The sequence below is a fragment of the Mytilus galloprovincialis genome, chromosome 8 (assembly GCF_965363235.1).
Source record: "Mytilus galloprovincialis chromosome 8, xbMytGall1.hap1.1, whole genome shotgun sequence".
Taxonomy (NCBI): Eukaryota; Metazoa; Mollusca; class Bivalvia; order Mytilida; family Mytilidae; genus Mytilus; species Mytilus galloprovincialis.
Window position 1 is genome coordinate 60923470 of NC_134845.1, and position 144179 is coordinate 61067648.

General features: G+C 31.7%; 1 protein-coding gene and 3 long non-coding RNA genes across 5 annotated transcripts; 3 read left to right on the plus strand and 1 right to left on the minus strand.

Annotated features, from left to right (window-relative positions):
- The first annotated feature begins 22390 nt into the window (after window positions 1–22390).
- Window positions 22391–42527, plus strand: LOC143042324 (uncharacterized). Its single transcript, XR_012967942.1, has 4 exons — window positions 22391–22838; window positions 37960–38212; window positions 39806–39912; window positions 41491–42527. It is a non-coding gene; the product is annotated as an uncharacterized LOC143042324 (long non-coding RNA).
- Window positions 30806–35472, minus strand: LOC143042323 (uncharacterized). Its single transcript, XM_076214600.1, has 3 exons — window positions 34937–35472; window positions 33748–33916; window positions 30806–32275 (listed from the first exon to the last, which is right to left on the minus strand). The coding sequence occupies exons 1-3, from the start codon at window positions 35369–35371 to the stop codon at window positions 31602–31604; spliced, it is 1278 nt and encodes a 425-aa protein (XP_076070715.1). The 5' UTR covers window positions 35372–35472; the 3' UTR covers window positions 30806–31601.
- A 332-nt stretch (window positions 42528–42859) lies between the features above and the next one.
- LOC143042325 (uncharacterized) lies at window positions 42860–52375 on the plus strand. 2 transcript variants are annotated; one of them, XR_012967943.1, is made up of 4 exons: window positions 42860–43252; window positions 44431–44496; window positions 45656–45824; window positions 47823–52375. It is a non-coding gene; the product is annotated as an uncharacterized LOC143042325 (long non-coding RNA). The 2 variants fall into 2 exon arrangements; XR_012967944.1 differs by having other exon boundaries at window positions 42861–43234.
- Window positions 52376–54796: 2421 nt separating this feature from the next.
- Window positions 54797–64701, plus strand: LOC143042326 (uncharacterized). The gene is made up of 2 exons (XR_012967945.1): window positions 54797–54898; window positions 62171–64701. It is a non-coding gene; the product is annotated as an uncharacterized LOC143042326 (long non-coding RNA).
- Window positions 64702–144179: the final 79478 nt, after the last annotated feature.

The following is a 144179-nucleotide window of genomic DNA, read 5'->3' on the forward strand; positions in this document are numbered from 1 at the left end:
CTGACGAAAGATTTTTGACACTTTTTAAACACTTAAGTGTCTATATCAGATGATTCAATTATTCTATGTGAAAGATTTTAACTGGTTTAGTCATTAAAAACGCCCCCATTCAAGCTTAAATATAAAAAATCTATCAAATATGACAAAACATGTCACTTTTCACATGGTTTTTGTCGAAAATAAAAGTGGCCGCATCCGTGTTTATTCTCAACCTTTATATATGTTATATATTATCATCAAATACAACTTTCATTTCAATATTAAGAATGAACGCAAATGCGGCAACTTTCATTTAAGACGAAAATCGTCTAAAATTTAACTAAAATGCTAAAATTGTGAGGATTTCAGTAATTTAGCATGACTTAGTGATGTTAGTATCCGATATATGTGCATTGTATTGTCAAAAACGGCCCATATTTATGTAGCAGAAGCATTCTACTCTCCAATAAATAACAAAAAATTCACATTTTAACAATTTTGTTAAACTGCTATATTTTTGGGCCAAAAAGAGGTCTTACTGAACCTACTCCTTTACTGTTTGTAAAAGTAAGGATGTTCTTATCCCAGTCATGGATTACCTTGGCTGTATTTGGCACAACGTTTTGGAATGTTTGGTCCCCAATGCTGTATTTTCTTTAGCGTTCAAACTGTTTTGATCTGGGCGTCACTGTTGAGTCTTGTGTGGACGAGGCGCGCGTCTGGCGTAATGGACAATGTGCCTTGCAGCTTTTATAACTATACACTAATTCCATATTATTCAGGTCAGTAACTTATATTTCCAATTCCTTAATATTTCCAAAGTTTTCCTTTAGTTTGAATCCGAGAAAAAAGATTGCACATGAATGATAGAAAATTAATTTCAAAGAGGTATTTTCATGAACTCAGAGTTGTTATATATACCATAGATATATTTATGATACAGGTATTGATATAGATATATTTTTTATAAGTTCTAAAGCAATGTCTAGTGAACATTACATTACACTCATTGTTTATAAATGCTATGTAGATATAATTAAGTTCGTCATACATGTGTAGGTTATATTTGTGTAGGTTATATTTGTGTTTTTAACAGGACCAGAATATATTCATGTTATTATGATCTGGAGATGTTTCCAAATAGGAGATAGACCTTTATACCATATGCATGGTAAGATCAGTGTTAAATGTATTATTAGTTTACTGTCATGTCCGTGTTTAAGAAATAATTTATACTTTATTGTTGTTTTAACATGGGTAGGCATTGTATTCGTGATTATTTTTGCCCGAGCGATAGTGAGGGCTAACATAACACGAATATAATGACTACCCATGTTAAAACTACAATAAAGTATAGCTTGCATCAATTATTTCGTTTCTGATTAGGGCAATTAAGGTAATTTTTATGTCCTATGTGTATAAGGGTAAAGCGATTGTGTAGGCTCTTCCATGTACCTCCCTTTTTTGTTTGTAAAGAAGCAAACAGCTGGCACTGTGATTTTTTAGAGGGAGGAGTTTTTGAACAGCCATCATGAACGGTTGTCGTATCTAGGTCAAATATGTCAATTTCGGAATGCAACACATTATAGTCATAATGAATGAATTAGTAACAACATGTGCATCATTTAAGAGTTTGGGAGTGTTTTAAGTTGATGAAATATATGAAATGCATGCCAATTTGATAAAATTCATTATTCTGCAGCAGTCAAAATATGCATGTGCAAAAAAAATTATTGGATTTCGAGCATGGGTTTATTCATAAAGCGAAAGAAGCACGTCATTTTTGAATTGTCAATTTAATTTTAGTTCAGTATATATGTATTGTTTGTGTCTTGTGAAAAGTAGTCATCTGTATGTAAATTAATACATGTAAACATTATTAGAACAATAATTCATTTATAAATCAATAAATGAGTAGCGTAATATTATTGGCCAGAATGAAGCACTTCATCCTGACTTGGTTTATTTTTGAGTTCGATTGAATTTATACCTTTATAAGATATAAACTTTAATAGCATTGGCTGTATTCTTATAGAAAAGAGCTGTTTTATCGTATTTAATATAGGTACTTTCCGTTTTATGAATTAGAGTTATATATCCCTTCGTGTACCGCATTGTCTATGTATTTATATTTCGTTATTTGTGTACTTTCATGGTTATGTATTTATGTCGTATAAATAAACGTTTTTAACTTTGAATCCGTCTAAGAACCGTGTTGCATTTACTATCTAGTTACTAGTAGGAATTATAAACTTGATTCTTCAGAAAGTTTCATTCGTTTGAATTAATTCGACAATGATATTTAATAAGGAGCAAGGGTAATTTCTGGTACTAAGATTTTTTTGTTTTCCCTTTTTAGAAGCCCATATATATATGGACTGAATAAGCTAATTCTTAAAATTAAAAACTATTGTTTTCTTAAAAAGATGAAAAATTCCTAAAAGTAGATGTTTCCCAAAATGATTGTGTACCCTTGTAATGTTAAAAACAGTCAGACCCAGCACAACACAAATACACATTGTTTATTGTCCTTCATTTGTGTCTGTTGTGTTACTTTTTATTTTTTGCGAAATTCAATTAAGGATGAAGTGACATAGAATCAACAAAAGGAGAACATGATGAACTTATCAAAAGAAGATGTGGTATGATTTCAAATTAGACAACTATCCACAAGGGACCAACTGCGACAGAAATAAACAACTATAGGTAACCGTACGGCTGAATGTATACAATATAGAATTATGACGTACTGAATATGAAGCAAGAAAGGAGAGAACTCTTTTTCTGTCTTTTTTTTTAAAGTAAATAACTCTATTACATATATGCTGTTTAATCTGACTACAGTGTAAATCCGAGTATCCTTTAATAAAAAGTAAAATCACAAAAATACTGAACTTAGAGGAAGATCAATTGGGAAAGTCCATAACCATAAGTTATTGAATTTTCAGGGGAAAGCTCAGTGAAGTGTTATTTATTATGGGTAATAACATCTACATTCTTTCAAATACAGCGAATACATATAAAGAATAGAGTCACAGGGTATAAGTCACGTGTTTAAGGAACATTTATGTGGATACTATATGTTATTTGTTGTTGTAAATAAACAAATCAATTTGAAAAATTAAATTCGGTTTCATAAAACTGGTTTTGGCTTTAATATATGCACCAGTTTGCCGGAAAAGTGTTTTCAAACTTATTTATAATGCTTGGATAAAATAATAAATCGACTGAATTTCAAGTGTTCCCTGCATTGTTTTCAATTAGTTTCATAGAAAACAATGTATTTCATTGACCATGATATTAATGTATGAATATAACAGAAATTTGATATATGAGAATACTTCTTTAATTTTTTTTTCTATCAAAATTAGATGCCCGACCTTCTACAAACCACAAAGGATGTACTTAGGTGAGGTTAGGTGAAAATTAATAAATCAAGAATTTAAAATTGATACTATAAGCTTGTAGAGCATTCTTTAAGGATAAAAATAAGCTAAAAATATTGTAACTTCTTTTCGAGATATTTGAGATTTAAAATATGGCGGGAGAAGACTGACTCGGACTTTTACCATATGTTTGCATTGGTATCTTTGGATACCAAAACAAAAAAAAGAAAATTAAGAAACTTCTAAAATTTTGGTAAATGACCTTTATGAGCTATTTAGTCTTGTATAAAAAAAATGGGTGTTATGGGGCAAAATATTTTACCTTGTTTTATATGGAAAAACACCAAGGAGTCCGAAAATTTGACACAAATTTCAAAACCTCACCTAAGTACATCTTTAAATTTCATTAAAGTTTGAAATTCAAAATTTCTTCAAACCCTTTTTTTTTATTGTGAACAGGTGGAATTCGGCTTAACTGAATGGAATGCAGAACTTTTATATACTTTATTGATTAAAACAAAGAAGGCACCTACATCTAAAACATACAGATAATGACAAACTAATATAACTTTAACCAAAAAAGCATATAAATATATCATTTTGTAGCAAATAATGTAATATTTTAGCAATGAATTATCTTTTTGTTTATTTACAATTAAAATAAAAATAATTATAAATTTGAGTTGCAAATCAATTTTATTTTACAGACAATGTGATAATCCAGGCTTTTGAATCAAATACCGTTTCATTACGTACGGGAAATGTTCAAATACAATGTGAAAATCTCAATTAAAATTTTTTCTCAAACTGTTATATAATAATACTTCATTTCCTAGGCCTAAACTATGTATTACTTTGTTATCAAAGGATCAACTATGAATTATTTTTATTTGTTTTTAGAAAAGTTTTATTTCCTTGATATGATTAATTGGATACAGGTAAATTTCCGAGTTAAGTGTAATACATGGATGAGTGTATAACATACGTAATGTTTAGTATACATGAGTGGTCATGCCACATGTTGAACTGGAATGTTCTCTAAAACTGTTCCAGTTTATTTCTAATATCTTGCCTGATGATATGAGAAATTTCTCCCTAGAGATTACAATATTGCGCTGATATTTGTACCCTATCTGAATTTGATTGATGCTTTCGAGACAAATTGATGATTTTTTAGAGATCCCTATAGCAGACTCAACAACAAGATGTATTGAGAGGCATACAGTTTTCAGGTTGAAGCCTTTTCTTTAATATTCTGACCAATGCTACCATTGTCATAAGTTTAAATGTCCTATAAATGTCTCAATTGCCACCTTCTTGAATTCTGTTATAATTTTTGTAACATTTATCACACATTCCTGGATCCTTGCTGTTTTTTTGCGAAATTTTAGATATGTATAGGAAGATGTGGTATGAGTCCCAATGAGACAACTCTCCATCCAAATAATAATTTATAAAAGTAAACCTTTATAGGTCAAGGTACGGCCTTCAAAACGGAGCGATGGCTCGAACCGAACAGAAAGCTATAAAGGGCCATAAAAATCAGTAATGTAAAACCATTCAAACGGAAAAACCAAAGGTCTAATCTATATAAAAACGAGAAACACGTTTGAACTATATAAACAAACGACAACTACTGTACATCAGATTCCTGATCTAGGACAGGTGCAAACATCTTTAGCGGTATTAAACGTTTTACCAAACCTTCACCCTTTTCTGAAACAATAGTATAACATCACAACATAGAAAACACTATGAAATATCAATTGGAAGCTTAACTCATTAAAAAACGAAAATTATCACACAATGAACGAATAAATTTGATCTTCGATACCTGAATGCAAATTCATAGTTAATAAAAGTTATAAGGGATGAATAATTAAGGTCAAAAGTAAATAAACAGGTTTAAACAAAGTTAAAGTAAGATACCACTGTGAAATATTAAAAAAATTATAGAAAATCATCACTTTTGAAAAGAGCTGCGTTATAACCTACAAAGGTAATTGAAAATAATTTTGTCATTACGTATACCTGATCGTCTGTGTGTATAAGATCTTTCGTTTAGGAATACAAGATTTTTTTTAATATCAATAAAACAAATCTAACACTTGGTACATATGATATTCATTACAAATGTTTAAAATTCTTCTCAAAATGTGTGTATAATTTTGTTAATATGACTATTTTTTTCGTGTAAACTATATGATGTGAGTTATAAACTTGATTACAATCCATTCGTCTGATATTCTCCTTCTTCCTCTCATGTTTCGATATGGAAAGAAGTAGTATGCAGTGATTGCAACATTGCGAAAAAATAAACCAAATTTTGTAAAATTCCAGGATTGTAGTTTCAGATGTAAATATAAGAAGAATACCCTGTTTATGTAAATAATTACCTGACAAATGATTTATTTTCAACAAAACAAAATTAACTGAATAATAAAACGATTAAATAAAGTTTTTCACACCTAAACTAATATTGTGCATAAAAACAATCGACGGGGAAAGTACATGAGCATATAAATGAAAAGTTCTGTCCATTTGGGTACACATATAGAGTTTGCTTCTGTTTAAAAAGTAATAAACTTGAAAGTGATTAAGAAGGTAAGTTGAATCAGTGTCTGCTTTTACATTCTGCTTGTATATCTTGGATGACGTTTACTTCAAAAAACATAACTACTCCTCTCCCTTTCCTTTTTAATAATATGTCTACAGGTTTTTGCTGTTAAAAAGAGTAAATTAATTTATTTGTAATCATTTAATTTGATAATTTTTCTATCACTGGCATAAAACGTATACATATATATTGTGCACATAATATTGATTTACATTTGAGCTCGCAATACATGATTATTGCCCCTTGTTTTTTTTCAAGATCTTTTCAGGAAGTTTGTAAACAATGACGACTTTGTCTGACAACCATTCACTTCTACTGTATTCCTGTCATGTAATAGTGTCATTTGAGTGTTATTTGAGTGTCATAAAAGTGCGAGGTTTGGCTAGCCACAAAACCAGGTTCAACCCATCGTTTTTTTTAAATGTCCTGTACCAAATCAGGGAAATGGCCATTGATGTTATAGTTCGTTTCTGTGTATGTTGCATTTTAGTGTTGTGTTCCTGTTGTGTCGTTGTTCTTCTCTTATATGTGATGTGTTTCCCTCAGTTTTAGTTTGTAAGCCGGATTTGTTTTTTCTCAATTGATTTATGAATTTCTAACAGCGGTATGCTACTGTTGACTTGATGTACAACCTTTTTGGAAACTTCTAGTCTTTTATCAAGGAACTATTGGAATATTGCATTTGATATTAAATTATTCGCCGTTCGATTAATATCACATACTGTTTTAAGAGTCTTTTATATACTGACACGCAATATTTGGTGAAGTCCGATGATTAGTATTTTGCATTCATTTAAAAGATATCAGTATGGTAATCGCTAGCAATTTTCTGAAAACATATAAAATCTATTCAAATCAAATCATGTCATTGATGTAAAATCCAAATATTGTCACCAAAACAAAATGAAAATATTTATAGGTATATTTTTAGACATGTTAGATAAGCGAAATAGCTATACACTCAACATTTATGGTATGAAAGTAGTTTTAAAAGATTTTTCAACATCGATTTATGGTAGAGGTTATTAATATCACAGGCACTTTATTGTTTCTACCTATGATCAGTAAGGACAATTCCCGTGGAAGCGAAAGTAGTAAAAATGAAACGTACATTATTTTGAATGGTTTTCACCGTTTTGAAATTCCGTTAATGGTAATTATTACGAATGTTAAAATTATTTTGTTGATGCGATCGATTAATTGAAATTTTGGTTGATTAACAAATTGAATGTGAACCTGCATCAACATGCATAAGTTAAACCACTTCTGACAACAAAAACATTATAAATATAATTGAATGCTGATTTTAGAAGGTATTAACAAGTATCGGCCAGTTGTGGAAGACATTATAGCAGCAAATCCAAACCAAAAGAAAATATTAAATCTGTGAACACAATGTATTAAGGTAAGACAATTTACAGTATGAATCGCATTGTAGAAAAAAAAACTCATTGAAAATATAGGGCTGGTGTTTTAGCGGGAATTATGCGTAGCCTTTACTGCAATAACATTGCTTATTAAATCTTAGAAGTGACATCAACTCATACCGTCCGCCCTAAAATTGAAACCACTGTTTTGTTAAGTTCAAGTTGGCATTACTAATGAATATTTTCTTTATCCTTTTTATGTCTGTCTTTGGCGTCATAGTTTCCTTTATTACGACGTTAATTACAGTTAGTATGAAAATGGTAAAAAGCATGTTTTAAAGCAGGATATACTAATTCTTATCAGGAAATGATTTCTTTTGAGTTCTTGAGTTTGTACTGCCCATGTTGCACACTTTTGAACTGTCACCGTGTTACCTGTTATTGCTGTTGTTATGATTATTTTTTAAACCACTTGACAAAAAATGTAGCTTACTTATAGCATACAGTTACATTTACGGGACTAATACGATTTATTTAGTACAAACTTTTTCAGGATTCCTAAGGTTAGTTTGAATTTTCTCTGTACGCTCCTTTTAGCTTTGCAAATCCTTGTTGTTAGAAACATGCCAACAAAATCCCCATAAAACAACCAAAAAGAAACACAAATGACTACAAACACACACAGAGCCGAAAACTAAAGACAGAGATACACAAACAACACCAAATCAAGGGGTGACCCAAGGTGGTCCGGAAGTGTGAGAAGATCACGTTGCACATGTGATACCTATCGTATTGCTCATATAAATACAAATATCGTCGATAAGTTCAATTTGATTTCTGTCATTTTTGAAGAAACGAGAACGAGGTTGTTGTTACGACAATTGAAAGAAATATGTCGTCGTTTGAGAAAGAGACACTCCATAACGGTCAACCTAGTAGTGATTTCAATCGGATTTTTTCGACTTTAACCTATATGTTACGTTTACAGAGTCTGTTTGTAAGCAACACATTTCTATCAAGTGCAATATATAGTCTTTAGACAGTTTTTAAATCACAGCTTAGGTTGCGGTATTCTGCATAACTTTTTCCACAAACAGCAGTATACTTGATGCTCATCTGTCAAAATACATCAGAATGAAATTGAAAAAAAATCTTAATATTTGCATATTTATTGTTTTTACTAGTTCACAGATTTAAAGAGGATAGTACACATGTCTGAGGAAAATACTTTATCGTTGCATTATTACAATTATCTGTGCAAGAAAATAGGGTCTAAAGAAGGGGTCCGAGTAAGGCGATTCATTTACATTATAGAAGATCTTGGGGTTCCAATCACCATAATAAATCAAATTACAAGTGGTAGTAAAGGTGAAGGACTACAATTAAAAGGAAGCGATCAGGATTTATTGTACATAGATCCATTATTCAAAGTTTATGAATCAGATAATGATGTTGTTATTCGATCCGGTCTGTGTATTCCTTTGATGATGGACACGGTGGATACACATCCATGTTTCACACAACTACGTCTTCTCAATAGTCATGATTTATTTTTTGAACATGATGATATATAGAATATATTTAAATGTAGAAAGTGAATTATATAGACTTTATCATATGGAAAACGTAATAAGAGATGTTGGTGATGCATATGCTAGTCTTTTCAAAATTCCCGGACCATTCATTTCAGACCTCACAGAAACCCATAATATTGCATGGTGTCTTAAATATGACAAATGGATATCCCAAGCATAACCATTGGTCAGTCGACCCCGAACAACATGGCCTTCGCCTTATCTTATTTTCAAAAAAAATTCCTGTGGTTTGCAGTATGTTCCCATTGGTTACCTAGGGTCTCGCAATGAAAATATTCAATGGCGAATATCATTTTCTGTAGCAGAAAAATTCTCATATTTTCCTTCAATCATATTCAGTTATTATTATGCTATGCGTTGCTAAAAATCTTAATCAAAGAAATTGTGGAAAAGGAAGAAGATATTAAAACATTATTTAAGAAATAATTAATGCCAGCTATACTTTATTGTAGTTTTAACATGGGTAGCCATTATATTCGTGATTATTTTTGCCAGAGCGATAGCGAGGGCTAAAATATCACGAATATAATGCCTACCCATGTTAAAACTAAAACAAAGTATAGCTGGCATCAATTATTTCGATTCTGATTAGGACAAATACGGTAATTTCTATGTTCGCTGTGTATAAGGTGTACAGTATTTGTGTAGGCTCTTCCATCAACCTCCCTGTCGATTTTTATTCAACTAGTTTAAACCAGTTTTTAAAATTGAAACAGAAATTAACAAATTTATTAACTTAAACATGTTAAACAATATTTGTGTCACAATATAACAGAAAAGTTATAATTCAACGTATTTTTTTTTTGAGGTCAATTTTTGATACGCACATTTTCAAGTCATTTGTCAATGGCGGTGGACGCACAAGGAGAATCGGGTAGGTTCTTTATTTACTAAATTAATTGTAACTGTTCCGCCGGTTAGTGTAGCTTTGGTAAATATGTTCATATCTGATAGAGGGGTCCTTGATAAAGTTGTACACCCTGTAAAGTGGATGAAAGGGTACGCCTTTGTGCATCCAGAGACATATGTATATGTCTCTGGTGCATCTGACGATTTCAAATGCTGTATTACATGATGATTGAAATTAATACTGAGTGACAATCTTGTTGCATTTGTAAAATGGATTGGAAACCTTGGTGGTATATTGGTAATTACGCCTATTTGTTTTTATAGGAGAATGGGGTTCGATTCCCTGCTAGGGTCAATCCATTTTATTATAAATATGGAACAATTTTGTCATTTCAGTACAACAGTTATAATTAACCTATACTTTATTTTCTATTTTATCGTCAGATCATATGTTTCAATGAAATTATTATATACATGCCTTTTAACAGGATAGATGAAACGTGTTTTTCAGAGGGAGGGGTTTTGAAGTTAGAACAGCCAACATGAACGTTGCGGTATCTAGGTCAAACATGTCAATTTCGAATTGTAGCACATTGTTGTCATTGTAAAAGTATTAGTAACAAAATGTGTATCATATTTTAGTGTTTGTAAGTGTCCCAAGTTAAAGAAATACATTAAATGCGTATACCAATTTGATAAAATTCATTTTTCTGCCGTAGTCAATATACGCATGTGTAAACTAATTTTATTGGATAATAAAGTATGGTTTCTTTACAAAGCTAAAGAAGCACGTCATATTAGAATGTGTTCTTATTTTCTGAAAACCTTAATGTTTTGGATTTTAGAAGAATCGAATCTATCAATATGGAGACCAGAGACTATTATACCATGTTTTATGGCTTGTTTAAAGAGATTAATATACTGTGTAGAATATTCAACATTATTACATTATTTTATTACTGATTATAAGTTACTTTATTTACGATTCGATTTCGAGAAAAAAGACCAAATGATCCGCATCCTGAAGAATTTATTTGAAAAAGGAATATATTGTTTTGCTTCGACAGAGACTTCGTTTGATATAATTACACTACCTTTTAATGTCAGGGATTCGTCATTAAATGAATTGTTAAATCACAGCATAAAATAATGAGCTCTGAATGTGTGTTTGCACACCGACCACTCAATCTGCTTCATCATTTTTTTTTCATTATTCAAGTTCTAAAATATCAAAAATAATCTTTTTTTGAAATGCTGTCTTTTGTACATCAAGCCGTACCACAAATACCACAGAACAAACATAAACAAACATAAATACTACAAGCTCAAACGTGACCCCAGTCACCTGTAGATTAGTAAAACTTCAGATGCAGTAGCTGGGTGGCTGGTGTTAGCTTCTTTCTTTTATGTCAATGACAATTACTTGTTATCATTGGATATCACCAAGCATGCCTTATGGAAATGTACAGATGAAAAAATATATCCTTGGCAAATCGGTTTAAATCAAAATGAGAAATATATACTACACTTTTTGAAACGAATAGAACTTTGCACAGTTTTAAAAACAATAAGAATCAAGTATCTTAACTTTCATCAACACTCACCAATATGTCCCCCAGAACTACAGTTAAACGTATGTGAACAAGGTATTCCTTTTCATCCTATGGTATTCGCGCATTTCCTGAGTTCCTGTGTTACTTCCATCTACATGAAATTAGATTTTTTAAACAGTCTTTGATTCAGCTACGACAAGCATTATATGCAGCACATTAATACTAATCAATTTTGTGCCGTTGATAGTACAATTTTCTTTACGTGTCTTGGCATATGTCATCAAATAATTGGAGAAACATACCTAGCAAGACAATTTTTCGACCGAGCTTTTCAGCTTGATGAACTTAATTTAACGAGTGCAGCAATGAGATGGTCTAATCGTAATGTGGACTAATTTGCTCTTATTAAACATGGTCTGTAGTTTATTCTATCTATCTATAGTCCAATGTAAGAACTGTTATTCTAATTTGAGTGAAGGTTTTATGCATAGAAAGCCAATGTCATTTCCGATCGCTTGGATTTTTAGTATAGAATAATTTACTGTTAATTTAAATAGTTTTGCGTGCATTCATTATTGCGCTTTTTCAAGAATGGACAAACAAGTGATCATTAATCATTGCAATGTTTGAAGACTGGAAAATATGTGAAATGAATTATTGTATTTTCAGATAAATGCATAAGATATTATAATGCGAGTTTTTATCATTGCGTTTCTCACCCAATTGTATTATTCAATACCTAACAATAAGTTTGTTTCCGTAGTTTTATACAATCAATATGTAAAAAGGTTAGTGAAAAACAATTATATTTAACTTCTGAGTTTTTTTTTGTTTTGGGTTCACTTGATCTCAATTCACATTATTATTTAACTTGTTTGACTGAAATGTTCTTTCAACTTGTTTCAATGGTTCTCTCTTATTCTTAACGCTGTTATTCATAGTATCCCCATGAGATTATAATCTTGCGCCGAAATTTGTCAACTATCTGTTATTTAGATTAAGAATTTGCTTGATGTTCTATACCCCTATTTTGACATTTTTACCTATTATGCCTGTTGGTTTTTTTCATGCATCGTTTTCAATATAGTGGAATTTGATGCGTCTGTCATACAAGTGAGAGGTTTAGCTAGCTATAAATTCAGAATCGATTAAATGCACCTTTTTCAACACAAGTAAATACCTGTACCAAGTCAGGAATATGACAGGTGTTATCCATTCGTTTGATATGTTTGTGTTTTTGATTTTGCCAATTTGATTAGAGGCTTTCCGTTTTGCATTTCCTCTGTAGTTCAGTTTTTTGTGATTTTACTTTTTGGAGACGGATTTATGATTTTTATATATGTGTGTTACGAGGCATACATTATTCATTTTTGCGCTTTTGTTCCTTCAGATTCTGACCAATGTAACCGTTGTCTTTTTAATTTCAAATGTCCTATTAATGTTTCCATTACATCTTCTTGATTTTTGTTTTAATATTTGTTGAATTTGTCACAATACTGAATGCATGCTGCTTTTTTTTGACAAAATGATTTAAATTTGTTTAATCATGTTTATTGCATTGGTGAATATTTATGCATGTGAAAATGATAGTGATCATATCTTTGTTTGGATGGTGATGAAGAATAATAAAGATGAGTCCAATAAGTTTGCTCTGATTTACAAGATGGGTTTTAATACTGGTTGATATATGCAAATCTTTTGTTAATCTTGAAATATAGTTAGCTTTATTGTAAATATTCATTGCAAATGTTTGAAATACTTCTGAAAGTGTGTGTATAATGCTGTTAATTATATGAACCTTTCTTCATGTAAAATTATGTGATGTGTAATAAACTTGGTGAAAATTAACTCGTCTTGTATTCTCATATTTCTCCTCGTGTTTCAATATGGCAGGAAGTTGTATGCAGTAAATGCAGGATTTAGAAAAAAATAAACAAAATTTTGTGATGTTCCAAGATTGTAATGTAAGATAAAAATATAAACTATTACACTGTTCATATAAATAATTACATGACATTGTATTTTTTTTTAACAAAACAAATATTATATGAATAATAAAACGATTAAAAAAAATCAGTAATATACAACTGAACGTGTTTTGTACCTTCACAAGCTATTGGGAAATTACATGGCCATATGATTTAAATGTTTTGTCCACTTAGGGTACACATATGGAGTTTGCTTCTGTTTAAAAGTAACAAATGTGATTGGTATTGAGAAGGTAAGTTGATATAGTGTCTGCTGTTACAGTCAGCTTCTAAATCTTGGATGACGTTTACTCCAACAGCAGAACTGCTCCCTCTCCCTTTTCTCTTTTTTTCCATTCATCTGTGCATTTTGCTGTAAAAAATAATAAATTAATTCATTTGTAATGCTTTAGTTTGAGATTTTTTTTTTAAACTGGCATAATATTTATACATGTATATTGTGTACATAACATTTATTTATTTTTGAGCCGCCAATACATGATTATTGGCCCTTGCTTATTTTCAAGATCTTTTGGGGTTTTGTAACCAATGACAACTTTGTCTGATAACCATATACTTGTACAACCTTTATCGGAAGCTTCTAGTCTTTTATCAAGAAACATCATCAGGCATTCTCTCTGGAACTATTTTAATATTCAAAACTGCTTAGCCGGAGATTGGTTAATTTCACATATTGTATTAAGATGCTCTTATATGCTGAATCGGGATATTTTGGTGAAGTCCAAATAATAAGAATTGTGCATCCATTTTAAAAAATAGCAGTATGGTTATCGCTAGCAATTTTCTGAAAACATATAAAATCAAACCAAATCAAATCATGTCATGAAAATCCAAATATTGAATTGTTACGAAGACAAGATGATAATATTAACAACTGCTATCTTATTATATATAGGTATATCGTATGTTTATGCATGTAAGATAAGCGAAAGATTTATACACTAAATATCTAGGGTATGAAAGTAGTTTTTTAAAAGATTGTTCAACATCGATTTATCGTCGAGGATGTTTATCAAAGGCACTTTATTGTTTCTATCTATGTGAAGGTAGATTATTGGTCATACAATCAGAAAGGGCAATTCCCGTGGAAGTGAAAGTAGTAAAAAAGAAACTAAAAAAAACTTCTGATGTTTATAACCGTGCGCAGTTACATTAAAGGCAACGATCACGACTCTTAACACTGTTTTGAAAACGTGGCCGATTTATCAAATTTTAAGTGGATTTGCAATCTTAACCTTCAACCAATCAACTTGCTCATGTTAAACCACCTGCGACAACAAATTTTTTTAATATAATTGAATGCTGCTTTTAGGAGGTCCAACCAAATATCATCCAGTTGTGGGAGACATATAACAGCAAAAAGGAACCAAGAGAATATATCAAATCCGTTAACAGTATCTAATAAGGTAAGACAATTTACTGTACAAATCGCTTTGTAGAAAAAAAAATCACCTATAACAAATTTAGGGCTGACTTTTTACTGAAAATAACACGTAGCCTTTATATTACATTAGCAATTACATTATTGTATGGCCAATTCATTTCAGAAAACAACTAAAATTGAAGCTGAAATGAAACATATGTTTTTATAGTATTAACATTGCATATTAAATCTTATATATGTAGGACTCTAAAGTGCGAACGGGACTCTAAAGTACGATGGTCACGCTTAAGTGTTATGGTCTTCGCTAAAGTGAGATGCCTCCATACGCCATGGTCCGATGGTCCGCGAAAGTATAGACGTAGATCTAAGAAAGTAGTTGGATTATGACGTTTATTAACATTCGTTTATACAAACTAAAAATGAACGCTCCGGAAGATGAACTACAAATATTGATTTACAACTTAAACCAGTATTCAATGACGTAATTTATCAAAACCTAGCCGTAATTTGTCGTCTGAAGCAAATGTGTTTGTTTTACTCTGGAAAACAGACTTGTGTATCCTGTAGTCGACCATTTTACTTTTAAGATACGTTCAAAGTAACGCTTACTTAAATATCCTGTATCTTGCATTTATTGAAAGCGAACGAATACATTAAAATCATTGTTTGTGTTGCAGTTTACTTTGCGGTCCCCGTTTGAATATTATTGCTTTTATTGAAAAGTTACGTCGGTTAAATACAGATACAATTTTCCAAACGTAAGTTATAAATTGTGGACGAAAACATCAGTTTGTTCATTGTAGGAAATTATAACATGTATTTGTACTCGCTTCGAAAAAAGGTAAATCTTGGCGAACCCCGCCGTTTCTCGCACTTAAATTAAAGAATAAAATATTACATTATTTACCTTTATTACGTGATCAAACCTCTAAATTTAGATATAATTAAGCCTACCGGTAAATCATAAAGCCTATCACATCATATGTTATACCTGAGAATACTAGCTTTTGCAAACAGACTTGTTTTTTAACATCTATGTACTTTAATGTTTTAGCCCTTAAACATTAGCCTATTGTTCCATGGCACTTTAGCGTTCTATACCATCGTACTTTAGCAAACAAACAACCATCGCATTTTAGCGTGAGACACCATCGTACTTTAGCGTAGACCATCGCACTTTAGCGTGACCATCGCACTTTGGAGTACCATCGCACTTTAGAGTCCTACATTTATAACTTCAAAGCATAACCTCCATAAAAATTAAAAACACTGTCTTATGTATTATATAATGATAGTAAATTCAAATTAGGTTGGTATTTATATTGAACACTTTTCCAATCCTTTCAAGTCTGTCTTTGACTTCTGTTTTTATGATACCCTACTTTGCGTCGTTGTATTTTGTTGTACAACAGAATTGGAATTAATTTTAGATAGTGTAAAAATGGGAACTTGTAAACGCATGTTTTGAAGCAGGATATACTAGTCCTTATCAGGATATGATTACTCTTTTATTTTTTGATTACGTACTACCCATGTCGCCCACTTTTTGAATTTCCCCGTTTTACCTGGGTTTTTTTTTCTTTAAACCACTTAAAAATAATTGTAAATTTTTGGAACTAATACGATTTATTTAGTAAACAATTATTTTGGATTCCTAATGTTAGTTTGAATTTTCTCTATACGTTTCTTTAACTTTGCAAATCCTTGTTGTTTGAAACAGTCTGCCTTTTATAAAGTAAAGATAAATACTCTTTCACTTCAAAAGGGATAAAACAGACACATAACCCAAACACACAAACAATCAAAAAGAGTGTTTCATTACTGTTCGTTCATTGTTTACAGCGCGCATCAAATATAAGTGATATTTTGGATGAGATAACTATCACTGACTATCAATTACATGTACAAATAAAATAGAGGCGGAGAATACAAATGGCGATTGAAACTCATAAGTCGAAGAAAACTGTCAATGCCATGCAAAAAAAAAACCACCCTGAAAACCATCTAAAAGACAAACAATAGTCTACAAAACACACGTCGGAAAACTACAGACTGAGCTTCGCTAACCCAACTAAAAACAAGAGGTGATCTAATGTGCCCCGGAAGTGTAAAATGATCCTGCTTTTTATGTGATATCCGTCGTATTGTTCACGTAAATACAAATATCGTTGATAAGTTTCATTCTGTCATACTACGGTTACGTCCGAAAGTTTCTAAAGTTTGATAAAATCTAGACATTGGTACCTATGGTTTAATAGTCATGCATGTAAGCAACATCTTTCTATCAATTGAACTATATAGACTGCGAGCAGTTTTGAATGGCTGCTTTCGTTGCTTTATTTAGAATAACTGTTGTGTTTTTTTTTTTTTATCACAAACAGCAATAGTCAGTTTCACTGATGCTCATCTATAAAAATATATCACAATGTCATTAACGAAATCCTATTTGTTGCAGATTTATTGTAATACTAGTTCACAGATTGACAGAGGGCAGTAAACATGTCTGCGGAAAATAGTGTATCGTTGTATTTTTACAAATATTTGTGCAAGGAAATTGGATCTGAAGATGAGGTCCGAATTAGGCGATTCACATACGTTATAGAAGATCTTGGGACTCCCATCACCATTGTAAATCAAATTACAAGTGGTAGTAAAGTTGAAGGACTACAATTGAAAGGAAGTGATTTTGATGTAATTTATATCGATCCATTATTCAAAGTTTATGAATCAGAAAGAGATGTTGTTCCTCGATTCGATCATTGTATTCCTTTGATTATGGAAACCGATGATACACATCCCTGTTTCACACAACTACATCTTGGCAATAATCATGATTTAACTTTCGAACATGATAGAGCTAAGAATTTATTTAAATGTAGAAAGTTTTCAAGTGAACTCTATAGACTTTATCGTATGGAAGACTTGACAAAAGATCTTGATGATATAAATACTAGTATTTTTAAAATTCACGGACCATGCCTTACAAACCTCACAGATACCCATGATTTTGCATGGTGTCTTAGATGTGACGAATGGATATCGCAAGCACAACCATGGGTAAGTCGACCTCGAACCACATGGCCTTCTCCTGAACTTATTTCTAAAATAATTTCCTGTGGTGTGCTATATGTTCCCATTGGTTACAAAGAGTCTTGCAATGAACAAATTCAATGGAGAATATCATTTTCTGTAGCAGAAAAAGTTCTTATATTTTCCTTCAATCATATTCAGTTATTATGCTATGCATTGTTAAAAATCTTGATAAAAGAAATTGTGGAAAAGGAAGAAGATTTAAAAAGTTTATTGTGTTCTTATTTTTTGAAAATCGTGATGTTTTGGATGTTAGAAGAATCGGATCCATCAATGTGGAGACCAGACAGTATTATACCATGTTTTATGGCTTGTTTAAAGAGATTGATTTACTGTGTAGAATATTCAACATTATTACATTATTTTATTCCTGATTATAACTTGATTTATATGCGATTTGATGTTGACAAAAAAGACAAAATCACACGCATTCTGAAGAATTCATTTGAAAACGGAATATACTGTTTTGCTCTGTCGGAAACTCTGTTTGATTTAATGAAATTACCTTTTAGCGCCATGGATTCGTCATTAGGTAGACGTGTTGAAACACTACATAAACTAATAAGCATTTCATTTACACTTCATCATACAACGTTAGATCTGTTACATCATTTTTTACATCATTCAAGCACTCAAATATCAAGAAGCATATTTTTTGTACTGCTTTCATTTGCACACCAAAATGTACCGGAAAAATTAGAAAATCAATCAAGATCAAACAACAAAAATAAATACTACAAGTACAAACATGATCTGAGTCATTTGTTGATTGGAACAAATTCAGATGCAGTAGGTGGATGGCTGGTGTTAGCTTCTTTCTTTTATGTTCATGAAAACTACTTATTATCTTTATACATTATCAATCATGCCTTAAGGAAATGTACAGATGAAAAATATATCATTGGCAACCCGGTTTAAATCAAAACCTGAAATATCTACTACATTTGTTGAAACATGCAAAACTTTGCACAATAACAAAAGCATTGACAGTCAAATATCCTAGATTTTGTAACAACTCACAATTTAGTCCACAAGAACTTCAATTAACCGTTCACGAACAAGCTATTCCTTTCCATCCTATAATATTTGCACATTTCTTGAGATTTCTATGTTACTACCATTTAAATGAAATGCTATCTTGTAAACAGTCTTTGCTTCAGTTACGACAAGAAATCATCAAACATTTTTCTACTAATCCATTTAATCCATATTCTGAACCACTGTTTTTTATTTGTCTTGGTATAGCTCATGAGTTGATTGGGGAAACAGATGCAGCAAGACAATGTTTCTTTCATACTTCTCAGAAAGATCCAAATCATTTGACAAGTGCATCAAAAAGACTGTCCAATCTGGAACTATAAATTATGGTCTTATTATGGTAGAGTGTTTTACATTTATATTTATTTTCTTTAAGAATAATTTATATTAATGAGTAATATTATTATATGTATATTAAGAGTTAATCATTTCTTCTTTTCATTTATTCAATCTTGTATTTTTATATGTTATATCTTCTTAGTACTGTAGTTATACTCATTTTGTTCTGGTTCATTGGTCAGTCAGTCTATTGTTCGTAGTCACTATGTTCAAAGTTTTACCACTCTATTTGAATACCTTGTGAAAAAGATATAAATCATATCAGCCATATTCAAAATAGTTACATTACTATATCGCATTTGGCGTATCGGACTATGGGCCTGGTACCTTTGATAACTTTTTACACCACTGGGCCGATGCCACTGCTGGTGGACGTGTCAGCATTTCGGTTTTGACATGAATATCAATTATATGTTAATATTTATAAATTTACTGTTTGTAAATGTATGAACATTCTAAATACTAAGGATGTTCTTATCCCTGGCATAGATTACCTTGGCTGTATTTAGCACAACGTTATGGAATTGTTGGTCCCCAATGTGGTATTTGCTTTAGCGTTCAAACAGTTTTTATCTGGGCATCACTGGTGAGTCTTATGTGGACGAGGAGCGTCTTGCGTTATGGACTATGGGCCTTGTACCTTTGATAACTAGACACTAATTCCATATAAAACAGGTCAGTAACTAATATTTCTTAGTCCTTAATACTTCCAAAGTTTTCCTTAAATTTGAATCCGTGAGAAAATGTATTTGGAATAAGTCACTCAGAAGATTGTGTATGAATGATAGATATTTTATTTTAAAGAAGTATTTTTAGTTTACTCTAATGTCCGTGTTTGTCAATTTAAAGTATAGAATCACATGGTATAAATCACGTGTTTAATGAACATTAATGTTCATACTATATGTTATTTCTTGTTGTAAATAAACAAATCAATTTAAAAAATCAAATTCGGTTTAGTATTTAAACACAACTGGTTTGGATTTATATGCACCAGTTTGCAGGAAAAGTGTAAGGAGACTTATTTATAATGCTCGGATAAAATAATAAATCGACTGACTTTCAAGTGTTCCCTGCATTGTTTTCATTTGGTTTCAAAGAAAAAAATGTAGTTCATTGACCATGATATTTATGTATGAATATAACAGAAATTGGATAAATGAGATAGACAAGGGGAATACCTCTTTCATTTTTTTTTTTATTTTCTATCAAAATTAGATGCTCGACCTTCTAGAAATTCAAAATTTTATCAAATGTTTTTTTTAATTTTGACCCAGGTGGAATTAGGTTTAACTGAAATGAATGCAGAACGTTTATATACTTTATTTAAAAAATCAAAGAAGGAAACGACAGATCTAAAACATACAGATAATGACAAATGCATATAACTTTACACAAAAAAAGAATATGAATACATATCATTTTGTAGCAAAAAATGTAATTTTTTAGCAATGAAATATATAATTGTTTTTTTTTGTTTATTTACAGTTAAAATCAATAAATTACAAATTTGAGTTGAATTTGATTTTACAGACAATGTTATAATCCAGGCCTTTAAATCAAATACTGTTCCATTACGTAAGGGAAACGTGAAAATCTCAATTTAAATTTTTTCTCAAACTATTATAATACTTCATATCTTTAACTATTTATAACTTTGCTATCAAAGGAGCAACAATGAATTATTTTTATTTGATGAAATATGTTTTTAGAAAAGTTTTGTTTTCTTGATATGGATAATTGGATATGACATACCTACGGTTTGGTATACATACCACATGTTGAACTGGAATGTTCTTTCAAATTCTTTCAATTTATCTCTAATATGTTGCCTGCTGATATGAGAAATTTCTCCCTAGAGATTACAATATTGCGCTGATATTTGTCAACTATCTGCTTTTTAGTTTAAGAATTTGATTGATGCTTTTGAGACATATAAGTTTTTTTTTAGATATCCCTTCACCAGACTCAACCAGATGTATTGCGAGGCATACAGTTTTCAGGTTACAGCTTTTTCTTTAAGATTCTGACCATTCTACCATTGTCATAAGTTTAAATGTCATATAAATGTCTCCATTGTCACCTTCTTGAATTCTGTTATAATATTTGTTGCACTTATCATACATTTCTGGATCATTGCTGTTTATGCTAAATTGTAGGTATTCATTACAAATGTTTAAAATACCTCTCAAAATGTGTGTATAATTCTGTTAATATGACTATTTCTTCGTATTAATTATATGATGTCTGTTATACACTTGATTAAAATTCCTTTCGTCTTGTATTCCCATTATTCTCCTCGTATTTCGATATGGAAGGAGTAGTATGTAGTAAATGCAGAATTGAGAAAAAATAAACAAATTTTTGTGATATTCCAAGATTGTAATTTAAAAAAATATATAAAATGATTACACTGTTCATATAAATTATTACATGGCATTTTATTTTTTTTAACAAAACAAATATCAAATGAATGATAAAACGATTAAATAATTAGTAATATACAACTAAACGTATGTTGTACCTTCACAATCTATTGGGAAACGACATGGGCATATGACTTAAATGTTTGGTCCATATACACATACAGAGTTTGCTTCTGTTTAAAAAGTAACAAATTTGATAGTTATTAAGAAGGTTAGTTGTAACAGTGTCGGTCTTTACAGCAGCTTGTATATCTTGGATGACGTAAACTCTAAAAACAAAACTGCTCCCCCTCCCTTTCCTTTTTAATAATATATCTTTGGGTTTTTGCTGTTAAAATAGTAAATTAATTTATTTGTAATGATTTAATTTGATAATTTTTCTATCACTGGCATAAAACGTATACATGTATATTGTGCACATAATATTGATTTACATTTGAGCCTGCAATACATGATTATTGCCCCTTGTTTTCTTTTCTAGACCTTTTGGGAAGTTTGTAAACAATGACGACTTTGTCTGAAAACTCTTCACTTGTATAACCTTCATCAAAAACATCTAGTCTAGTATAGTCTAGGATTTTGCATTCATTTAAAAGTTATAAGGGTGGTAATATGCTAGCAATTTTTTGAAAACATATAAAATTAAAACCAAATCAAGTCATGTCATTGATGTAAAATCCAAATATTGAATTGTGACAAGACAAAATGACAATATTTATAACTGCTATTGACTTTTATAGGTATATCGTATGTTTAGGCATGTTAGATAAGCGAAATAGTTATACACTCACCATTTATGGTATTAAAGTAGTTTTTAAAGATTGTTCAACATCGATGTGTGGTCGATGATGTTTACCAAAGGCACTTAATTGTTTTATCTACGGGAAGGTAGATTATTGGTCATGCGATCATCAAGGGAAATTCCCGTGGAAGTGAAAGTAGTAGAAATAAAATACAACATTCTTTTTAATTGGTTTTAACATTGCACAGTTACATGTTAAATACACGGTTATAGCACTATTTTGGTTTATGTGGATTTGCAATTTGAACCTGCCTCAACATGCTTAAGTTTAACCACCTGTGACCAATGGTGACAACAAAAAAATTATGAGTTATTGAATGCTGCTTTAAGGAGGTCCAAACAAATATCTGCAAGTTGTGGGAAACATTGTAGCATCAAAACGAAACCAAGAGAAAAAAATTAATCTGTTAACACGATCTACTAAGGTAAGACAATTTACAGTATATTTACTTTTCCTATCCTTTCAAGTCTAACTTTGACTTGTGTTTTTATGATACCCTATAATTTGTACAACAGAATTGGAATTAATTTCAGATAGTATCAAAATTGTAACTGGCAAACGCATATTTTAAAGCAGGACATACTAGTTCTTATCAGGACATGATTTGTCTTTTATTTCTTGATTATGTACTACCCATGTTGCCCTCTTTTGGAGTGTCACCGTGTTACCTGCTGGTTTTTCGTTTTTGTGTTTTTTTCTTTTAACCACTTATAAAAATGGTAGCTTACTTATAAGAGAGAAGACGTTATTAAAGTCAAAATATATTTTATTGGCGAAGTAAGATCATGGCTTCTGTCGGTTACCAACCCACAAACAAAGGGTCTTGGGGCAACCGTAAATAAAATGCAAATAAAATAGATAAATAAAATTCAAAATTCGAATAAAAACTAAAATGAAATGAAAATTTTGAAATAATGGGGTGCTGAATTGAACCCTGGCAACAGATGTCCAAAATCAACATGAGAAATTTCGTTTGAGGTGAAAATAAAGATAACATGGATTAATGTTCTAAATGAAATTATAATACAGTGATAAATCAAGTTCATCGGTACTGGTGCAGCCTATAAAGTCCGCTCTAGTGATGAACTCTTCTAAAAGACTGTCATAACATTATTCATCGGTTCACTATGACTGTTAATCCGTTATCACTCGTCAGATGGACGGCATAATGTGGTTAATTGTGTTTATAGACTGGCGAAGAGTTGTAAATCCAGAAGCCGTGACAGGAGTTCTATGTTGAGGTTAAAAACAAGCAGAAATCTGTAAAATAAGACATAAAACAGCAGTATCGAAAGAATATAAGAGGAGGGATGGGTGGGTTTACATTAATTATGCGTACAATAAACTCAACAATCTGACCTTAGATATATATAGTTACTTCCTAGCAGACCGTGCATTCAAAATATTGTGAGGAGTGCTTTAGCTGGTAAAATTGATATGCCGTGTAATCAAATTAAGACATGCGCGTTACATTGATCTGTGCATGAACTGTAGCAAGTCTTGTCTTCCTCTGATAACGTGATTTACCGGTCAAGCCCTTTAAATCGAATTATAACAGAGAAGACGTTATTAAAGTCAAAATATATTTTATTGGCGAAGTAAGATCATGGCTTCTGTCGGTTACCAACCCACAAACAAAGGGTCTTTGGGCAACCGTAAATAAAATTCAAATAAAAACTAAAATGAAATGAAAATTTTGAAATAATGGGGTGCTGAATTGAACCCTGGCAACAGATGTCCAAAATCAACATGAGAAATTTCGTTGAGGTGAAAATAAAGATAACATGGATTAATGTTCTAAATGAAATAATAATACAGTGATAAATCAAGTTCATCGGTACTGGTGCAGCCTATAAAGTCCGCCACTAAACAAGTTCAAAAACACTCATTTCACAAAGAATGTTTTGGAACTTGTTACCGCCAACCAGTACCATACATTGAGAGTCGATATAACAGATAACTCTGATTGTTATATTGTGTAATAACAAGAATCTGACCGCAGTAACTACTAGCTAGCAGATTCCCGAAGCCAATAACCTACTTCGCCGTTTGATAGACAATAAATAGATGAAAATAGATAATAGCATAAATTAAAATTGTAACTTGTAACTTGTATAAAATTAAATAGCTTTCAAATCTGACAAATAACATATTCCTTCTCACTGTAGTTTGGTTCAATCACTTATTTGGAATCTTGTGCTTGTATTGCAATCGTGGTGACATTTGAACAAGGCAAATTTGACTAAGGTAACAAATCTTGGAGAAAATCAATATCGCTTATACGTTAGGACCTATCGTATAGAACGGTTGTCCGATGTCATGTTCATTTTAGTGGATTACTTAATATTGCAGGGCCCTTCAAAAATGAGCATACGATTAGTTTATCTCTTTACTTAAAGTGCCCCATAACACTTTGACGTTGCTAAAAAATTGTGATACGAAAATGTATAAGAGAACACAACCATATTAAAGTAACTACAAACTTCCGAGCAACAACGAAGTGTTGGTGATTGAAAACCCCACTTTCCAAGCACGCGTTTGGAAACATGAAATATCTTAAATTGACAATCAATCAATAATCAGCTCTAGATTGGTAATTTACAATATAGTAAAATAAATAAAATTGATATGATAACAGATAAAAATATTTGACTTGCCAACTGTTATATGTATGTTTGTAATCAGATATATGGTTGATACTTTTTATATTACCATTGGCTGAATTCTACTTTTACTATCAGAAAATATATAAACTAGAAGATCTGACATGAACTATTTTTAAACTTAATAACGTGGTCGTAAACAGCTATATACCACCGTACAGCCTTCACCATTAAACATAGTCCATACAGTATAATAGCAATAAAGGGTCCCGGTAAACAAGAAAACAAAGCCATATTTAAGTATAAATCAATTTAAACGTACAACAAGTATAAACAATGATAAAAGACTGCGACACACAACAAGTTTGTGAGAATTTATTCCTACCGTAGCCGGGGACATCGGTTAACAACACAAAATAAAACAAAGTTGAGGTAGGTTTGACTCATTAGCTAGACTCAAAACACAATACACAACTAACAAATAGACTAAAGACATCAAGTACCCACCTAAGAGTACTCGCAGTTACTGAAAGCATGTTCAAAGTCAATTCAAACTAGTTAATGAATCGTGTTGCCCAGACAAAAACTTTTAAAACTGAGGTGCAGTTAAGACCCCCAAAAATTTGACTCTAGAAATAGCCGATGGAATATTAGCCGTCTTAGGGGCGCTCGTCAATACGGCATTAAAACTGGTATCGTGTAATATTTTGTTTTGTTTGCTTAATTTTGTTTTTGTTTTTTTTTGTTTTGTTTTTGTTTTGTTTTGTTTTTGTTTTATTGCATATCATGAGTATGGCGTTCGACAACAATTAGTATGCCAAATCATTTATGACTGCTTACAAAAACTAGTATTCTCTAATAAACGTATATACATAAAATTCCATGTATAACTGTTCACAGTATTTAACCCAATTACGTTGTTTCTCTTTCAGATAACAAAATCGTACTAATTAGCAATTTTATAGTCTGAGATATACGCAACTTTAATATCTAAACTACAAAAGCAATAAAATCAATTCATCACCTAACTTATTTGGACTTTTCTTGACCTCTGTAATGATATACATCAGATTAAAGAAAACCATTAACCCAGACAAAAACTCGCTTAAGTTGTAAATTTATATCAACAATTTTCAGACGATAATTTTATCAGATATCTACGCATCTGGTAATAAAGTTTGTAAACGTAACTTGCAGAAGTGTATACTATTTCTGCTCTATTCGTTATTAGTGTTAATTAAAAGATTATAATTGCCAGTGAGACAACTATCCACTTGAAAGTACAAATGAAGTAAATGTAAGCAAATATAGTCAACCTTACGGCTTTCAACAATGAGAAAAACCCATACCGTATAGTCTGCTATTAGAGGTCCCGACATGGAAAATATAAAACATTTCAATCGAGAAAACTAACGGCCTAATTTATAACAAAGCAGTTTACGAAAAACAAATATGACAGACATAAACCAACGAAGCCTTTTTCCAAAGTATAGTAGTAAAAATATCTTGCCTTGCTGATCAATTTTCTAAAATTTTAGGCTAATGGAAACTTTAAAGTTAAAAATGCACAAGTGGATCCCGGATTAATAGCTACTAGTTCCACTCATATGAAAAATCCAATAAAGCTAGTTTGAACAACCCCGAAAAAACCAATAAAGATTCGTGACTTGAACGGCAAACACATGGCAATACTATTTTCAGCTAATGTAAATATTTGAAAATCAACATTTGATTATCTTGTCCATTACATGTAGCATTTTGTTTTTTCTGGGCACGATTAAAACGTGCACAAAAAAGCTTTGTGAGTAATGACGGTTTACCCTTGCCATAAGACCTTAGTTTTGATCACATTATTTATACATAATACAGACAGGGCATGAATGATTTGTTGTGATCATAGTACATGAAAAATATCCATAGATCTAAATCAACGGGTCCCCAATTACAATACTGTGAAATTGCTTTCCTTAACCGAAACAGCTCGTTTCCAACTTATGACCTGAACCCTGCTAGCTCCAAGTCTTCTTTGCTCTCTTGCCTAATTCAAATTGGTTGTCAAATAAATATCTGATATAAAAATGCATCAGTTAACTTACGATATCATTGATATTTTGTTGATGAATTTTTATATAGCTGCGAGATACCATTTTTTTTTTTTTTTTTTTTTTTTTTTTTTTTTTTTATATATATATATATATATATATATATATATATATATATTTCGCACAAGTAGTGCAGATTTAGTTTCTGAAATTAGTGAAATGATTCTCTCTTTTATAAAGATGCGTTGAAAATAAATCAAATTTAGGTATACTTGTGGTCAGAGTGATACAATGAGAAAAATGTAAAAATTCCTTCGTGATATGTACACATACTAAAAATATGCACTGAATATAAAATTACTTGCGGGACTATACCTTCTCAGTGTAATTATAAAATAAATCAATGTTGAAATGTTTTCTAATCGGGGTGAGATATATAGAAACCAATTAACTAAATCAATCTTATTCTTATTCGTGGTATGGTCTCTCATAGTAAAAAGCAATCCGGATCAATATAGTATCCGCCTTTTAGAATCGTTTTCTTATTATGCTCGAAATGTTACTACTCAAATCAATGCTAAAGCTAAAAATGTCATGTACTGAATTAGTTACATTAAAATTAAAGAATAAAAGAAGTACCTTTTTATTGATGAATTTAGATAAGGCATACTGCCACTTCTCTGACTGACATACATAAAAATGGTCCTGCTGATGAATGAAATAATCCTAGATAACAAATTTTCAGTTTCTGTTTCCGATGCGTAGCTATTTTGACCTCACAGGTGGCTAAAGCCGTTTTCTTTACCCCAATTATAACACCTCTTTTAACGCCTTTACTTCTCAGGCATCATAAACCTTACAATAAATGTCAATATGAACAAATATAATTAAAATTAAAAACCAATTGTTCAGAGAACAATTGAAGGTCTTTCCACTAGTTGAAAGATCTATTTTGATATTGAAATATGAAAAATCAGTTTAAAATGTTAGTTCCTATGGCTTTATGATGTATTTTAATATCAATTTAAAGCAAAGGTCAAAATCTAGAACGTCCTATTAACCTATGACCTTGACCTCAATTTCAAGGTCACAAACCAAGGATCTTAAATCAAAAGACCCTAGGTCTTTAATATGTTTGGTTAAAGAGTAATATCACTTTACGGGTAAACCTAAATATAAGATGGGCAAAAACTCCCATTTATTGTCTGCGCACCCTTTCACCCAAAATATACAAGTAAGGACATGTCGCAACTAACAATTTATTAAAATTTTTTGTCGATATGTCATACGGTATTTGAAAATCAGTGAAAATAAGCAAAAATCCAAATTTAGAACATGACCTTGACCTTTGACCTTGACCTCATTTTCATTTTTTTGGAAAATTTTTAAAGCGTATAAACTATACGATATCATATTCCAAATATCTAAGCGACTTCTTTTGAAACATCAACAATACGCAAGAAAAAATTTAGGCGGAAGAATAAAAAAAAAAAAAAAATAATAATAATAATAATCAGAACAAAAGCAAAAGGTCTTTCCACGGAAAGGTGGAAAGACCTAATAATATACAACTATACAAATCCTTGATTTTATACACTAAATAAATATCAAAATGTGTGCAATGAAATTTGGATAATTGAAAAAACAATCGGTTATAAAGACATTACTTCAAAATATGAATGAATATTATTTGAAATAAATATTAAATATAAATATCAGAGACATATTGTATTATATGTCGCTGTATATGTGCAACGCAATTTGGCTGACTGAAAAACAATCGGTTATACAGACATTACTGTAGCTGCCGTATCAAATTGTATCAACTAGTTTCTTTTAACGGATGCTCAACTTTGAAATATAATTTACGATTTACTGCTGTCCTAGACACGCTAAAGAACAATAAATGGTACCATTAATTAATTTATTGCATTTGATGGTGTTAATGTCTCACGAGACAACCCCATTATGAAATAATATTTAAACATACCTGATAATGGAACATTACCATTTTAATCTGCATTACGAAATGTAAATTGAATAGAAATACCTGGAACCTAGTTTTCATATTTTAATACCTCGATAAAAAGATACAAAAATATCAATATAACTGGAATTACAAATTATGCGAATCAAAAATGTATTATACAATCATAAAAATAAATTTAAATAAATTCGCTCGTATTATAATAACTTGAGACAAAGATTTGTATACTATATATAAATCCTTGCTTTAGTAAATTGTCCAATATTTTATAAATTATCAAATTGAATGGGACCGATTTGAAATTAATTAATCAATAATCAGTTGAAATTGAAAAATTATTAAGATAAGTATTTACATTAATTATGCGTACAATAAACTCAACAATCTGACCTTAGATATATATAGTTACTTCCTAGCAGACCGTGCATTCAAAATATTGTGAGGAGTGCTTTAGCTGGTAAAATTGATATGCCGTGTAATCAAATTAAGACATGCGCGTTACATTGACCTGTGCATGAACTGTAGCAAGTCTTGTCTTCCTCTGATAACGTGATTTAACGGTCAAGCCCTTTAAATCGAATTATAGCACACAGTCAAATTTTCGGGACTAATACGATTTATTTAGTACAAACTTGATTCTTTATGTTAGTTTGAATTTTCTCTGTACGCTCCTTTGGCTTTGCAAATCTTTGTTGTTTGAAACAGTTTACCTTATATAAAGTAAAGATAAATATTCCTACACTCTAAAAGGGATAAAACAAAGATATATACAAAACAAACAAACACACAAAAAAAAAAGTGTTTCATTGCTGTTCGTTTATTTTCACAGAGTATCAAATGTACTTAAGAGTCATTCTCTATAAATATCAAAGTATTTGGAAAAATCAAGAAACGCATAGTCACAGATTTTAATGAAATTTTGTATCAAGACTTCTTTAAGATGTCTTATTGTGGAAAAAAAAAAGTCGAAAAAAAAATCTGGTTGCCATGGAATGATGGAAACTGATTACCCTCATTTTGAGCCATTTTTCATTGGAAAAACATGATTTTCTTCAGATTTTCAGCACTTCATATTGCAAAATACACAAAACTTGCTACAATGAAGCTTATTCTGTTCAAATATATCACACTTTAACTTTATAAAACTAAAGTATTAAAGATTAAAACTAATTTCTAGACATGCAGTGGCATGCATATAAAGTAGTCATTTGGCACTTTTGTCATAAAGCTAAAAAAAGTGATTTTTCAGCCTTTTTTAAGAGTCTAACAACAAAAAACTGGACAACAGACCTTATTGAAACTATTTGACAATGAAGTTCCATTAGTTATCATCACAATATTAAAAAATTAGAGAGGTGATATTTTTTTTTTTTTGAAAATTGCTCTAAATCCTGTTATTGACAAAATCTACATACATGTAGTGATACATAACCGGTATATAACCAAACTGCATAAGAGAAATTGAGACAAACTTTCCAAAAGAAATCTTATAAACAACCTTTTGAGAGAAATAAGCAACACTTTTTTAGTTTTTATCATTTTATGTGGTTGCCATGGAAACATAATTTGTCTATAAATAGCCTATTTTTAGCATGAAATCAATAGAGATCATATATCGCTTTGCATAAGATTATTAAAATCAACATGACAGTGTGAAATTATTTTAAGCATGCATGAATTAAGATAATACATGTACACAAAAAAATCAGTTCATCAACAACAACCAACTCTCAACCACACCCACCCCTCCCCCTTTTCCCGATTTTACAAAATTCGAATAGGGGCAAGAATTTTACAATATCAGCCCTGTATTGACAATATGGAACATTCAGACCTGGATACCCTATTCTTTTACAGCATCAGACTAATGTATGTGACCTTCTAGCCAAGGACCAATTACCAATGCTGCATTATATAACTCAGTTGTTAACAGGAATTCTGTATTAAATGTTAAGAAAGTTCGCTGTTCAGTTTCAAAATAAAGAGCTTTCTATAACACTAGTCTATATTAATAGGGATTAATTGATGAATAAAAAAAAAAAATGTGCTTGTTTTCGAAGTATTATAGCCATTGAAATTTGGCAGGAAAAAGTTCTCTCTTGATTTTTCATAGCTTTAATTATCCTTGACCAGTTTAAGCTCTCAATAACAATGGCTTATAATTGTAAAAGATTTATGAAAAGAAAAATGGGGTCCATGGGCAAAATTTGTCCAGGCATTCAAATGGATAAAAGCAGAGAATTTCTAAAAAATATAACAAAAATATTAAAATATGACAAGCAAATATCCTTAACCCCTTTAGATTGATTTATTAATAATGGAAAACAAATATAGAGTTTGATTTTTTGAGTTGCCATTTTGGAATTCTGATTAGCATCAAATTGATAATAATTATTATACATTGATCAAGACCTTGATATTAACATACACACTTAAGTTTGGTTTCAATTCTTACAGAGGTTCTTTACAGGATAAAAATAGCTCTCTTTAATTCTATGTAGAGGCTCTCACAGAGAAATGAACTTATATAACAATATATAACACAATAAATAGAGTTAATTGTCTGAATTGATTTGCTGAGTCAAATTGTTGATGGTTTCCTCCCTGGCTGCGTCAGAACCGGATTCATCAAGCTTCAACTTTCTACATAACCGGGAAAAATAACTGGTAATTTGTTGGACTGAGAGTATTTCACTATAATGGAAACGCCTAGAACCATCTTCAATTTTTTCAAGCAACATTGCTTCAGACACACTGTATGGGTCTTCTTTTCTACAACTTTTTTGTCCTTTATTGAATTTTTCATGAAGATAATCTGTTTGATTTTTATTAAACCTCTTATTTTTTTTTTCGTCTTTCAACGCCCAACCCATGTCCAATTCAGAATCAGATGTTGATAGTTTAGTTGCAGATGGCATGATCATTAGTTGTTTATTCACACTTGATTCAGCAACCTTTTCAAGGTATTTGACTTTGGATATATCAGAGGTGCAACTAGATTTTTGATCAAATACAAGTGTACATTTTTCTGAATATAAGTGATTCGTTAATTCTTCATTGGTTGCAAATGTTTTTGTGCAACCCTCAGTTGAGCAAACCACCACATCTTCTGAATCTGTTTCAGGTATATTCATCTTCTGTTTCAGTTGATGGAAATGTATGTGACCTGAATCTTCTATCACTTGGAGTTGTATTGACTCTACTGAAGTAATGTTTGAAATAAGACATCCTAGAAAGAAAAAAAAAACTTTCACTCACATATACAGACTTGTATGTGCTAATTGGTGATTTAATCTAGTAAATATGCACCAATAAATTTCTTTAAAAACCTGTTTTAATCATACAATAATTCTAATATCATTTGCATATCTATAAATACTTGAATTGGATTGGTCAATTAGAATTTTACTCTTGGTTTACACTTCGATAAACCATGTTTCCGAAACTACTTTTGTAATCTATGCATGCGCAGTACACATTCTTGCAAGGATACTGGGATTTTCAGCAAATTGAGATTATAAAACAATTGCATCACAGGTGTTTCTTTTGTAATGCATATATAACAAAAAAACAAAAAAAAATGCCCTAAAGCTTCAAAAATGTATAAAATTAAAATTTTATTACAATTCTGCGAAATTTCATGAAGGATTTGGTAAATTTACGTCATGGCAAAACATGATGTTTGTCACACGAATGAAAATTTTCAATTCGGATAAAATCTAATTAAAATGAAGTTTTTGAGGTAGGTGATATTTCATTTTAGATTCTGTTGCATTTTTTGGACATTAATGGTTTTTAGCAAGTCAAGATGGCGGCGTACTCCTTAGTTTCGACATGCCATTGTGCTTTTGATGGTAAATTATAGTAGCTGTCAAACAAATAATTTAAATTAATAATGGTGTATGTTTGACTGAAGAATTAAAAGGATTAAACAAATTTTTTCTAGATGTTATTGATGTGTAAACTGGGTCTCTAACTCACAAACTTACGATATAAGTCCTTTGGACTTTTATTCAGTTTGTGAGTTTATCGTATAATAAACAATAACTTAATTTGTTTAATCTTTTTAAAAACTACATGTATACAAGTGTTAGCTTTTAGCCCAACTTTTTTCTAAAGTTCATGATGAAGCTGCTGGTCATTATTTTTATGCCCCACCTACGATAGTAGAGGGGCATTATGTTTTCTGGTCTGTGCGTCCGTCCGTCCGTCTGTCCGTTCGTTCGTCCGTCTGTCCGTTCGTTCGTCCGTCCGTCTGTCCCGCTTCAGGTTAAAGTTTTTGGTCAAGGTAGTTTTTGATGAAGTTTAAGTCCAATCGACTTCAAACTTAGTACACATGTCCCCTATGATATGATCTTTCTAATTTTAATGCCAAATTAGAGTTTTTACCCCAATTTCATGGTCCACTGAACATGGAAAATGATAGTGCGAGTGGGGCATTCGTGTACTGAGGACACATTCTTGTTTAGTAAGTTTTGAATTCAAAAGTTTAGGACAGAGGCACGATTGATAATTCTTCAACAGGTGTAATTTTGGTGTAGAGCAACTGGTGGAAATTAACTTCTATGAAAGATTTAGTCTTATATATATATAATTTAAAATTTCTTTCTTTGAATCTATAACTCAATTGCAGAGCATTATATAGAACTAAATCTTCATCAACCTCTGCATTCACGAAAATTGTCAATTTATAACACATACCTTGGCCAATATTGTATGCCTTCCATACTCTGATTCCATTCCTCTCAAAGGTGAAGTTTGAATAACTTGATATTGATGGAATGACACGGTCCACACTTTTAGGTTTTGCTGTCATTTTGTCTACCACTTTTATTCTGTATCTAACATTCTTCATTGACTTGTCAATGGCCTGAAAAAAACAACAACAATATATTGATTGCTAATTTGGATAATTTTGCATTGATAATCAATATCTTGTAACCATGAACAATTGAAAGCTTTTGGTTTTAAACTATGAAATTGCTGTCATTTACAAAAATCTAAAACAGAGTTATATTTTTAATCAAAATATTATACACTTTTTATGCCCCATTTATATGCCCCATTTAGGACCATTATGTTTTTACGTTTGTGCGTCCCTTTGTCTGTCCATTCTTTCGTTCTTTCATTCCTCCGTTTGTCTTGCTTCAAGTTAATGTTTTGGTTACAGTTTTAGGTGAAATTAGATTTGAGGAAGTTGAATCCAGTAGACTTAAAACTAAAGTCTACTATATATAGCTGACTATGCGGTATGGGCTTTGCTCATTGTTGTAGGCCGTACGGTGACCTATAGTTGTTAATTTCTGTGTCATTTTCTCCTGTTGTGGAAAGTTGTCTCATTGGCATTCATACCACATTTTCATTTTTATACATGCATGTTCTATGTAATAATCGTTCTAATTTTTATGCAAAATTATAATTTTGACCCCAATTTCACAGTATAATGAACATAGAAAATGAATGGGCATCTGTATACACATTTATGTATATATATTTTAGTAGAAAGGAATCAATGATGATTTAAAAAAGCATTTGTAATAGACTTGTTTTAATTTATAATACCATTCTCTCATGCAAAAATATCATCATTAGAAAAAAAGCAGTATTGAATGTGTTGACAAAGTAATTTCAAGTAACTCACCTACATGACCTAGTCCATTAGGAATAAAATCAAAAGTATTTGGGATAAGTCTAGTTTTGAATTTTGAAATTACTTCTGATTAATGTAGAGCAGTGTAATGATGTTGCCAAATTAAATACAGTTTTTAAAAGTGTTATTCTTGTTAATATTATTTTGTTGAATTTAACACCAAATCTAATCACCTACATGCACTTTAATGATGTTTTATAGGTACATAAATGTATAATACATGAAAAGAAAAGTTCTTACCTCTTTCATGTGATTGGCAGTTACAACATCATTTCCTTGGTTGATGTATCTTCTTATTGCTGATTTAACAGTTGCTGCTGTCCTATCACAGGGGCCTTTGCCATTCTGTGCCTCACAAAAGTTGTAGGTTTGTACACTGCCCAAGTTAAAGAGTTGTGCCATCATTTCCGAGGATTTGTAATAGGCAGCATTGTCAGACCAAAGATGAAACTTTGTGCTCTGGTTATCATCTTGGATTGATGTGATGACATCCTGTATTATGCCACTGGTAGTGTGACTATCCTGTGAGGTCTGGTTTGAAAATATATGGATGAATCCAAGAGAGTGTAGAGAATTATCAATTTTCTTAAATGCTATTGACAAATGCCATGGAATCCCCCTCTGTGCAAACCAGTCACACTGTTCTTCTCTAAATTTTCTGGGCAAAAATTTCATAGCCCAATCGCAAACTATGAAGTTAATCTATCTGTGTACTTGATTAAATTAGGTTATTTAGTGACCTTTCATATGTCTCCTCGATTAAATTTCTTTCACGATCCGGTACCAGAGCTTTCACGATCGTCTCGCAATTCTTAATCATCGTTAGATATTCTTTCACGATCATTTCTCTCGTTAAACCGAATGACACCTGTGTAGCTGGACCGTATACAATTCATCATTATCATTCAAACAAAGATATGAAAACTAGTATATGTACATACATGAATATTCAACAATACATTATAATAACTTTGTCACAAAACAGCTTGAAATATGTCCCAAATGTTAGTGAAAAATTCATTAGCAATATTTTTAAACTGGTTTTAACAAAATTGAATGTAACTGGTTATTTTTTAAGGAATATTTCACTTTTATCAATGATTGAAAACAATCTTCATTATTTTTTATATCTTGTAGAAAATTCCACTTTAATTTAAGTGATTAGCTAGTTAAAAAATATCGGAAAGGTTCAAACCTCTTGGAAGATTGCAAATATCAGCAGGCAAGATATTAGAGATAAATTGAACAACGCAGAAGTTTAATATTTATTGTTTTCTCACTGAACTATTAAAGAACCCACTATATATTCAAATTGTATAAAGCTAAGGAAACTTAAAAGAACTACTCAAAAAATTTAAATGATTGCAACTGAGTGAGGACCGCAATAATAAGAACTCGCATTCTGATATCAAATGCACACATCTGAAATTGCAATAAATAAACCAACATGTTGTTCATTCTTCAAAAATCGCAATGATTAAAACCACATGTTTGTCCATTTTTCAAAATTCGCCATAATAAATGCACGCAATAATATCTGAATTTACAGTATATAATTCTGAACCGAAATCCAAAAGATGGACAAAAGACATTGAACTCAGCCACATAATCGTTCTTTGGGCTGTAGATAAATGAAATAAACAAAAGGTCATGTTCATTCAGTATAAGTTAGTCTACATTACAATTGGACAGTCTCATTGCCGCACTGGTTACATTATGTTTATCAATCTGAGTAGCTTGAAGAAAACATTGTCTTGCTGAGTATGATTCACCAATCATCTGATGAGCTATGCCCAGACAAATTAAGGATAATGCGTCATGATATGTATACAATGGATAAGTAGTAAGGTGTTGCAAAATTATTTGTCGTAACAGAAGCAAAGACTGTTTACATAATCTTTGTTCATGCAGATGGTAGTAACATAGAAAACTGAGGAAATGTGCAAATATCACAGGATGAAGACGAATAGCTGGTTCAATTCCGTTTAATTGCAGTTCTTGTGGCATAATTGGTGAATGTGGATGAAATTTAGGATACTTGATCGTAATTGATTTTAATATTGTGCAAAGTTCTGTTCGTTTCAATAAATGTAGTATATATTCCTGGGTTAGATTTAAACCGATTTGCCGGGGATATAATTTTTCATCTGTACATTTCCTTAAAGCATGATTGGTTATATCTACTGATAACAAGTAATTGCCATGAACATAAAAGAAAGAAGCTAACAGCAGCCATCCAGTTATTGCATCTGAATTTGTTCCAATCATCAGATGACTACTGTCCTGTTTGTACTTGTAGTATTTATGTTTGTTGCTTGATCTAGGTTGATGCTGTGAAATTTGCGGTATATTTTGGAATGCGAATGACAGTCTTACCAAAAAAATGCCTCTTGATATGTTTGATCTTGAAACATGTACAAAATGATATAGCAAATTGAGAGGTCTATGGAAAGCTAAAGATGCATAGTCCATTAATTCGTTCAGCGATACAACACGTCTGCCTAATGGTGAATCCATGACGTTTACTGGAAGTGTCATTAAATCAAATAGAGTTTCCGACAGAGCAAACGAGTATATTCCTTTTTCAAATAAATTCTTTAGAATGCGTTCGATTTTGTCTTTTTTGTCAACATCAAATCGCATATACAATAAATTATAATCAGGAATGAAATAATGCAATAATGTTGAATATTCTACACAGTATATAAGTCTCTTTAAACAAACCATGAAGCATGATATCATTTTGTCTGGTCTCCACATTGATGGATCCGATTCTTCCGAAATCCAAAACATCAAGGTTTTCAAAAAATAAGAACACAATAAACCTTTTAAATCTTCGTGCTGATCCACAATTTCTTTTATCATGATTTTTAATAACGCATAGCACAACAACTGGGTATGATTGAAGGAAAATATGAGAAACTTTTCCGCCACTGAAAATGATATTCGCCATTGTAGATTCTCATTGCTGGACCCTTTGTAACCTATGGGAACAAAAAGGACACCACAGGAGATTATTTTGGAAATAAGATAAAGAGGAGGCCATGTTGTTCGAGGTCTTATTATCCATTGTTTCGCCTGTGATATCCATTTATCACATTTGAGACAACACGCTACATCCACGTCTTCTGTTGTGGTAGAAATGCATGGTCCATGTATTTTCGTTATACCATCAATGGTAGGCATGGCTTCCAGATCATTAAGTCTATATAGTTCGCTTGAAAACTTTCTCCCTAGAAATGAATTCTTAATTCTTTTTCCAGGATCTACAGTTAGATCATGATTATTGGCAAGATGTAGTTGTGTGAAACATGGATGTGTATCCTCTGTTTTCATCAACAAAAGAATACACTTACAGGATTGAGGGACAAAATCACTTTCTGATTCATAAACTTTGAATGATGGATCAATAAACATTTTATCAAGATCACTACCTTTTAACTGTAGTCCTTCACCTTTACTGCCACTCGTGATTTGGGTTGCTGTAGTGCTTGGAATCCCAAGGTCATCTATTAAGTAAGTTAATCTCCTTACTTTCACCTCATCTTCATAACCAATTTTCTGACACAGATATTTGTAAAAATCCAAACATAAATTATGTTTCCCAGACATTTGTACTGTGTTGTATATTTGTATAATTATAGTGTAACAAATCTGCAAAATGTAAGAAATTAAACAATTTAATTGTGCTACATTTTAACCGATGAATATTAGGAATGCTGACTATTTTGTTTAAAATTTGGTGTTTTAGAAAAAGTATTCAGAATAACTCAATATTAAGGGTGTACGATATAGTAGCAGGGGCAGATAATAACGTTTTCCTTTTTTTTTTCGTGTTGTCTTTGCGACGTTCTTAATCGGAACTTTGTTATTTCGCCATGATTCTAAGAAGAACGTTTACATTTCATGGTGTCGCATTTTGCGGAAAAACCAATGAATTTCATTGCTGGACCCTTTGTAACCTATTGGAACATATAGAACACCACATGAGATTAGTTTGGAAATTAGTTCAAGAGAAGGCCATGTTGTTCGAGGTCTAATGATCCATGGTTGTGCTTGAGAAATCCATTTGTCACATTTAAGACACTATGCAAAATCGACGGTTTCGTCTGCTGTTGAAATGCAAGGTCCATGAATTTTCAACATACTAGTACTTACTTCACCACCAAAGTGTGTCATGTCTTCAATACAATATAGTCTATGTAGTTCTATTGAAAACTTTCTCTTTTGAAATAAATTCTTAATAACTTCTCTACGAAAAGTTTAATCATGATCATTGACAAGACGTAGTTGTGTTAAACATTAATGTGTTTTCTCTGTATCCATTACCAAAGGAATAACTTGAAACGTGAAAAAAAATCAAATCCACTTTCAAAATATTGGTAGTGTTTTATTTATGTAGGAAATGAATGAAAGATATGTAAATAATAATACGTCGCTGAGACAGAAAAACATATAACACAAAAAGCCCAAAAGTGATTTAGACAGCAACTTATTGTCTTGATCAAAATATAGTATCTACACCATTGGAAAAAACAAAAATCGTATGGATAATTGAACGGATAAATTTAACAGCGACTATAAACAAAGTGGCAAAATTTCTTATTAAAAAAAGACAACGCATCTATACTGTTTCTGATTTTGAATAGGTACATTCGAAAATTTTACAGCATTTTTGAGAATTCAAACCAGTGGAATATATATATATATATAGATTTGGTGTCACGATATCTCAGTAGCAGGGGTTCAAATCCCGGTGAGGGAAGAACAAAAAATTTGCGAAAGCAAATTTACAGATCTAACATTGTTGGGTTGATGTTTAGACGAGTCGTATATACATAATGTACACAGCCATGTATCACCATCACTGCTTGTGATCCGATGGATACATATGTTGTAGAGTTGTCACTGGCTCAGACGTACTTATAAATATAGTTATTTTCTGTATACTTTAGGTATATGTAAAGTTTGAGTCTTGTCCTAATGGGCTATTCAAACATGTCCATATACATGTTATATTTGAAACGCGATGTGAATAATAAGCAAATAGCAATCAAATACACTTTTTTCATTTTTGTTTTCCTTTTATCTGTTTTCCTTTTTTTTCAGTGCTGCAGTTTTGGTATTTGCTAAGAGGCAAAACGTTTCAAACAATATGAATAACAAAGTCAAAACAGTGAACACACAACAACGAAAAACAGTTCAACCGGTGACAGGTATACATTCCAAGAGTAAACAACAAGAACAATTCAAACTCCATAACTCATAGAGAAATTATGTCCTGATAAGGACTAGCATATCTTGCTTTCATTCATGCTTTTTGCCAGCTACTACTTTAAAACTATATGACATCAAGCCAATTCTGATGTAATAAAAGAGAAGTCACAAGTCAAAGACAGACTTGAAAGAAAAGGAAACATCTTCATTATTAATTAACTTATTTTGAATACATTCATCACTTTAAAGAGAAGTTATGGTTTAATGTTATACAAAGTAGATTTAATATGCAATGCCACAACAGAAAATTTCTTTCAGCTTTGAATTTGAAGTTGTCTCTAAAGTTGATGGGTTATGAACTAGTTCTTTGTCGAGATCCAATTAGGAGTTTAATATTAAAGGAACTCGTCTTTAATCTCTATATTTGTTATAATGTTGTTTTTCCCAAGCGATAACAGTAAGTTGACTTACCTGAATATATCGTATGTTAACAGGTTTAATATTTGCTCTTGGTTTCTTCTAATACATACACAACTGTATAATGTATTCCACAACTAGCAGACTCAAAACAGAATTCAGTTTTATAAACAGAAATATATAAACATTTGATAAATCGTCTATGTTTTTTAACATATTACGTTTAACATTTATATAAGTGTGCCTGGTTAAACCCAAATAAAGAGGAAGTACAAGTTCTTTGTTAACGTGGGAATTTTCTATTCCGATCGCGTGACAAATTTATATATAATTTTCAGGCTCATGTCTAGTAAATATTTCCTTATTTTTATTAAATGAATACATAGACTAATTTTTTTTTAGTTCAATCAAATCATTACATTTTGTGGTCATATATTCTCATATAGTATATATTATCAAGATTTTAAAATAAACAGAAAGCAAAAACTGAAAGCAAAAAAACAACAACCTTTAATCGCATTACACTTAACCAGAAAACAAAACTTTTCTGTAATATTTTTCAACAAGGCAAGGTCGTAGGTCGTTTGATATGATCTATGATAAAGTAATAAATAAAACCTTCTCACGAATTAAGATCTCACTTCCTACTTTGTGCTAAAATCGAATGTGATAAACTAAAGTCCTAACGTTAATTAAGTTTAGTCATTCCACATTGCAACTGAAGAGTCTCATTGTTGCACTAGTTAAATTATAATCATCAAACTGAAAAGCTTGGTTAAAATATTGTCTTGGCTGGTTTGTTTGTTTTTCCAATCATATGCTGAGCTTTACCAAGACACGTAAAGAACAAACATCGATTAGTAGTAAGGTGTTGTATTATTGTGTGTCGTAACTGAAGGAAAGACTGGTTATATGATCATTGTTCATGTAGATGGTAGTAACAAAGGAAACTCAGAAAATGTGAAAATATCATAGGATGTCAAGGAATAGCTTGTTCGTGAACGGTTAATTGGCGGAATTGTGAGTTGTTACAAAATCTAGAACATTTGACTGTCAATGATTTTCATTTTTTGTTTCAACAGGTGTAGTAGATATGTCTGGTTTTGATTTGAACCTGTTTGCCAATGATATATTTTTTTTCATTTTTACATTTCCGTTAGGCTTGGTTGATGTTTACCAATGATAACAGGTAATTGTCATGAACGTAAAAGAAAGAAGCTAACACCAGCCACCCAGCTACTGCATCTGAGTTTGTACAAGTCATGAGATGACTGAGGTAACGTTTACACTTGAGGTATTTATGTTTGTTTATAAAGTTCTTTGTAAACCTGGGAATTTTTTATTCCGATCACGTGACAAATTTATATATAATTTTCCAGCTCATGTCTATAAAAATATTTCCTTATTTTTTACTAAATGAAATAAAATTGAGAATGGAAATGGGGAATGTGCCAAAGAGACAACAACCCGACCATAGAAAAAAACAACAGCAGAAGGTCACCAACAGGTCTTCAATGTAGCGAGAAATTCCCGCACCCGGAGGCGTCCTTCAACTGGCCCCTTAACAAATATATACTAGTTCAGTGATAATGAAATCATAGATTAAACACATTTTAGTTCAATCAAATCATTACATTTTGTGGTCATATATTCTCGTATAGTATTATATTATCTAGATTTTAAAATAGCTTATGTATACACAATAAATTGCGGATGTATATTACTCTTTAGATGTGTTTAGCGTTTATATTTTCATAAAATTGGTGGAAAAAACCATGCTGACACCTTAACAGAAAGGCAAAACACTGATTTGTTACAAACAATTATTGAACTTCACCAAAAATCGCATTTCAAAATATTGTTTAACACGTACAATATATGATAACAGAGACATATATGCAACAATTGTATTGTATTTTTTATTTTAGATTATTGTGCACAATTTGGAGTCTAGTATGGCGTTCATTAGCATTAAAGTAGTATATATTTTCTTAGGGGCCAGCTGAAGGACGCCTCCTGGTACGAGATATTCTCGATGCCTTGAAGACCTGTTGGTGACCTTCTGCTGTTGTCTGTTCTATGGTCGGGTTGTTGTCTCTTAAACACATCCCCCATTTCCATTCTCAACTTTAACTATTTTAAACAAATTTATTGAAAATATATTTTATAGAAAACACGGAAAAAATGGAATAAAACCTCCGTGATATTTATTACAGTATTTCACTTTCATTAACCATGTTAACGGTTGAACAAAAACAAAAACAAATATTTTTAATTTTCCTTTATATCTCGTAGCTAATGCCCTATAATCTTAGTGAACAGATAGTTTAAACATATTGAAGAAGTTAAAAACTCTTTGGGAAACTCCTATTATCAGCTGCCATAATATGATAAATAAACTAAAAAACTTTGAGAGAACATTTCACTATGTTTACTTTACCTTACGTTTGCTGTACACTTATCTATGTATTATCCGTCTGCAAAAAACAACCTTTAAACTCATTACACTTAACCAGGAAACTGAAGGAAAGACTGGTTATATGATCATTGTTCATGTAGATGGTAGTAACAAAGGAAACTCAGAAAATGTGAAAATATCATAGGATGTCAAGGAATAGCTTGTTCGTGAACGGTTAATTGGCGGAATTGTGAGTTGTAACAAAATCTAGAACATTTGACTGTCAATGATTTTCATTTTTTGTTTCAACAGGTGTAGTAGATATGTCTGGTTTTGATTTGAACCTGTTTGCCAATGATATATTTTTTTTCATTTTTACATTTCCGTAAGGCTTGGTTGATGTTTACCAATGATAACAGGTAATTGTCATGAACGTAAAAGAAAGAAGCTAACACCAGCCACCCAGCTACTGCATCTGAGTTTGTACAAGTCATGAGATGACTGAGGTAACGTTTACACTTGAGGTATTTATGTTTGTTTATAAAGTTCTTTGTAAACCTGGGAATTTTTTATTCCGATCACGTGACAAATTTATATATAATTTTCCAGCTCATGTCTATAAAAATATTTCCTTATTTTTTACTAAATGAAATAAAATTGAGAATGGAAATGGGGAATGTGCCAAAGAGACAACAACCCGACCATAGAAAAAAACAACAGCAGAAGGTCACCAACAGGTCTTCAATGTAGCGAGAAATTCCCGCACCCGGAGGCGTCCTTCAACTGGCCCCTTAACAAATATATACTAGTTCAGTGATAATGAAATCATAGATTAAACACATTTTAATACACTTAACCAGGAAACAAAACTTTTCTGTAATATTTTTCAACAAGGCAAGGTCGTATGTCGTTTGATAGGATTTATAATAAAGTAATAAATAAAAACTTCTCACGAATTAAGATCCCACTTCCTACTTTGTGCTAAAGATAAATATGATACACTAAAGGCTTAATGAGAATTAAGTTTAGTCAGTCCACACTGCAATTAGACAGTCTCAATGCCGCACTGATAAGATTTTGTTCATCAATCTGAGTAGCTTGATGAAAACATTGTCTTGCTGCGTGTGTTTCGCCAATCATCTGATAACATATACCAAGGCAAATAATGGATAATGCGTCATGATATGTATAAGATCGATTAGTAGTAAGGTGCTTCATAAGTGGTTGTCGTAATTGGAACATATATAACACCACAGGAAACTATTTTCGAAATAAGATCAGGAGAAGGCCATGTTGTTCGTGGTCGACTGACCCATGGTTGTGCTTGCAATATCAATTTGTCAGATTTAAGACAAAAGGCAATCACCAGTGTCTGTGCAGGTTGAAATGCATGGTCCTTGCATTTTCAAAATGTTAGTATTTGTTATACCAGAAAAACTTTAAAAGTCTTTCATAAAAAGTATCTTATACAATTCACTTGATAACTTTCTAAATTTGAAGATATTCCTAATTTTATCATGTTCAAAAGTTAAATCATGATTTTTGGTAAGACGTAGTTGTGTGAAACATGGATGTGTGTCATCGGTATACATTACCAAAGAATACACCATTCGGATTGAGGAACAACATCATTTTCTGATTCATAAACTTTGAAGAAAGGATCAATGAACATTATATCATAATCACTTCCTTTTAATTGTAGTCCGTCACCTTAACTGCCACTTGTGATTTGGTATTCTCCAGTGGATCTCCCAAGGTCATCTAATATGTAAGTTAATCTTCTAACTTTTATCTCCTCTTCATATCCTATTTTCTGGCACAGATACTTGTAGAAATCCAACAATAAAGTATTTTCCGCAGACATGTGTACTGTCCTCTGTTAATCTATGAACTAATACAACAATAAATCTGCCCAAAAAAATACCAGATTTTTTTCAATGTCATTTTGATATATTTTTTGACAGATGACCATGAAGGATACTAACTTTTGCTGTTAGTGAAACACAGTTATGCAGAATAAAGCAACCTTAACAGAATATTTAACTATAGATATCAATGTGTAGGTTAAAGTCAAACTTTAGGAAAAAAGATTTACAATCGCAATCACTTATTAGGTTGACCGTTATTGAGTATCTGTTTCACAGATGATGACATACATCTTCCAATTTTCATAACTCACAACTCGTTTTGTAGAATATGACAGAATCAAATTATACTTATCAACGATATTTATTTGAATTGACATGAGCAATAAGACGGGTATCACATGTGGAGCGCAGGGTCTTCTTACCCTTCCGGAGTACCTGAGATCATCCCTGAGTTGGAAGTTGTTCGTGTAGTTTAGTCTTTAGTTGTCTGTGGTTTGTTCTGTAGATTTCATTTGTTGTCTGTTTTGTATTTTTTTCCAGGTTTTTTTTTGTTTGCATGTCATTGTCAGTTTGTCTTCAACTTATGAGTTTGAATTTCTCTATACTAGTTTACGCCTCTTTTCTATAGGTACATGTAATTCATAGTCAGTGATTGTTTGGTTATCAACAAAGCCCATACCGCATAGTCAGCTATATATTGTAGACTTTAGTTTTAAGTCTACTGGATTCAACTTCCTCAAATCTAATTTCACCTAAAACTGTAACCAAAAACATTAACTTGAAGCAGGACAAACGGAGGAATGAAAGAACGAAAGAATGGACAGACAAAGGGACGCACAAACGTAAAAACATAATGGTCCTAAATGGGGCATATAAATGGGGCATAAAAAGTGTATAATATTTTGATTAAAAATATAACTCTGTTTTAGATTTTTGTAAATGACAGCAATTTCATAGTTTAAAACCAAAAGCTTTCAATTGTTCATGGTCACAAGATATTGATTATCAATGCAAAATTATCCAAATTAGCAATCAATATATTGTTGTTGTTTTTTTCAGACCATTGACAAGTCAATGAAGAATGTTAGATACAGAATAAAAGTGGTAGACAATATGACAGCAAAACCTAAAAGTGTGGACCGTGTCATTCCATCAATATCAAGTTATTCAAACTTCACCTTTGAGAGGAATGGAATCAGAGTATGGAAGGCATACAATATTGGCCAAGGTATGTGTTATAAATTGACAATTTTCGTGATTGCAGAGGTTGATGAAGATTTAGTTCTATATAATGCTCTGCAATTGAGTTATAAATTCAATGAAAGAAATTTTAAATTATATATATATGTAAACCTCAGATCTGTGTCCGTTTTTCAAATCTATGCCCCATCGTGACGTCAATCGCTAATCTATGTCCGTAAAAAACGATTCGGCCTCAAATCTGTGTCCGATTTTCAATCGCGACGTCAATCGCAAATCTGTGTCCGTTATAAAAAGATAAGATCTCAAATCTGTGTAATGTTTTAATTTTTTTTCCAATTTGTTTCGCCATGCTCAAATGTATGCCAGTCTAATAAGTTCAGCCTTATAGGTTTTTTATTTTATTAAGTAATTTCCAATAATATTCAGTTGGTATGTGTTCTCCATGTATGTGCAAGAGCTGAAGTAAAGTAAACGTTTCAGAAAATCCGGCGAAATTATTTAGCTGGTATTTATAATATTGTTTAAAGTACGGTCTTAATATATATGCTTTTTGTTTTATTAAGGTTTTTTTCATGTGTGTGCTTAAAATCTTTACATGCGTGTGTTATTATTGTATGCCGTCTTTAAGAATGAAACCACAAACCATATTTATTTAACTAAAAAAGACAGGAAAGAATGAATATTTGTTTGCAACTTCAACTTACTTCGTTTTGTCTTTGAATTTGTTCATATCGCTGTTTCATTGACATTTGTACCACTTTATCTATGTTTTTCCTTGAATACTAGTATCAAAAAATAATTCTAAATTGCTAAAAATAAAACGTTCTTTATATTTTTAATTGAAATATTTGAAAATCACAAAAGAACATATTTCAATTGTTTGGTCTTCAAATGTGAAACTTGTAATAATGTTTTTAATAACGAAAATAATTCCCCGAGAAGAATCATTCTTTATGTTTTGGCATATTCCTTCTCTCCAGAAACCAGATGTAAACACTGCAGTCCCTTTGTTCACGGCTTGATTTGTTTTGAGTTGTAAAAAATCCACAATAGTAGGAGTAAAGATATCCTGATAATTGTCAGAAAACATTTCAAGAGGTTGACGTTTTTGAAAATATTCCATCAGTCCGCTATTCATAACATATTTTCCTCCAGTTTTAAAGACAAAACATAAAGCAATTTTAAACCATGTGTATTAATAGATAAAATGTTAACCTTGCTTTTGTCATATAAACCACTTGTACAATGTTTGTTCGGTGTGAGTTAATGCTCCGTGTTGAAGGCCGTACTTACACCTGTAATTGTTAACTTTTCATTGTTTACTTGATGACGTTTTGTTATGTTTTATGTCGATGAAAGAACATAGATTTGAGCCAAAAATGGCCATAGATTTGAGTAAATAAAAGACATAGATGTGAGACAATACAGGACATAGATTTGAGACAATAAAGGACATAGATTTGGAACGTCTATGACGAAATATTGAAAAGGGCATAGATTTGCGGAAAAGACATAGATTTGAGGCCGGACATAGATTTGAGGCTTACATATATAAGACTAAATCTTTCATAGAAGTTAATTTCCACCAGTTGCTCTACACCAAAATTACACCTGTTGAAGAATTATCAATCGTGCCTCTGTCCTAAACTTTTGAATTCAAAACTTACTAAAAAATAATGACCAGCAGCTTCATCATGAACTTTAGAACAAAATTGGGCTAAAAGCTAACACTTGTATACATGTAGTTTTTAAAAAGCATGCATAGATTACAAAAGTAGTTTCGGAAACATGGTTTATCGAAGTGTAAACCAAGAGAAAAATTCTAATAGACCAATCCAATTCAAGTATTTATAGATATGCAAATGATATTAGAATTATTGTATGATTAAAACAGGTTTTTAAAGAAATTTATTGATGCATATTTACTAGATTAAATCACCAATTAGCACATACAAGTCTGAATATGTGAGTGAAAGTTTTTTTTTTTTCTTTCTATGATGTCTTATTTCAAACATAACTTCAGTAGAGTCAATGCAACTCCAAGTGATAGAAGATTCAGGTCACATACATTTCCATCAACTGAAACAGAAGATGAATATACCTGAAACAGATTCAGAAGATGTGGTGGTTTGCTTAACTGAGGGTTGCACAAAAACATTTGCAACCAATGAAGAATTAACGAATCACTTATATTCAGAAAAATGTACACTTGTATTTGATCAAAAATCTAGTTGCAGCTCATATATATCCAAAGTCAAATACCTTGAAAAGGTTGCTGAATCAAGTGTGAATAAACAACTAATGATCATGCCATCTGCAACTAAACTATCAACATCTGATTCTGAATTGGACATGGGTTGGGCGTTGAAAGACGAAAAAACAAAATAAGAGGTTTAATAAAAATCAAACAGATTATCTTCATGAAAAATTCAATAAAGGACAAAAAAGTTGTAGAAAAGAAGACCCATACAGTGTGTCTGAAGCAATGTTGCTAGAAAAAAATGAAGATGGTTCTAGGCGTTTCCATTATAGTGAAATACTCTCAGTCCAACAAATAACCAGTTATTTTTCCCGGTTATGTAGAAAGTTGAAGCTTGATGCATCCGGTTCTGACGCAGCCAGGGAGGAAACCATCAGCAATTTGACTCAGCAAATCAATTCAGACAATTAACTCTATTTATTGTGTTATATATTGTTATATAAGTTCATTTCTCTGTGAGAGCCTCTACATAGAATTAAAGAGAGCTATTTTTATCCTGTAAAGAACCTCTGTAAGAATTGAAACCAAACTTAAGTGTGTATGTTAATATCAAGGTCTTAATCAATGTATAATAATTATTATCAATTTGATGCTAATCAGAATTCCAAAATGGCAACTCAAAAAATCAAACTCTATATTTGTTTTCCATTATTAATCAATCAATCTAAAGGGGTTAAGGATATTTGCTTGTCATATTTTAGTATTTTTGTTATATTTTTTAGAAATTCTCTGCTTTTATCCATTTGAAAGCCCATTTTTCTTTTCATAAATCTTTTACATATACAATTATAAGCCATTGTTATTGAGAGCTTAAACTGGTCAAGGATAATTAAAGCTATGAAAAACCAAGAGAGAACTTTTTCCTGTCAAATTTCAATGGCTATAATACTTCGAAAACAAGCACATTTTTTTTTTTGATTCATCAATTAATCCCTATTAATTTAGACTAGTGTTATAGAAAGCTCGTTATTTTGAAACTGAACAGCGAACTTTCTTAACATTTAATACAGAATTCCTGTTAACAACTGAGTTATATAATGCAACATTGGTAATTGGTCCTTGGCCAGAAGAATAGGGTATCAAGGTATGAATGTTCCATATTATCAATACAGGGCTGATATTGTAAAATTCTTGCCCCTATTCGAATTTTGTAAAATCGGGAAAAGGGGGAGGGGTGGGTGTGGTTGAGAGTTGGTTGTTGTTGATGAACTGATTTTTTTTGTTTACATGTATTATCTTAATTCATGCATGTTTAAAATAATTTCACACTGTCATGTTGATTTTAATAATCTTATGCAAAGCGATATATGATCTCTATTGATTTCATGCTAAAAATAGGCTATTTATAGACAAATTATGTTTCCATGGCAACCATATAAAATGATAAAAACTGAAAAAGTGTTGTTTATTTCTCTCAAAAGGCTGTATATAAGATTTCTTTTGGAAAGTTTGTCTCAATTTCTCTTATGCAGTTTGGTTATATACCGGTTATGTATCACTGCATGTATGTAGATTTTGTCAAATATCAGGATTTAGAGCAATTTTCAAATTAAAAAAAAATAATACCAAAAATATCACCTCTCTATTTTTTTAATATTGTGATGATAACTAATGGAACTTCATTGTCAAATAGTTTCAATAAGGTCTGTTGTCCAGTTTTTTGTTGTTAGACTCTTAAAAAAGGCTGAAAAATCACTTTTTTAGCTTTATGACAAAAGTGCCAAATTACTACTTTATATGCATGCCACTGCATGTCTAGAAATTAGTTTTAATCTTTAATACTTTAGTTTTATAAAGTTAAAGTGTGATATATTTGAACAGAATAAGCTTCATTGTAGCAAGTTTTGTGTATTTTGCAATATGAAGTGCTGAAAATCTGAAAAAAATCATGTTTTTCCAATGAAAAATGGCTCAAAATGAGAGTAATCAGTTTCCATGGCAACCAGATTTTTTTTTCGACTTTTTTAATTTTTTCCACAATAAGACATCTTGATACAAAATTTCATTAAAATCTGTGACTGCGTTTCTTGATTTTTCCAAATACTTTGATATTTATAGAGAATGACTCTTAAGAATTAAATGCTTCTTTTTGTAACTTCATTGGGGTGTAAAAGCGTTGACCGAAGTACATTTTGTATGAGGCGCGGAAGCGCTTTATTCTAAGAATTTGCGCACGGTCAACGCTTTTACAACCATATGAAGTTACAAAAAGGAGCATTCAATACTTATAGTTACATTTTTTAGCTATGATCATGAAAACACGTATTTTATAATTGTTTTATTTAATTCACCTGTGCACTTAATTGTGGGACCATGTGTTATCATGAAAGAAAAGTTTTATTGAGTAATGTAATTGCTTGAGGAATAACACGTGATGTGCAGTTAGCCAATCAGAATAAAGTATTATAATGAAACATACATCTAATGTAATTATAACAAAATAAAACTGTTTGTCAAAATGGTTCAACATTATGATCAGTATGTGAGAAAATCCAGTTTTAAAAGTACATAGTTTTTACAAAACAACAAAGGCAGATTGCTTCTCAACATTTCAAAGACATAAATAATGTAAACAAACATGATTTTCTCACAAATTCGAATAAAATAAGCTACTTTTTCCAAATAAGGGTATTCTATTTGAATGTATCCAATGGTTCTCATAGTTATTTTGTTTACATATAATCTGAAACTTGGTAAAAAATATTTACACAAAATTAATTATTCGGTTCGTGAAAGATCACGTACCCCTTTTTTTAGATCGTGAAGAGGATCGTGAAAGATCTGATGCTAGGAAGACGTTCAATTTATTCTACAACTATATGATAACTAATATTTCTTGGATGAAGGTTTAGTTGTGTTGTCAAGTCTGTATCGCGGATTCGTTAGCTATAGGATAACTGTCTGTTGTTATGATTTTAAGGTTTACATTTTCTAATTTGCAAGGTTTCAAATAACATTGACCTTATTATCATGCATAATTTTGCAATGGTCGTTTTTATGTTGTTTAGCCTTTCGCTTATATACTGTTTGCTATAGCACCACGGTATTTGGTGTATGGTGTGCATGTCTGTCTGCATGTTTCATATATGACGTCAATTGAATTTGATATATTGAATGATAGTAAGATGAATATGTCTGGCTGTCGGTCAGAGTTCATATACTTTCGACCTTATGTTCCGAATTAATTGGCAAACCATAACTAACATTTCTCAGTTTCTAAGGTACTGTTAGGATCGGAACACCTATATTGGGTGTACGGAATGTTTGTAGAGATATGTATGGCATGGTTCATCTGAACTTGACCTCTGTTTACCATTGACAATCTTAAGCGTGTTTGACACTTCTAGTAAAACTTTTAATATTACAGACGTTCCACAAATATACTATCATAAGTAAAGCAGAAGAGATATTTCAGTATTTGCCCTCTAGTAATCTTTAGTCAGTAGTATATAGTTACTACATTGGAAATCAATCCACATCTGCTGCATTGTATATAAAGATACATAGAACTTAAGAAAGTACTGTTGCATAAAATGTTGGTTATCGTTCAATCTTAAATTGCTCATGATAGATGCTGTTTTTGCTATAAGTTTTTGGTTGGTGGTAAAAATTTTGTTTAAACATTGCATACCTATATTATAGGCTAAATAGTGGCGATCTGCCTGAATTGTACTAGACCGATTCTCAGAGTGGAATTTTTCACACTGATCTAGACACGTTTTTAGTTGGGTTTTTATTTAACTATTCTTCTCCGCATGTAATCTGCGGCGCAGGGTTAATATTCGTTCCGTTCAATACTACGTAACACTTCACTCAATATAATACTCATATGAAGTTTCATGTTTCGGAGCATATATGGAGCAGATATGAACTCATCACCGCAGACCATTCCTCATGTTTCCATATGAAGAGTATTAGTATGCAGTAAATGTAGATTAAAAAAAATAAGTACGTAAATTCTGTGATGTTTTAATTTTTTTTTTATTTCAAGTAAAAACATAGGGTGAGTACACTGTGGATATAAGTATGAGTTTATCAACAACAACAATATAATTGAAAGTAATGAAAAAGTTAACTTGCATTATTTTTTTTGGTACCCGTCGTATTTTTCATGTTAATAAAAATTGAAAGAGTTTTATAGTCTTCTGTCATCAACAACCCTCTAGGAATTGCACTATGTATAGACTGACGGCAGTGTTTTATAAATGTATATTTGGTTGGGGGATTCTAGATGACTGTCTTTTTAAAATAGCTATAATCAGTATCTTTGATGTTCATATGTATGTCAAAATAAAGCACAATGACATTGTCAAAAATCTTTTTTTTTTATCTGATTTACTATAATACAAGTATACAGATTGGCAAACATAGTACAAATGTCTACAAGCACTACAAAAAAAAAAACCAGATCACAAGTGGCAGTAAAGGTGAAGCACTATATTTAAAAGGTAGTGATATTGATCTAATGTTTATAGATCCAGTACTCAAAGTGTATGAATCAAACAACGATGTTGTTCCTTTGGTAATGAACACTACACGGGACTGTTACAAAAGTTGAGTACACTGTCAATATGAATCAGTAAATGGCATAAATATAAGTTTATCAACAACAACACAATATATATTTTTTTACGAATGTCTTTTACTAATTATCTGATATTGTACAAAAAAAATTGATGGAAACAATCCAAATTGATTATTCCATTGGCATTGGCATGAACAGTTTAGTTGGTTGATTGCTTTTATGTGTTTTAACGGCACTTTTCAGCACCACTTTGGGGCTTTTTCATGGCGGCCAGTCTTAATTGGTGAAGGAAGCCGGAGTGTACAGAGAAAACCACCGCCCTTCAATAGGAAAACGGACAATCTTAGTAAAAAAAGATTGAAGTCGGGTGCACCCGCACGAGCGGGGTTCGAACTTACAACCTCAGTGTTGACGACAGGCTTATGATTTGTACATATGGGATAAAAATGATAGTTTTTTAGAAGTAAAACTAATAAGTGTCTATTTATGTACAGTCTGCTTGGATATTTTGGAATTAATTAACTCGAACAACTAAACTATTCCCTTCCCCATTTCTTTTCTAATCATTTGTCATTGCTTTTGTTGCTGTAAATTCTTATAATTTTTTAATGCTTTATTTTGAATGAAATCGTTATCACCAGAATAAAATGTATACCGATTGTATATATTATAGAGTTTATTTATTCAAAAATTTGCGCCTGGAATACTTTTATATCTGTCTCTTGTTGTCTTACTATAAACGTAATTGCAGTAACCTCTTGTGAATATAATAAAATTTTGCTAATCCAATTTGCACAACCTTTAATCGGAGGTATTACCAATACTAATTTTCTTTGTGTAAGTACGGATTATCTAGCGCTTGGTTATTCCCAGTGACATACATACAATTGTTGTGTATATGTCTCTGTTATCGCATATTGTACTTTGATGACAATCTTTGGAAATACAATTTTTTGGTGAAGTTCTACAATTGTTCGTACAATTCTCCTTTTGCGTTCTGTTAAGATGTCAGTATGGTTATAGCCAGTAATTTTCTGAAAATATGTTCGGTGCTTAAGAGATCAAAGTGTAATATACATCCGCAATTCATTGAATGTAAGTATTTTTAGAACTCAGATAATATTTACTAAATGAGAATATATGACAATAAAAATGTAATGATATGATAGAATTCATTTGTTTTTGTTAATCTACGCTTTAGACTATTACTCTAAATTATAGGGATTTTCTGGTAACTTAACAGAAAACCCTTGCCGTTTTTGGCACAACCTTTTTGATCTTTTGGTCCTCGATGCTGTTCAACTTTGTACTCGTTTCGGCTTTCAAACTTTTGTATCTGTGCGTCACACATAGGTCTTGTGTGGACAAAATACACTTCTGGCGTATTAAAATTTTGAACTTGTTGCCTTTTGTTGGCTGTTGTTCGTGTGATTCTTTGTCAATTGTGTTCTCCAATTTATTTATATTGTAGTCCTGTGTTGTCATTTTGATGTTATATTTCACATGGCCATAAAAGTGCGAGGTTTGGCATGCCACAAAACCAGGTTCAACCCACCATTTTTTCCTTTAAAAATGCCCTGTACCAAGTCAGGAATATGGTCATTGTTATATTATAGTTCGTTTCTGTGTGTATTACATTATAACGTTGTGTCGTTTGTTTTCTCTTATTTTTGAGTGTAAATTCACATTGCGATAAGACGTGTCACGGTACTTGTCTATCCCAAATTCATGTATTTGGTTTTGATATTATATATATATGTTATATTTGTTATTCTCGTTGGATTTTGTCTATATGTGTTACATTTTAGTGTTATGTCGTTGTTATCCTCTTATATTTAATGCGTTTCCCTCGGTTTTAGTTTGTTATCCCGATTTTGTTTTTTGTCCATGGATTTATGAGTTTTGAACAGCGGTATACTACTGTTGCCTTTATTTAACTGATTTCATTTATTGAAAATATAAAAAAATATTTGCTAGACATACGCAGAAAAGTTATATAGAATTGTCACGTGGTCAGAATGGAAAATTCCCACATTAACAATAAAATTGTACTTCCTCTTTATATGGGTTTAACCATGAACATTTACATCAATGTTAAAAATAACATCTAAAAATACATGGTCGATTTGTCAAATTTTTAAAGGATTTCAATTTTAACCTGCATTAATCCACCTGTAACAACAAATCATTATATATATATACTGAATGCTTTTTTGAGTTCGCAAGGTTTAAAATGCATTATACAGTTACCATGGTTACATATGCAAGAAGAAACCAGAAGTAAATATCAAACCTGGAAAAACGATCTGATAAGGTAAGACATATTAATCGCTTTAGAGAAGAAAGCATAACAAATAGAGATATATAAAACACGTTGTTTTTACATCAAACTCGACATTGGATCTCGTCATAAAACTATTGCATGGCCCTTTGACTTAAGAGGGGGAACTAACTGAAATATAGAGATTAAAGCCGAGTTACTTTTACCATGTTTTACAAAAAACTTCTTATTGGAATAAAACATAAAACTTTTCCATGGACCATCAACTTTAGAGACCATTATAAATTCCAAGCTGCAAGAAACATTGTATATTTAATTTTCTATGAATAACATTAAACCATAACTTACCTTAAATATAAACTACTGTCTTGTAGGTACTATTTAGAGTTGATAATTTCCAACTAAATTTATTAATATTGAGGACTTTTTCTAGTATTTCAAGGTTGTCTTTGACTTGTGATGTTCTCCTTAATTTTATCAACGTTGGCTTAATTTAATATTATATCAAAGTTGTAGCTGAGAACAAGTGTGAATTAAAACAGGATATGCTACGATTTCTCTGAGCGTTCTTGATAGATATAGGAAGATGTTGTATGAGTACCAATGAGACAACTGTCAATTCAAAAAACAAGTTATAGAATTAAACCATTATAGGCCAATGTACGGCCTTCAACACGGAGCCTTGACTCACACCGACCAACAAGCTATAAAGGGCCTCAAAATTACTAGTGTAAAACCATTTAAACGGGAAAACCAACGGTCTAATCTATTTAAAAAACGAGAAACGAGAAACACGTATAAATTACATTAACAAACGACAACTACTGTACATCAGATTCCTGACTTAGGACAGGCAAACATTTCAGCGGGTTTAAACGTTTTAATGGTACCAAACCTTCTCCCTTTTTCTGAAACAATAGTATAACATCACAACATAGAAAAACACACAATGAAATATCAATTTGAAGTCTTGTCTTGCATAAAACGTTAATTAACACACTATGAACGAATAAATTTGATCTTCGATACCTGAATGCAAATAAATAGTTGATAAAAATATAAGGGACGTACATTCAAGGCTAAAAACAAACAGTCAAGTCCAAACAAAGCCATGGCAAGACACCACCCCAAAACATTTAAACCCTTACGAAATCATCATTTTAAAAAAACCGGTTTCATCATATATACAGGTAAATGAAAAACATCTTTGTCGTTTTATGTATTCTATTTCTGTCAATAAGGAATACCAAGATATTTATGTAATATAAATAAACCAACTGTAACACTTGATAAATATGGGGTGAAAATCAACAATAAAACTATGCAATTAGAGATAGATAAAACTTCCTGTACAGATTTAAGAAGAATAATTTTGATGTTCTTAGTATGAAGAAGTGAAATTTAATAGATATGAATTGTTGTTTACTCTTTGAATGTATACCTGTCATCGTGTGAACTACCTCTTGTTATTGTGTTTACTAATTAAACTGAAGTTAAAACAATGACAGCTTACATGAAACATGCAGTTAAATTTCAGGAAGTACACCATTATTCAGGACACTTATTTTCAGGATTTCATAGGCTTGCTTGAATGTTTTGACTTTGTAATTACTTATTGTTTGAAATGTTTTGCCTCTCAGTTAAGATATTACTCCAACATTGGAGAAAAAAGAAAACAGATAAAAGGAAAACAAAAATAAAAAAAAAATGTATTTGATTGCTGTTTGTTTATTATTCACATCGCGTATCCAATATAACATGTTTAATAAATTTTTGGATAGCCCATTCGAACAACACTCAAAATATATACACATATACCTGCGAGAGAGATCAGTAAGATACCTTAAGGACATTCAAACCCACAAGTCGTTCAAGATTATGCTGTCAAGTTCAGTGGTATAGCCAAGGTTATTTTTTCGAAAGCAATGCTATCAATCATCAAAATTTATAAAGCTGGTTATACGTAAAATTGCATAAGATGATAGCCAAACCTTTTTGAAATGTAACCAAACGTGGTTAGAAAAAGTATTCTATGAATAAGGATGTCAACTCCGTGAAGATTTACTAATGGATTGACTGTAATGTCGTAAAACATTTATAAAACACGAAATAATAGGCCGTTGTCTTACGAACGTAGTAAAATTGAGTATGGATGTGGGCAATCAAATAGCAGACAACAGCCGAAGTCCACCAATGGTTCTTCAACGCAGCGACAAAATCCAACACCGGAGGAGCTCCTCGACTGGCTCCTAAATAAAATTTGTGTCGTAGTTTAGTGAAATTGGAACTAGATAATAGCCCAAGGAATTTTATACCATGATTAATAGGTCATTTACTACATCATTAATCATGACAAGTAATTTATTGATATCAATAGAAAAAAGATTGCTCAAACAACAGTATTTGTGAAATTGTAAAAAAAAAACATTTAAAGAGCAACAAAAGGATGCAGGAGGATATGAACTAACTGATGCATTTAATCATTTTCTGAGGATCGACAAAAGGTGAAACGAAATTGTTCTTATTCAAAAATATTATCTTGTCAATTTTTTTAGGACGAGACAACAATTTCTCAACTTTGTTTCGTAACTATCAGTCATACTGATAAAAAGATATGCTCTGGCGGTATAGAGACAGGGGAATGCTTAAATGTACCAGCCTTGGAAAACTGCTCTTGTTCATATATCGAACATCTAATTGGATGATTAAAAAAAAACAATCAAATACAGACATCCGAATGGTATCTTAAATTTTATCAACATTGAATAATATTTAATTTCCTGGGAGTCGCTCATTTTTTTTCTGCTTAAGAAAGCAACAACATTCTAACATGAAACCTATTACTCGGGAACTATTTTGGTAATCGATACTCGGTATTACCGAGCGATACTCGAGTACTCATTGATATCCCGACTAATAAATGAATCTCAGAAAAGAAATGTTCGGACACAAAAATGATAAATCTATAAAAAAAAAAAAAATGATCAACTATGCCCGACATTAGTCTTAAGCGTTGTTTCGAACAAAGAGCTAGAGCCATTTTCCCCTCAGTTCTTTTCATTCGATAAAATAGTTAAATCATTTATTAGCCCGATAGATGCTAATTATAGTACATGAAAATACGGTCAATACTTTTGATTTGTTTATATTAATTTGTTTAATTGTTTTAACACCTTTATGCGCATAAGGTACCATTCCACGTAATTTGTCAACAAGCCAAATACTATCGAACAAATTCAGATGGGATGCCATTTTTTCTCATTCTGAATATATGTATATCTGTATATGTCCTGGTCTTAAAGGTTTTATCGTCTAGAAGATAAGATTAGATAATATATATTTAACCGGACAACATCTTACATCAGTTGGTCATAGAACACCTTGTGTTACAAACCCATGTAATATGGCCTTTTCTATTATTTTAACAAATGGGTCCTCCGCTGTGTTACAGATGGATCAGCTTCTTGATGTTTCACCTACAATCACGATTTGTAATGCAATTGATTTGTTCTGTGGTGTTGTTTTATTTTCTAGTGACTTAGGTAACGGTGCAGGGACGGTGGTAAACATTTCAGTACTAGTATCTACACAGTTGGTGAATTGGCGACAAAATTGTTGTTGACTGCATTTGTTACATATAATACCATGTTCAAACAAGGTTTTAAAAACTGTCTGTGTTGTTTTGAAACTTGTATATCATGGCCTCATTTTAAGTTATGTGTATGTCACACACGCTTAATTTAGGCTTCATTGTTATAGAAACAATTCTCGTGTTATTGGTTATTCAAAACAATCTTTCATTTGCAGTTCTAGGCTCTTTTTCTCTCTTGATAAAATTGTATTCAAATATGTACAATGAAACAGTCAGCAGAAAGTACCTTGTGTCACAAACCGACAGCTACATATAGTCAGTTACAAATAAATATAAATTCAATGTAAGTTCATATAATAGTACTTTTATAATTAATATAATATTTCTGCATGATTATCTGTTACTTTGATAACACGATTGTCCAATATAAAATATTGTTCTAATAAGAAATGTTCTTTTCCCTGATTTAAAAGATAAAAATAGTGAGAGATTTATTTTTCAAATAATGTTTTAAAATAGTCCACTTAATTGAGGTTAGCTTGAGGATTCAACAATATATGAAATTTCTTCTTTTATAGATACTAAATCTTTCTAAACTCATAATAAAATTAGCAAAATAAAAATTAAACCCGTTACTTCTCTTTAAAAAGCCATAAGCATCGCTTGGTCAAAATAAAGCGTATTTACAAAGTTATCATCAACATTACACATACAATTTAATAAAAAATCAGTAAAAAATCAGTAAATTGTGACAAATTGACACAGATAACAGACATATGTTCTAAATCTTCTCTAGATTGTGCGCACGCACATTGGACCAGTGTCATTATCAGACATGTAATATTTTAAAAGTTTACTTTAAGTTCTATGAAGTACTTGAAAATTAAGTTCCCTGCATTCACTTGGCAAGATATATAAATTTGAAGAAATATAACATTTTGAAAGTTCTAATGCTGGATACTTATCGATCCAATAATATTCTGATACAGGCGATTTTCCAACAAGCTGTATTAAGAGATTATAAAAAGTTCGAGTACTTTTATGCATAAAAACTTCTTTATATTCAACAGAAAAAGAGAAACAATATGCAGTTATTTTAAAACTCTTTGAAACTGGATTAATATTTTCATTGATAAAATGTACCCATTCAGGAGTCAGACTGACAAGCACATTTTTATAAAATTTCCAGACATCATTCAAATTGACACAGATAACAGACATATGTTCTAAATCTTCTCTAGATTGTGCGCACGCACATTGGACCAGTGTCATTATCAGACATGTTACATTTTAAAAGTTTACTTTAAGTTCTATGAAGTACTTGAAAATTAAGTTCCCTGCATTCACTAGGCAAGATATATAAATTTGAAGAAATATAACATTTTTGAAAGTTCTAATGCTGGATACTTATCGATCCAATAATTTTCTGATACAGGCGATTTTCCAACAAGCTGTATTAAGAGATTATAAAAAGTTCAAGTACTTTTAGGCATACAAACTTCTTCATATTCAACAGAAAAAGAGAAACAATATGCAGTTATTTCAAAACTGTTTGAAACTGGATTAATATTTTCATTGTTAAAATGTACCAATTCAGGAGGCATACTGCCAAGCACATTTTTATAAAATTTGCAGACATCATCCTATTTTAGATCAGCTCCACTGATGGATCCACGGCGATGCTTGACCACAGTTTTCTCATTAACGAGATATATAGGTACAGTTTAGCGATGTTAAACATTTTTTCTTAAAAGGATTTTTTTTGATGCATTATGGACACACTAAACCAATTTTTTTAGGGAAAAAATAGTATAAATTACAACAATCATAAAAAACATATTTATTTTTTGCTTTGAAATGTCCTTCTGGAGGGATTCCATTTTTCCCCACCTAAAATCACCCTAGATTCCGCATATTGGACATTCATCCTTTTTGGAGGGTTTAATTAACTATTTTTTAAACATATAATGATATATGAAAATAGAGATATTTATCAAAAAAGATTTTTATATTTTGTTTTTATAGTAAATTTTATTCTGTCGGCACTTTTTGAAATTGGCCCTTCTGTGAAAAAAAATTCAGGGGAAACTGGCCCTACCTCCTTGTGCGGAATTGTGTCAGTATAGTCCATTGTGGTGTTTTAGAACATTTCCGATGATAGAAAGCATTCGATATTAGAGCATAAAATTGCACGATTCTGTATCAAACGATAAGTTAACTTATATAAAAAAATTAAGTCAAATATTGACAAAGGAAATTGTGGAAAAGACCGAAGATTTGAAAAATCTATTATGTTCTTATGTTATACAAACCTTGATGTTTTAGATGTAAGATGAATCGAATCTATCAGTGCGGAGACCAAACAGAAGGATACCATGTTTATGGCTTGTTTAATAAAGAGATTAATTTCCTGTGTAGAATATTCATTATTATTACATTATTTCATTCCTGATTATAGCTTGTTTTATATGCGATTTGATGTTGACAAAAAAGACAAAATCACACGCATTCTGAAGAAATTATTTGAAAAAGGAATTAACTGATTTTCACTGTCAGAAACTCTGTTTTATTTAATGATGTTACCTTTTAGCGCCATTGGTTCGTCATTAGGTAGACGTGTTGAATCACTACATAAACTGATCAGCATTTCATTTGCAATTCAAGAATTGAAAAAAATTTATCCTGGACAAATCGGTTTAATCAAACCCAGGAATATCTGCTACACTTATTAAAACAAACTAAACTTTGTGCAATATCAAGAGCATCGACTGTCAAGTATCCTTAATTTATTAACAACTCACCTATTAGTCCACAAGAACTATAATTAAATGGAAAGGAAGAATACATACCTTTTCATCTTATGGTGTTTGCACATTTCTTGAGTTTCGTGTGTTACTGCCATCTTCATAAAGTCAGATCATTTGCTTGAATTCACACAAACAATTATGCAACATTTTGAAACTTATCTATGTAGTTCATACTCTGTATCATTGGTTGTTGTGTGTCTTGGTATATGTGACCAGTTGATTGGGGGAAACAGACTGCGCAAGAGAATGTTTCATTCTAGGTACTCAGTCTGACGAATTTAATTTAACCAGTGCAGCACTGAGACTATCAAATTGCAATGAAGAATAACTTACAGTTAGTAAACCTGCCCTTTAGTTAGTTCTTTTTGTCTATGACCCAAGGAAAAATTGGGACCTTAATTTATGAGAAGGTGATTATTAATTATTGCGAGTATGTATTAGATAGTACGTTGATATCTAAATGACTTATTGGACTTTTTGTGAGGTTAGGATTTTGTCTCATCGACGTATTGTTATTAACATATATTTACTTCATCTTTTACATGTATACATATGAAATAAAACGCCACCAATATTGTAAATGTGGATTTGATTTTTTTCACATTTCAAATTAATCATGTTGAATTTTTTATTATTGAATAAATATATAACTTCCCGATTTTTCTAGCAACTACTTTTTTCTTTCAATATCACGCAACGGGAGTTATTACGTCATTGGATTTTTCCGCAAATGTGACTACATCTAAAGCGACACCGCGAAATGTAATTTTTATTCTTAGAATCATGGCAAAATAACAAAGTTCTGATGTAGAAGTTCGCAAAGACAACACGAAAAAAAAGGAAAACGTTTTTATCTGCCCCTGCTACTGTATCGTGGTTTATTGTTTAATTATTTTAATTTTGCAGATTTGTTACACTATAAGAATATAAATATACAACACAGAACAAATGTCTGGGGAGAATACTTTATCATTGGATTTTTACAAGTATCTGTGCCAGAAAATTGGCAATGAAGATGAGGTAAAAGTAAGGAGATTAACTTACATAATAGATGACCTTGGGAGTCCAAGCACTACAGGAATCAAAATCACAAGTGGCAGTAAAGGTGAAGGACTACAGTTAAAAGGTAGTGATCTTGATCTTATGTTTATTGATCTTGCATTCAAAGTTTATGAATCAGAAAGTGATTTTGTCCCTCAATCCGGTAAGTGTATTGTTTTGTTGATGAAAACAGAGGATACACATCCATGTTTCACACAACTGCATCTTGTCAATAATCATGATCTAACTGTAGATCCTGGAAAAAGAATTAGTAATTCATTTCTAGGGAGAAAGTTTTCAAGCGAACTATATAGACTAAATCGTATGGAAGTCATGCCTAGCGTTGATGGTTTTACGAAAATACATGGACCATGCATTTCTACCCTAACAGAAAACATGGATGTAGCATGGTGTCTCAAATGTGATAAATGGATATCACAGGCAAAACATTGGATAATAAGACCTCGAACAACATGGCCTCCTCTTGATCTTATTTCCAAAATAATCTCCTGTGGTGTCCTTTTTGTTCCCATAGGTTACAAAGGGTCAAGCAATGAAAATCTACAATGGAGAATGTCATTTTCAGTGGCGGAAAAGTTTCTCATATTTTCCTTCAATCATACCCAGTTATTGTGTTATGCGTTATTAAAAGTCATGATAAAAGAAATTGTGGATAAGCACGAAGATTTAAAAAGTTTATTGTGTTCTTATTTTATGAAAACCTTGATGTTTTGGATTTCGGAAGAATCGGATCCATCAATGTGGAGACCAGACAAATTAATACCATGCTTCATGGTTTGTTTAAAGAGACTTATATACTGTGTAGAATATTCAACTTTATTACATTATTTCATTCCTGATTATAACATATTGTATATGCGATTTGATGTTGACAAAAAAGACAAAATCGAACGCATTCTAAAGAATTTATTTGAAAAAGGAATATACTCTTTTGCTCTGTCGGAAACTCTATTTGATTTAATTACACTTCCAGTAAACGTCATGGATTCACCATTAGGTAGACGTGTTGTATCGCTGAACGAAATAATGAACGATTTATCTTTAATTCCCAATAGACCTCTCAATATGCTATATCATTTTGTACATCTTTCAAGATCAAACATATCAAGAAGCATTTTTTTTGTAATACTGTCATTCGCATTCCAAAATATACCGCAAATATCACAAGATCAACCGAGATCAAACAACAAAAATGAATACTACAAGTACAAACAGGAACTGAGTCACCTGTTGATTGGAACAAATTCAGATGCAGTAGGTGGATGGCTGCTGTTATCTTCTTTCTTTTATGTTCATGGCAATTACTTGTTATCAGCAGATATTACCAATCATGCTTTAAGGAAATGTACAGATGAAAAATTATATTCCTGGCAAATCGGTTTAAATCAAACCCAGAAATATCTACTACTCTTGTTGAAACGAACAGAACTTTGCACAATTTTAAAAACAATTACGATCAAGTATCCTAACTTACATCAAAATTCACCAATTATGCCACAAGAACTGCAATTAAACGGATTTGAACAAGTTATTGATCTCTATCCAATGATATTTGCACATTTCCTGAGTTTTCTATGTTACTACCATCTGCATGAACAAAGATCATGTAAACAGTCATTGCTTCAGTTACGACAAACAATTATGCAGTCCCTTACTTCTAATCAATCTTATGAATATCATGACACATTATCCTTTATTTGTCTTGGCATATGTAATCAGATGATTGGTGATACACACTCAGCAAGACAATGTTTTCTTCAAGCTACTCAGATTGATGAACAAAATATTTCCAGTGCGGCAATGAGACTGTGCAATTGTAATGTAGACTAACTTATACTGAATGAACATGACCTTTTGTTTATTCTATGTTTCTCCAGCCCAAAGAACGATTATGTGGCTGAGTGCAATGTCATTTGCCCATCTTTTGGATTACGGTTCAGAATTATATACTGTAAATTCAGATATTATTGGGTACATTTATTATGGCGAATTTTGATAAATTGACAACATGTGGTTTTAATCATTGCAATTTTTGAAGAATGGAAAACATGTGGGATTGATTATTGCAATTTCAGACATATGCATTTAATATCAGAATGAGAGTTCCTATAATTGCGGTACCCACCCAGTTGAAATCATTTCAATGAATAGTTCAGTGACAAAACAATAAATACTATAAAAAAGAAGATGTGGTATGATTGCCAATGAGACAACTATCCACAAAAGATTAAAATGACACAGACATTAACAACTATAGGTCACCGTACGGCCTTCAACAATGAGCAAAGCTCATACCGCATAGTCAGCTATAAAAGGCCCCGATATTATTTTCATGGTAGTTGTTTTTTGTTTGGCATTCACTTCACATCTAATCACATTCTTTCCTAGTTTATAAATCAGTATTTATAATCAGAATTTAGATGAAAACAGTGTTAGTGTGGTTCCAGGAACGGTCAATTTGTTATCAAAAGACATTCTATGAAATATTTTAGTTTGTTGAAAATGCTTACGAATGGTTTTGTTTTCTTGTTACGGAATAATTGGATACAGGTAGATGTCCGGGTTAAGGGTAATACATGAATAAGTGTTTGACAGACGTAAGGTTTAGTATACATGAGATGTCGTGCCACTTTTTAAACCAGATTGTTTTCAACTTGTTTCAATTTATCTATAATATCTTGCTTACTGATATTAGCAATCCCCCTAGAGGATTTAACCTCTCCGATATTTTTCAACTATCTGCTCTTAAACTTCGTACTTTATTTGGCCTTTTAAACTTTTTTGGATTCGATCGTCACTGATGAATCTTTTGTAGACGAAATGCGCGTCTGACGTATATACAAAATTTAGTCCTGGTATCTATGATGAGTTCATTTACTCACTATAATTAAGGGGGAATTTTCAAAGATATTCAAAAAATGAATGATGATTTTTTTCAACCATTGATGAAAATAAAATAGTGAAATATTAAATTGCTTTAAGCAGCCTGTTTGGTTCAATTGTGTTAAAACAAACTTACAAAATTTTGGTATTGAATTTTTCATATACATTTGGAACATATTCCAAACTGGTTTTTTTTTGACAAAATGATTGTTGGACATTCATGACTGTACAGATGATAATGATGAACTGTATACAGTCCAAATAATTTGCTCTGATTTACTAGATGGGTAAATATATTAATTCATATGTAAGGGATCTTTTGTTGAACTTTAAATATGTATTAATTGGTTAGGTTTAAATACTTATCATAGTGTATGTGTTATACATGTGCAATGCTGTAATTATTACTATATTTTCGTATAAATTAATAAAATGTTATGTAATAAACTTGTTTTAATTTAGTCTTGCATTTATATTCTTCTCCTCATGCAATCTGCGGTGCAGGGATCATATCCGTTCCGTTCAATACTACGTAACACTTCACTCAATATAAAACTCATATGAAGTATCTTATTGCAGAGCATGTGTGGAAAAGATATGAACTCCGCGCCACAGATTGTTCCCCCTGTTTCTATATTGCAGATTTAAATATTTTTTAAAGGAAATTCTGTGATGTTTTAAGGTTTTTTCGGTAAAGCATAAAGTAAGTACACTGTCTTTATAAATCAGTACATGACATATCATGTCAACAACAAAATAATAAAAAAGAACAAAACAATTTTACAAAAGTGTTTTACCACTAATCTGTATTGTACAAAAAACTTGATGGAAACAATCCAAATGGATTATTCCATTGGCATAGACATGAACATTTAAGATTGGCTGTTTCATTTTATGTGTTTTAAAGCCACTTTTCAGCACCACTTTTGGGCTTTTTCATGGCGGCCAGTCTTAATTGGTGGAGGAAGCCGGAGTTTCCGGAGAAAACCTTCGATAGGAAAAATGACAATCCTAGTCAATTAAGATTGAAGTCGAGTGCACCTGTACGAGCGGGGTTCGAACTTAAAATCTCAGCGTTGACAGGCTTATGATTTGAACAGTTATGTACATATGGGATAAGAATTATAGTTTTTTAGAAGTTAAGGTTTATTGATGTACAGTCTGCTCGGATATTTTGAAAGTGATTAAGGTTCATGTGGACCCTATGGCTAAAATGGCCGTATTTTCACCTCAAAATTTATTCTGAGTACAGGCAAACCTGTACATCTGGAAAAGTTTTAAGGCATAGCATGCCCTAGATAAATAGAATTCAAATGCATTGTATGATTTAGAAAATTCATAACTTAACTGGATTTTGCCGTACACTTTTTTTCGTCCCTGCAGAAGTTGATAAAATTAACCAACAGTTGAGTTTACCTTGATATGGTCCACTCAGGTACACAGTTTAAATAACCAATTATTGTCAGGTATCTATTGTCCATCTCATGTCCATGTCAAGCAATACAGCTCACTTCAATTATTACATGTGGGGAAGTTCTCAAACCTGTTTCCCAACTTAGTTTATTTTGGCACCTTCTGGAGGAATGAAAAAAAGTGCACGGCAAAATCCTGGTAAGTTTTTATTTTTCTAAGACATAAAACATATTTGAAATTTATTTATCTAGGGCATGATATGCCTGAAATTTTTTACAGATGCGCAGGTTTGTCTGTACTCAGAGTAAATTTTGAGGTGAAAATACGGCCATTTTAGCCATAGGGTCCACATGAACCGTAATTGCAGTAACCTATTGTGAACATAATGAAGTTTTCCTAATCCAATTTGCACAACCTTTCAACGGAGGTATTACAAATACTCATTTTCTTTGTGCAAGTACGGATTATCTAGCGCTTGGTTATTCCCAGTGACATACATACAATTGTTGGATATATGTCTCTGTTATCGCCTATAGTACTTTGATGACAAACTTTGGAAATACGATGTTTTGGTGAAGTTCTACAATTGTTTGTACAATATTCCTTTTGCGTTCTGTTAAGATGTCAGTATGGTTATAGCCAGTAATTTTCTGAAAATATGTTCGGTGCTTAAGAGATCAAAGTGTAATATACATCCGCATTCATTGTATGTAAGTATTTTTAGAACTCAGATACTATTTACTAAATGTGAATATATGAATATAAAAATGTAATGGTATGATAGAATTCATTTCTTTTTTGTTAATCTACGCTTTAACTGATTTCATTTATGGAAATATAAAAATGTTTGCTTGACATACGCTGAAAAGTTATATAGAATTGTCACGTGATCAGAATGGAAAATTCCCATATTAACAATGAAATTGTACTTTCTCTTTATATGGGTTTAACCATGAACATTTACATCAATGTTAAAAATAACATCTAAAAATACATGGTCGATTTGTCAAATTTTTAAAGGATTTCAATTTTAACCTGCATTAAACCACCTGTAACAACAAAGCATTATATATAAAACTGAATGCTGTTTTGAGTCCGCAAGGTGTAAAATGTATTATAGTCATTATACAGTTACATATGCAAGAAGAAACAAAGAGTAAATATCAAACTTGGGAAAACGATCTGATAAGGTAAGACATATTAATCGCTTTAGAGAAGAAAGCATAACAAATAGATATATATAAAACACGTTGTTTCACGTCAAACTCGACATTGGATCTCGTCATTAAACTATTGCATGGCCCTTTGACTTAAGAGGGGGAATTAACTGAAATATAGAGATTAAAGTCGAGTTACTTTTACCATGTTTTACAGAAAACTTCTTATTGGAATAAAACATAAAACTTTCCCATGGACCATCAACTTTAGAGACCAATAAAAAATTCCAAGCTGCAAGAAACATTGCATATCTAATCTTCTCATATTTGATTTGTAACAATGTAAAACATTTATCCAAACTATCAAAAGTCTAAAATAAACTGTTTACAGAGCATGGGGTAGATAATATATAGGTTTCGTGTGTATTTTAGTCCAGACGCCATCTAATTAACTATCGATTTGACCTCAGATGACCATATAAGCGATGTAAACATTAATAAAGATATGAATAGATTAAACCAACACGTGCAATTGGATTTTTATAGGTCTGTTTGATTTTATTTTATAGATTAAAAATAGATGTTTCTCATTGTTTTTAACCGTATAAGAATGATTTTATGTGCATCGAATTAGTAATCAAATGATTTACCATAGTTTCACTTTCATTGTTGACATTTTTTTTAATTTAAATAACCAGTATACACGTACAATGCATGCGTTGTCAATCTCTAGTTAGGGGTTAAATTGAAGTTCACATGAATACGGATTTAAAGAGGTCGACTCATTCACTTGCAAGTGAATTACTAATTATCAATGTTTCTTAGCGTAATTTGACAAAATTGAACCTTTTTGGCTGCAAAAAGTGAATTGTTATTTTACTATTTCACTTTCATTATTGATTGAACAGAAAAAAATCAAACTTTAGATTTTTTATATATCTCGTACCTAGTGCCCCTTTAAACCATAACGTACCTTAAATTTAAACTACTGTCTTGTAGGTACTTTTTAAAGTTGATAATTTCCAAATAAGTTTATCAATATTGAGGACTGTTTCTAGTATTTTAAGGCTGTCTTTGATTTGTGATGTTCTCCTTAAGTTTATCATAGTTGGCTTAAGTATATATTATATCAAAGTTGTAGCTGATAAAAAGTGTGAATTAAAACAGGATATGCTACGATTTCTTTGTACGCTCTGGATATATATAGGAAGATGTTGTATGAGTACCAATGAGACAACTGTCCATCCAAGTAACAATTTATCAATTTATAAAATTAAACGGTTATACAACAACAAGCTATAAAGGGCCTCAAAATTACTAGTGTAAAACCATTCAAACGGGAAAACCAACGGTCTAATCTATTTAAAAAACGAGAAACGAGAAACACGTATAAATTACATAAACAAATGACAACTACTGTACATTAGATTCCTGACTTAGGACAGGCAAACATTTGCAGCGGGATTAAACGTTTCAATGGTACCAAACCTTCTCCCTTTTTCTGAAACAAGAGTATAACATCACAACATAGAAAAACACACAATGAAATATCAATTGGAAGTCTTAACTCGTATAAAACGTTATTTAACACGCTATGAACGAATAAATTTGATCTTCGATACTTGAATGCAAATACATAGTTAATAAAATTATAAGGGACAAACATTCAAGGCTAAAAGCAAACAATCAAGTCCAAACAAAGCCATGGCAAGACACCACCGCGAAATATTTGAACCCTTAGAAAATCATCACTTTAAAAGTACTGGACAGAAAGTCACAGGACAAAAAGTCACAGAACATTAAGTCACAAATTTTGTAGGACAAAATGTCACAAGACAAAAAGTCACAGATAATCTGTTGACAATTGTTTGAATATAGAAGAGTAATTGAAATATTTACTTTTCAATACATATATTCATATTAAAGTTTAGGAAATGTGTCATTATATTTGAAAAATGAAAATGAAAAATTAATAAATATGAATTGTTGTTTACTCTATGAATGTATACCTGTCATCGTGTGAACTACCTATTGTTATTGTGTTTACTCATTAAACTGAAGTTAAAGCAATGATAGCTTACATAAAATTGAGTTAAATTTCAGGACGTACACCATTATTCAGGACATTTATTTTCAGGATTTCATAGGCTAGCTTGAATGTTCTCTATACTCTCTTTTGACTTTGTAATTACTTATTGTTTGAAATGTTTGGCCTCTAAGTTAAGATAAAACTCCTACATTGGAAAGAAAAAAAATAGATAAAAAAAATACAAAAATGAAAAAAATGTCTTTGATTGCTGTTTGTTTATTATTCACATCGCGTATTCAATATAACATGTTTAATGAATGTGTTTGGATAGCCCATTCGGACAACACTCAAAATATATATGTTACAGGGAATTTGTGAAATCAGTGATTTTGTAAAATCACTGAAATTTCAGGGAATTTGTAAAATCACTGAACTGATTAGTGATTTTATAAAATCCCTGATTTTGACTAGTGATTTTACAAAATCACTGAAATAATTAAGATCTTTTTTACAGATTCACTGATTAAATTCAGGAAATTTGTAAAATACATTTATTCATTTTTATTAAGAATTTCTGTGAAAAAAGACTACAACAGTAACACAGAGGTTAATCTAGTCTTTATTTTAATATTAAGTGAGCGGTTTTCATGCACAAAACAAGTGACATACTGTAGAACAAAGGCTCAGGCACAAATGTCTTGAAATCAAGAGCAAACGTACATACAAAAGTTACTTCAATGGATTGAGGTAAAATTAAAGTGCAACATATGGAACCAGGGAAAATATGATAAACATTTTGGAATATTTTGTCAATAAGCCACAAAAAGAAGACAAAACAAGCTCTTATCACTACCTGTTTGAAAGAAAGTTACTGTTTATTATAGTTTTTCTGTATAATTACTGTAGATAATAAAATCAATTATATAATTTTTTTAAATCAAATATAACTGAACATTAGGTTGATTGCTGTCATTTGAGAAGAAAAACACATATGCAAGGTATAAGAAATTAAGTGGGTTAGGGTATGTGATCCAGTGGCAAATATTACATGCATATCAGATCAAGAGCATCTTATTGCTGCATGAAAATTGATATATAAAAAGCAAATAAAGGTTGTATTATTAATTTGCTGCCTACAAAATAACATTTATATTCACAAAATAATAATAAAAAAGACAACAGAAAATATTGGTAATAATACTTTGTTTTGTATTTGCATGTTTATGAATAGGTTAATCTAACCAAGCAAAAATAAACAAAGTTTTACCTACTTTGGTCATTTATCAGACACATGTATTCTATCAAAAAGTGGTATAACTTTGAATAAGTTTCTAAAATTTCTCATCTCTTTTAATCCAAATAAAGTAAATATTTTGTTGAGAAATGAAGGTATGTAGTTCTTCAATGTGAAGATTTGAAAAAAATTTGTTAAAAACGATATTCATCAGATGAAGATGTTTTAAAAATATTATGTATGTCTTGAAGACATGTAAAGCATAGTTAAGAAATAGCTTAAAATGGTAGGAATGTCACCCAAACTTGTCTTGCAAAAATAAGCAAATTCAGAGTGGTCTAAATAGCCTTTTAAATGACTTTTAGTCATTATCATTATACACGAGTTCTAGCTCATAGTACAAATATATTTCTAAATCATAAGTGATCATTCATTTGGTCTATCTTTATATTAAGAAAAACACATTTCTAATAGCCTGTTATACTTTATTGTAATCAGGGATTTTACAAAATCCCTAGCTCTATTTTCAGTGATTTTGTAAAATCCCTAACAATTTCAGGGATTTTACAAAACCACTGAAACTGTTAGTGATTTTACACAATCACTGATTAGTCCAGTGATTTTACAAAATCCCTGATTTTACAAACTCCCTGTAACATATACACATATACCTGCAAGAGAGATCAGTAAAATACCTTAAGGATATTCAGACCCACAAGTCGTTCAATACTATGCTGTCAAGTTTAGTGGTATAGCCAAGGTTATTATTTTTCGAAAGCAATGCTATCAATCACCAAATGTTATATAAGCTGGTTATACGTAAAATTGCATAAGATGATAGCCAAACCTTTATGAATTGTAACCAAACTTGGTTAAAAAAAGTATTCTATGAAGCAATATACGTACTAATAAACCGTATTTTTTTTTGGTTGACTCGCATTTGATGGGAAAAAAATCATGCTAAAACTAGTTTTTTAGGAATATTTCGTAAAATGATCCGATTTCTGTTATACAAGGTAAAGTACGACGAAAAGCAATGATTATTAAAAAAAATATATGGATGAGGTATACCTCATTCCGAATTAAAAAGTTTAAAGTCATCTTATGGTCTTTATATATATCTCTCGACTTGTTCGAATCGATTGTGCATTGAAGAACGTTTTTGATTTTAATGAAAGAAATCTCTGACCTTTGGAAGTCCATTTTTGCTGAATTAGTATACATTATTTTATACGGGTCAACTGAAGTCCGACTGATCGGATTGCCTTTTTGCGACTTTCCCAAATTAGGAGTCTCTGGTCTTTGTGAGTCTTGTTTTTATTTTTTAATTATAATTCATTTATATGTTTTAGAGTTTAGTGTGACGTCCTTTTTCACTGAACTAGTACACATTTTTTTAGAGGCTCAATGAAGCCCGCCTCCGGGTGCTGGATTTTCTCGTTGTGTTAAAGACCCATTGATGGCCTTGGGCTTTTTCTGCTCTTTGGTCGGGTTGTTGTCTCCTTGACACATTCTCCATTTCCATTCTCTATTTTATTGTTTTTTCTTTGACACATTCCCCCTTTTCATCCTTTTATAGCTTACTGTTCGACATGAGCCAAGACTCGTTTTGAAGGCCGTAATTTGACTTCAAATTGTTAGTTTTTTTTTTATACATCCTGACTTGAATGGAGAGTTGTCTCATTGGCTCCCATATTACATCTTCTTATTTATATTATATATAATCTACTGCTTCTAAAATTTGGTATTTATTTCTAATGATACCTCTGTGTAACAGATACCAACGGATTTTCAACAAATGTACATAATTAACTTTACAGATTTCCGAAAAGGCATAAATTATAAAAAAATTTACGGACGACGACAGATGTTAAGTAATCGATATAGCTTACATTGATTGCATTAAGGTTCATGGAAAACCTATACAGACATTTGTAGTCTGTAGCATGTGTCAATGTTTTGTCATGTGCATGTATTATGAATGTATTCAGGTAGAATTAAAAAAAAATCGGAATTTAAAAATTGATACTAAAGATCAGAAATGCTTTAGTTAAGGAACAAAATCCGCTAAAAATAATGATAGGTTATGAAGACCCTTTTCGAGGTATTTGAATGTCAAAAATGGCGGGAAAAGACTGAATACAAAAGAGTAGTATTATTTTGTTCTCAAATAGTCTAGGACCTACTTAAAATTTGGTATTGGCTTAAAATGAGCAATTGAAGTCTTCTATGAAGACAAAAGTGGATGATATCGAGCAAAGTATTAATCAGTTTATATCGCTATCAAGTAAAATGTATTGTGAATTTTGTTTTAAACCGTATGTATAACTTATCGATGTTATGTTTGTAATCATGTCCTCAATTAGTCCTTGCTTTGTTCAATAAAAATTGTAATGTAGTCTTTATTCATTATTTTAAAATGATTTATAGGAAGAGTTATATATAAGCCAGAATCGGAGAAGATATGGTATGATTGCTGATGAGACAACCAGAGACGGAATGTAACAATGTAGGTCATAGGGCTGCCTTCAACAATGATCAAATTCCATACCATATAGTAGGTTATAAAAGGCTCCAAAATGAAAAATTCAAACAATAAAATAAGAAAACTACAGACCATTGAATGTTTATTTCTAAAATAATCATCAGTGCGAATGGGGAATAGAAATATGGTCACTCAGCTCTTTGTCATCTGATCGGCAATAAAACTAAAAATTCGGGCGACCGGTTGGCTCAATGGTAAGTACAAGTACGCAGTCATGTTCTGTTAGAAACAGAACGTTAGATCCGATGTCACGTGTAAAGAGTTGTAATTCACGCAGCACATGCAGGGCCCTTGCAACAACTTGTTTACATATTTTATTTTTAATTCATTCATATGTATGGAATTTAGAATGACTTCCATGTTCATTGAACAAGTACACTTTTTTCTTTAGGCCAACATAGACTTATGATAGGAATTTTCGCTGCATTGAAGACCCATTGGTGGGATTGGACTGTTTCGTGTTCTTTGGTTGGTTTGTTGTCTCTTTGACACATTCCCCATTTCCATACTCAATTTTATATACAGAGCAAACCACTGATGACCAAATCTTCCTTGTTTTCCTATAATATATCCTCGTTATGGATTTTACACAATTTTTTTTTTCTAATTTCTTAATCCATTGTTTTTCACCATTTTTTTTACTTTACAGTTGCACAGTCCCTTTTCCAAAAGAAAAAAAAAAGAAAATCAGAAGATAATTCAAAATTGTAATTCTTTTTAGACAGATTTTGACTACTTTTTGATATCTTTAACAAAAAATAAAACAATTAAGTAGGATAACCAAGAACTATGCTATGATTGTCATTCAGAAACAACATATACCAGTAATTCATTTTAAGAGTAATAAGTTACACTCAGTGATATTACGATCGGGAAAAAAGAAAATAAATTCGAAGTAACGACATTATATCCGTAATAGCAATATGTTTCACTCCATGATATTGCAATCAGGGTTAACAAATCATGATGGGGAAACTAATTCTACGAATAATTGTACTAACCGTCAGTCAAATACTCCATATAGGCGACAATGGAATATTGCTACATAGATATAGAAAGTTCACAATGAGAAAATTGAAATGGTTACTGTTTAAATAAAGTTAATTTCTCAACCAACCCTTATTGTCAATATCTAGATGCAATTCCTGATACGAAGCTGTCATAACTATATATTAGTAAGTTGTAACCTATATTTCAGGTTATTGTCAAATGAACTATTGGTTAACCAAAGTGTTTTTTAATCTGACTATTAATTTTGTTTATTATGTGGAAGGAAGAAATAATCTTAATTGTCAACTGAGATAACAGAGTTAACCACGCGATCAGAAGATTTTTTTTATGCTATTGATACTATTTACACGTAATTTTTTGGCAAAAATGAATTTAAATTGGAACAAATAAATATTGTTTGTGTTCCAAAACAAAGAAAAAATCTTTTATTTTGGAGTATATTCTACTTGGTAATAAATTAATATAGAGATCCGTTTTGTTACATCTTGTGATTAATTTATTTGGCAATCGTCAATGGCAAACAGCAGGGTTAAAGAACATCAGTTGTTCGAGCTGTTAGTCAAATTCGTTTTGTTAAAATATATTCAATCTTTTGGTCTTTTGGAAAGTGTTGTTTGTGCTGTATTTAGACCAGTCTACAACGAAATTAGTTACACGCACACGTATAAAAATTGCGGTTTTTATACAACGCTATCATAGGTTTGAACGTTGTTTTCAATTTAGACTTGTTTATATTTATTCCGTTTGGGGTTGTATTATATTTTACCTCCGGTTTATATAATCCCTTCATTCTATTTTGATTCTTTAAAATTCAAGGGTCTGCCATAGATTAAGGTAAATTAAATGGCCTTCCAATACTTTCCGATCCCTTACATCACTGAAGAGACATTAAATGTCGAAATCCGGATAAGGTGTAAAAAATTTAGCACCTCATGTTGTGGTTAACCATCTTTGCCGCAAGTTTTATTGTTTTCTACTTGGTATTAAATTAATACATAAATCCAATTTGTTACACCTTGTGATCAATTTATTTGGCAATCGTCAATGGCATTCAGCAGGTTTTAAGCCATTGTTATATTATAGTTCGTTTCTGTGTGTGTTACATTTTAATGTTGTGTTTCTGTTGTGTCGTAGTTCTTTTATATTTGATACGGTTCCCTCAGTTTTAGTTTGTAACTCGGATTTGTTTTTTCTCTATCGATTTATGAATTTCGAACAGCGGTATACTACTGTTGCCTTTATTTAAGGACATCAGTTGTTCGACCTGTTAGTCAAATGCGTTTTTGTTAAAATATATTTTTTCACACGTTTGGACTTTAAGAAAATGTGTTTGTACCCCTCTTCAACGTAATTTGTTACATGCACACGTATAAAAAAACTGAAAGTACATGAAATAAAGCGACAACAGAACGCAATGATACATTAAAAGTAAAACCGCTTTAAATGATTGTATTTGCATTGACTTAAGTAATTTCTAGTATATAAAGTAGCATCACCATGGGAGATCCTTTTTTAAATTAATAAATTTTTCCGTCAAGGCCATACATGTATAAAACTGAAACTCATATTTCTTGAAATAATATGTTTGTAGATATACCTAGATTGCGTTTAAAAGTATAGCAACAGTATTGAATTCACAATTAAATTAAAAAAAGGGATAGTCCATACAAACGGACAAAATCAAACTTACCAACATACGCAACGATTAAAATAAGTGTCATATTCTTAAGAATATTCTGGGTTATACATGGTTTAATGCACGCTAAACCTTCGACTTGTCTATTGGTTCATAGTTCCGTTATACTGACAAAACTTGGTGTGTTATACAAACAGACATGCCGTATAGTATTTGCCTATTGTTGACGGCAGTACGATGACCTATAGTTGTTAATTTCTCTTATTTGCTCTCTCATGAAAAGTTGTCTCATTGGCAATCATACAACATTTTCTTTTTGATATCATAGACTTATACATGGTTTAATGCACGCTAAACCTTCGTCTTGTTTATTGGTTCATAGTTCCGTTATACTGACAAAACTTGGTGTGTTATACAAACAGACATGCCGTATAGTATTTGCCTATTGTTGACGGCAGTAAGATGACCTATAGTTGTTAATTTCTCTTATTTGCTCTCTCATGAAAAGTTGTCTCATTTGCAATCATACAACATTTTCTTTTTGATATCATAGACTAGTGTGACAAATAAAGGCAACAGTAGTATACCGCTGTTCGAAATTCATAAATCGATTGAGAAAAAAAATCAAATCCGGGTTACAAACTAAAACTGAGGGAAATGCATCACATATAAGAGAACTACGTACGACACAACAGAAACACAACATTAAAATGTAACACACACAGAAACGAACTATAATATAACAATTGCCATTTTCCTGACTTGGTACAGGACATTTTAAGAAAAACATGGTGGGTTAAACCTGGTTTTGTGGTATGCCAAACCTCCCGCTTTAATGGCAATGTTGAATATAACATTAAAATGATAACATTACATGACAGGACTACAACACATATAAATGTGAGAAAATATAGGACAGAGAAACACACGAATAATAGCTAACAAAAGGCACTAGGTTTAAAACTTAATACGCCAGACAACAATTGAGATCAAGCAACGAAACCAGTGTAAGCATACATCACAGACATTGAACACAATGGACTAAAACATTTAAACAAGATAACAATTAATTCAAGAAAGAATACAAAATGGTTGAAGTTGATAGTAAATTTGAAAATGATGTCAACAAAACAGAATCTGTAGTTCTAGCATATCGAGAAAGACGCCGATAAAGAAGTTTTGTAGTACAGCATCCCACGAAATATCTGCACCAGGAATGCAAAATCAGACAAGATAGTGGGATGCATTAATACCAAGTCACATTAAAAGCCGTACGACTTTTTTTTGCCTTTCGCTACACGTATATATTTTGATTAAGATTTTTGGATTACTTCCTTTGATTTGTCTAAATTATAGTTTTGCCTTTTTTTGCGATTGCTAAGTTTATGAGTTTATTTGAAGATTAAACAACACAGAGGTGTGTGTATGTGAACGTAAGTGTAAACATATTTATTTATAGTGGATTGCGAAACATGTTATTACAACTTATATTTTTCCCTTTCCACTTTGCGGATGCGAGTGATGCCTTGTAGCGGATTTAGCCTAATCGTTCTCGAAATCTACAAGTCAAATTTAAAGGGGCACTTGCTACGAGATATTTGATAAACCTAATATATTATTTTGTTGGCTCAATCAGTAATGAAATACAAATAGTGAAATAATAATTACTTTTTAGAAGCCAATAAGGTTCATTTTTTTCAAAATAAGCCAAAAAACATTGATTATGAATTATTCACTTGCAAGTGAATAATTCGACCTCATTGAATCCGTATTCATTGGAACTTTAATTTAACCCCTGAGCTTGAGATGGATAACACCTGAATTGTGTAAAGATATTTAAAGGAATAGAATGTCAACATTGAAAGTGAAACAAAGGTAAATCATTTGATTGACAGATTCGATCCACAAATAAACATTCTAATACATGTAAAAACGATGATAAATATTTTTTTATCTGTGATATGAAATTAAATAGACCTAGAATAAATCAACAACACGTGTTTGCTTAGTCTATTTATATCTATATTTATGTTTACATCGCTTATATGGTCATCGGATGACTATAGAGGTCATCTCGATAAATAGTTAGATGGCGTCTAGACTCAAATACACATGAAACGAAACTACGTATATTCATGCCTGTGCCATGTTTATTGTTTTATTTCGACTTTTAATAGTTTGGATAAATGTTTTACATTGTTATAAATCAAATATGAGAACTTGATTAGAATCGGTGAACAAAAATTTGACAGCTAGTGCCCCTTTAATTCCATTATATTGACAACGATATGTGAACAAAACAGATTAAAATGTCAAAAATAGGCGTTTAACAGTCAACATTGTGTTATAATCTTTTTTTGTGTGCTTTGTTTGTTTGCAAGATTTCAGAAAAAATCTTTGTTGGATCTATACGTGTTGATTTTTCCATAATACAATAATTCGGACAAAGAAAAAGTAAAATAACATCAATACCAAACTCTGTGGAAAAATCCACATCACATGTTATATTTTCTTTTCTGTCATTTTAAAAAATCGGTCCTTCGTTGGGATACAGATACAACAGCTTCTTGATGTTTTACCTACAATCACGATTTGTAGTGTAATTGATTTGTTCTGTTGTGTTGTTTTATTTTGTGATAACTTAGGTACCGGTGTAGGGACGGTGGTAAAAATTTCAGTACTAGTATCTATACAGTTTGTGAATTGGCGACAAAATTGTTGTTGACTGCATTTGTTGCATATAATACCATGTTCAAAACAGGTTTCTAAAAATTGTTTGTGTTGTTTTGAAACTTGTATACAATGGCCTTATTTGAAGTTATGTGTATATTACACCCGCAACATGTAGGCTTCATTGCTATAGAATTAATCCTCGTGTTATTGGTTATGTACAGGCACCTACATCAGTTTAACGGCAGTTGTTCCTTGAATATATGTAATAAATGTAAACACATGAATAGAAAGTGCGTCAAGAGTATGGATAGTCCTAGGGATGCACACAATAAGCGATACATTATTTTTTTCTTTGATACATGTAAAATGATAAACTAGTAAACTATATAGTCAAAATGAACCAGAATGACTCTATGAATTAAGCAAACATCTGAAAAAATATGATAGAAACATTAAAATTTAATATTACAACACAAAAAATGCACATATTCTGAGCGAGATTCGAACCCTTTCTTCAAAACCATCATTTATTAGTAGTTCTGTGCTTTACTGATGGAGCTACGGCGATGCTTATACATATATCTCTTATTAAGAAGCTATATCGGTACACTTTATCGATGTTACAATTTTTTCTTTAAAAAGTTGTATTTTATGTAATAAGGACACACTAAACCAATTTCATTTTTGAGGGAAAAAGTAGTATGAATAACAACAGTCATAAAAAGCATAACTTTTTTTTGGTTTGAAATGTCCTTCTGGGGGGATTCCCTGTTTTTCCTACCTAAAACACCCGAAAATCCGCATATTGGACTTAATTAACTATTGATCACACATATCATAATATATGTAAAAGGAGATATTGATCAAAAAGCATTTATTTTTTATAGTAAATTTTATTCTGTCGGCACTTTTTGAAATTGGCCCTTCTGTGAAAAAAATGACCGGCAAATTGGCCCTACCTCTTTCAAATTGCTTCAAACTTGATGAAACTTTACAGAAATGTTACTCGCCATTGAGAATTGTGATTTGACTTTAGATTGTTCAAAAAGGTAACCACTGAAACAGCACCAAACACTAAAATGTCAATATGCTCGAATTTTAATGAAAATTTATAAAACAAATATTTGGCATGCGTAGATGTGCATTTTGACGTTGAAATTTTTCAAATGACTTTCGTAACCCTGGCAATTTGGAGACGAAGATGTCGCCAGTTATTGCTCGCAATTATATATCTATGTGTTAGAAAAAACACAATAGTGAAATGAAATGTTAGGTTTGGTTTTAGCGTATGTACATAGATAAAAATTCCGACAACAGTAGTCTAATTTTAGGGAAAAAAAGTATTTCATTTTCCTGACTTAAAGTCGAAGAAAGTAAATTTTGGAGCGCTGCGATTGGATGAAAGTAAATTTTGGAGCGCTGCGATTGGTTGCACGAATTTTATGTAATATTTTACTTATTCTACGAGTAACTACTGTGTGTATATTTTAAAACTTATGGAAATCATCCTGTTCCTAAACTATGCTGTAAATAGTCTATTAAATTTGTATAAACCTTATTGGTTTTTTAAGCTTTAATGTTCATATGCATGAAAAAGAAATCGTACGATAAGCGCAAAAAGAAACAAAGTTGCAATGCAATAATCAAAAATAAAATTCTAAATAAAACAGGCTAAACAGCATGTGGTTAATCTATCAATGAAAACTGACAATGAATACTTGTTGCTTTCGTAAGGGTTGAAATTCATACCTGCTCCCTCATTGAAAGGGTCAAACAATTATTTAATGAGATACTTTAATGAATTTGCTAACAATTTAAGATTGACTTTTGTCGAAAAAGCGAGACATACATGTAGCGATCCTACATTTTGTCGTCGTCGTCGTCGTCGTCAGCGGCGTCCTTAAATGTTCACTCTGTGGTTAAAGTTTTTGAAATTTTACTATATTTCTTAAACTATCATGGATTTGTTCCAAACTTGGACAGAAGCTTGTCTTTAATCATAAGATAGTATCCGTAGGGATTTTTTTTATGAATTAAAGAAGGGAGCTGGTAGAGTCACTCCACCCAAACTTTGGACATTCATTCGAAAAGTTCCGTATTTTTTATGAATTAAAGAAGGGAGCTGGTAGAGTCACTCCACCCCAACTTTGGACATCCATTCGAAAAGTTCCGTAGATTTACCCACCTGGGACTTTGGGGCCAGGCAACCTTAGGCAAATGCGTAATAATTTTTCCTAGTGTGGACAAAAGTTTGACCGGAGCAAGAAACTTTTTATGAATTAGAGAAGGGAGTTGGTAGGGTCACCCTACCCCACCTCAATTAAATGTAAATTTGTATTTTATTCAAAGGATGAAAAAACAGACTGTGTTCACATCAAACGCCATGTACAGTAAACATGATTACAATTAGTTAAATGTAATGTACACTGGTTTCACATTAAATTTGTTCACATCTATACATCTTGTTTAATTACCTGTACATAAGATTTGTTCACTTTTTTTAACAGTTAAACTATATGTCATTTAAATGTTCATTACGTTAACTGAATGCAAAATTTTCGGACAACTTCTTTTTAGCAGTTAGGGCACGACCATTTGACTTGAAAAAAAAGGGGGGTATTTTTCCTTGAATTTGTTTTATTACAAATCAATATATCAAGTTTAGACAAATATTTCTGCAAAGAACTATATTAATAATTGTTATAAATATCCATTTTATTCAGACATCGTTTCTTCCTTAAATGTACATGGTAAAATTAATGTTCTAAATGCCTAGCTTTGTGTACGCTTAATCTACACAAGGCCTACATTGACTATCGACTGCATGTAGACAAAACTTGATCTACACTATATGTATACATTGAGTTTTATCAATGGGAACGTAATTGTGTTTAGTTTTACGTGTGAGTTACACGAACACAACACCGAGTTTAGGTCAATGTGAACACGGCCATACACTCATTCAAGGAGAATGGCAAATATGAACCTCACTACAGCTGTGATGCACTTAAACATTATATTTTCCAAAACAAAACATGAGTAATCGTCATTGTAGCCTCTGAAATTTAGAGATAATCATAAACCCGGTGAGAGGTCAAGCATATCTTCAATTTTGCGAGACAAATCAATTCTCATTAAGAAAGTTGATGAAAGCAACAATGTTGTTATTCCACACAAGAAAATGCCTGTACTATGTGAGGATTATAACAGTTGTTATCCATTTGTTTGATGTGTTTAAGCTCTTGATTTTGCCATTTGTTTAGGAACTTTCCTTTTTAAACTTTCCTCGGAGTTTCTTGTGATTTTACTTTCTGATAGGAATATTGTTTTATCCAAAGCTTATCGGCGATTACAATCTCATCATTACAAATCGACGGCTTTGACTTCAAGGTTCTTACAGATACTATCGATGAATGTGTCCTTAGAATGCATATTCATAATGAAATTGATGAAATTTCATTCATATACATGATTAATGGCAATCAGAAAACTTACGGACCGGGACATATGCATATATTACCGACAATACATAAAATAAGTTTTGAAGATTATGACAATGTAATGAGTAAAGGATTTAATATTGATTAAATAGTCCCACCAGGGAGGCCTATCATTTCCCAGATTGATACGACCACTGAATACATAGGTCGTTATGTCGATTATTCTCTTGTGTCATGGCCAATAGTTAAAAAACACCATAATTTTATCAGAGATTCCTCTGATTTTATATAAAAAAAATAGAAACAATAAAGCCATAAGACAATTGCCTATTATGTAGTAAAATGTTTGCCAACTGTCCAATTGAAGAAAGTAAGAGCAGCTTACGAGGCATTTGATAAATCGCATTATAATATAAGATATCCCTGTACAGATGATTTAGTTTTCTTCCTGGGATATGTTCTGAAATATAATAGCTTTGGATTCACAGATCAATTATATCAACAATGTGTAGGTTCTGCAATTGGGACCTGTTGTGCACCAGAATGTTGTAATATTCAAATGAAAGAAATTCTTTCTTTCATTGTTTTCCTACAAGACAAATATATTTTATTATGCCAGATACATAAATGATGGAATAATAATCGACCATGGTAAAAGACATGAATTAGATTGTTTTTCAATGGGCTCATATAGCCAACACAAATTCCTCAAATTCACATATGAAATTTAAGAACCTTACACAACATTATGAACGTTCATTCATTCAAGGGCAGAATATTATACAATATACAAGACATGAAAACCCATTCCAAAACAACGAACTATTTTCTACATTTGCACAGAAATAGCTTTCATAAGGAGTACGTGTTTGAAGGGTTTATCCGGGGAGAAATAATCCTATACAAAAAACCGACAAACAATCATAATGACCTCAGAAACAATTTTTTTAAAGTTTAAACAAAATTTGATAAATAGTGGTTACAATGACACTGAAATCATGTCTTGCTTCAAGAAAGCCTTATCCGAGGAAAGGGAGAAAAATCAATTAAAGAACGGAAACGTAACAAGAATATTCATCTTTTAATTGCTACTAAATATAATCCTTGCATAAGCAAATTACGGAATCATCTTCTGAAACATAGGCACCTCATACAATATAATGTGGTTTCAATAAAGTATTCACAACAACACCGATGATTGCTTATAACAGGCACAGAAATTTGTCAGATATTCTGAGATCGACCAAGGTAAAGAAACAATCCCTGTCGAAGTCGGACCTATATAACAATATTTTATTCATTATATAAAAAAAACGCCGAAACAGTAAGAGGTAAGGATTGATGCAAACATATATAATTCATACATAGCATATATCATACAAACTTGATGATTTCTTATCAGAAGGAATCTATCTTTTTATAAACATAATTATAATTTATGCGATACAACAATTTCAGGACATTAGTTAAACCAATATGTTTCAATATGGTTCCGTTCATGAACATTACATTGTTCTATGAAAATAATGATAGTCATTGTGTGAAGATGACATAGGAAGCCGTGGGTGGTTGTTGGGTTTCGCTCTGTTTTAATTGTTAATGTTAGGTGTTTGCCCTCCTGATCTTACGCGAGACTTATCATTTAATTGATTATCCGGGTTTTAGTTCGATTTTTTAACAATGACTTCATGGCTTTAATATATTTCAGAGAATTGTTTGCTCAAAACTGCCTGGCCTTTGAAAATTTCAATCGCAACAAATTTATAATTACCAACAAGATGCAAAATTTGTCTATTTTGCCGGCCTATCTTTCACCCTCATAAGATTCATGAGAACCTATAAAACAATGTACCTCCTGACATTCTATTGATCTATGAAAAGAGTAGACTTGGTCTTTTATACTTTGAATCCTTAATGTACCTCACGCAATTTCTAGAAAAGATGAGTAAGCTATCATTAGGCAAGTACGAAAACGGGGAAATTCCTCCTACGCAGGTTGACTTTAAAGAGCCAAATCATACCGAAGATTTTAACGTGTAGCTTCCTTTGACTATATTTCGTCTGCACCTCAAAAGATAGAGAACAAAACTGCATGAAGTGACTTCTCGGAGGAGGTATCCGGAGCTGTCAGAAATTAATGGAGCATAATGAATAGTAAACTGGCATAGCTAAGACCAGAGAAGGATTGGCCTATGGCCTGCAAGAAGACCGGAATATTTATGGTTAGATTTGGCTTTCATAGATAAAATTCAAAAATGTGAAAGCGATAGGTAATGTTGTTAGGTTTGATATACGTATGCCTTTTTGTGCTTTTGTGTAAATATTTGTTTCTTTTTGTTGTGATTAAAATGGTTATGGTACTTGTACGTCCTGTCATTTTTGTGTGTGATATTGTCGTATACATGTTGTGTGGCTCTGTGCTTATACATCCAGTTATTGTGCAATTGTATAACTTGTTTGTTGCTTGTCTTTCATGTTTTGCTTTGTGTTTTGTCTATATGCCTTTTTATGTTTCTTCGTTACATATATGAAGTAGCTCTGTACTTATACATCCCGTCATTGTGTTATTGTACTATAGCAAATTTATGCCATTTTGTGCTTCTTTGTCACATATTTGTTTGTTATGTTAGTGATTAAGATTATAACAATGTTGACTGCTGTATATTTGACATTTGTACCTATTAAGGATGTTTGTTTTGTTCACGCATCGTTGTCCAAATTTGATGTGACTGTCATACACATGAGAGGTTTAGCTAGCTATAAACCAGGTTCAATCCACCATTTTCATAAGAAAATACCTGTATAAAGTCAGGAATATGACAGTTGTTATCCATTCGTTTGATGTGTTTGAGCTTATGATTTTGCCATTTGATTAGTGACTTTCAGTTTTGAACTTTTCTCGGAGTTCAGTATTCAGTTTGTGATTTTACTTTTTCCTCCTTTTTGCGAAACCCTACTTGAATGTAGACCTGACATGCTTTATAGAGACTACTAGTATGCAAGGGAACTAGCAGAGATCTGGACCAATAAGTTGAAGGACACAAAACGACCCACCTTTCTGAATCCGTTAAATTCCTGGATAATAAAATTTCGGAGATTGATGGAGAAATAAAGAAAAAACTTGACAATACTAAATCTATTATTGGTGTTGCAACCAAATGTGTCTGACTCGCAATATGTGATCTGGCCAAGTGATTCTTGGATATGATGGAACGTCAAGAAAATGTCTTTGAGTTTGAATAGAACATACCTGAAAAACAAACTTTATTCAGATAGTTGTAATTTTATTCCATAACGCATAAACAGTAAATATTTTATTGTTTTGAAATTTTTTATATAGGATAATTAACAATATAAAGATTTGTGAAACTAGCAATGGTTTTCGTTTCTACCTGACAATCAGTAAATTTAGACCAATGACCAATCAGATAACAGCTAACCTATCCAGCCATACCCCATTGAGTTTCTCAGTCTGCCCCGACACAGAAGCAACTTCATCTCCGCGATAACATAAATTCTCATTAAGAAAGCTAATTAAAGAAACAATGTTGTAATTCTTGATAGAAATAAAGACTTATCTAAAGCTTAGCTGCAATTACAGTCGCATCATTTCAAAAGTCTTGACGGCTTTGACTTCAAGGTTCTCAGAAATGATATCAATGATTGAATCATTAGAATACACATTCATAAAAATTGACGAAATTTCATTCGAATTCATGATTAATGCCAATCAGAAAACTTACGGACCGGAACATATGCATATATTACCGAAAATACATAAATTAAAACTTTAAAGATTATTACAATGTCATGAGTAAAGGATTTGATATTGATTTTATAGTCCCACCAGGCCTATCATTTCACAGATTGGTACGATCAGTGAATACATAGGTCTTTATGCTGATTATTTTCTTGTGCCAATAGTTTAAAAACACTATACTTTTATCAGTGATTCCTCTGATATTAACCCCCCCCCCCCAAAGAAACAATCAAACCATTAGACAATTGCCTATTATGTAGTTTTGACATGATTCAGGTGTTCACCAACTGTCCATTTTAAGAAATTCTTTCAGAAGTAAGAGCAGCTTACGATGTATTTGATAAATCGCATTATAATATAAGATATCCCTGAACAGATGATTTAGTTTTCTTCCTATGATATGTTCTGAAATATAATAGCTTTGGATTCAAAGATCAATTTTATCAACAATGTATAGGTTTTACAATTGGGACATGTTGTATCCCCAAGTATGTTGAGATGTTCGAGGGAGACAAACGTTGTTTTAATTGACTTGACCATTCTCGATTGTGCAATTTCGGTGAACTCGCCGTGGGCGTTTAATAGTTGTTAATAAAAGATATGGGTGAACAGACGTGTTTGTATATCTTGCGATAATTGCCACAGTTTTGACCTCTTCGTTTGATAATAGACTTTCCAATTTGAATTTTCCTTGGTAAACAGAATAAAAAAAGTACTAATATCACACAAAATTGGATTGTCTTGGTGTTTATTCATAAAGATAAAATAATATCAGAACTGGTGTCTAATTGAAATAAGTACTACCGTTTGGATAAAGCAAAGTTTCGTTGCAAACCACACATTTTGGTCTAAATACATTATAAAATTCAAGATTTCAAGATTCTTTATTTCTCAAACATCATAAAGATACAATGGTACAAAGAAGTTCATCAAAAGTCATATAACATAACACAAACACAAATGACAAGATGAGATGAAAATATCAAATAAAATAAATGAACAGTATAGTAGAGAAGAGTGGTGATTAACCAGGAAGACTCACTTGAAAAGTTATAACCCTGATAAATTTGCACAGCTTTTTCAACTTATTTTTAATTTTTAACTGAAATAGTTTTTCAAATTTTAGTATGTTACATCTGTGCAAGAAAAAAGTATCCAAATATTGTGCTCTAAAATTTGCCAAAGAACTACACTGCAAAGTGTAATGAAATTCATCACCAATCTCGTTACAATGACATAAGTTACAATATCTAAGGTTTCGCTCAATCTTATTCCATCTACCAGTTTCGATGGGTAACTTATGGTTACCCGTACGAAATCTACAATATGTTATTCTATCTTTATCACTTAAAATATTCAGATATTCCTCAAATTCAAAATTTTGTTTATACAATTTGTAGGCCAAACCTTTTGACGAACAGTCAATATCAGCTCTCCATTTCTGTTGAAACTGATCAAATAACTTTTGTTTTAAACTAATACCCAACCACTTAGAATTAAAATTTCCTTGTGACAACCATATATTGCTGTATCCACATTTATCTAATATATCTTTAATGTATTTCAACCAATCTGACCTAAATTGGTTGTCAGAATTTTTCAAGAACATGTATTTGTATAGTATTTTAGCAATCCTGTTATCATCCCCATTTACCATTTTTGACCAAAAATTAACCATACGCAGCTGTATATATAAAGACATAGAATAAATACCAAGTTCACCATAAATCATAAAATTGGGTGTCGACTTCTTAAGGTTTAATAATAGTTTACAAAATTTTAAGTGCACTTTTTCTATAATATCAGTATTACTGAAACCCAAAATCTCACACCCATACAGGAGAATTGGCTTCACAATTTTATCAAAAAGATCATATTGTGATTTCACTGACAAGTTGTGCAACCTCCCTTTTTTCAATACTTCTTACATTGCTTTATTTGCTTTTCTAACTAAAATCTTCTTAGCACTCATAAAGCTACCTGTTCTTGAAAAATTCAACCCAAGATATGTCAATTCATTGACTATCTCCAATGCATTTCCGTCATATATAAAGTTAATATTTTTGGGTAATCTACCACCAGAAAAAATTATAATCTTAGTTTTACTTGTGTTAACTTTTAATTTCCAGGTACTGCAATATTCAAAGAATATATTTAATTGCAACTGTAGATCGGATGCATTATCCGAAAATAACACTGTATCATCAGCGTACAATAACACAAACTGTTTTAAGTAGATATCAAACTCATTCTCTATTTCATCAGTAATACAATTTAAACCACATACATTTTTTTCTTCAATAAACTGTTGAAGATCGTTCAAATACAATGAAAATAAAAAAGGAGACATATTTTCACCCTGTCTTACACCGATATTGCATGAAAAGTATTCTGACATTTCACCATTATACATAATACGAGATTTAATACCAGTGTACATATTAAAAATTACATTATACATTTTACCGTTAATATCATTCACAAGTAATTTATGCCAAAGACCCTTTCTCCAAACAGTATCAAAGGCTTTAGCAAAATCTGCAAATGCACAGAATAATTTCTTTTTCTTATTTTTCATGATACTAATAAGCATGTAGATAACAAATAAATTATCTGTAGTAGAATAACCTTCTCTGAAACCAGCTTGATTCTGACATAGTAAACAAAAATCATCAGAAAATTTATTCAAACGTGAATTCAAACTAGAAGTAAATAATTTCCCAAACAGCTTATAACTGTTATAGGTCTAAAATTGCTAGGATCATGTTTGTTACCTTTATTTCCGGAAAGCCAATTATCAGCAATAGTTCCACTGTCAAATATAATATTAAAAAGTTTCACAAACACCTGTGACATAACACTAAAGATTGTTTTAAATATTCATTTACAATCATATCATCACCAGAGGATTTATTATTTTTTAACTTTCTCAAAGATTTTTCAATTTCCTCTTCTGTAATAGGTGAGTTTAATATTAATATAACATTTAAATCTTTTACATTGTTCTGATTTTCTAAAACAATCTCTTCATCTCAGAATTTCCTAAATTTAAATTCTTAAAATAATCAAACAAAATATTAATAGGTACACATGGATTGTTTCCCCTTTTACCACCGTTCAAAATTTTCCAGTATTCTTTCGGGTTTATCGATTTTAAGTTTTCTATCTTGTGTCTAATTTTCTTTCTATGTTTACGAATGCTCTTATCCATTACTCGCTTATAACTCTTTTCTAGTTTCTTTGTTTCATTCACTTTGTCGTCAGTATGGTTTCGCTTAAGTTTTCGTCTACTAGACCGAAACTTTTTTCTGGCTTCCTTACATTCGCTATCAAACCATGGTTTTTATTTTTTTTTATTTTGTGTATGCTTTCGTCTTTTAGTAAATGTGCCGAATGTAGACTTTGCCGCATTTGTAAGTAAATGACATACATCCTCAACAACTTTATTAATAATTGAGTTTTCACTTGTATTTTCAACCATTTCCGTTAATTGAGCTAGTATCTCATTTACTTTAAGTCTATCAATGTTACTAATAAAGGTGTCTAATTGCTCATTTCAGATCAACATTTAAACCAACAAGAGTTAAATACCAAAATAATTTGAAATATTACCTGTTGGTAAACAAAATATGCTTCAGTAATAAGTACTAGTAAACAGTTCCGGGGTCTGTTCTGCAACTTGTGATTAAACTAATCATGTGATTAATTTTAACGTGACGTTAAAATTCAATCGAATGATTAGTAAATACAATGATTAAATTGCGTTTTTCAATAATTTTTTATCATTATATTTACTAATCACTGTATTAATTTTTAATCATATGATTAAGTTTTGGCACTTAGCAAGTGTTTCCCAATATGCATTTTAAAGCAGGGCCTGTATAACTTCCCTTTCTTTAATTAAATTATAACATTCTTCTTTTAAAAAGTTTTTGAGTGCCAATAATTATTGAATAAATATCTTGTAACATGTTCATATGTTTTTGTTAACACATTCATATTTAAGATTTGTTCTAAATCAAAATGAACTGTGCCTGAAAGGAAAACTATTGCAATGAATGCAGAAAATATAATATATATGCACTTGTTTGGACATAAATATTCTTAATTTTATTCGAATGATTAAGAAATTTTAACGACTCGTGGACCAACAGACCCCTGTCTTCCACAAAAGTCACCCAATAAAACGGATCATTACTAAGCATTTCTTAAACGATTACAAATAATAACATTGACAAATCTACAAAAAAATGAAATAAATAAAATTAATAGAATAGAAATAAGACCTTATTTTAAGAATATCCAAAGGTATATCTTTTCGTTTTTCAAATATACGGTTATGTGGTAGTCAGTTATAGATCCCTTTAAGAATGCGTAAAAAATTTAATAATATTAATAACAATTACAGTTTTGATGCCACTCCTGGTGGAGATGGAAACGTAATAGGCTATTCTGTGTTGACATGCATTTTCAATTATATGGTCATACTTATGAATTAACTGTTTACTAATTTTTTTGGAAATTTTGAGGACCCAGGGTAAAGATTAACTGAGCTGTAATTGGATAAAAACATTCGTAATTTGAGGACCCAAATGCTCTTCAACTTTTCCTTTATTTTGCTATTTGAACTGTTTTGATTCGAGAGTCACTGATGAGTCTTTGGTAGACGAAACACATGACTGGCGTCGACAATTTTAATCCTGGCAAATATGATGAGCTTATTTTCTGCGGTAGAAGCTTATTTAATTAAATATACTGACGTTTAATAATTAGATATTTTAGCAATAACAAAGCAGAAACAAAAAAGTGCCACTGCACGAATAAAGGATAATTACACACCATAGACAGACAAGTTAGTTTAATCAAGGAGGTTATATCTAATATAACCTCCTTGGTTTAATCAAAAAGTTCCCACTTATATACCGATGGTGATTAAATGACGTTTATTTCTTATTAACTACAAACTATATAGTTACAGATATGTAAATATACAAATCAGTACTGCAGCTGCAGCTGCCTTGATATGATCCTGACTGTAGACATCACTGGACGTATGTTGTCTCCTTAATGTTATACAGAACTGCATTACTTCAATTTAATCCGTAAGAACGAGAGAAAAAAACCAACCAATGCTATATAGTTATCTGGTGGAGTGGACAACGAAACTTTCACACAAGATGCTACGACAGCGTTTATCAAAGCGATGAAGAACGTTACCCGCATGATACCCTTAAACGATGCGGCAAATGTGTCTTCCACTGGAGCCAACGGTATTTCCACTGTTGTCAATTTGATTTCTTCTGTTGCTAATACGACATACACTGCAGCTAATGGGACTTCTACTGTAACTAGTGTGACTTCTATTGTAGCCAATGTGACTTCTACTGCAGATTATGTGACATCTAATGCAGCCAATGTGACTGAAATTGTTACTGAAATGGAGAACATGTATCCTCCTTATGTGATTGCCTTTTTTTATTCATTTTTCACAATGATCATTGTGATGAATGTACCATCAGTATTTATTCTAATTGTTTCACTTTGTAGGAACATTGACCTGAAGAATTCCCAGATGCTCTTAAGTTTAAGTATAACAGATATGTTCTTTGGTGTGTGCTGTGTTGTTGGCATAAATAGCAATCTTAAAAGTGATGGGATTTCTTACAATGAATGTTTGTGGAGGTACATCATTGCATCCGTTTCATATTCGGTATCAAACATACACGTGTTTTGTATTTCATTTGAACGAGTTTGCGAAATATGCCTTAAATTGAACATTTTTACAGAGAACAGGAAAATATGTTCATTTTTAAGTGTTATCTTATCTTGGACATTTTCAGGTGTATTTGGTGCCCTTGTTATAATATTAGGACCAAAAGACAATGGTGAAAGAGAATGTCCGTTGAGTCGACTTGCTTCAAACGAATTTCCATATGTCTATCTAATGGCTATAACTCTCCAAGTCGGAACTATAATTAATATTACGATATTAGCTATATTTCTTTTTCGACATGTTCGTCAAATGCAGAAATTCGATTTACGAAAAGAAGGCCCAGATGATATACGTCTTTGTATAACAGTTACTATAATTAGTGCAGTTTGCACCGTTCTACATTTGCCTTGGGTTATAATAAGGATTTACGAACCACTAGTTGAATCGCAACCACAGTTTGTTAGGAATGCAGCATTTATATTCGCTGCTTTCCCGTCTATTATCAATCCCATTATTTTAATTTTTCGAATTCGGAAATTCAGACAGCTTCTCATAAACAGCATCAATGCCATGTGCTGTTGAAAGAATATTATATAACGTTTTCATACTTATGTTGAATGTTGAGGGACATAATCTAGAATTATTATTGAAGACTTTCCGTCAAATGACTAGAATTAAAAAGTGTTTTATGCTTCTAAAGCAAGATACTGCTAGACCCAACATTTTCATTTACGTGTATTTCATCCAAGAAAAGTACAATTAAAAATTAGATTTTAAAAATATTTGGAAAATAATCTGATCTGTCTTATATAGAGTTAAAGTACGATAAAAAGCAGTGAAATTTAAAACAAGTGATCATTGTATACTTTTGACATTAAAGTGGCAACATATAGGCATTTGATATTCAAAAGCCAACATATGCATTTTAAATCATAGAGGCAACATAGGTATTTTAAATTATAGAGGCAACATAGGCATTTTAAATTATAGAGGCAACATAGGCATTTTAAATTATAGAGGCAACATAGGCATTTTAAATTATAGAGGCAACATAAGCATTTTAAATTATAGAGGCAACATAGGCATTTTAAACTGAAAAGGCTTATCAAGCCTAGTTTTGAATCATGTTTTAATTTTTGTCATGTTCATCTATAAAATGATTAATTGTAGTTAAAGTCATATGAAACCAGTGAGTGGTGAAAAATAATGTTTATCCAATTTTTGAACCAATGCATGTATATATCATAAACTTAGTCTTCTGTGCACGATTTTATCATTTTCTACGCAAATATATCGTATAATCGTCAATTTTTTTTTCTATCTGTCTGTTATGATTTAAAAAATATGGCTGCTCATTAAATGCCGTGTTTTGAAGCCGACGTTTACCGATTGTCACCTTATAGTAAACAAATAACAAAAAGCATGGGTATTGAGCATGTGTTTAACATGTATAATCAGATAATTGTTTATTTTAATGACAGATTCATGCGTATTGCGATCATCGGATTTTTACGAGGAGGGTTACGCTCAGGTCACTATGCATACGGAAAATATGTCGGCGAATTGCTTCCTGGAACCAAGCAATTAAAAATAAGTAAACTTCTTCTAAATGTGGACAAATTAAAGAACTTTCCTCAGAAAAAAGTATATGTACATAAGTTGTAAAATGAAAACTATCCATTTAGTTATAAAAAACATATGCATAATTTTTTTTTAATTTGAGGTTTCTTATGACTTTAAATAAATAAAATGTATTGTAAAATGTTTTTTTCTTTCTCTCTACTCATGTAACGGGCGCCTTACTTGTCAATAAAAGTTGTATTATAGCTTTAATTCATAATTCTATTTTGCTTTATGGAAAGTCTTAATTGAAACATATATATGGCACAGAAAGGCCTTTAGCCATGTGCAAAACCCCGTACCCCATATATAAAGGCCCCGAATTCACAAACGCTAACTAATTCAAATGAGAAACGACCTGATTTATAATAATCGAAAACAAATATAATATACAACAAACGACAACTAACAACAGAATAACAGGCAAAGGCACGTTCATAGTGTGGCGAGGTTGAACTAGTTTGCTGTTTGAAAACATTCCCAAAAGCCTAAAAAAAGTTCTGTAACAGCACGCCATAAAAATAAACTACAAAAATAAGTTGATACATGTAATAGCTAAACTCATCAGATGGATACAAAGCACATGAAAACACAAAACACAAAGCGCAGGTCCTTTTATTTACTGAGAGCTAGCTCAATGACAATGACAGCTAATAAATAATTTTGTGTCTAAGATTGAAAGTACTGAAGGAAAAAAAACCAATAAAAAAACAACTAAAACTTATCGTTCAATTTGAACTTTTATCAATTTATTTTTATTTTTTGGGAACTTTCTATTTCAACATTTCTTACAATTTCAGGATCAAACATTCGTAGTTACTATTCAACGTTTGAATTCAAAAAGTAAAATCACAATAATAATGAACTCCGAAGAAAAGTCAAAACGGATAGTCCCGAATCAAATGGCAAAATCAAATGATAAAACACATCAAACGAATGGACAACAACTGTCATATTCCTGACTTGGTACAGGCATTTTCAAATGTAGAAAATGGTTGATTGAACCTGGTGTTATAACGCTAAACCTCTCACTTGTATGACAGTCGCATCAAACTCCATTATATATAAAACGATGTCTGAACAAAACAGACGGACATAATAGGTAAAATAGTAACAATATGGGTACAGCAGTCATCATTCTGTCACAATCTCAAAACAAACAAATATCTAACAAAAAAACATCTATCAAATTTAAAAACCACATTCATTGCTTCGCGTGTATGACGTCAGAAAACATCAACGTGACATATGAAGAAATATAAAATAATTCAACATTCAGCTTTCGATTTATTTTCTTCTTTATTCTTCTTTTTGTCATTTTTTTTCAACGTGCGATTTCAACATTCAACATTCTTTTTCAGTACTGAACATTCATTTTCAATATTTGACAATCCTTTTTCAACATTTGATTTAAAATTTAAGACTAAGATACAACACAATTCTGTGCTGACATGAATTATCATTGATATGGTCATATTTATAAATTTACTGTTTACAAAACATTTGAATTTTTTAAATACTAAGGCTATTCTACCTCAGGAATGGATTACCTTAGCTGTATTTTGTAAAACTTTTAGTAATTTTGGTCATCAATGCTCTTCAATTTCGTACTTTATTTGGTCTTTAACTTTATTGGATTCACGCGTCACTGGTGAGTCTTTTGTAGACGAAACGCGCGTCACGGTCTGACGTGTATACAAAATGGTATCTATGAGTTTATTGAAAATATTTGAAAAGTTATAGCGGATGTGCATTATTCAACATTCAACATTTAAACTTTTTTTTATAATCAAAACGTATTTGCTCTTCTATTTTTCTATTTCTTTTTCTTTTTTGAAATATAAAAATAATTTTCAAGTTTCGATTTCAGCATTCAAATTTCAATTTCAACATAGTCTATTTTTGGTAATATCCTTGTTGCATGGATCGGTATTTATACATACCGCAATTGTGTTAATTTGATTTGGGCATATTTTTTGGTATTCTTGTCTTTCAGTTTTTGCTTATGTGCTTTGTCCATGGAGTGTTGATATACCATTTTATGTTTCTTTGTTGACAAATTTTAAGTAGTTGTTTATTTTTATAGTGGTTACGATTTGAACACAACGTTAACTGCTGCACCTCAATTTTTGACTCTTATACATATCATGTCTTGGTTTGTTTTACTAATTGTTCCGGCTGTCATACACGTGAGGGGTTTAGCCAGCTATAAAACAATATCCAACAATTGTTTTTTTTCAAACTTTATTTATTTTTTCATCATTCTACAGTCCACATGTAATTTTTGACCATTTAACTTTCAATTTCAATACTAGTATTCAACATTTATTTTTCAACTTTTTTTAAACATTTATTATTCGTTTTATAACATTCAACTTTCGATTTCATCAATTAATATTCAACAATCAAAATTTCTTTCCGTTTTTTGTCATTATTTAACATTCCTTCAATTTTCAATTTTCAGCATTCAACATTCGATTTCAATATTCAACACTCGTTTTTCGATATTGAACGTTTCATTTTCAAAATATCCATTCGACATCCAAGTTTTTTCCCACTGGCACTTGTCTCAGATAAAAAAATCTCCTATACCTTAATATAACGTAATTATATATTAAAAAAAATTCTGAGACAAGTGCCATTTTTTCCTTTTTTCAATTTTATTTCAACATTCGATTTCAATATTCAACAATCCTTTTCCACAATTGGATTTAAAACTTAAGTCGCATATGCAACACAATTGGAAACAAATGAAGTTGAAAAAAAGTCGGTTCAATATTTAACATTTGTGCTATTCAAATATTTCTTAAAACATTTAGAAAAACCAAAAAATTGTATGGCGATAATAATTTTTATTAAAGGATTTTGTTTGCAATTTTTTTCTACATTTCACGTAAGTTTTTCAACATTCGATTTCAATACTCAAAATATACATTTTTTCAACATTCAGCATTCGTTTCAATTATTCCCAAAAATGTTTAAAGTAAGGTTGTATAATGGAATGGTAATGATGAAATACAAATATTGAATGTGAAAAATCTAATTTGAATGTGATTTGTTGAAATTGAATGTTGTGTGATTTTTTTTTAATTTAACGTTGAATGTTGAACGATCGAAATAAAATTTCAATGTTGAACTCGAACGTTGAATGATCGAAATAAAATTTCACTGTTGAAATCGAATGTTGAATGATCGAAATAAAATGTTCAATGTTGAAAATATTTTATTTTTGAAATTGAAAAAATTGAGAATAAGTTAAAAATAATGAACATCGAATTTTCAAATCAAATGTTTAAAAGAAATAAGGGGGAAAAAAGAGCCTGTGCTTGCTCACCAGATTCTGCTTTGGTTTTGAAAATCATGTAAAAAAAAGAAAAAAATCCTAACAAAAAGAAAGCCTTATACTGTACTTATACATCCCGTCATTGTAAATGTGTGTTTTATTGTATTTTTAAAATTCTTGCTTATATGCTCGGTCTATATGCCATTTTGTGCTTCTTTGTTATATATATATATATATTGGTGATTAAGTGTATAACACAATAATTTAATTTTGGATGTAACACGTCTTCTGATCGGCTGACAGTGTTATGTTCTTAAGCTTATAGATCTAATTTTGTCATGTGACTTTGACGTCATCAACGTTTTTTCATGATTTACTCCGTATTATAATATAATTTTGAATCAAATTATAAAGAACGACTGTAATTTTTTTCCCTGCCTATTCGAAATAACATAAAAAAAGTGGTGCACACTTTAAAATAACAGGTTATTCAGTGTGCACCACATTTTTGATGTTATTTCTTCATAGACAGAAAAAATATTACAGTCATTCTTTAAATTTTGACTGCTGTATTTTTAACATTTTTACCTATTATGTCTGTTTGTTTTGTTCACACATCGATATAATGGAATTTGATGCTTCTATCATACAAGTGGGCTATAAAACCGGGTTTTCTACATAAAAAAAAATGTCTGTACCAAGTCAGGAATATGACAGTAGTTATTCATTCGTTTGATGTGTTTGAGCTTTTGATCTGATTAGGGAATTCCAGTTTAGAATTTTCCTCGGAGTTCTGTTATTTGTAATTATACTTTTTTTTTGGTGTATATATTTCACATCGGGTCCTTTTTTAGACTGAGTCCCCTGTTGGCAGTCATTTTGGTTGAAGGATTTGCTACAAAGTTATAACACTTGGTTAGCACCTCAAAAGGAACATTCATGTCGTGTTTGGTTTTATTCCATTCAGTGGTTCTTCATAAACATGTGTATGTATATCATTAAGGTTCCTTTGATAAAGTGAGTTCCCTGCTGGTAGACATCTTAGCTGATTGATTAGCTGCAAAGTGACAACACTTAGCCAGCATCTCATTAGGAACATTTATGCCATGACTGGCGACCATCTTGGATGATTGATCGCCTACAAAGTTACAATACTTGGTAAGAAACTCCATATGGAACAGTTGTGCCATGTTTTATTTCATTTCATTTAGTGGTTCTAAAAAGGGAAACATTTGTATGTATTTCCCTAAGGGGCATAAGTTAAACTAAGTCCCCCTCTGGCATCCATAATGGATGCTTGATCGGCTTCAAAGTATCAACACTTGGTCAGCACCTCATTAGTAACAATTATGCTATGTTTTGTTCAATTCCATTTAGTGATTCTCTAAAAGAAGACATTTATAAGTATTGTCCAGAGGGTCCTATATTAGACTAAGTGCACCTCCGGCGGATAATTGGTCGGCTTCAAATTAACAACAATTATTGATAAGCACCTCATAAGGAACAATCATGCCATGTTTGGTTTAATACCATTTAGTGGTTCACAAGAGTCCGTGTCGCTCATCTGTGTCTACTGTGGTTTTCGAAATCATGTAAAATCATGTAAAAAGTATTGGATACCCCAATAATGATTGAGACAAAGTTTGGTTTAATTTGGCCAAGATAATATACAAAACTTGCATTTAACCCCCTATGTTCTATTTTTAGGTATGTTGGCCATGTTGGTTGGCAGGCCGGGTTGTTGGGAAACATTTTTACAACAAAATACCCTAATGATGATTATGGCCATGTTTGGTTAAATTTGTCTCAATAGTTTTAGAGGACATTTTTGTCGAGCCTGTGACTTTTATCACAGAAAACTTAACATAGGGATTGTTAGATTTGAAATGTAATTCCAAATTGTTGGGTTTCTTCTATTTATTATTACTGAATTTATTTATTTTATTTATAATACTTGTAGATACTATTTTTGGGTATTTGCGCATATGTAACGTTGCGCTCATAAACATTGTAAGTTTTTTAAGTTTTATGACGTTTCGCTTTTGACATACGTTTCGTTGTCTAGTTTTTATTCATTGCAAGTTATTTGATATTCAGAGACGTATTATTTAATAGAGAGATCATAATCGGTAAGATATATTTATGTACCTTTTTATTAAGAACAATATTTATTTAAAGAAGACATATTAAGAATTGTTAAAGAAACTTATAAATTACCTAAACTACATAAGTGTCCTTACAAACAACGGTATATTGCTGGGTCTTCCAAGTGCTCCACGAAACCTCTTTTTAAATTATTAACATCTATTTTATCAGCAATCAAAGACGGGCTTCAAAGTTATTGTGAAACTGCCTATTCTAGAGGTGGCGTGAATCAGATGTGGATACTTAAAAATTCCAAAGATCTTTTAGAGTACATACAATCTAACTCTCTTTCATCTTGTAACAGTATTAAAACATTTGACTTTTCTACTCTTTACACAAGTATTCCACATTCCACACTAAAAGACAAATTGAAAGAGTTAGTATTACTTTGCTTCATAAAAAAGAATGGCCAACGTAAATATAAGTATCTTGTCTTAGGGAGGGATAAATCATACTTTGTAAAGAATCACTCTGATTCAAACAAAAAATTCTCTGAAAACGATATTATCAAGATGCTTGAATTTCTTGATTGACAACATATTTGTAACGTTCGGAGGACGTGTTTTTCAACAGACTGTCGGCATCCCAATGGGAACAAACTGTGCACCTCTACTTGCCGACTTGTTTCTTTATTATTATGAGGCTGACTTCATGCAGGAACTTCTTAAGAAGAAAGATAGGAAGTTAACAATATCCTTTACCTCTACTTTCCGCTATATAGATGACGTTCTTTCATTAAACAATTCAAAATTTGGTGACAATGTGGAACGCATCTATCCCATCGAATTGGAGATGTAATAGATGTGCCTTGGTGTGCCTAGGTTAATTCCCCTTAATTTGGACAGATTAATCATTTAGTATTTAAATGTTTATTTTAAGTTAAATTTGATTTAAATATAGTAGGATAAAAGTAAAGATTGTTAATTTAACTGTTTCATTGTTTAACTTTTGATGCTTTTATCATGTTTTAAGAATATTCATTTATTTAACTTTTCTTCAGTACCTTTTATGTTAAAGTTCTCCTGATTAATGACAAGTTTAGGATATCATTTGATATTCAGTCGGAGTCGGACTTGCACAGGCCTCCAAATACTCGCCGGAACTAAAATTAGTACCACTCGAGTCTAGAGTTAGCCACCACTTCGGTGTAATTCGCCAGAGATAGTCACCCCTTTTTGGTGCAATTTTACTACTTTAAAACACAACGCGAAGCAAATTTACTTTATTTTTAAGACTAACTCTGGGAACACTCTATTTTTCATTTTACATTTGAAATTACTTTATTTTTGAACTTCAGTTTAGAGAGTTTTCTGACTCCTGTTTATTTCCGACTTTGTTTAATGCAATTATTGTACATTTGTGAATAAAATATAGTTTCATTTGATTAATTGTTTGTTGTTCAGCCATAATCTGATATCAGGTATCCCAATGGTCGAATATGGGCGAAGTACTGGCCACTACACGTCCCGGGAGGTGTCGTCACCGACCCCCTCCGTTACAGAGATAAAGGATACTACAGATACAGTTAAGTCGGCTTCATATCTTGACTTACATCTAGAAATTGACAATGAGGGTCGGTTCAAAACAAAACTTTACGACAAAAGAGATGATTTCAGCTTTCCAATTGTCCATTTCTAAGTAGCAACATTCAAGCAGCACCTGCATACGGGGTATATATCTCCCAATTGATACGATATTCCCGTGCTTGCATTTCCTATCATGATTTTCTTGATAGAGGGTTACTGCTCACAAGGAAGCTATTAAACCAAGAGTTCCAAATGGTGAAGTTGAAATCATCCCTTCGTAAATTTTACGGACGCCATCACGAGTTGGTTGACCGTTATGGAATAACCGTTTCACAAATGATATCGGATATGTTCTTTACGTCGTAACTACAATCCCCTTCCCTTTCATGAATGTGACCTACCGAATTAGACTATTTACCGGATTTGTAATCACATAAGCAACACGACGGGTGCCACATGTGGAGCAGGATCTGCTTACCCTTCCGGAGCACCTGAGATCACCCCTAGTTTTTGGTGGGGTTCGTGTTGTTTATTCTTTTGTTTTCTATGTTGTGTCATTGTACTATTGTTTTTCTGTTTGTCTTTTTCATTTTTAGCCATGGCGTTGTCAGTTTGTTTTAGATTTATGAGTTTGACTGTCCCTTTGGTATCTTTCGTCCCTCTTTTAATATTTATTTCAATTAACTTTTGATTTAACAAGTCATTTATGAAGGGTGAAAGAAAGTGATTCCTAATGTTTGTTTATAATTATGTTTTAGTGTTTTCATTTATAATTTTACTTACGATGTATTTTAATGTGTATTTGTATTTACTGTAGAGAATCGGTTGTTAGGATATAGTATATGAAGCCCAAATTATATGTTGTTTTGAAGAATAAAGATACTTATATAGACCGCATACTCGACTTATCGATGTCTTCGATGTGATCCATTACAGGGATAGTGATCCGGCGGCAGCGTCAGCTAACTTCTTAAAAACTTATTGTTTTAGGTGGAAGACCTGGATGCTTCATTCTTTGTATATAGATGCCTCATATTACGAAGTTTCCGTCTGTCACATGTCCATTGTCCTTAACCTCATTTTCATGGACAACGATGGTTAAGTGACTACTTAAAAAGTTGTAATTTTTTGTAATGTTATTAGTAGTAATAAGATAACTATATTTGCTTTGTGCGTACCTTGCAAAGACCTCATGCCTGTTAGACAGTTTTTACTTGACCTCGACCTCATTATAGGGATCAGTGAACAAGATTAAGTTTTGGTGGTCAAGTCCATATCTCAAATACTATAAGCTATAGGTCTAGTATATTCGGTGTATGGAATGATTGTAAGGTGAACATGTCCAACTGGCAGGCGTCATCTGACCTTGATCTCATTTTTCATGGTTCAGTGGTTATAGTTTTTGTGTTTTGGTCTGTTTTTTCTTATACTGTATGCAATAGATTTACTATATTTGGTCTATTTTTCTTAAACTATAAGCAATAGGTCAACAATATTTGTTGTATTGAATGATTGTAAGGTTCACATGTATTTCTTGTTTCGTTTATATGATCATGTTAAGTTTATGTGATAGTTGTAGTAAAGCTTTATATTTAGGACTATCAACAAACATAATATCAATGATTAGTGAAGAAGGCGAGACATTTCAGCGTGTGTATTCTTGTTGAAAGATTACAAATTTGTTTTTAAGGGCAATATCTCCTTTAGAGGTCAATTGACAGTTTTGGTCATGTGGAATTATTTGTAGATCTTACTTTGCTGAACATTACTGCTGTTTATATCTATCTATAATTATATTGCAGATAAAAACTAAAGACTGAAAACTTCCTAAAAATGCAGGGACAGCAAATCAACAACGGTTTGTCTGAATTACTTTCAATGTTTTCCTTTTAAAAAGCAGAAAACAACAAGTTCATACGTAACCCTCTATAGCTAAAGGGATAGATTGAAAGTCACATGAATACAGAATTAATGAACTTGCGAGTAAATCATTGATTAGAGATGCTTCTTTCCTTTTTTTGACAAAATTGAACAAACTGGTTGCTAAAAGCGAATTTTTAACATTTTTGAATTGAGTGCACTGATGAAGTTTTTTTTGCAGATGAGACAGGCAACTTGTGTACAAAATTTAAATCTGGAATGTGATGAGTTTAAAATGCCACATTCTGTTTGTTATATAACATGATATGGAAATTTTGCCGCATTCGATCATTCTACTATACAAATACAAGTATAAAGATACCACTAAGCGTCAAATTTATAGTAAACGGTTATGTTCATATTACTTTTTACGTTACAGTTCAACTGGGGTCCTCATTGCAGCTATTGTTTATAATTAAGTAATAATGATTTCATTCATTGGTTTGAATGTTAAAAGAAAACTTTAATTTAAAGCGCAATGTTCAATTGCAGAATAAAAGCAGTATTCCTAAAGTGTATGAAAACATAAAATTTATTTGTACTTGCTACAAAACAGTAGAAAACATAAGTGAGCCTCACTTTTCTCTGTTTCTAAAACTGATACCAATAAATATGATTTTTCCTACGCTGCATGAATATTTTATAACTAACCATACATTTGCAGATGAATTAAATAAAACCCTCACAGTCACATTATTGTTGTAACTGTTGAAACAAATAGCAAAGGAAAACAACAATATAAAAGATATCACAATTTATTACACTAAAATTAAAATTTGGTATGGCAGGTGCCTGTGTAATAAAATATATACAATACTTTGTTACTACCAAATAAAAATATCTTTTAAACAGATCATTAACAAAGTTAACAAGACATTATGCAATGGCGTAGGCTGTTTATTTTGGTTTTTTTAAACTTAGTACTGACATATAAAATAATACTGCAACTATCTATCTAATGCTTATAATCTATATACTTGTAAATGGTACTGACCGAAAAGTAGAAGAAAATTGGTCAATTTATGAAGAGACATCTTGTCAACATAAAGTATCAATATATTCTTTTAGTAATTATACTTACATATGAAAAGAATTAAGAAAAGAAAGGGATAGGACAAAACTAAGAATAAAATCAATCAAGTAGGGATGTTCATACTTAAAAAGGAAAATTATATTTAATATAAACAATTATTTTAACTACTATTGAACACTTAAATGCAAGTTTTTTAACATTAATCATAATATCAAAAAATATTTAATAAGCAAAAAATTTAATTGTTTTCCCCAAACAAAATAAATTTTCGCTTTTTCAACAGTTTAAAAAAATACTATAAGCATATTGTGAGTAACTTTCAAAACACATCATAGCAGAAGCAGTTTTCTCGCTAAAAAATTGACAAGAGAATATTTATTGGAATTCTGGATTCCAAGATATAATGTAAGGAGAGTAATGTACTGTAACTGTTTCTATGTCTTATTTTCACTTGAAAACTTAATGTATGGCATTAGCTACATAGGCAACATTTCCTGATGTTACACCAGCGACTGATATTCTGCCATCTTTTGTCAGGTAAATATGGAATTCATTTATCATTCTGTCCACCTAAAAAAACAAACAATATAGGATTATATGAAACATGGTTAAACTGACCATAAAGTAAAATGACTTACTTTTACATACAGTAATTATGAACAATGTAGTTTGCTCTAGATTCTGTTTTACCTATTTTCTCTATTGATGGGGAGGCGCCCCTCACTATGAGGGTTATTCCTTGCTATTTACATTTATTGTCCTTGAATTGCTCTAAATAAAGGCAAGAATGACCAAGAATCTCTTGCATTTAAATTCCATTTTCTTTTTGAATGAACTATATCATGCACCAGTCCATACCAACTTTAATGACAGTTGCAAGTATTTAATTAAAAATGTCTTTCATCAAGTTTTCAGTTTAAGTGGAAAATTAGGAAAAAGGCAAAAGAAATTAATGATAATGATTGAATTACAAATGCCAGTTTAAAGTAGTTACAAAGTTTAATTTTTGATTTAAAGTATTTCTTATTTACAGACACAAAAACATAAGCAATAGCTAGTAAACCAAAATATAATTGACTCTCATTATTTCAATGTCAATTGGATCAGAGAAATATTTTGAGAAACATGTAGTTCTACTCAAACCAATACCGGTAGTTTGACAGAAAAAGGGACAGAACTCTTGGATATCTTGATAATTTTTTAGGTAGATTTTGGCCAAATAAATAATTTGACATTGATTCAAATGTATGTTATAAGAAAACAATATAAATCGTATTATCAAACACAAATAAATAATTTCTATGAATAATTTTTTTATCTTCTTTTTATTTCAATCTTTTCCAGCAAAAGAATACAAAATATTAAAGACCCTAATTGAGTAGTTTTTAGTTGCTCACTTTATCCTTACTTTATGCACAACCTGAATGAATGAAAACAATCAAGTGATAAATTGTCTTAAAAAAGAAAATGCATAATCTGCAACAATGTATCACAAATCATTTATTATTTTGATCAACGAAAAATCTAAGGTAAAAACTCTCTGGAAAAGAACGTCATAAATGAAAGCAGATGTCTAGGAATTAAATTACAGGTGTGTTTCAGATAAACTGGATAGTCCATTTATATCCCAGAGGTCATGAGTTGACATATCCTATTAATATGCTTATGTTTACCTTGGGACTGTAACTTTGGTTCAACAAAACCACAAAGTTTTGACTCATCAAATTTCGACTCATCTGGATTCTAAATACATATACTTTGGATTCATTTATTTTCTTGCTTTTCTTGGATATTTTGATTTTGTGGATTTGCCCATCTCTACATACAAAGCCTAGATATTAAATTTGTAATTCATTGAAAATTCAAATTAGTGTTTCACCTGTACCCATAAAACCCACAGAAATTGGTATCCAACAAATACTAATGAATCCACAGTATTTATATGGTACAAAATTCGGGACCACAGGAAAATTTCGACTCATGCAACATGTTTAAACAACTGAGTTTGAGAGTTAACTGTATTGACAGCTGCTAAGGTCAATAAATTCAGTCTAAATATTCTGCATAAAACTGTCAGAACAAAGTTAACAGACTGAGTAATGCTATCTGGTGGAGTGGACAACGAAAATTTAACAGAAGATGTTACGACGGCGCTTACTAAAGCGATAAAGAACGTTACCTGTATGTCACCGCTAACCGATGCGGCCAATGTGACCTCTACTGTAGCTGCCGAAACTATTACTGTAGCCAATATGACTTCTACTGCAGACCATGTAACTTCTACTGTAGCCAATATGATTTCTACTGTAGCCAGTATGACTTCTACTGTAGCCAATATGACTTCTACTGTAGCCAATGTGACTTCTCCTGTATTCAATGTAACTTGTACTGTAGCCAATGATACTTGTATTGTAGTTAATTTAACTGAATATTTTACTGAAATTGATGACATGTATTCTCCATATGTGATTGCCTTTCTTTATTTCTTTTTCACAATGATCATTGTGTTAAATGTACCAGCAGTATTCATTGTAAGTGTGTCACTGTTTAGGAACATTGACTTGAAAAATTCCCAGGTGCTTTTAAGCTTGAGTATAACAGATATGTTATTTGGTGTCTTCTGTGCAGTTATCATAAATAACAATCTTACAAGTGATGAAATTTCCTACAAGGAATGTTTGGTGAGGTACATCATGTCAACCGTTTCTTAATCGGTTTCAAACACACACGTGTTTATTATTTCTTTGGAAAGAGTTTGCAAAATATGCCTCAAAATGAACGTTTTCACAGAGAACAGAAAATGTTGTTCTATGTTAAGTGTTATCTTATCGTGGGCCTTTTCGATTACTGTTATTTCCATTGTTGTACTCCTAAACTCAACAGACAATGGTAAAGACGAATGTTCGCTGAGTCGCATTGTTCCAAATGAATTCCCGTTTGTCCCTCTGTCCAAGGAAGTTTATACCATGATTAATAGGTCATTTACTACATGTACTAATTATGTAATCAAGCAATTATCTAATCATGACAAGTAATTTATTGATATCTATAGAAAAAAGATTGCTCAAACAACAGTATTTGTGTGAAACCGTAAAATAACATTTAAAGAGCAACAAAAGGATGCAGGATGATAAGAACTAACTGATGTATTTAATAATTTTCTGGGGATCGACATAATGTGTAACGAAATTGTTCTTATTCAAAAATACTATCTTGTAATTTTCTCAACTTTGTTTCGTAACTATCAGTCATGCTGATAAAAATATATGTTCTGGCGGTATAGAGACAGGGCAATTCGTAAGTACATAAGCCTTGGAAAACTGTTCTTGTTCATATTTGGATGATTTTTAAATGACAGTCAAATGCAAACCGAATGGTATCTTAAATTTTATCAACATTGAAGAATATTTAATTTCCTAGGAGACGGTCGATGTTTTTTGTTTCTGCTTAAGAAAGCAACAAAATTCTAACATGAAACCGATTACTCTATTTTGGTAATCGATACTCGGTATTACCGAGCGATACTCGAGTACTCATTGATATCCCGACTAATAAATGAATTCCTGAAAAGAAATGTTCGGAAACAAAAATGATAAATCTATAAAAAAAAAAATGATGTGCAACTCTGTCCGACATCAATCTTAAGCGTTGTTTCGAACAAAGAGCTAGAGCCATTTTCCCCCTGAGCTCTTTTCATTCGATAAGATAGGTAAATAGGTTTATTTACAACCACTGGGTCGATGCCACTGATGATGGAGATTTATTTCCCTGAGGGTATCACAAACCCAGTAATGGACACAGATGATTCACAACCATGTTTCACACAACTACGTCTTCTCAATAGTCATGATTCAACTTTCGAACATGATAAAATAAAGAATATATTCAAATGTAGAAAGTTTTCAAGTGAAATATATAGACTGACAACCGTACATTGACCTTTAATGGTTTACATTTATAAATTGTTATTTGGATGGAGAGTTGTCTCATTGACACTCACACCACATCTTCGTATATCTATTGATCATATAAAAAGAACTTGATAAGAGGTATTGGTGATGCATATGCTGGTCTTTTCAAAATTCACGGACCATGCATTTCAAACCTCACCGAAACCCATGATATTGCATGGTGTTTTAAATGTGGCAAATGGATATCACAAGCAATCCAATGGGTCAGTAGACCCCAAACAACATGGCCTTCTCCTAATCTTATTTCCAAAATAATTTCCTGTGATGTGCTGTATGTTCCCATTGGTTACAAAGGGTCCCCGCAATGAAAATGTTCAATGGCGAATATTATTCTCTGTAGCAGTAAAACATCTCATATTTTCCTTCAATCATATTCAGTTATTATGCTATGCGTTATTAAAAATTTTGATAAAAAAAATTGTGGAAAGGAAGATTACATTTAAACATTATTGTGTTCTTATTTCGTGAAGCCTTGATGTTTTGAAATCAGAAGAATCGGAGCCTTCAATGTGGAGACCAGACACTATAATACCATGTTTTTTTGGCTTGTTTAAAGAGATTGATATACTGTGTAGAATATTCAACATTGTTACATTATTTTATTCCCGAAAATAACTTATTTTATTTACGATTTGATGATGACAAAATGATCAGCATCCTGAAGAATTTATATGAAAAAGTAATATGCTGTTTTTCTTCGACAGAGACTTTGCTTTGTATAATTAAATTACCTATTAACTTCACGGATTCAGCTATAAGACGAATTGTTGCGTTACAGTACGCCACAACGAGCCTCAACGCTGTAGTTGCACATCGACTATCAATCTGCTTTATCATTTTTTACATCATTCAAGCACTTAAATTTCAAAAAGGAATTTTTTTTAAATGCTGTCATTTGCACACCAAAATGTATACCGCAAATTTTACAAAAGCAACCAAAATCATACAACAAACATAAATACCTCAAGTCTCAAGTGTAAACGTGACCTCAGTCATCTCATGATTTGTACAAACTCAAATGCAGTAGCTGGGTGGCTGGTGTTAGCTTCTTTCTTTAACGTTCATGACAATTACCTGTTATCATTGTTAATCATCAACCAAGCCTTACGGAAATGTAAAAATGAAAAAAATATCTCATTGGAAAACAGGTTTAAATCAAAACCAGACAATCTACTACAACTGTTGAAACAAAAAATGAAAATCTTTGACAGTCAAATATTCTAGATTTTGTAACAACTCACAATTTCGTCAATTAATCGTTCACGAACAAGCTATTCCTTGACATCCTATGATATTTTCCCATTTTCTGAGTTTCCTATGTTACTACCATCTACATGAACAAAGATCATATAACCAGTCTTTCCTTCAGTTACGACACACAATTATACAACACCTTACTACTTATCGATGCAATTCATATTCCGAATGTTTGTTCTTTAAGTGTCTTGGTAAAGCTCATCAGATGATTGGAGAAACAAACATACCAACCAAGACAATATTTTAACCAAGCTTTTCAGCTTGATGATTATTATTTAACTAGTGCAGCAATGAGACTGTCCAGTTGCAATGTGGACTGACTAAACTTAATTAACATTAGGACTTTAGTTTATCATATTTATCTTTAGCACAAAGTAGGAAGTGGGATCTTAATTCGTGAGAAGGTTTTATTTATTACTTTATCATAGATCATATCAAACGACCTACGACCTTGTCTTGTTGAAAAATATTACAGAAAAGTTTTGTTTTCTGGTTAAGTGTAGTGCGATTAAAGGTTGGTTTTTTTTTGCTTTCAGTTTTTGCTTTCTGTTTATTTTAAAATCTAGATAATATATACTATATGAGAATATATGACCACAAAATGTAATGAATTGATTGAACTAAAAAAAAATTAGTCTATGCATTCATTTAATAAAAATAAGGAAATATTTACTAGACATGAGCCTGAAAATTATATATAAATTTGTCACGCGATCGGAAAAGAAAATTTCCAGGTTAACAATGAACTTGTACTTCCTCTTTATTTGGGTTTAACCAGGCACAGTTATATAAATGTTAAACGTAATATGTTAAAAAACATGGACGATTTATCAAATGTTAATATATATAACTGAATTCTGTTTTGAGTCTGCTAGTTGTGGAATACATTATACAGTTGTATATGTATTAGAAGAAACCAAAAGCAAATATTAAACCGGTTAAAATACGATATATTCAGGTAAGACAACTTATTGTTATCGCTTGGGAAAAACAACATTACAACTATAGAGATTAAACAGTTAAAGATGAGCTGCTCTAAAATTAAACTCCTCGTTGGATCTCGACATAGAACAATTTCATAACCCATCAACTTTAGAGACAACTTCAAATTCAAAGCTGAAAATATTTTCTGTTGTTACATTGCATATTAAATCTGTATTGTATATAATCAAACCAGAACTCCCCTAAAAGTGAAAATACTGTCTTCGGTACTATTCAGTGATGAATATATACAAAATAAGCTAATTCGCAGTAGGTGGATGGATTATGTTAGCTTCTTTCTTTTATGTTCATGGAAAGTACTTGTTATCATTGAACATTATCACTTATGCTTTAAGGAAATGTACAGATGCAAAATTGTATCCTTTGCAGATCAGTTTAGATCAAAACCAGGAAAATCTGCTGCATTTATTTAAACGAACAGAACCTTGCACACTATCAAAATCATTTACAGTCAAGTATCTTAAATTTATAAACAACTCACCAATTAGTCCACAAGAACTTCAATCAAACGTATGTGAACACTATATTCCTATTCGTCCTTTGGTATTTGCACATTTTCTGAGATTCCTGTGTTACTACCAATTAATTGGCGCAGATCATGTAAACAGTCTTTGCTTCGGTTACAACAAACAGTTATGCAGCAATTTATTGTTAATCGATCTTGCCGATATAGTATACATTTTTTATCACTTATCGTTATTACTTATTTGTCTTGGCATAGCTCATCAGATGATTGGTGACACATACTCAGCAAGACAATGTTTCCTTCTAGCTACTCGTATGGACGAATTGAATCTAACCAGTGCAGCAATGAGACTGTCAAATTGCAATGTAGACTAACTTACGCTTAACAAAACTGTCCTTAACATTATTATATTTTTCTATAGCTCAAAGTAAGTACTGGTAGTTCAACTATGGAGCGGTGTCATTCATAAAGCGCAAATGGCATTTGCCTATCTTTTGAATTTTCGGTCTAGCATTATAAACACCGTAAAAATTCTGATAGCATAGCCTACTTTTATTATTTAAATTGTTGAAGAATACACAAAATAAGAGATTGTTTATAGCGAGTTCAGATAAATGAATAATAATTGAGCGGTATGCAGTAACTTCAGAATTTAGAAAAAATAAACTAAAATTAAGTGATATTCCATGATTGTAATTTTAAGTGAATATATAATTTAAATACACTGTCTATATAAATATATACAGGACATTTATTTCAAATGATGAAACAGATTCAAAATAAATAGTTTTATACTACTAAACTAATTTTGTACCTTTCAAAATATGTGGAAAAATACATGGAAATATGAATGAAAAGTTCTGTTCATTTGTGGTACATATGTGACGTTTGCTTCTTTTCAAAAAGTAACAAACATGTAGATTTAAAAAAAAGTAAGTTAAAGTAGTGTCTGCTTTAACAGTCTGTATATCTTGGGTGATATTAGCTGCGGAACCGTAGCTCATATGTCCTTATGTCATTTTTTGACTATTTTCGGACCATAGACCTACGGATTTTTCTTTTGTTAAAATTTTCGAAATTGCGACCCAGGTTCAGGTCGCACTTATTTCCCCCAAAAATATTATTTATAATCCATGCAATCGTCGTCAAAAATCATATGATGCTAAGAAATTAAAATCGTCTCGTATTCTCATCTTTGTCATGGACAAAAGTAGTATGCAGTAAATGCAGCTTAAAAAATTAAATAAGGTGATGTTCCAGGATTTAATTTTAAGTAATGAAGGTGAGTGCGCTGTCTTTATGAACTTTAAACAAACAAAAGTTGATTACATAATGTAATAATTTAAAGAATAGTTTCATCCTCACAAAACTAATATTGTATTCTGACAAATGATTTGAAAAATACTTTCTTTGAATTTTACCGTTTTGATAACTTTTATAAGTTCAAAAAGCAAAAAACAGTTATGTACATGTAGGGTTCATATGTATATTTGGTTTCTGTTTATAAAGTAACAAAAGTTGTAGTTTTTAAGAAGTTAAGTTAAAATTGTGTCTGTTTTGTATAGTTTGCCTCGATATCTTGTGTGACATGAACTCGAACAAAAGAACTGCTCCCCTTTTCTTTTCTAATCATTTATATATGTTTTTGTTCTGTAAAAAATATGTAATAAAAGCGCATTCTTTTCTAACTAAGATCATTCTGGCGTTTGTAATGAATGACGACCTTATCTAAAATTTAAATATTCATTTGTGAAACCTTTCATCGGAAACGTCTTGTCTATTTTCAATGGTGATTTTCTTCAGATATTACTTGAATATCAATTACGTATCATCTAGTGCGTGGTTACTACACACTGTACTAACTTTTTTGAAATGCGATAAGTTGGTGAAATTCTACACTTGATCCCAAAAATGCAGTTTTTCATTTTTTGTTAAATCTCAGTATGATTATAGCCAGTTTAGAATAATACATCCACAATCTATTGTTTAAAAGGTTGTGTCACCTCTTTTTATGGTAGAGGACATATTTAAACTTCAACAGGAACGCTTTAACTAGAGTATCTTAAAGAATCTAAACAGTTGAAGAGCGATGTCACAAAAAGGGATCTAAAATATAGCAAAATTTAGTAGTTGATTGCAATTTTAACCTGATATTTGGTTGGACCTCCTCAGATTAGAATTCAATTATTATGTGACACGAAAATGTTTGCAGTCCGTGTAATGTTATGGCTTTGTCCGAACATTTTTGGTTTCAGGGAAATATCTCAAAAATAAGTGTATGTATCTCTAAGAAATTGACCACAAGGTTCCATGCAACAATAGAAAGGTTGTGATTGATTTTTTGGGTTATTGTCCTAACGGTGAAGGAATAAGAGGCCAAATTGGGTCAAAAAGGCATTTTATTAGTTTGGGATTTTATATAAGTGTATGAAGTTGTACCACAAGATTACATATCTCAAAAGAAATGTTGGGATTGATTTTGGGGGTTATGATCAAACGGTTTATGAATTAAGGACCAAAACGAGGCAAACAAAATAAATTGAATTCCGGTTTTCGAGACAATAGCTTGCACTTATGAATCTCTAAGAAATTGTACCAAATGGTTTCATAAAAACAAAAGAAAGTTGTGAATAATTTTGGGAGTTGTTGACCTAACTGCTTAAGACAAGGGACCAGAGAAAACATTTCTTATACTTATTTCTTGAGTTGTTTCAATGGTGTTTTTTTAAATTCAATGCCTTCAATTCTTAGAGTTCTTTTGTATTCTGATTCTAAGTATGTATTTATAATTAGGAATTAGGGCACAGATTTAATTGGTCCTTACTGAGGTACAAAGGGTACAAAATTAAATTTTGTTTGATTTTATTTAAAATTGGATTATGGGGGTTCTTTTTATGACGAATGTAACTGTGTATTTAATTATTTCATTGAGGGACCCGTTTTCAAAATGGTTCACCTTAAGGTGGAAAGGATCTAAAATTAAACTTCGTTTATTTAAAAAGAGAAGAATTCTTTGGAATCTTTGATATGCTAAATCTGACCGTGTTTTTTATTTTAGGAACGGATTTTAGATTGGATCATTTTGAGATCCAATTGGTTTAAAATTTGGTCTGATTTTTACTCAAAAAATAATTCGAGGGTTTCTCTGATATGCTGGATGTAACCTTGTATTTACTTTTTGGACATTATTGGACAATAGTTAAAAGTCAAATTTCAATGTTTTTTTCAGTTCTTTGACCACATTCATTCTGTATCAGATATTTAATAACCATCCGAAGTCAGTGATATATCAAGCTTGCCCCAAATGTGACCTCTGAATTACTGTCCTTTTTTGGATTCCAGCGTCACTGATGAGTCTTTTGTAGAAGAAACGCGCGTCTGGCGTATGTACGAAATTTAATCCTGGTATCTATGGTGAGTTTATTTACAATCACTGGGCCAATGCCACTGCTGGTTGAGTTTTAATTCCCCGAGGGTGTCACCAGCCTAGTAGTCAGTACTTCTGTGTTGACATAAATTATTATTAATATGGTCATTTTTATAAATTAACTGTTTACAAAACTACAAAATTTTTGAAAAAAATATTTAAAGCTTTTCTACTTCAGGAATAGATTACCTTAGCTGTATATGGAAATATTTTAGGAATTTTGGTCCTCAATGCTCTTCAACTTTGTACTTTATTTGGCCTTTTATACTTTTTTGGATTCGAGGGTCATTGATGAGTCTTTTGTAGACGAAACGCACGTCTGGTGTAAGTACAAAATTTAATCCTGATATCTATGATGAGGTTCAACAGCAAAACTGGAAACAAAATATAGTCAATATCAATGATGCTCATCTATCAAAATATAGCAAACTAAAATTGTTTAATATCTTATATTTTGCAGATTTGTTTTAATTCTAGTAAACAAATTGACAAACACAGTATAATGTCTGCGAACAATAGTTTATCAATGGATTTTTACAAGTATTTGTGCCAAAAAATTGGATATGAAGAGGAGGTGAAAGTAAGGAGATTATTTTGCATAATACATGACCTTAGGGCTAAAACCGCAGATAACACCCAAATTACAAGTGGTAGTAGAGGTGAAGGACTCCAATTAAAAGGTAGTGATCTTGATTTAATGTTTATTGATACTATATTCAAAGTTTATGAATCAGACAGAGATGTTCCTCATTCCGGCTGGTGTATGTCTTTGGTAATGAACACAGAGGATACACATCCTTGTTTCACACAACTACATCTTGTAAATGATCATGGTTTTATTTGCTGGTATGATAAAACAGAAAAAGATGCATTAAAGAATACATTGCATTAGCGGAAGCTAATATTGAATGCATTTCAATGTCGGAAGTTTTCAAGTGAACTATATAGACTACATACTATGGCAATGAATTTAGGTAATTCTAACGTTAGTAGTATGCTCAAATTTCACGGACCATGCATTTCGAACCCCGAGGAAACTCATGACTTTGCGTCGTGTCTTAAATGTGACACATGGATATCTGAAGCACAACCATGGATCACCAGACCTCGAACAACATGGCCTTCTCCTGAACTTATTTCTAAAATAATCTCATGTGGTGTGCTATTTGTTCCAATTGGTTACAAAGGTTCTAGCAATGAACATCTTCAATGGAGAATATCATTTTCTGTAGCAGAAAAAATTCTCATTTTTTCATTCAACCATGTCCAGTTATTATGCTATGCTTTGTTAAAAATCTTAATCAAAGAAATTGTGGAAAATCACGAAGATTTACAAGGTTTATTGTGTTCCTATTTTCTGAAAACATTGATGTTTTGGATTTCAGAAGAATCGCAGCCATCAATGTGGAGACCAAACACTATAATACCATGTTTCTTAGCTTGTTTAAAGAGATTAATTTACTGTGTAGAATATTCAACATTGTTACATTATTTTATTCCTGATAATAACTTATTTTATTTACGATTTAATGTCGACCAAATAGAAAAAATGAGCAGCCTCCTGAAGAATTTATTTGAAAAAGAGATATACTGTTTTACTCGGTCAGAGACACTGTTTGATATAATAACACTGCCCTTTAGTGATAAAGATTCAGAAATGAGAATACTTGGAGCATTACGGTTTGACCTTAAGAACCCTGTCTGCACATATCGTTATAATACTTGTAATCTACTAAATAGTTTATTACATTATTCTAGCTCAAAAATATCAAAAGGTATCTTTTTTGAAATGCTATCAATTGCACACCAATATGAACCACAAGTATCACAAACTCAAACAAGTTCAAACAACAAACATAAATACCTTAGGTACAAACGTGACCGTTGTCATTTGTTAATTGGAACAAATTCAGATGCAGTGGGTGGCTGGCTAATGTTAGCTTCTTTCTTTCATGTTCATGGCAATTACTTGTTATCATTGGATACCATCAACCATGCATTAAGGAACTGTACAAATGAAAAAATATATCCTTGGCAACACGGTTTAACACAAACCCAGGAATATCTGCTACTCTTGTTGAAACAAACAAAACTTTACAGAATTTTAAAAGCATTGACAGTAAAGTGTCCAAATTTTATTGTCAACTCACCAATTAGTCCAGAAGAACTACAATTAAACGTAGATGAACGATTTATACCTTTACATCCTGTGATATTTGCACATTTTCTGAGTTTCCTATGTTATTACCATCTACATGAACATAGATCATGTAAACATTCTTTGCTTCAGTTACGACAAACAATTATGCAGCCCCTTACTACTAATCAATCTTATACATATCATAACACATTATCCGTTATTTGTCTTGGCATATGTTATCAGATGATTGGTGAGACACACTCAGCAAGACAATATTTTCTTCAAGCTACTCAGATTGATGAAGAAAATCTTTCCAGTGCGGCAATGAGACTGTGCAATTGCAATGTAGACTAACTTATACTGAATAAACATGACCTTTTGTTTATTCTATTTATCTCCAACCCAAAGAACGATTATGTGGCTGAGTTCAATGTCTTTTGTCCATCTTTTGGATTTCGGTTCAGAATTATATACTGTAAATTCGGATATTTTTTGCGTGCATTTATTATGGCGAATTTTGATAAATGGACAACATGTGGTTTTAATCATTACGATTTTTGAAGAATGGAAAACATGTGGGATTGATTATTGCAATTTCTGACATGCATTTGATATCAGAATGCGAGTTCCTATCATTGCGGTACCCACCCAGTTGAAATCATTTTAATGAATAGTTCAGTGACAAAACAATAAATATTTAACTTCATGGTTGTTTTTTTGTTTTGTTTGTCATTCACTGCACATCTAATCACATGCTTTCCAAATTTATACATCAGCATTTACAATCAGAATTTAAATGAAAACCTTGTTAGTGTGGGTCCAGGAACGACCAATTTGTTATCAAAAGACATTCTATGAAATATTTTGGTTTGTTGAAAATAAACTGATAATAGATATCGGGAATAAAATTTAATATTAACGCCAGACGCGCGTATCGTCTACAAAAGACTCATCAGTGACGCTCGAATCAAAAATGTAATAAAAGGTCAAATAAAGTACGAAGTTGAAGAGCATTAAAAATACTTACGAATGGTTTTGTTTCCTTGTTATGGAATAATTTGATTTGGTTTTGATGTTATATTTGTTATTCTCGTGGGATTTTGTCTGATGCTTGGTCCGTTTCTGTGTGTGTTAGTTACATTGTAGTGTTGTGTCGTTGTTCTCCTTTTATATTTATGCGTTTCCGTCAGTTTTAGTTTGTTACCCCGATTTTGTTTTTTGTCCATGGATTTATGAGTTTGAACAGCGGTATACTACTGTTGCCTTTATTTGATACAGGTTTATTTCTGCTTAAGGGTAATACATGGATAAGTGTATTACAGACGTAAGATTTAGTATACATGAATAGTCATGCCACATTTTGAACCAGATTTCTCTCAACTTGTTTCATTTTATCTCTAATATCTTGCCTGCTGATATAAGAAATTCCTTTTGAAGATCTGAACCTCTCCGACATTTTTCAACTTTCTGCTCATTCAAATTAAAGAGGCATTAACAACAATTAATAAAAATTATAGATTATTTTGATCAACCATTAATGAAATTGAAATAGTGAAATACCAATTCGCTTTAAGCAGCCAGTTCAGCTCAATTTTGTTAAAACAAGCTTTAACATATTGCTAATGAGTTTTTCACTTACATTTGCGGCTTATTCCTAACAGTTTTTTTTTATCGGATCGTTGAATATTCATGTATGTACAGATGATGGTTTTTATATTTTTGTTTGAATGATAGAATGTATTGTTGGATATTCAAGCATGTACAGATGATATTTTTCGTATCTGTGTTTTAATGATAATGACGAATTACGTATTTTCCGAATAATATACTAAATGGGTAATAATACTAACTGATATGTAAGGAATCTTTTGCTGAACTTATAATATATTCATTGGTAAGGTTTAAATTCTTATCAAAGTGTATGACTGTGTAATACAGGTGCAATGCTGTAATTATTACAATTTTATCGAATAAAATTATATAATGTTATGATATAAACTGGTTTTAATTTCGTCTTTTATGTCTATTCTTCTCCTCGTGCAATCTGCGGCGCACGGATCATATTCGTTCCGTTCAACACTACGTAACACTTCGCTTAATATAATACTCATATAAAGTATCGTATTGCAAAACATTTAGGGTAAAGATATGAACTCTGAGCCACAGATTGTTCCCAATGTTTCCATACGAAAAGAAGCATTACGCAGTAAATGCAGATTTAAAGAAATAAGTACGTAAATTCTGTGATTTTAGGTTTTTGATTTCGAGTAAAAACATAAGCTGAGTACACTGTGTATATAAACAGATAACATATGGAACAAAAAAACTTGATGGAAACAATCCAAATGGATTATTCTCGGTATAAACATGAAGAGTTATGATTGGTTGATTGGTTGATTGATTTTATGTGTTTAAATGCCATTTTTTAGCACCACTTTTGGGCTTATTCATGAAGGCAAGTCTTAATTGATGGAGGAAGCTAGAGTATCCGGAGAAAACCACAGACCTTCGATAGGAAAACTGATAATCATAATCAATTAAGATTGGAGTCGAGTGCACCTGCACGAGCGTGGTTCGAACTCACAACCTCAGTGTTGACAGACTTGTCATTTGAACAGTTATGTACTTATGGGATACAAATGATAGCTTTTTAGAAGTTAAGTTAATCAGTATAACAAAGATGTGGTATGATTGCTAATGAGACACATCTCCACAAGAGACCAAAATTACTATAGTTAACCATACGGCCTTCAACAATGAGAAAAGCCCATACTGCATAGTCAGCTATCAAAGACTCCAAAATGACAATGTAAAACAATTCAAACGAGAAAACTAACGGCCTTATTTATATAAAAAAATAAACGAAAAACAAATATGTAACAGTAACACATAAACAAACGACAACCACTAAATTACAGGCTCCTGACTTGGGACATGCACATACTTTGTCTATTTTGTACAGTCTACTCGACTATTTTGGAAGTGATTAACTCAAACAACTGAACTGTTCTCCTCCCCGTTTCTTTTCTAATAATTTTTCATTGCTTTTGTTGCTGTAAATAGTAATCATATCTCTGTTATCGCCTATTGTACTTAGATGACAATCTCTTGAAATACGATTTTTCGTGAAGTTCTACAATTGTTCGTACCATTTACTTTTTGCATTTGTTAAGATTGCAGTATGGTTATCGCCAGTATTTTTCTAAAATTATATAATTATACAGTGCTAGAGAGATATAATGAGTAGTTTACTTCCTCAATTTATTGTATGTAAGTAATTTTAAAACTAAGATAATATTTACTAAATGAAAATATATGATCACATAATGTAACGATTTGATCGATCAAATTATTTTGTTAATCTACGCTTTGATTTCATTTAATAAAAATATAAAAACATTTGCTAGGCATGATCTAGAAAGTTATATAAAATTGTCACGTGGTCAGAATTGAAAATTCCCACATTCACAATGAAATTGTACTTTCTCTTTATTTGGGTTTTACCCGGCACAGTTATATAAATGTTAAAAATAATATTTTAAAAACATGGACGATTTATCAAATGTTGATATATAAAACTGAATTCTGTTTTGAGTCTGCTAGTTATGGAATACATTATACAGTTGTATATGTATAAGTAGAAACCGAAAGCAAATATCAAACCTGTTAAAATATGATATATTCAGGTAAGCCAACTTACTATTATCGCTTGGGAAAAACAACATAACAAATATACAGATTGAAGACATTTAACTCCTCATTGGATCTCGACAAATTTCATAACCCATTTTAAAAAAATTTAAAGTTGAAAGAAATTTTCTGTTGTTACATTGCATATTAAATCTGCATTGTATAACATCAAACCAGAACTCCCCTAAAAGTGTAAATACTGTCTTTGGTACTATTCAGTGATGGATATATACAAAATAAGCTAATTAACAATGAAGACGTTTCCTGTTCTTTCTTTATCTTTGACTTAAAATGTTCGCTTTTATTACATCAGAATTGGCTTGTTGTCATATAGTTTAAAAGTCGTAGCTGGCATAAAGCATGAATTGAAGCAGGATATGCTAGTTCTTATAAAGAAATGCTTTCTTTATCAGTTCTGCAGTCTTTATTGTGACGTCGCTGTTGTTTCCTCTTTGAATATGTACCGGTCACCAATTGAACTGTTTTCGTTGTTGTGTTTACTCTACTCTTTAAGCTAAAAGTAAAATATGATAGCTTACATAAACCGTTAAATTTCAGGACGTACACCATTTATTCAGGAAACTAATTTTCAGGATTCCATAGGCCTGCTGGGATTTTCTCTTTACTCTCTTTTGACTTTGTAACTACTTATTGTTTAAAACGTTTTGCCTCTAATTACACATAAAAAAACCATCACTGAAAAGAAAGAAAACAGATAAAAGGAAAACAAAAATGAAAAAAAGAGTGTTTGATTGCTGTTTTTTTATCATTCACATCGCGTATCAAATATAACATGTATAATGGACATTCTTGCATAGCCCATTAGCAAAACACTCAAAATTTACATATACATGTGAGAGAGAGCATTAAGATACAAAAAGGACATTCAAACCTTTAAGTCGAAGACAAATTCGGACCGCCATGGCAAAAAACAAATCAATAAAAACAAAAAAGACAAACAAAATTGAAAAATTGAAAACTAAAGAAAGAGCTGTACGGACTCAATCAAAACACAGTGGTGCTTACTGGTGCTCCGGCACGATAAAGCAGATCCTGCTCCTAGTATGACACCCATTGTGATGCTCTTGTAATAAAAACATCGTTGGTGCGTTGATTTGGTGTTAACACATTTTTAGGAAGAGGACAGATTTTTGTTACGACAATTGGAATATATCCTTTGACATCTGTAGAACAGAGATGCCATAATGATGAATTAAATCGTGGTAATGTCCGTTAATTGTGTCAAAAGGAGGACTCCAGCTGTACACATTGGAACTCTAGTTTAATAGTTGTAAGCAACATTCCTCTATCAAGAGAACTATATAGATATTAGACAGTTTTTGATAAATGTATGTTGAGGTCAGACATAACAGTAAAGTTCCCATGTTGATTTTTTCTTGAAATTTTGGTAGAAGGTCAACTTCAACAATGTGTACTTGTGAAATATGTAAAGAAAAATATACCTTTAATACTTACTATTCGATATAGTGTGGTTCGAAATTTACAAAAGAAAAAAAACTTGAAATTTCATTAATAAGCTTTTTTGGGGGGAAAGTAACTATAATTTTGAACGTAAACTCTATAACTTAACAGGTTTTTTTTTGTGTGAATTGTTCTCTTAATTCATGACTTCAGGATGCTGTAATGAGTGAATAACAGAAACACGAAACAAAAAGGCCGTTGTCTCATGAACGTAGTAAATTTGAGTTTGGAAATGGGGAATATGAATAGACAACAACCTGATCAAAAAGTAGAAAACAGCCGAAGTCCACCAATGAATTTTCAATGCAACGAGAAAATTTAACACCCGAAAGTGGTCCTCGGCTGGCCCCTAAATAGAATTGTGTTCAAGTCCAGTGAAATTGGAACAAGATAATAGTCCAAAGAATTTTAAACCATAACCAATAGCTCATTTACTACATATACTAATTATGTCATAGATAATGTATATTTTAAGGTTTTTCTTGTAGAACACACCGAGGGATGTCAGGACTGATCAAATGAAAGAGCAACCATAGGGCGAAATAACAACGTCGCAAAGACAACACTAAACAAATTGAAAACGTTATTGTCTACCCCTGCTACTGTATCGTATCCCCTTAAGATTGAGTTATTTTGCATACCCGTCTGTTTCTTAAACACCAAATGTTTAAACAAAAATAGTCAGCATCCCTAATGTTCATCTGTAAAAATATAGCACAATTTAAATCATTTAATATCTTAAATTTTGCAGATTAGTTATACATTTAGTATACAAATATAGAACACAGTACAAATGTCTGGTGAACATAATTTATCGTTGGATTTTTACAAATATCTGTGTAAAAAAAATGGTTATGAAGAGGAAGTGAACGTAAGGCGATTAACTTACATAATAGATGACCTTGGCAGTCCAAGCACTACCCAGGGTACCCAGATCACAAGTGGCAGTAAAGGTGAAGGACTACAGTTAAAAGGTAGTGATCTTGATTTAATGTTTATTGATCCTTTATTCCAAGTTTATGAATCAGAAAATGATTTTGTTTCTCAATTCCGTAAGCACATTCTTTTGTTGATGAATACAGAGGATACACATCCATGTTTCACACAATTGCATCTTGTCAATAATCATGATCTAACTATAGATCCTGGAACAAAATTTAAGAATTCATTTCTAGGGAGAAAGTTTTCTAGCGAACTATATAGACTAAATTGTATGGAAGACTTGCAAAATATTGATAGTATTACGAAAATTCATGGACCATGCATTTCAACCACATTTGAAAACATGGATGTAGCGTGGTGTCTCAAATGTGACAAATGGATATCACAGGCAAAACAATGGATCATTAGACCTCGAACAACATGGCCTCCTCCTGATCTTATTTCCAAAATAATATCCTGTGGTGTTTTAATTGTTCCCATAGGTTACAAAGGGTCCAGCAATGAAATTCTACAATGGAGAATATCCTTTTCAGTTGCAGAAAAGTGTCTTATATTTGCCTTCAATCATGTCCAGTTATTGTACTATGCGTTGTTGAAAATAATGATTAAAGAAATTGTGGAAAAGCACGAAGACTTTATAAGTTTATTGTGTTATTATTTCATGAAAACCTTAATGGTTTGGATTTCGGAAGAATCGGATCCATCAATGTGGAGACCAGACAAAATAATACCATGCTTTATGGCTTGTTTAAAGAGACTTATATACTGTGTAGAATATACAACATTGTTACATTATTTTATCCCTGATAACAATTTATTTTATTTACGATTTGATGTTAACAAAAGAGATAAATTGATCAGTATACTGAAGAACTTATTTGAAAAAGGGATATACTGTTTTGCTTGGTCCGAGACTTTGTGTGATTTAATGAAACAAGATTTCAACGCCACCGATTCGTCAGTAAGTAGACGTGTTGCATCACTGCATGAAATAATGAGCACTCTAATTACATCTTACCATCGACATTTCAATCTACTGTACTTTAATGTACATCATTCAAGCTCTAAAATATCTTACAAACCTGCTCGTGCATTTTTCATTGTTATTCAATGCAAAATAATTATCTAAGACACCTTGGACGATCTCATCTCACAAAGGATTTCTATTGTCTACTTATTGTACCTCGAACTTATTTACCCGATGTAGGTCTTTAAGTTGAGGTTCAATTTACTTAAAGTTAATCGGGCATGACTAATTAGATACGCTCTCTTAAAATCAGGAGGTCCGAAATAGGATCGGGGAAAACACCAAGCAAAATACCTTAATTTACGATTTAAGAATTTGTTTGATTCAAGTGCTTTTGGTTGCTTTAAATATCTCCGATCAATAATCAGGCGGTATTTTGTGGAAATAATAACTTGTTCTGAACCGGGAGATGTTGGCTGCAAAAGGAATTTATTTATTAAAAAAGGCCATATCTCATTTATTTATAGTGGCCGTTATTGATTGTAAATATTCATGCCGTTTTAATTAGTTTATGGCATTCGTCTATCATGGAGAAAAAGAGGAAAGGAGGACTAATAACTTAACTTACGAGTTCGATCATTAGGGTTCAAATCTATTACGGCATTCGTTTAACCTCTAGCCTTATTATAAAAAGTGCCACTCTAAATTTGTTAGCATTTGCTTCAGATTGATCAACTTTGCATCTTTAGTCTTGAATATGCATGACATATTTGCCACTGGACACAAAGGAACAATAAATTAATCAGCTTCATTTAGTGATGTATAATCATAATGTCCTCAGTTGATTATAGTCTCAAAACAGTTTTCCAATTTTTATATACTTTATTATTATTTACATTTGAATAATAATCAAGGATTCATTTTTGCATTGTATAGTTTCCAACAAAACTAATAGGGGAGGGGGCTAGAACAGAAAAAAAAATCTTCATTGAGTGGCAATAACTCATATATCGAAGCGTACAATGACGGCTGTCTCGTCTAGGTGACAACATTTGATGTTTCAAGTTTATTTGTATCTTAAGACTGGTATAATAGTTGTCACAAAAGCAAAAAAAAATATAAAAAAGCTTGACAACAATTTATAAAAAGATTCAACTTATTTTGGGCGTTTCATTTTTTTTATATTGTCTTGCTGATCGGTTTTGTTATATATTTTTTTTTTATCTACTATTGTTCTAGCAAAAGTCACAAAAAATGTTGTTAAAATCAGGCATGCGACTTATTTGAAAAGATTTAGCTGACCCTTCTTATTGTTTACACATTTCAATCATTCAACTCGTGCGCGTAGATCGTCTTTCCCTGTATAATGCTTTTTTTTAGGTATAGATAGCGTGAAATTCTCACTGCACCAGGCATCGGATATGCATTCCTATTATATTTTGATCGGACAAAGCTGCGTATTTATATATCCAATAAGCCAAACGAACGCACTCATTTAGCAAGGGTATATATACTATGGGACGGGAGAGCTCCAGAGATGTCAATATTTCTATACCGAAGCGAATCATTTGGTTTTGAATAAAAGGAGATAAAGGTATACATTAATGCGACAGCAACCGAAAGACGCAGATAAATGAAAATATTTAAAGTCAACATTCGGTGTTTTTTTTATAGAAAGATCATGCGTATATAATACAGAATAAAAAGCTGGAAACTGACCCATTTCTAAATAATAGTTATACGGAGTTAATTCAATAATATTTTCCGTCAAATATTATATATCCGAAAAGGCACATTTGATTTAATGTTATTTACCGTCAAAGATAATCACAAGTATTTGGTTGAAAAATTTTAACTGCCATATTTTAATTTTGATCTGTGAAATTTTAAGAAGTTGTAATATAAACCAGTAAAAGAAAAACACTTCACTGTATAATATAATGGTAAAATAAATAATGATAACGGATGACGACCAGCGGCAAATAAAATTAATATTCAGGACGATAACATGTAAATATGATAAAAGTATTAATCACGTTTTTTTACTAGACTGACAAGCTGAGTCGGGTTTTTTTTTATCGTGTAAGATCACAAGATATTAGTTCGCAGGAATAAAAGTCAACCGACCAGGATACATTTCAGACTCTGAGCCGCCCAGGCTGTGCTCTTACTCCAAGATGCCACGTGTTTAGCGTTGAAATAGAATACCAATTTAATTAACGTCTTTGTTTGACCCGTTTTGGGATTCAAACAAATGACCTCCCGCTCTCGAGGCGAACACCCCACACGAGACCAACCAGGAGACAGTAGTGATCGGTAGTACAGAATATCACACCAAAAACTAAAATACAACACACAATACACCTTCACAGAATTCTCACAGTTACAATAGCGACCTAAAACTATCTAATCTAAATTGGATGCGTTAAATTATTGTAACCTACACGAAAACATGGAGCTGCAAATGTTTGCACCTGTCAGGAAGCTGATGTACAGTAGTTGTCGTTTGTTTATGTAATTTAAACATTGTACGTGTTTCTCGTTTCTCGTTTTTTATATAAATTAGAACGTTGGTTTTCCCGTTTGAATGGTTTTATACTTGTAATTCTAGAGCCCTTTATTGTAGCTTGTTGTTCGGTGTGAGCCAAGGCTCCGTGTTGACCTATAATGGTTTACTTTTATATATTGTTATTTGGATGGAGAGTTGTCTCATTGGCACTCACACCACATCTTCCTATATTTATGATCGACTTCAGGGTAGATTTTATGGATCAACGCTCTCGGCAAATTAAAAACTCTTGCACCTATTATTTGAGTGGTCCGAATATTGCCAGCTGTTTCAAGTCTAAATTTCTGCCCCTATTCAATATATTACCCTCATTTTCCAGTAGTATTTTAAAGTTTCACGTCCAACCTCACTGTCGACCTCCTAGTAGAGATGACCAGGATATTGACGAACGAACCTATCTCGACGAACGAACGTATTGGGAGCGGTTATAATATGTTTACAAACGTACTTTTAAAAGCCTAAAAGTGTTGTTATGTAATCGGTTATGTTTGAACTGTAATCGGTTGCAATTACGATAATAGAGAGAAATGCATTAAATATACCGATTTTAAATGGTTTTCATGATTTATCGATAAAAGACGTTTAAAAATTTCAGAAAGTGTTACGTATGTTACGATACAATTTTGTTGTTTATTATTGTTGAACGCATGATGAAATTTACATCACGCATTGGAATATTCGAGTGCACCGACAGCTTTTACTATACTCATACAGATATGAATGCATAATTCAGATGCTTTGAAACAATATATAAATGTGATGTTATGGGATCGTCTCTTTATCTGTCTTTTTAATTGGGTATTCAAGTTTTTTACAATGTCATCGATCAGTTTCTATATAAAAAAAAAATATATATAGTTTTTTTTTAACCCGTTTAAAAATGATTTTTGTTGCAAGGGAGCTTCCATTTGATTTTTAGGGGGATGAACAAAATTAATGTTGTCCTGCATTTTTTTTTTGGTGTAAACTGTCCTGCCTTTTTATTTTTCACTCTATACGGTCCTGCCTTTTTTTTTTATTAGTTTATCCTTACTTTTTTTTCACATAAATTGTCATTTTGCCTTTTTTTTACTCAAAACTCATGTCCTGCCGTTTTCAAATATCGTCCTAGCCCCCCCCCCCCCCCATAAAAATCAAATGGTAGCTTTTTTATCATCCCTGTCAACCTCTGGCGAAGCAATTTGTTTTAGTGATAAACTGGTCATCAGATTCATACAGTATTTTTATCGAGATTTGACCAGACCCAAGTCATACTTGGTCCATTAATAATGCATATGACGACATTGAGGATCACTTTCAAACCTTACAACAATTTATAAGATACATGCAGATATAAATATATATCAAAATGACCACAGGCGTTTGTGGGGTAGAACACCCCCCCCCCCTTTTTTCCCCCTTTTCCTTTGTTCTTTTCATTGTTTTTTTTTTTAGTAATTCTTTAATTGACTTTAAATATCAGACTTTCCATGTATATACAACTTGTCTTTCATTACTTCGCATGTCTCGTTTAATTACTTGCGCAATTACCAACTTGAACTCTGTTACAACTCCTTAGTTTACTATCCATGCTTCGTCGGAACAACATTATTATTGAAAAAATAAATATATCTTAATTGTTTTTTTTATCTCATCAAGCTTATGCAAAAAACAAACATTTCTGTGTCATTTGGTCTCTTGTGGAGAGTTGTCTCATTGGCAATCATACCACATCTTCTTTTATATATATACATTATAGCCAAGGCTACGTGTTGAAAGTCGTACTTTGACCCATACTGGTTTACTTTTTACTAATTGTATGGGCATGGATGGAGAGTTATCTCATTGACACTCATTCCACATCCAGTATTTGATAAAGAAAAGAAAAAAAAAACGTAATCAACATATTTTATTTTATTGCAATAATTCCATTTGGGTAATTTTCACCAATATTATGAACTGGCCTTGTAATCAGCCTATTCTGGCTGGTTGGGGCATAAGCCAACGAATATAGATAAATTTCGGAAAAGAAAACAAGATTTTAAAATTTAAAATGAATCATATCAATATGGTAAACTTTGATATCTATGCTTTCAACCTTTTATACCCCCAAAAAAACACTTTTGGAACATCAAATTTTAAAACAGAGTCTTGAATATCGAGTGCACCTTTTGCTATTGTAGCAAACATTGAATTATTGGTGCTTGGTGTAAGCTTCCAAACAGGTTATATTTCTTTAAACGACATGCAGAACCATGCAATTTCCTTCACTTCGACGTTTTTATGTTGGATTTATTCATTTATATGTATCAACAGCCGCTCCCGCTTCGTACGATTCGTCAAGTTACGCTTTCGTTCGTTCGTTCGTCAATATCCTTATCATCACTAGTGTACGACCTACCTATTGCATTTAAAATGTATGTGTTATAGTCATGAACATGCATGAAATATTTGCTACTGGACGTATAGCCAACAACATTCAATCAATTTAATTGATTTCTCTGTACTAGTACTAATAAGCACACAAAGACAAGATTTTGTAAAATGCTACAATTTACAATTTCCATTTATATTTTTATGTTGTTTTATTTTTATTTATTTTTTTGGGGGGGGGGGTCTCTTCAGTGTATCACATAACTGACTGCTTATTAAAAAGTTTTAAATATTTTTTCACTATGGTTCTTATCTACTGTTGTGATACGATTTATAACATATGATTTTTTTTGTCAGGCAAGGATAAAACTAAGAAAGATAAAAGTTTGTTCAGGTGTTTGTGCTTCATTTAGACTTGAAAAGGGAATAACGGACGACTATAGTAAAGAGTTTGTTTTCATATAATGCATTGAATTTGCGAATATATCTCACCTCACACGTTTTGATCGGGCCAGTGACACCTAGTTTAATACGGTTTTATTCATTGAAGTTTGCATACATAGTTTTTATTTATAAAAAAAAACACAAATAAAGTAAGATCCATTAATTAATTGGACTGAATAGACAAAACTAATTATTTTGCATTTTAACGTAATGTAGGAAAATTACTAAATTACCAAATTAGAAACAAAAGGAACATTTACCGATGAATATTGCGAAGGACCTTAAGCATCTAGGTCTGTCCGATTAGAAGTTCTGAAACAAGCTGTTTAAAAAGCTAATTGTTGGAAGAGTTTACTTACTGTTTTAAAAGGTCTGATCTTTACGAATCTATTTCAATGATTACTAACATATCAAAAACATCAAGTATATATAGCATGAAGTTGTGGGGCATACTATGATTCATTGGTCAGTTATAAATGAGGTCTGTATGCGGTTTTGATTGCGTGATTTATTAAATAAGAAATCGGTATTTTGAAAAGTTGACACAAAAAGTATAAATTTACCCCCTAATTTTATAAAACTACCATTTGGTGTTATTTAGAAGCTATTTTTTTTTTTATCATAAATAAATAATTATATGATGTAATGCCATTAAATCCGTCCGTTTTCATTTCAATTTTGTAACTGTTAATTGTATATATCCGTCTGAGTATTGTTTAACTATCATTCAAGTTGAACATATTTAGACTCGTCCGGTTCAAGGGAATTAGGTTTCTGCAAGTGCCTTTTATGTACTTTTTTTATATTTTTGCCGGTTTGTAAGTCAGTAAAAGTTCAATAACTAAGTTAATATTGACATTAAAAGACCTCCTCACAAAAAGGGCTATTTAAATCACCTCGCCCTTCGGGCTCGGGGATCTGAACACCCCTTTTTGTTCGGAGGTCTTTTAATATCAATATTAACTTATCATTGAACTTTTACTATTACGAAAAGTATCTTTTTTGTAATGCTGTCTTGTGCACATCAAAATGTACCACAAATATCACAAGATCAACATAGATCAAACAACAAACAAAAATACTACAAGTACAAACTAGACTTCAATCATCTGTTAATTGGAACAAATTCAGATGCAGTAGGTGGATGGATGATGTTAGCTTCTTTCTTTTATGTTCATAGAAATTACTTGTTATCATTGAACATTATCAGTTATGCTTTAAGGAAATGTACAGATGAAAAATTGTGTCCTTTGCAGATCGGTTTAGATCAAAACCAAAAAAATCTGCTGCATTTATTGAAACGAACAGAACTTTGCACACTATCAAAATCATTTACAGTCAAGTATCTTACATTTATTGAAAACTCACCAATTTGTCCACAAGAACTAAAATTAAACAGAACTGAACATGCTATTCCTTTCCATCCTACGATATTTGCACATTTCCTGAGTTTCCTGTGCTACTACCATCTACCTGAAATAAAATCATGTAAACAGTCTTTGTTTCAGCTACAGCAAACAATCGTGCAACATTTGACTAGTAATCGATGTAATACAATTTCGGGATCAATTTTACTTACGTGTGTTGGCATAGCTTATCAGATTATTGGAAAGGCATACCAAGCAAGACAATATTTCCAGCTAGCTGTTCTGCTTGATGAACATAATTTAACGAGTGCAGCAATGAAACTGTCCAATTGCAATGTGTACTGATTAACTTAATAAACATTAAGCCTTTAATTTATTATATATTTATTTATAGCCCAAAGTTAGTACGGGCAGGTAAATTCTTAAAAAAGGTTTATACATAAAAATGTCATTTGCCTTTCGTTTCGGTTTAAAATTATATGTTTTAAATACAAATATTATTGCATACATTTGCAAATTTTGAAAAGTGGACACAAATTTGAGATTAGTCATTGCGGTTTTGGATAAATTAATTGAATATCCGAATACGAGTTGTTATTATTGCTATACCAATCCAGTTGCATTTCTAAGTATTTGCATCAATAAATTATCATTTCTGAATTTACAGTAGACCTTTGAAGATTATTTTTTTTAGAGTCCTACTATTTCAAAATGTAGTAAGTTCTATCTTTAATAGGTCTTTGACAAAACAATTAATTTTTAACTCCTGAGTTGTTTTTGTGTTTTATTAACTTCATCTTTACGAACAAGTTTTTTAATGGCATTGACTACGTATGAGAATCCCTAATCAAATAGCAAAACCAAAAGCTCAAACACATCAAACGAATGGAAAACAACTGTCATATTCATGACTTGGAACAGGCATTTTCTTATGAAGAAAATGGTTGATTGGACCTGGTTCCATAGCTAGCTAAACCTCTCGCTTGTATGACAAGCGCATCAAATTCCTTTATATTGACAACAATGCCGGAACAAAATAAACAGACTAAATAAGTAAAAACGTCAAAAATAGAAATTATACATTAGCATTTTCAATAAGTACTTTTACAAAACAGTGTTAAGGTGGTTGTCTTTGTCGGGGAGGGGGGTGTTGATTTGCCACAGTATATTACTTATTTTATGATTTTACAAATATAGAATAATAATTCTGTTTCAAGAGTTTCCAACTATTGCAGTGTCATTTTTACTGAGAAACAAATTGTTATGTTGTGCAATTATTTTGTTTCAATGAGGGGTATAGATAGATTGAATCCAATGAAATTATAATGATTTATCACCCATAAAATCACGTGTAAATTAAAAAGAGAACACGAGTGGTATCGGGTATAGACACATTTTCCATTCTCTTTATTCATTAGCTCATGAAAATAAACTTTTTTTAATTCATTTTTTTTAAATGAATAACAATTATATCTTTAAGATGTGAAAATCTGAATTTGAAATTGTTCTCCGATTATTATAACTAGAACATACCCGAGAAATCGCGGGCATATACAGCTTGTAAACTGTTGTAGGATGGATTTTTGTAAAAGATATTATGACTGGAGAATTTCATATAAGGTATCTTTTATCAAAAGCCCTCTCCCTTTTTCCCGAAGTCCGTTATGTGTTTCCTTTCTGTTAAATTCAATTATTTTTCGTGTTTCTGGCCTTATACCACAATTATTTTTCCCCTTTGCTGCAATGCATTTTTTTGGTAAAAGTCAAATTTAATTAAAAATTTGCACCGCTTCAAACATGAAATAAATGAAGCTGCTTATAGACCATTCTTATTCTAATAAAATATGCTTCTAGGACAATCCATCAGTGTTTTTCCTTTTGAGAGCCCTATTAACATGTCAATGGTAGGATTTAAATCTCGTATAAATGCCTAAGGCTCATTTGAGGTGTGGTCTGAGAGGCCCCGATCCCGAAATCCCGGGCTTAAAAACATGAAATCCCGAGATGCGTATTTTAACGAAATTCTTATCCCGACATCCCGAAATTAAAAAAATTATTCCCGCATCCTGTCAAGATCAATCCCGAAATCCCGAGCTTAAAAACACCCGACCCCGACGTCCCGAACAAGTCCTGCCTCCCTCTAATCTCTACCCTACTTTCATTTTGGCCAAACACATACTTTCACTTTCACATGTTTCAACAATAAATTTGTATGCCCCATTTATGGGAATTATGTTTTCTAGTCTGTCCGTCCGCTCGTTCATTCGTCCGTCCTTCTGTCCGGCTTTAGGTTAAAGTTTTCACTTTCAACAATAAATGTGTATGCCCCATTTATGGGAATTATGTTTTCTAGTCCGTTTGTCCGTTCGTTCGTTCGTTCGTCCCTCTGTCCCGCTTAAGGTTAAAGTTTTTGTCGAGGTAGTTTTTGATGAAGTTGAAGCCCAACCAACTCGAAACTTAGTAAATATGTTCCCTATGATATGATCTTTCTAATTTTAATGGCAAATTAGATGTTCTACCCCATTTCACGGTCCGCTCAACATAGTAAATGATAGTGCCGATGTGTCATCCGTATACTATGGACACATTCTTGATTCCACATGTTTTACTTATTTCAATATATCATATATATGCAACTGGTATGACCCCTTAGATAGTAAATATTTCAGAAAAAAAGTAGACAGAATACAGAGAGTCTCTGTATATTATAGTAGTATAATCGTAGTTTACAGGTGGATAAACGCAAAAACATGATTGTCTCTAAGAAAGTATAATAGTTGTGGTTCTTGCGATCAAAAACAATGATATTGAGAAGGCTCTGATTGGCTTATTTATTTTTCCTTTTTGTAATCTATCATACGATTGGTTGTTCTTGTGCATGTTTAAAACCGGAAGTCTTATCTATGACTAAAAGTCAGACTGATAACGGAAACAATATCCGGACACCTATTTTGTCGTTTTTCTCCCAAAATAACTCAATCTGAATAATCATAAGAACGGATAACAAATGCCACTGTGCATTTTACCTAAAGAACACAGAGGCATGATGATTAATTTATTGTGGAAGGAAGAGAAGCGACACACAAAATCAGGTCTTCTCGTTTAATAGTATAGATACTTCAGATAAATTATTTATTTCTTGGTAATAAATCCTAATGAAAGACATACATTTCTTGGATTAGGGTTTATTAGTAAAGTGAATTTTCGGTTGAAGGGTAATTCATTTAAAAGTGTATGACAATACGTTAGGATAAGTAAACATGAGTGGTATGCCTATTTTTAACTGTACTTTTTCTCAAAATGTTTGAATTTTTCTGCTTTTCCCTTAGAGATTATAATGTTATCTTAACTATCTATTTAGCTTTAGAATTTGAATTACTGCTTTGGAGACAGGTGCTTTAGAGACAGTTCTACTATAAAATTGAGAATGGAAATGGGGAATGTGTCAACGAGACAACAACCCGACCACATAACAGACAACAACAGAAGGTCACCAATACGTCTTCAAATTTCCTCACCCGGAGGAGTCCTTTAGCTGGCCCCTAAACAAATATATATACTAGTTCAGTGATAATGAACGCCATACCTAACTCCAAATTATACACAAGACACTAAAATTAAAAATTATACAAGACTACTATTATTCATTTAGAGATCCCTATACCAATTGTGTTGCGAGGCATATATTATTCCAGGTTTTTTTTCAGATTCTGACTAGTTCTTACTTAGTCATAATTTTAAATGTCCTATAAATGTCTCCGTCTCACCTTTTTGATTTTGTTATAACATTTGTGACGTTTGTCACATATTCCTCGATCCTTTCTAATTTTTTGACAATATGACTGCATTGGTGTATATGTATGCATGAAAAGATGATAGTTTGTGTTTTTGTTTGAAAGATAAGGATGAATAATATAGATGAGGTCAAGTAGCGTGCTCTTATGTACAAGATGGGTTTTTATACTGGTTGAAATTGATGGAATCCTGTGTAAACCTTGAAATTTCAAATTTTAATAAATAGTAGATATTCATTACAAATGTTCAAAATACTCAAAATGTGTGTCATGTGTGTATAATGCTGTTATTCTGACGATTCCTTCGTGTAAACTATATATTATGATGTGAAATAAACTTCATTAAAATGCATTCGTCTTGACATTCTCATTCTTCTCCTCATGTTTCGATGATTCAGGAAGTAGTATGCAGTAAATGCAGAATTGAGAAAAAATAAACAAAATTTTGTGAAATTCAAGACTTGTAATTTTAGGTCAAAATATAAGGTGAATACACTATCTATATACAAAAATACATGACATATGATTTTTCAATAAAACAAAATTTAAATGAGTAATAAAACGATTAAAACGATTAATTTTACACCACTTAACTAATACTAAAAAATATGGAAAAAGTACATAATCATATGCATAAAGTGTTTGTTTCTGTTTTAAAAGTTACAAACGTATAATTTTTAAACCTAATAATATTGATTTTAGAAAAATTGAGCCCGCACTTATTAATTATTGCCCTTTGCTTTCTCGCTAAGATCCCGCGGGCGTTTTTAAACAATGACGACCGTTTCTGATACGTAACCAAATATTTGTACAACCTTTATCAGAACCGTTTTGTCAATGCAATTATCAAGGAATGTCAATGGTCATTCTCTTCGGAATTAATTGAATATTTGTACGGCCTATTTAGCACCAATTAATATACTTGTACTAAAAAGTAAAATAACAAAGATACAGAACTCCGATGAAAATTCGATACGGAAAGTCCCTTATTAAAGAACGAGCACTTCAAACGAATGGATAACAACTGTCATATTACCAACTTAGTACAGGCATTTTCTATGCAGATAATGGGGGATTTAACTTGGTTTTATAGCTTGCCTTAAATCTTCTTGCCTTTAAGTGCAAAATAAGTCGTTTTAGGTGTGTCTGAGGATTTTTTCAACAGTAAAACAGTTAATAATATCTTGTTGTTACTTAGATACTATATATACAAATGTAGATGTTTGTGCATATTGCCCACAAAATATGGTGGGATAGAATATTGAAAGTATTGGATTAAAATAGAAAAATACTCTGTATGTTTCTTAACCCCTACACAAAAAATGAAAATGGATCAGAAGTGGCAATTGTTAGAAGCAGCATTTAATTAACAAAATCAATAGTAATATTTATATCTTATTATACCATTATGATTTAATCGATCTTACAAGTATTAATTAACTTTTTATACTTTGTGGCTAATACTGTATTATGTAATTTCACATGTTTCATCTTGAAAAATAAAATAATTACAAAAAAAACTTGATTTTATAGCTAGCTAAATTTCTCACTTGTAAGACATTCGCTTAAAAATCCGGTATATTGACAACGATGTGACATCACAACAAACAGACTTAATATGTATAAATGTTCAAAATTGGGGTACAACAATCAACATTGTGTTTTAATATAAATCATTATAAAAACATGCAAATATGTCAACAAACAAAAAAACTAAAAAAGTATATAGACACAGTTGTAAAAACTAAAGACAACACTATAAAAAAAAAATACTATTGCACAATAATACAACGACAGGATATAAAAGTCACGAGCCACGTCAAATGGATATAAGTAAAAAAAATTTAAAAAAAGACTCAACAGCACATGCTATCTTTACAAGGTCAAATAAAGGAACAATTTAAGACGTAATTAAGATGACAAACAAACAGACAGTACCTAGAATCTAAACCGAAAGACCATCGTGTATCATTTGTAAAGGTGATACAAAATATTAATCAACGAGGTCTTGGTATCTTCCGGTGAACATTTATTTTTTTAGAAAAAGAACGATAAACGTATAGGAGAGGTAGGTATGATGCTACCAAGATTGATAATTCCAAAAATCGTCTTGTTTGCGGTTGATTTGGTAACTGAGATAACCGCTTAAGCCAAATTTGAGGTATCAGTCTAAAAACAGCAGAAGAAGCTGTGTATGTCGCTTTCCTTATTTCAAGTTCTTGTGGATATATTAATTGAACCCTATTAGGATTGCAAATGAAAAGAGCATCATTTATGCATCTAAATTGGAAATTATGTCTCTATACTGGCAAAACTTTTCAGAGTTTTGGTCCTCAATGCTCTTCAACTTTGTACTTTATTTGGCCTTTTTACTTTTTTGGATTCGAGCGTAACTGATGAGTCTTTTGTAGACGAAACGGCGTCTGGCGTATATACAAAATTTAATCCAGGTATCTATGATGAGTTTATTAACAACTATTGGTTCAATGCCACTGCTGGTGCAGCTTTAATTCCCCGCAGTTATCACAAGCCCAGTAGCGTAAATTATCAATGATATTGTTATATTTATAAATTAACTGTTTACAAAATTATGATTTTTTGAAATATTAAGGCTTTTGTGCCTCATGAATAGATTAATTAAGCTGTATTTGGCTAAACTTTTAGGATTTTGGTCCGAGATGCTCTTTAACTTCGTACTTTATTTGGCTTTTTTACTTTTTTGGATTCGAGCGTCACTGGTAAGTCTTTTGTAGACGAAACGCGCGTCGAGCGAAATACAAATTTCATCCTGGTATCTATAATAAGATTATTAACAACCACTGAATCGATGCCACTGCTGGTGGAGTTTTAATTCCCCGAGGGTATTACCAGTCAAGTAGTAAGCATGTATGTGCTGACATGAGTTATCATTGATATGGTCAGAACAATAAATTAACTGTTAACAAAAATTATGAATTTTTGAAATACTAAAGCTTTTCTACCTCAGGAATAGATTACCTTAGCTGTATTTGGCAAAACTTATAGGAAATTTGGTCCTCAATGCTCTTCAACTTCGTACTTTTTTTGGCATTTTTAACCTTTTGAATTCGAGCGTCACTGATGAGTCTTTTGTAGACGAAATGCGCGTCTGGCGTATATCCAAAATTTAATCCCGGTATCTATGATTAGTTTAATTGAAGTACGATATTTTGGTGAAATAAATTTTTTTAGCTTTTGCTTTCTTTTTAAATGATCTAAGTATAGTTTTCGCCAGCAATTTTTTTTAAATATACGAAAGCAATAATAATCAAATCAAAATCAACAAAAATTGGGTTAATAATTGTTAGCAACAGTGGCGGATCCAGGAAATTGCATGAACACTGACTTCATAAGAGCGGGCCCGCTAGTGATTAGTGATTCTCTAAATAATTAATCAAATTTTCACATAAGAGGTTTGAACGGGCCCTTTTCACTCTTAAACCCGCTTCTGACCAAGACAAACATCAGAATATTACAAATGATAATATATAAATACACCGTATATTCATATCAGGTAAATAGTAATACAAACACATATTTTTGAAATGATAATAACTTTAAAAGGTTGTTCAACTTAGATATATGGTCCAGGGTGTAACTTTATCATATGCACTTCATTGCTATCTATGTGAAGGTCGACTATCCGTCACGCGATCACTAAGGCAAATTCCCGAGAAAGTGAAAGTAATCCGTGAAATCAGTCTTATTTGGTCTTTCACCCTATACAGATACATTCATGTTACAGTCACAGTTTGTAATTGTAATTTTGAAAACTCGATTTATCAAATATTTAATTGAATGTATCCTGCTTTAATTAAACCATCTACGACAACAATGTCTTATATAAAGAACTGAATTCTGTTTTGAGGAGGTACAAACACATATCTGACAGATGTAAAAGACATTGAAATTCGAAAAAAAGAAAAAGTAAACCTGCTATTAACATTAAGGTAAGACATTTGTAGAAGTAAACACTCATACGAAATAAAGCAAAGAAAATTTAATAGTTCTTGCTTCTGCAATAAACACCTCATTGAAACTTGACATAAGACTATTGTATAGCTCATCAACTATAATGACCAATTAAAAACACAATTGACAGGAGTCATCGTAAGTTTTTCGGTAGTAACATTTCATATTAAATCTGAATTATAACATCAAATCATAACTTCCTTATATTCGATACAACAGTGATGGATATCTTAAAATTCAGATGGCATTTCATATTGACTATTTATTGCATATACAAGTAAAATAGAGAATTAAGATACCAAAAGTAGAACGCCAACGTAAGGGAAAAAAAGCAAAAACGACTAAAAAGGCAAAACTGCCTTCCAAAGTGAGCTACAAAAACAAAACCTTAAAATCCAGGGATGATGGCATATGTCCCGGAAGGGCATGCAAATCCTGCTCCACAAATGATACCCATTGTATTGCGTGAGTAAATAGGAAAAGGTTGATAACTTAAATTTTGGAAAACAATTTGAACATATCTGTCGTCATCTGTGAAACAGAAATTCCATAACGATCAATATACTCGTGATTTGTTTCGAAGTAACGACTTCAATTTTACACATTGAAAAAACTTGGTTTAAAAGTCTGCTTATAACATGTATAAGTAGCAACTCTTTATCAAGTCAACTATATAGAATGTAGGTAGTTGTCGTTTTTGGTTGGGTATTCTGAATAACTGCATTTTCACATACAGCAAATGTTAAAAACAAAAATAGTAAGTATCCCTCATATTTTAAATTATTAAATCGTCCTGAATATGCATGACATATTTGCTACTGGACGTTAAGCAAATCACAATCAATCAATCAAATTATTAAAATGACATTGGTAAGACATTTTATTTTTACAGGTTTCTAAATACTAGGTAACAAATTAACAGAGGCCAGTACAAATGTCTGCGGGAAATCGTTTATCACTTAATTTTTATAAGTATATGTGTCAGAAAATTGGATGTGAAGAGGAGGTGAAAATTCGGAGATTAACTTACATAATAGATGACCTTGTGACACACCCTTTATATGGCCGAATCACAAGTGGAAGTAGAGGTGAAGGATTAAACTTAAATGGTAGTGATCTTGATATAATGTATATTGATTCTGATTTCAAAGTTTCTGAATCAGACAACGATGTTGTTCTTCAGTCTGACCTTTTTATTCCTTTGGTAATGGACACAGAGGATACACATCCCTGTTTCACACAACTACGTCTTTTTAATAATCATAATTTGACTTTCAACTCTGAACAAATTCTGAAAAATATATTTATTGGGAGAAAAGCTTCAAGTGAACTGTATAGACGATATCGTATGAAACAACTTTTAAATAAATGTGGTAATATGTGTAACAATATAAATGTCAAAATTCACGGACCATGCATTTCAAGTCCTGGGGAAACTCATGACTTTGCATTTTGTCTAAAATGTGACAAATGGATATCCCAGGCACAGCCGTGGATCGTAAGATCTCGAACAACATGGCCTTCGCCGGATCTTATTTCCAAAATTATCTCCTGTGGTGTTTTAATTGTTCCCATAGGTTACAAAGGGTCCATCAATGAAGTTCTACAATGGAGAATATCCTTTTCAGTTGCAGAAAAGTGTCTCATATTTGCCTTCAATCATACCCAGTTATTGTGCTATGCGTTGTTGAAAATAATGATTAAAGAAATTGTGGAAAAGCACGAAGATTTAAAAAGTTTATTGTGTTCTTATTTTCTGAAAACCTTGATGTTTTGGATGTTAGAAGAATCGGATCCATCAATATGGAGACCGGACAAAATAATTACATGCTTCATGGCTTGTTTAAAGAGACTAATATACTGTGTAGAATATTCAACATTATTACATTATTTTATTCCTGATAATAATTTATTCTACTTACGATTCGATAGAGTCAAAAAAGACAAAATGACCAGAATCCTGAACAATTTATTTGAAAAGGGGATATACTGTTTTGCTCAGTCAGAGACTCTGAATGATATGATGAGACTATATGTTAGCGCCGCGGATTCATCAATAGCAAGATGTGTATTATCACTATTAAAAACGACGAACGCTGTACGTGGACCTTCCCCTCAATCTCTCAAACGGCTTTATCGTGTTTTACACAAATCAAGCACTAAAACATCGAGAAGCATCTTTTTTGTCATGCTGTCACTTGCACATCAAAAAGAACCGCAAATTTCACAGAATCAACCAAGATCAAGCAACAAACATAAATACTACAAGTACAAGCTAGATCTCAGTCACCTGTTGATTGGAACAAATTCAGATGCAGTATCTGGATGGCTGCTGTTAGCTTCTTTCTTTTATGTTCATGAAAATAACTTGTTATCATTAGAAATAACCAATCATGCATTAAGGAAATGTACAGATGAAAAAGTATATTATCCTTGGCAGATTGGTTTAGATCAAAACCAGCTTAATCTGCTGAATTTGTTGAAACGAACAGAACTTTGCACACTATCAAAATTATTTACTGTCAGAAATCCTAAGTTTATTGAAGTCTCAAAAATCAGTCCGCAAGAATTTAAACTAAAAACAGGTGAACAAGTTTTTCCTTTTCATCCTATGGTATTCGCTCATTTCCTGAGTTTCCTGTGTTATCATCATCTACATAATATAAGATCACGTAATCAGTGTTTGTTTCAGGTACTAAGCATAATTGTACAACGCATTACTTCTGGTCGATGTGAACCAATGACTGATTCATTATCATTTATTTGTCTTGGCATATGTAGTCAGATGATGGGTGAAGTAGACTGCGCAAGAAACAGTTTCTTGATAGTTACTCAGAATGACGACTTTAATTTTACCAGTGCATCAATACGACTATCCAATCTGGACCAAATATGACATTGACTTTCTAGTAGGAACTGCTAACTTACTTCCTGAGAAGGTTTCCTGCGTGTAATTCGAAAAAGTAATATAATCATGAACATGGGTAATCTTCAGTACTGAAAAACTTTTTATTTTCTCTTTTCAGAAGCCCATATATATGAATAGAATAATTATTTAATTCAGATAATGAAAAACAGTTATTTTCTCAAAGATGGGGAATTCCTAACTGTGGATGTTTCCTAAAATGGTTGTCTAACTTTGTGAAAATTAAAACTGTAAAAGTACTTTTATTCGTGGTGTACCAATTTTCGTTGTTTTCGTGGATGAATTTATGCACGAATTTAAGTGTCCAACGAAATAAAACAACCATTATCGAAATCAAGACATGGAAAGATCCCCATCGGTAGGTTTGACTACTGATATGATCTAGAGAATATATTGAATAACGCCAAATCTGAGAATACTTTTATAGCAATCACAGAACTAAAACCACATGCAGGATTATACCCATTAAATCTTTGATGTGCTTATTTTTTATTAAATAAAGTATTAATACAGAGGGAACTTGAACATAGCATTTGCTTACTTAATTAATTACCGTATCCAGGAAGTTCCTTTTATCCAATCATGATTGGAAATCATAATTTCTGCAGCCCTAATCTTTTACTAATTGGTATGGTTGGTATCTAGGATGCTAGCCAATCATTGCTCTTGATTTATTTAAATTATCCAATCAGATTGTTAATTACAGTCTTTGTTTTATCGCAAGCGCTCTTGATCACTTTTGAATTTGCACAAAGCGTGTGCAGGCTGCTTTTCATATTCCAGTTAGAATTCTATTTTATTTATCACTGGAATTATTATTTAAACTTTTAAAGCTGAACGTTTTTTAAACATGTTTGTTTAAAATATGACGTCTGAACGTGCATATGTTCGTGCGGAACATCAAATTAGAAACATTCTAAATATTCCAGAATGGTATATTTTCTCCAATGCGGAAATTCGGTATGTGGCCAGAGAACTAAAGAATTCTGAAGGAAATTTAACGAGGTTTTATTGGACATTAAAAATGGATTGTGCAGCGCAATGCAACGGATGTCTATTCTGTGGTGAAATCCTTAAATTGTGTAATATCCACAACAGATATTCCAGACAGGCGTAAATATTCTATTTAGCCCGGCATTGGATTTACATTATTTTTAAACACTTGAATCGTTAATAAAGTTAGACAATGTTTGAATCGGAAAACGAGGAGATCGGAAACCCGATGGTCGAACTATCTGACATTGACCGGGTCAAAAAGTGGGCGGCCAGCAAAAAAGTGAATGAACATTCGGCGGCGGAGTTAATCAGGCTAGGATATGACTCCATTGAAGCACTTTCGTGCCTCCTGCCTGAGGATTTGACTAAGTCAAAGATTCCAATCGGACAACAACGGCTACTGCTGCGTGCAGTAAAATCTACGTTTCCAGCGGAGAGCGGTAGCGAATCCAACATGGCGGCGAATGAACAACTTCCGGCAACTTCACCTGCAGCCCAACTCAACGCATGCGCAACAGAGACGATAGATGGCGGTGCAGTTCAAACCGGAAGTGGTGATATATACGTACAAGCTATAACGAAACAGTTTCAACAGCAACAATCGTTACCGTTGGGCGATAATCTTAACAAACACCAAGGACAATCAACAGTGCATCCTGAAGGTACTCAAGATTTTGACTGTGTTTCTAACATTATTTCGTGGAAAGACCCACAAATATTTTTAAAATCTTCCTTTAATGATGTAACTATAAATTTTTATGACATTACTGATTTTGTAAATGTACATATGTCAGGTAATTCAGAGGAAAAACTTATTTCAGATGCTTCGGGGGGTCAGCTTATTTTCAAATCTGGTCCAGTCAAGCCGAAACTTGAGTCCCTGAGTTTGTGTCAATGGTCTAGTGCGAATTTATCTATTATGTACAAACTGTTGTCCTCTGGGGATTTGCCACAGACTCAGTTACTTGATTACCTATCATATACTGCAAGGATTTACAATCTTGTTGCTTCTTGTGACATGGTTTCTGGTTTTTTTTTATGACCGAGAATATAGGCAGCTGCAGAAACAGCACAAGTTTCATTGGGGTACAGATCTTCCACATTTACATTCCATATATTTACGTCCAAAGGGTTTTGTAAAGCCTCAGACAGGAGGCTCCAAATATCAGACCACTGGCCCAAGACCTGGGGTTAAACATGATATTTCATATGCTTCCCATACATCAGGTGGGCGGGAAATATGCAAAAGGTTTAACAGCAGGAAGGGATGTTTTATGACAAATTGTAGGTTTGAGCATGTTTGCGCTGTACCAGGCTGTGCTAATAAGCATCCTGCTCATTCTCACTCTAACTCATTGCATGGCAATCCAAAAAACGGGGTATAATGGTAAAGCCTACACGTGACCTCATCCTGTCTGCCTGGTCTAACGAATTACAAAATGATTTTGATAAAGAATTTCTTCTTCACGGTATTGAGTTTGGCTTTGACATTATTGATACTTATGATATCCCTTTAAATATTCAAGCAAAAAATCACCCGTCTGCTAGTCCATCTGGCCCCCTTTACAGTAAAGCACATGCACAAGTTTTGATTGAAATTGAAAATGGTAATTATATTTTTGCAGATGAAAAACCCAAAATTATTAGTCCCATGGGTGTTATACCTAAGCCGGGGGCGGTATACGGCTCATACATGATTGTAGTAGACCTGAAGGTTCTGCTGTCAATGACTTTGCAGGTGACTCATCGAAACTAATTTTTCAAACTTTAGATGATGCAACAAAACTTGTAACAGCCAACTGCTACATGGCAAAAGTGGATTTGAAATCGGCTTATAGGTCCGTTCAAATAAGTAAAACAAGCCAGCAGGTGACAGGTTTTAGATGGACTTTCCCTGATGGTAGAGAATTTACCTTATTTGATCGCAAACTCCCTTTTGGTTCAAAATTAGCACCTGGTATTTTTCATCGTTTGTCCCAGGCTGTACGAAGGATTATGTCACGTAAGGGCTTTACCATTGTAGCTTACTTAGATGATTTTTTCATATGCGAGCAGACTAAATCTAGATGCAAAGAAGCTTTGAATGTGCTTATTACTTTGCTGCGTTATTTAGGTTTTGCGATAAATTGGTCTAAAGTGGTTGATCCATGTCAGCAAATCACTTTTCTTGGCGTAGAAATTGATTCTTCTACTATGGAAGTCAGACTTCCAAGCGATAAATTGGCGGTGTTAAAAGCAGAGCTGCTTGCATTTACAAAGCGTTCCCATGCTTCAAAAAAGCAACTGTAATCCCTAGCGGGGAAATTAAACTGGGCGTCTGCGGTAATTCGTGGCGGAAGAGTTTTTCTTCGACGAATTATCAACTGCATTATGCGTATTAAGCGGGATTGGCATAAAGCGCGTCTTAAGGGCGATATTGCGCAAGATATTCTCTGGTGGAATAACTTTATTTCATCCTTCAATGGGAAATCACTGATTTTGGATCAATATCCTGTCACATCAGTAGCTACAGATGCATGCCGTTCTGGAGCTGGTGGGTTTTTTGATAATGATTGGTTTTATGTAAATTGGCAATGTGATTTTCCTTTTGAAAAAATTTGCACATTAATGAGCTTGAAGCGCTTTCTGTTGTGTTTGCGGCTAGGCGTTGGGCAAAAGCATGGCAAAATAAGCGTGTTTTAATTTTTTGTGACAATTTGACAACGGTTAGTTGTTTAAACAAGTGTTCTTCAAGGAATGCTACCTTGATGTCTTATTTAAGAGAGCTGTTTTGGTTGTCAGCTTCTAACAACTTTCACATAAAAGCTGTGCACATTGCAGGTAAATCAAATGTCATGGCCGACATGATTTCGCGTTTGCATGATACTTCTATGAGTATAAAGTTCATGCGCTTTTATTTACCTAATCCTCTGTTTGTGCACCACTTGGAATCCCACATGTCTAGTCACTCCCTCCTTTTTCTTTTGAATAGGCTCACAGGGCTCCAAAGAGATGACGGCATTGGATGATATTGTTCTGGACTTCAGATGCCATGCCTATGCAGAATCAAC

Coding starts and splice junctions, on each gene's coding strand:
- LOC143042323 (XM_076214600.1), bottom strand. CDS start 35,371: ATGAAATTTTTGCCCAGAAAATTTAGAGAAGAACAGTGTGACTGGTTT. Junction 33,917..34,936: donor CTGCCAATCACATGAAAGAG/GTAAGAACTTTT, acceptor TGTTTTTTTCAG/GCCATTGACAAGTCAATGAA. Junction 32,276..33,747: donor GGCATACAATATTGGCCAAG/GTATGTGTTATA, acceptor TTTTCTTTCTAG/GATGTCTTATTTCAAACATT.